Genomic DNA, 144,179 nt, shown 5'->3' on the forward strand with positions numbered 1-144,179 from the left:
AAGAAGTTTGCATACTGAAAATATTGTTTGCAACCTTCAGAAGACGTCAAGACACTTGACGTTTGTTTTTCTGCGCGTGGCTGGGAACGCTATAGAGCTCACGCAGCCATCTGCTTTTTTTTGCTGCAGTCAGGGAAATATGGCTCATTAACTGACAGATTATAATATAGTTACTGCGCACATGCAAGTGTGTTGTCCACAAACGTGCCCGCACACTATCCACAAACTTGTCAATGGGCCTACTTCAAGTCTGAAAAGTGCCTCTATGAAGGTGCCGAATTCGAAACTGGGGGTCCGTAGCCTCTGAAGAAAGTTATCCGCCACGCACTGGTAAAAAAATCTAGGGGGCTTAGTATTTTTCAGGAATGATTTGCAGACGATTCAAGCTACCTCTAAGTTAGCTACTGTCGCCACTCTGCGCTACGTTTATAGATGCTGCTTGACCTTGTGTCCGCCCCTCCTTTCCAAGAATAAACGTGACATGCGTCATGTCACCACTCCTTCACATGTGCAGAGTAGTCTCCCGAAAAAGGCCCAATGTTATATTGCCCTTCAACCAATGTCACGTGGAACACACACTGCCAAACATTCGTCACCTCTACGCGAAGGAAAGGCCACCAGGTAATGTCCTACGAGTCTCAAAAGTAGAAGAAGGCAAGATCAATTTTTCTGTGTGCTTCAGAAATGCTTCTGCAGTCCCCTTGATACATAGGCGAGCAGCCAAGCATGTCCTGGAATCCTTGGCACAATTGCCAAACCACTTGGTCAGGATTGTGGCACGTTTTGGTCCTTTCTTTCTTTCTGTCACTCCGTCTCTTTCTTTCTTCTTTTTTCAGCAGCCTCTTGGGGTTACATTGTATATTGGAGACGTAGCGACTAAATTTACCCACTGGGCTAGACACTGAAGTCTGAAATCTAGAGAAATAACTCATACGTGTTTCGGTGGCATATAGTCATGTTTAGCGGCATCACTTCTGACAAACGTCAAAACTAACACGAGACAACTTCATGGTTATTTTCACAGATGACACCTCCACCAATTAATGTTTGGAATATTTATTATTTGTTGAAAACCTTTTAAGTCAAGCGCTGCTATGCAAACTTAGTGAGCACTGGTAATTACAAAACATGGCATTGTCCTGCTAATGTACGAAAGTTATAAATGAATAATTAAAAGAATAAAGTAAATTCACACAAACCTGGCAAATAAAAAATGAGCTAAATTCACTTCATCTTACATTTTTCTAATTAACTTATGATAATTTTTTCCGCATAGAAAAGCTTGCAGCATCAATATTGAAAATTTCATATTTCATCTTGGACAGTTTTTCAACCTCGTCGGTAATGCCTTAACAAGTGGATCCGTAAATTTGTGAATTCAAGCAGTTAGTATTCTTGCGCTATTCGTCAGAACGCGAAACAACTTCGCATAGACATTAGGTACATTGTAGCCTGGAAACGCATTCACTCTCGTTGTTCTACACAAAAAGGAAAAAAAGTTATTCACTCATAAACCTACATTGGTCTGCTCATATTGACTGAAGCCTTCATGACGTTTTGTTACCTTTACTGGCTACATTTTTTCATAGAAACCTTGCATAATGCTTTATGAAGAGGCTCAGGAATTTTTATTTGGTTATGTTGAACAGTTTTGCCGCATTTCAAATGCAACAGAGGCTTGTACAGTAAAAGCACTGGTCTTTGCTCACACTGTTTTGAGTGCTATGCAAAACCCCACCAGACTAGGCGACAATACTAGCTGTTTTTAGAAAGTGGAGAATGTAAGATTTCTATTGATATACAATTCACATCAATAGGCTGAGCGTAGAACGTCAGCAAACAGTCAGCAAAATACAGAGCGGGTGCTGCCGGAGTGGGACTGTCACCTTAATAACTAATTTTGTTGGTCTAGTTGGTACATGCTTACTTAATTCTAAAAAGATGCATACCATCGGAGAAAAAAAATTGAGGACAGAACAGAAAGGGCGTCACTCAGAACTAACTTTATTCTCGAAAAATCAGCCAAATATATAAGTGTAGCAACCTTGCACGCATATTTCCTCACACGCTAATCAAAAAACACGCGATAAGATTGAGAACAAACGATGAAAAAAAATTCTGAAGAATGAAATTCCCACCATGGAGAGCAAGAGTTGTAAAACTAACAATCGTATCTCTCTTCTTTTTAATGTAGTATGCTTCCATCATTTTGCGTGCTAAGGTGTCATTACTCTTTGCAAGGAAGGATACACTGAGAAAAACAAGCCTCACACTTGCAGGAACCACAATGTGCAGGCAAATGTGCCGGTGCATAAAGGACAGAATCAGGGAGCAAGAATTTCCTGTGAAAAATAAACTTTCGGCACATTTGGCAGCACAATCTGGTTTCTGCAATTGTGAGGCTAGGTTTTCCATTGTATTCGTCCTTGGAAAGAGGAATGATACTTTGGCACGTGAAATATGGAAGCACTCTACATTAAGACGAACGGAGATATGCATGTTAGTGTTACATCTGTTGCTCTGCGTGGTGGGGAATTTTTATTTCTTGGAATCTTTCTTTTGTTTAGTGGCTTTTTTGTCATCATTCTTTTATGTTCATTCTTATTTCATGTTTTGTTACTAGCATGTGAGGCATTGTGTAATCGCATGGTTGCTACGCTTATGTATTTCGCTGATTTTCCAAAAATAAACTTAGTTGCGATTGACGCCTTTTCTGTTCTGTCCCAATTTTTTTCCCCGATGGTATGCATATTTGCGTGTTTCAGTAAGTACTGTGTTATTTTCCAATAACTAAGCCCTTGCAACACCAAAAATGTTCTGTTCACCTGCTCATTTAGTTACGGCAAGGGTAAGCTGTATAAAGAAAAAAATACAAGAAATAAAAGCATCAAACCATGCACCAGAGTAAAAATATTACGATGAGTGAAACGAAAAAGATGCAGCCTGACTGCTCATATCTCTAAAGCCCACCAAAAGAGAATGCTCTTTCTTTCAAAGGTGCAATGAAAGCGTGCTTACACATGTGTGAGTCGACCTTGCAATCTCCTTCACCTCTACTATCTCCCTGACAGTTTGACCTAGACTTAGTGCAGGAAACACACTGTCCTCAAAAATGGGCCTAACCCATCAACCGACGCAAGGATTCCGATAAATTTTTAAACTGCCGTCTATAGACTGCAATGATGTACACAGAGTGTATCATGATGTAAGGTTTCTGTCTGAGCCACTGACCTTCCTGCATATCACAGAACAAATGGAGCAAATAAGGGCTCAATTATCTTTCATAGACAAGGCCTGAGCACTCACACAAAATATTTGCATAGCGTTTTTTTGTTGCAATAAGTAGTTAATGACACACTGATGGTGGACGGAACAGTTACCTAGAAAAATGTTTTACAGTGCTCAGTCACGATTTTGATTTCAGAGGGTGCTCAACAAGTGAGGTGGGACGTTACGTGGTTTTCATGCGAACATAGCTGGCTACATGAACACAAAACTACATGGGCGTGGTCACTGCACAGACAACTTTCTTCAATGAAGGCTTTCTGGGTGCAGCGATAATTGCCTCTCAGATTTAAATAAGCATGACCTATAAAAATACACAGCCAAAGCAAGGACAGCAGCCTTTGTGCTCCCATGCAAGTCTCCCCCGTCTTCATTTGAAGAAGTCTGCTAGGAGAGCACTTGCAAGGGTTTTGGAAGCCAACTCAAATTTATGACAAAGAAGGCAGTGGGTTGTTTAGACAGAAACTAAAGGAGTGCTCTGCAAGCATTGTTATGACAAGCACTGTAAAGTTGATTTTCAGTGCGTTCCAGCATATATCACTTGTTGATACTTTGAAGACAACAACCGTGCCCCCGCACATCTATCCGACAAGTTAACTCGAGTGCAAAGGCTACTCCGAGCAAATTCAATTGGAGGGACAAAAGATACAAAGATGCAGCACCATCTTCCAACTGAAATTTATTACAAAGCAGTGCAGATGTATATACAGCCCTTCAATGAATACAGACAATCAGCTCATGAAAAATATAAGAGACGTTATTAGTAGCTTTTTGACTCTAGTACAGTAATTACTAAAAAATGGTAAAAAATAAGGTTGACAAACACACAATTTCCACCGGCAAAGACTGAAACTACAAGCTTCGGATAATGCATTCGATGCTCTTATCAATTAGCTAAAGCGGCGGCTCTGCTCTTGTCTACATTATTGAATGTCTCTGAGCACGTAAACCTGGGAGTGTTAGTGGGCACGGTTCGTAGCACGTGATCTTTCTACACGTTAGTAGCTGAATAAGCCCTCCTACACTACCTAAAGGCATTAAGTCTGCAGGAACGAGATTCTCGCTTTGAATGAACAAAAGGAAATTTTAGTGTCTCATTTTTCTTTGTTAAAAGGATTGTGTTCAGCATGAGTTTATTATTATTCTTTATTATTTATTATTTATTTACAGATACTGCTGTCTCATGTTTGAGACATTGCAGGAGTGGTTACAATAAACGAAGAAAAACGTCACAATTAAATAAAAAATATAAAAATTGCATAATTAGGCACCTGTTCAACAAACAATAAATGATCAAACAAAAAGAACCACGGCAGATATAAGAACATCAATTTACATAATTGGACACTTGTTCAACAAACAGCGCATGCTGTAGCCGTTTCAAAGTAGTGTCCAGATTATTCCAAGTGTCAACTGTGCACAGAAAAAAAGGTATTTATAACAATCAATAACACATCTGAATGGCACAATGTTCAACGGATTGTATCGGCGAGTCACCTGGGTAGGATGATTGGTGAACGAAACGGGTGTGGCTGTGCGGACGGAATTGTGCACGATGTTATGTAGCATGGTAAGCCGATCACACATACGTCTGTGTTCTAAACAGTTTAGCGATAAAGCAAGGTAGTGCTCAGAAGGGGAGAAATCACGGTCATAACGGTTAAAAATGAATCTTATCGCTTTTCGCTGGATGGCCTCAAGTTTATTTATGTCAATTGCAAGATGTGGTGACCACACAACAGACGCATATCTAAGAAGAGGCCTGACGAGTGATTTGAAGGCTATAAGCTTGCATTCCCTTGTGGCGCCCTTTAGCGTTCTTCTTAAGTAACCTAATTACTTTAGCGACTTTGCAGAAATAAGGTCGATGTGTCTGTGTCACTTCAAGTTTGGAGAGAATACAACACCAAGAAACTCAAATTCCTGAATTTTTTTCAAGTTTAAAACATGTTACACACTTCTGCCTGTGATCAAAGCTGCAGCCTGTTTAGTTTATTCAAGAGGTGGATCTGCACAGGCAGGAGAGTACACTGCCTGTACTTCAACACTTTCTCTCTACCTCCTTGAGTCTGCGAGAGACACTGTACATGCATTGTACACAGTTGCCATATTTTTTGTTGGGATATTGATCTTGGCAGCCACTCCTGTTCACGCCTAGGATCCATCACATACGTAAGTAAGCTCGCAGCTACTACCAACAATGCATCTTGAGGGAAACCCGCAATCTTAAAATGGTGTGTTTACTTGGATAATGTATCATTTACCTTGTTTGAGATGAGTCGATTGCCGTGGAGAATTCTGCAAAGGCAAATGCATGTTCCGCCTTTTAGCCACTTTTGAATACCGCGACACAAAAACAGCAATGGCTTCCAAGCACAAGGTTCATACCACCAATATGAGTGTTATTCTCTGAGAAACTAACTTAAGTTCAAGAATTTAATCGTCCCTCATTCAAGAAGGAGCTACGCTATTTCAAGAAGGTGGAGCACATCCTAAGAAAGCTTCAAAGCGGGAGCGATATTCTACTTCCAGTCAATTGATTCTGCCTAGTGAAACACCAAACAATCATCTACAAAGCAGGAGGACCTTACAGCACTAGAAGTCATCAACCTTTTAATAATAATTTTTCTTTCAGCGCAGGCCGAGTACATGTCAAGTGCTAGAGTTGAAGTAGTGTTCATGGCCCCCGAAACTTTCTGGCCTACGCAGATTCATCGATCAGATAAAAGGAAGAAAACACTGCCACACTCATCACAGGTAGAAGTATGTAACCTGTAATAAAGGCATGATGTACACAATCACTGACTTGTAGTAGGAGCTTTAAGGGTCAGATGGGACGCTGTCTTAAGGATAGACTCTATGAAACTTTTATAGCATGCAAAAACAGTGTCAAGGCATTTCCAAAATCTATAAGTGGGATTGTAGGTGTCTTTGAAGAGAGCGTAGTACTTTCAGGTAGTCTTTATCAGGGGGTTATTCCATTCTGTTAATTTTTAAACATTATGTCACTCAGGTTATGGTCAACAATTGAGTGGTCAGCATTTGAATGTCAAGATGGGTTACACAATTATCAACAAAGTTGCATTCATTTATTCTTTTTTCAATGATTTGTAAGTGGTTTAAGCAAATGAATAGTTGTGCCGCACGTCACCACGTCGATAGGGATACGCTTTACAGGCTGCGGTAGTTTCAACTGCCATAATAGAATCATACTTGTTCTCCTTACAAAATAATTGCAGTAAAATTATATTAATGCTAGAAAACGAAGAAACTTGTACAAGTATAGTAACGCTGGCTTGAGCCAAACGCAGAAGGCCAAGATAACAGACGCGACGGAAGAGGTTACGGAAAAACTGGTGGCCCGAGGAAACATGGTGAAACCGTTGTTTAAACGAACAAGGGGCTGCCACTCATTCAAAGGGGCAATTTTTCGTAGACCTAATCACACAGAGCAACCTAACGATGATTTGGAGTATAGAATAGTGGATGTTACTTTAACTTCATTTATTGCATACATTGTATACACTATATAAGTCGAGATATTGAAAGTGAATGTATGCAAAAATGACACTTTTATGATTTTTCGTTGCATACAGTAGATTGAATCGGTGTCACACGAGGACTTTTGTTCTTTAGAAGGGTTGATTTAAAAGTGTGGCAGTTTGGGCTAGTTGGTATTGCATGACGATAGTTATAGCGTGAGACCAGAACGACGACGGGTCTGATTTCTCGATCGCGATCAACACTGATCGTTGCTAAACGGTGCAAATATTCTGGATCGAGTTTGCCCGAAACGAGAGTCAAACCGCAATTCGGGAGCCAAACCTCGATCAAAAGTGCCCGTGTGACACCGGCAGTGAACATTATTTACGTTACAATCAGTGAGACGAAACATGCGATGACAAAAAGGGCCACAAAAGAGAAGACTGCCAACCCCGCTACTTACCCGATCATGCAGCGTGAGGAGTGGTCAGGTGGAAGCCGTTGCCACCACCGAACACCTTGCTTAGTTGTACACGGACAGGAGGGGGCACCGCAGAACAAAAAGCCGATTAATTAAGCCACGCAGACTCTATATAAACAAAATTTTCACATTGTTACCTACTGATGAAAGGACCGCGGCGGATCCCTTTATTATTTTGAGCACAAAATGCTGTCACGTGACTATAACAGCCCATGATGCAAGGCGGGACCCAATGTTGACAATGTATAGCCTCCGAGACAAATAAATCCAGTGCAAATCTTAAAGGCTATTGGCTGTTTTATAACTAGGTAATTTTTGATATTCTTTGTGCAAATCGTATTACTATTTTTAATACTTACTGCATTATTGTTTTGGTGAATCTGATGAACGCAACATAGAAACCATCGTAAAAGCGCATCATGAGGCTGCAAAAAAAAAAAGAAGTGGCAAGTGCGTAAGTGAAACTTAAGGTATGCTGTACACGTCATAGCGTTGTCCTACGCATATTTATAGCGTACAGTAATTGGGTCCTTTGCAAACAACTTTTTCTCATTTTTTACGCTGCCTTACCTGTATTTTTACTGTCACAAAGCGACTTTAAAAATGAAGTTCACATCAAAACTTGTGCAATATTGATTTTTACTCACTCTTATCGTCATCACCATCGTAACACAGTAGCATGGAGCATCTTATTTTCGTGTGTTTTCGCTCTGCGTTCTCGGTCAAAGGCGTCACGTTAGGGTTGAGGAGTCATTCAAATGTCACTGATAACGACAAGTTCTAGTAAAAAAAAGAAGACTACCTCCATGCAATAACTAAGCATCATCGGGTAGCTCACTTGATGTGAATCTTCCTACACAAGATAACGCCCACAGCAGGGAGATCTGAGCGCAGGATCAGCGATTTGTGGGCGAACTGGTTGATGTTTACACAGCGTTTTCTGCTTTATTTCACCGTTGCAAGTCAAGAAACTGCGTCCATCGAACAGACCGTGATACTCCGACTTTCCGTAGCCGGCAGACCGGTTGCCCTTATCTACAACAGTTTAGATTGTGGTCCTCCAACTGAGGTTACTCCACAACCAGAAATGAACTCTTCATGCACACTCGACGCCGACACGCAACAAAGGGTATACCCGCTACACCCTTCGCTGCTTAAAGCGACAAGCTAAATAACGTCTTGGTCCTTCCCCCACTGCCTCAATACTAGCAGTGCATGAATATAACAATGAGCAGCAGCGTGACAAGATGATCAGACAACAGACCTCTCCAAGTATTAAACACCATTTGTGCGAACTAGCGACAATATTCCACAATTGTCATGTACAGATCTTGCCAAGTTCACCAAGCAGTGGCAGCTCGCACACGACTTCCAGCTCAAATCAGCCTCAGTCTAATTTATTAGTTACAGTTTGATAAATGCAGCTAAGCCTTCGTTGTTTTGTGACCAACAAGAAAAAACACTGCAGCTGACCAAATGTAATAGTCATCTATACAGTTGCACAAACATGGTGAAACCTATGCATGTACATCACGCTGGGAAAGAAAGGGAAGCTCGCCTAACTGCTGACAAGTTACCATACCTGCGCTGTCAACAACAAACATGCTGCTCAAAAAACCTACCCTGCACAAGCAGACTTAGTAGAAAAATATTGAATCAGTAAGAAACTACTACAAAAAGAAAGCATCCAAGCTTCTTTACTGAAGAAAGAAGATCCCTTCAAGACTGCAACCGTTCATGCCTCGAATACCAAAGGAAAAAGGTGGTGTTGTGGGACCAGTAACGGCCAGAGTTTACTGCAATGAAGTGCACGGTAGCATGTTAAGGCGAAAGGAGAACACCTGTGACATATGCCTCAGCCGTTTGTGTTGCGACCAACTACAAAAACACTGCAGTTGACCAAATATATCAGTCACTCAAACAGCTGCATAAACCTAGCGCTGCTTCTACATCCACAACATAAAAATCTGCGTGAAGGCATGTGAAGAAAGAATGGCATCTAATTAGCAGCTTTGCCTCAGCTGTGTGTCTTCTCGCTCACCTACTCGAGCAAGGGAATCGCAATCGGTAGGTGCATTTGTTCAAGCCTGCATAAGCCTTACAGTCAAAGCGAAGCTGCAGCCAGGCCTTAAACAAATGGCAAGAAGACTGGAGTGGTCTGGTGTTATTTTTGTGCTGCATAGTGTGTTGTGCAGGCTTGGCATCTCTTTGTCGGTGTCTCCCAAATTTTCTTTGGGTTATATTGTTTGCAGATTACTGTGTCCTTTCATGATACTGTAATTTGTGGTTTAGGTTTTCTTACCAACAATACAGTGTTTTCAGCAGGCAGGCTTTCACTTTGCTGGTGTCTACTGGGTTTTTCGTGAGTGATCCTCCATCTGTATTAGTGAAACATTTCATCGTGGTGTAGTTTCATGTTTATGTTTTCTTGCAGACAGTGTGTTCTGCTGGCCTGGTGTTTGCTGCGTGTGCCGTGAATGATTGATTTGGAAGTGACAGAATAACACACTTCTTTACAATTGCTTAATTTTCAGCCGATGTTTACTTACGCGCAGTTATTACGAAGACATGAAATGATTTCATGACGATGCGAGTTCCCAATAAATTTGTAAGAGCAGAGCATCATATCACACAACTTTTTATGCCATTGGTCAAGCTAATGCGATAAAAAAAGACATGCTTACCTGGTTGGTTCGATATTTCATAAAAGTAATGCTAGCCTTATTGTACTAATTTGATAACCTTGATGTGTTGACTGACACTAAGTTTCTTGAACATCCCATTTCTTTTAATTGTGCTTATATTCTTTGGATTGTGCACTGCGAATTGCACATGGTAATGTGTGTTATGACGGGATTTTTTGCTCTAGTTTTACCTTGCTATGCTCGGGTGCATTATATATGGTTTTTGAGCCGTTCTGTTTACGTTCCTGGTGTTTTGTATCAGATATAGGTCCTGTATGCTAATATCTAAATGTACGTATGCTTACACAGACATCTCAACTGATGCTGTTATGGTTCGAATAAAATATTTCAAACACTCTATCTTGAGGTATTCGATAGGAATTGCTGAAGCTCTGCTGGCTCAATGTTATGACTTGTGGTTTTATTACCAAGCAACTAGGAAAGATGTTTTACTCTTAAGAATTATTGTGGATGATGAATAGGTGACAGGCAAACAGGCAAAAAGTTTTTGCTCTGTTCATGCATACATAAGTGGGTGCTTCAATAATCGTAGCCTAATTGAAGTGGCATGTGGCATAAATGAAGCTTACATCATATGCCCATAGAATGCACATATGTTCGGCCATCAGAAGACAACGTTTGTCACGCAGTTATTCACAAATTTCGGGTGAGTGAGCACTGTCGATGTAGGGATAAGTGCATAAGTGAGCACACGTTTACCAATTTTCGAGCGGCACTAAACGACGAGCCGAACAGTTAAATGTCGAAGCTGTTTACCATGGACTGCATGACACCCTTCAGTTAAGGCAGTGGCCTTCTACAAGCGCAGCTACGAGAATAAAAGTTTGAATTCTCGCCGACGTGTTAGTAGCCACTTTGTACATATTGATACATAACAGCCGCTAAGAAATCTTCGCTTAACGTTGATGACGAACCGGAGCCTTTTGGACGTTACTGTCGACAGTGTTCGTGTTGGCGCATTGATAGATACTGGCGCGCATGTGCACAATTTAAGCGCTAACCTTCACCGCCGACTTGAAAAAGTTGTCACGCCCGCCCTCAACCAAACTGTACGAGTCGCTAATGGAGCAACTGCCGCAATTCTTGGCATGTGCTCTGCGGGAGTTTCTATTGGGAAGAGAAGAACTCTCGTTTTTTTCGCTGTTATCGAACATGCCCTCATGAACTCATTCTTGGAATGAATTTTCTAGCCACGCACTCTGCCCTCATAGATTGTTCAGCTGGCTCTCGATTTACCTATTTTATCCAACCTGACCTGCCCACCGCAAACCAGCCTCTGCTGCATTGATTTCACGTGCCTCCCACCTAACTCTGTCCCACATGTCGACTTATCCTCCAGCCGCCACTACCAGACGGTGATCACATGGTGGCCTCGATTCCTGCCGTAATGCTTTCGCATGGGGTTTCTGTGCCGCATATGATTCTGACGATTACGAGAAACGGCACCTTCTTTCCACTGGTCAACTTCTCACTCACCACCCAAGTTCTACCACAGGGTATCTCCTTCACCAAATTTACCGCTCTCCAAGACGACCATGTCGAGCCTTTCAGAGTTGACGATTGCTGCAGCTCAATTAGTGGTTCCACTTCGTCGCGTTCTTGGGGCACCGACATCGAGTGAACGGTGTCATCGCACCTCACGTCTGAGCAAGCTGCAGCGCTTTGCTACGTTCTTGAGGGCTATCGTAGCATTTCCGACTTTGCCAGCAACTATTTTAAGCGACCCGACCATTGTCACCCATCGCAATAATACTGGCCTTGCGACTCCCATTCGCCGACGCTTCTACCGTGTTTCTGCGTCGGAGCCTGCAATAATACAACAGGAAGTCGGGAAAATTCTTGCGAAAAACATTATCGAGTCTTCGTGCAGCCCCCGTGCTTCTACAGTAGTCCTTGTTAAATATAAGGGTGGAACACGGCGCTTTTGTGTCGACTACCATGACCTCAACAAAATTACAAAAAAGACGTTTATCCTTTGCCTCGCATCGACGTCGCCCTCGACTGCCTGTACGGTGCTACTTATTTTTCGACTATTGAACTTCGGTCAGGCTACTGGCAGATCGCCGTCGACGAGATGGACCGCGAGAAGAACGCATTCACCACTCTTGATGGTCTTTATCAGTTTAAGGTAATGCCCTTTGGTCTCTGCAATGCACCAGCCACATATGAAAGAATGATGAACTTATTGCTCCAAGGGTTGAAATGGTCCACCTGCTTGTGTTACTTTGACGATGTTATTGTTATTTCGCCCACATTCGACTCACATCTTGATCGTTTGTCAGCTATTCTGGACGTTTTCTGTCGAGCCGGACTCCAGCCTAACGCCTCTAAGTGCCACTTCGCTTACCATTAAATTTCCGTGCTCGGTCACCTTGCCGATACCCAAGGCGTGCGTCCATACCCAGAGGAAATTCACGCAGTCACAATCTTTCCCGTTACAGGGACCACAAAATATGTTTGCAGTTTTGAGGGCTTATGCTCCTCTTTCACACGCTTTGTTAAGGATTTTGCTACCATTGCACACCTCCTCACAGACCTCTTGAAGAAAGACGCCTCGTTTATCTGGGGCCATGACCAAGCGTCATCGTTTTTCCAACTTACGACCCTGCCTGCAACGCCACCAATCTTGGCTCACTTTGATCCATCAGCCCCAACCGAGGTTCACACAAGTGGATACGGCATAGGAGCTGTGCTATTGCAGCATCAACGGAGACACGACCGTGTTATAGCCTACGCAAGTCGACTGCTATCTCCAGCCGAGCGCAAGTATTCCATCACGGTGCGCGAGTGCCTCGCCCTTGTAGGGGCGGTTGCCAAGTTTCGTCCATTCCTGTACGGGCGCTCATTCCATGTTGTCATGGATCATCACGCGCTCTGCTGGCTAGCCTCCCTTAAGGACCCCACAGAACGTCTCGCTCGTTAGGCCCTCTGCCTTTAGAAATACACTTTCTCTGTAATGCATAAAACCAGGCAATTACATCACGATGCGGATTGTTTATCCCGCTACCCTTTGGACGAAGCAGCCGATACTGACACTATCGTGGACGTTTTTTCCGTTTCCCAGCTGCTGAACATCGGCGAAGAGCAACGTCGGGCTGCTTCTTTACGAGCCATTATTGACAAACTGGAGTCAACGCCTCGTGACCCGTCCCTACTACTGTTTTTGGAGAAAGACGAGATCCTATACCGCCGTAACCTGGATTCTTTCGGATCCGACTTACTTCTTGTCATCCCAACGCACCTGCGTTTCACTGTCATGCACCAACTTTATGACGCTCCCATGACGGGCCATTTAGGCGTTTCTCGCACATACGACCGGGTACGACGTCGTTTTTTTTTTGGCCTAGGCTTGCCCGCTTTGTTCGACGCTATGTCGTTGCTTGTGAGCCCTGCCAGCGTCGAAAAATGCCATCTGCCCTCCCAGCCGGCTACCTTCAGCCGATCGACATTCCCACGGAACCTTTTTTTCGAGTGGGCCTCGACCTGTTGGGCCCTTTACTACTCTCCACAGCCGGAAATAAATGGATTGCTGTTGCCGCAGACTACGCGACGTGGTAGGAAATCACACGAGCACTCCCGACTAGTTGCGCTACCAACGTAGCGGACTTTCTGCTGTACGACATAATATTAGTGCACGGTGCTCCCCGCCAACTTCTCACCCACTGTGGCCGCACGTTCTTATCAGCTGTCGTTCATGAAATCCTCAGGTCTTGCCATACCAAGCACAAATTTACTACTTGTACCATCCCCAGCCAAATGGCCTCATGGAGTGCTTCAACAGGACTCTAACCAATATTCTTGCCAAATACGTTGCATGAGACCACCAGGATTGAGACATTCATTTACCGTAAGTGAGGTTCGCCTACCATTCCTCCCTTCACAACATTTGGCGGCTATTCGCCCTTCTATCTCCTATATGGACGTAACCCCACTCTACCCTTAGACACTTTGCTACCCGCGGCCACTGAATATGCCGTGGAAGCCATCGCCCGCGCCGACCACGCGTGCCAAGTCGCCTGTGACCGTCTACAAGCCTCCCAAGCGGACCAACGACAGCTCTTCGATGCTCACCTTCAGAACGTGCACTTTTTCTCGGGCTCTCTCGTGCTCCTCTGGTCACCCACTTGGCGTGTGGGACTGTCTTAGAAACTGTTGTCGCCCTACACTGAACCATTCCGTATCGCTCACCAAGTGACAGACGTCACGTACGAGATTGTTCCAACCGATCCAACAAAGTCATCGTCAGCTCCGAGTGACACCGTTCACGTGGCTCGGCTAAAGCCCCATTACCCCCTTCGACATCATCGGCGTAGATTTAGCACCGGGACGGTACTTCTACCACCGGGGATTATGATACATAACAGCCGCTAAACGCGGCTGCATGAAAGAGGTGGACGAAGTGAGTTTTTGATTTATGCTGAACTGGTGCCATCTTGCTCGTCGAATTCTGTGTGTTGTAAATGGATTATTAAAGAAGTTACTCGTAACATTATAAACACCCGTGATAAACCTGACAAGCCAGTTGTGGCGCGGTGGTGTAATGGTTATCGTGTTTGCTATCAGTGCGTGTGGTCGCGTGTTCGATTCGTGTGTCGTGCGTACTTATTGCAAATATCATATTTGTGCGTGAATGCGTGGGTGTACGTCTTCTAATACGTCCCTGCGATGAATATTAGCAATAAATGTCTCCAGAATTTGAATTTCGTACCTGAAATACTTCTTTTTCAGCCGCTTATAAAAGGGCGTTTTTGAGGCTCTGAAAAAAAGCAGGAAAACATCCGCTGCGCTCTATTCAAGCCCCCAAATCGAGTTAAATAAAAACATAAACGTTACTTTGAAACTTCCCTCTGCTGACCCCATTTACTTCGTGAAGAAACCTTTTAAGCCTTCTGCCAACACAAATCGGCTGTTTATCTCAAAAACGAATCTATTTTGTCGGTGATACACAGCTAGCGAAGCTTCATCACTCAATTTAAAATCAAATACGAGCAATATCTGTCAATGATTGAGTTTATTAAAGCAGGCTGACTGCTAGAAAGATTCGAAGTGAACGGCTTTCGCTTCGATAGGCGCGGCCATCTTGTTCTACGTATATCCCCCTAGCACGCTGGTGTCCAAACGAGGAGAACGAAACTCCCCGGAGACCCTACAAAAACACCGCATACAATGATGTCAGTGAAAACCTCATTTTAAAGGGCGTTTCAATTATTACCTTTCGGATGCACGCTGGAACACGAGCCAAAAACACCCTAAAAGGCTAAAGCGTGTTTACGGTGAATGACATCTCTAAATTTCCCATTATAGCGATGGGAACTAAAATTTTTATAATGAAAAGTGTAATTACTGTTTAGTTAATATGGGGGTGAGACCTTATGAAGATGTTCCCAAATATATGCTTTGTGTTACTGTAATGAATTTTATGACTTCTTGTATTAAAATTCAATATAATAGGATGCACAAGCTGTTGTGTTAGTCCTTGCTCAGAAGCCACGCATTTTATGTCGGAGCGTACTCTTACTGAACATTCTACATTTCAAGACAATAATCTCTGTTTAAAAAAATATCAGACAGTAAATGTAAGCTCAGCTGCATAGTACCTTGAAATAACTCATTACCATAATATTTACATCTACTATACTTCAATTTTTGGGAATATAGATTATTGATATGTGGGTTTTAAAGTGTCAAAACCACCATATGAATAAGAGAGACGCCGTAGTGTAGGGGTCCGGAAACTTCTGCTACCTGGGCGTGCGCGCAAGTCGGAGCACACGGGCCTATATTTTCGCCTCCATCAAAAATGCAGCCACAGCAGCCGAGATTCGATGCCACAACCTGCGGGCCAGCAGCCGAGTATACCTTAGCCACTATACCACCGTGTTGGTGTGACTCTTGTGAATACTACACTGCAAATTATTATGCTTGACACCAATATCCACTCATGCCATCCAGGTACATGCTGCACTGCTAGGTAAACTTCGAGATGCAAGCATTCAGCACGTGCCTGGTTACATACACCTCACTTCCTATTCTCTTTTTTTTTCCTCGCACAGGAAATGAAAAGAAAACAAAGTCGTAAGCGCCGATGACTGTGAGAGTCGATAAAACAGGAAAGCATCGCCAGCTGGTATAGACCATTCAAACGAATATGTGCCGCAGATTTTATTATGTCACCTCTCGGTGTTTGTACGGTGACTGGTGGTCGCGCCGTGGTGATCTAATGGCTCAGCTACTGAGTTGCGAACACGGAGGTCGTGGGATCGAGTCCCACCTGCAGCGGCTTTATTTTCGATGGAGGCCGGAATGCTGCAGCCCCGTGCGCTCCGATTTGCTGCACGTTAAAGAACCCCAGGTGGTCAAAATTTTCGGAGCCTTCTGCGTCGTCTTTTATGATCATGTAGTGGTGTTTTGACGTTAAACGCAACAGTGCATTCCAGTGTACGGTTACTGGTGAAAACTGCTCAAAGAGCGTGTGCATTGGTTTGGCTGGGCCCAAGCCGTATGAAGCGAAACGCAAAACATATTACAGATGCTGTACGCAGCAGCTGTTCACCTCGCTTTCGCTCACCACTATGCTGTTCGGCCAGAAAGTACAGCCTTGGTGAAAAAAAAAAACCTGTAAACGTGCCGCGCTGAACTTCGAAGGGCCAACGTTTTATAGTGCCAAAATATTAGAAGTAAACTCGGACGGAATGTTCAGACCAATAAACAATACTCTCTGTGATTTTCGTTTTCTCATGGCGAGCATAAAAATGCGCCCATCATGTGCCTTTTTAATAGAACACCTAGCTAATACTGTGCAACCTAATTTGTCAGAAAATTCAGCCCTGCAGCAATGCGAAGAGAGTGGCTCACTGCACGTCGCATTCTGTAGACGAGTCACGTATCAGTGCTCGCCAGTGTCACTCCTTTATTACGACGGTACTGGAGCTTTGCGACCGCCAAATCGCCCCATGTCACCACGAACACTGTTCCAATGATGCCGAACACGGCTTCAGGTACTATTTCCGGTGTTCATATGAGCACACCAGAGTCTTGTTTCTTTTCGTAGGCTCACATTCAACACCGGCAAGGGCAAATGATATTGACAGGTCGAACGTAAGCCACCTCTCGCTCAGTCTTATGCATTTGTCTTTTTCTATAGTCTCGTAAGCTATCTCATCGCAACTTCATCTATTCGTGATGGTAATGTAGCAAAAGGAAGGAGCGAAAAACGAAAAAGGAGTGCGTACTAGGAGTAAGAGCAGAGGCATTGCATGCGCTCACGAAGCATGTCCGACTTCCGGGCCCGAGACGGGAGCTCACATTGCAGGGAGCGCCGTGATCGTGCCATCCACACAATACATTGGCGTGTGCAGTGGCTGCAGGCGAAAGTTTGACGCCTGCTCTCCTGCACGCCACATCGCAGGGCGGGTTTTTGTGTGAGGATGAATGAAGGAAGCGGTGGCGATGGCCTGCACTTGTCCTCCCAGCAAACCGTCATTAAGGCGAGGTTCAACTCGCGGATGTGCATTCACTAACCCGGCTCACCTTTTCTCTCGTCTATATAGCGAGCAATTATTGGCTATCGCTAGTCAAAGGCACCCACGTCATCACAGCCTTAGATGTATAAAGCGGGCGTAGTATTCAGTGCCTGCTCTTAGCTTCCGCGTGGCCGGAAGACGCGTGTAATAGGAGGGACGCTTAGGAGGGGATATTTTCTTGATGGAACTTATCATATCGAGTCTGTAGCAGATGGACCCTTACGCCAAGACGGCAGTGCAAAGGAAGGAATGGTATTTCTGTCCTTGCCACAAGCACTGTATTTCCGGCCAAGCCTGCACTCAAACTTCTGGCATTAAAATTTTTTAAGGCTGTTGCACACCAGCGACTAGCAACGATCGTGTGACCATTTCCGACTGGTCGCAAACAGTAGTGAACGTTCGCAAACGGTCGCAAAGCGACTGCTTTGGCTAGTCGCTTCCTGTCCGATTTTTCCGTGGCGCGACTGCGGTCGCAAAGCTGCTGGAACCAATCAGCGATGCTTGATTTTTGTTGTTTGTTCTTTCATTGCGCTGGCGAGAACAAATAAAAACGAGAAATGCAGAGCGCTTGATTTTCTCCACTCACTCAGCTGGCGGTGATCAGCTGATCGGCGCCGGTCTCCAGAGTTCTCACTGATAACGAGATCCGGACGTGACTCTCCGCTATTGTGACTTCCGGTCGCTCGAATGCAGCCTCTACCGGGGTGAACATCAGTCGCTTTTTGGTCGCCAGTCGCTAATGGTCGCGCTACTGCTAGTCGCTGGTGTGCACCAGTCTTTAGTTACCTGTGCAATAGTGTCATCCTGGTTCCGTAAAACACTCTATCTTAACGCTATTAGATGTCATATATATATATTGTGAGCGCGACAAGCGAATGACTCTTTATTCTCTTTGTAATCATCATCACCTGTAAATCTTCTTCATCTAAAAATATCATCACCAGCGTGATTTAGCTCGAGCCTGGCCGAATAAACCGGTTCCTCACAAGTGGTGGACTGTGCTTTTCGTTCCCTCAAGTCCTCTCGCCCGTTCTCGCTGGAGCTACGCTCGGGTCGTCGCATACAACCGTCACCCGCGATGCAACCCCCTCCCATGGCGGCCCAAGAAAACCCTGGCCCATCCAACGTCGCCGTCTTACTGCAGCCACCGCCACCCGCTCCGCCCAGCAACACTCGCCTGCGTGATCCACCTGTGTTTTCCGGTCTCCGAGGCGATGATGTCGAAGACTGGATCAAGAACTACGACCTTATCAGCGATTTGAACAGGTGGGACAATCCACAGAAGTTGCGCAGCGTCCCATTTTACTTGTACAATGTTGCGAAAACTTGGTTCTGGAACCACCACCCGGATCTTCCCGACTGGGACACTTTCAAGCAGCAAATTCGTCAGATATTTGGTGCCCCTGCAGTTCGCACTGAGGCAGCAAAGAAGAAACTCGCTCAACGCACAAAGCTGCCGGGGGAATCTTACACCTCTTATATTGAGGATGTCCTTGCACTGTGCAAGCGCGTTAACACCGGCATGTCCCAGAACGACCAAATACGCCACATTATTAAAGGCATTAACACCGTCGCCTTTAACGCCCTCGCCACGCAAAATCCTGCCACCACCCAGCACGTGATAACCATCTGTCAGCGACTTGACGAGCTTCAGTCTCTTCGCCTTTGCTACGATGCCACCGACGTTCGTTTGCCTGCACCCCTCGACTTGCGTGCGCTTATTCGCGACATCGTTCGTGAAGAGCTGCACGGGCGCTGCTCTTACTGTGCTGCGGAAGTTACTTTACCTCCTGAAAAAGATAGCTTGCGAGACCTGATTAAACAAGAGATCGCCTCCGCATTGCGTGCGACGTGTTCCAACAGTCCCTGCGTGCGCCAGACGCGCACGTACGCCGAAGTTGCCGCGCTCTCTGCCACACCCACCATTTCTGTGCCTACAACAGCAGACCATACGCCTGTGGCTTCGTTATCACCGCCAGTGCGTGCACCACCTTACTACGCACCTCAGGGCCCACCTCGACCAATCTGTTACTACTGCGGCTATCGAGGACATATCGCTCGGTTTTGTCGAAGGCGCCAACAAGACGAGCAACGCGGCTACGCTCCCGAAGAATATCGAAGCTTCCGTCCAACCATGAACTACTTACGCCCACCCTCCCGATCGTCCTATTACCGTTCACAGTCACCTACTTACCATACGGACATGCCTGGGAATTCCCGTACGTGTCGCCGCAGGTCGCCTTCGCCAGGTCGCCGTTCAGTGTCGCCTCTACGGCCCGCCTCCCATTCCACGAACGCCCAGGCGGAAAACTCCCCAATTCAGTTTTAGGAGGGGAAACTGCATCCCTTGGACAGCTAACAATTCCTCCAGAGCGGCCATCGAGTTTGATAGTAGTGCTTGTAGAAGGTGTACGTGTTGAGGCTCTTGTAGACACTGGCGCTGCCGTTTCGATTATTCGTGCTTATTTTTGTTCCCGCCTTCGAAAAGTCACCACACCTTATGGTGGCCCACCTCTACGTGCGGCGACCAACGCTCTCATTCGTCCGCTTGCACAGTGTACCGTTTGTGTCTGCATAGAAGGCATTCGTCATCACATTGTTTTCGCGGTATTTTGTGAGTGCACCCACGCTCTCATTCTTGGGTGGGATTTCTTGTCTTCTGCGTCCGCTTTCATATCATGTCATCAGCGCCTCCTGCATCTAAATGCCACTGACTCTTCTCCGCTTGAACAAGATGGACGCATCTGCCTTGTCACCAAGTCAGATTATGTACTTCGGCCATACATCGAAGAAATTATAAGTGTTAATTGCACCGACATTGTGGAAGGCGACGTACTAATTCTCCCTTACGGTCATACCCTACGTAGGGGCATTGTGATCACAGCGGGGCTTATTTGCTTCTTCGATGGGTGTACGTACCTAACCGCCATAAATCAAACGCTCGAGTGTGTACTGCTCCCCTTTGGCTCAACAGTATCTTGCGCGGTCGACAGTGAGCCTGTTGCGATTGTTGCTCTTCCGAACAACAACCACAACGATGTTCCGATGTCGCAATCATTGCCATTCAATGCATCTGCCACACCTGTGTTTGCAACAATAAGCAATGACTTAACACCTGATCAAACTGAAGATTTGCTCGCCCTGTTAATTAGACACCGTTCTCTATTTGACATGAACTCACCCGCCCTCAGCATGACTACCACCGCTACTCAGAGCATCCAGACTGACGGCTCTCGTATTGTACATCGGCGTCCATATCGCGTGTCTCAGGCAGAACGCAAGATCATCGAGGAAAACGTCTCAGACATGCTACGACGCAACATCATACGTCCTTCCTCGAGTCCCTGGTCATCCCCAGTTGTTCTCGTTCAAAAGAAAGATGGGACAGTGCGTTTCTGCGTCGATTACCGTGCGCTAAACAAAATAACGCGCAAGGATGTTTATCTCCTCCGTCGGATCGACGATGCACTGGATTCATTACGGGCGCAGAGTATTTTTCCAGCCTCGACCTTAGGTCAGGCTACTGGCAGATACCAATGTTGGAGTCTGATAAAGATAAGACCGCTTTTTCAACGCCAGATGGGTTGTACGAGTTCAATGTGATGCCTTTTGGACTCTGTAATGCGCCCGCCACCTTCGAACGCATGATAGACGGCGTATTGCGTGGTTTGAAATGGAAAACATGTCTGTGCTATCTCGATGACATAGTAGTGTTTTCATCCACGTTCTCGCAGCATCTCAACGTCTTGACGAAGTCCTCACATGCCTTGCAAAAGCCGGTCTACAGCTTAACACCAAGAAATGTACCTTTGCTAGCAAGACACTCAAGGTTCTCGGCCACCTTGTCAGCAAAGAAGGAATTCTGCCCGACCCCGATAAACTTGCTGCTGTCCTCAATTTTCCTCGTCCCCTACGTCAAAAGGACCTGCGCAGCTTTCTTGGGTTATCTTCTTACTTCCGGCGCATCATACGTGGTTTCGCAGAACTTGCGTCTCTGCTCCATCAACTCCTCGCAAAGAACGTCCCCTTCATTTGGTCCAAAGACTGCGAAAGCGCTTTTACGGCATTGAAGCAAGCCCTCACGTCGGATCCGGTACTGTGCCACTTCGATTCCACCGCACCCACCATCCTTCACACCGACGCAAGTAGTCATGGTCTTGGTGCGGTACTCTTGCAGCGTGACAAAAACTCACGCGAACGCGTCGTCGCTTACGCAAGTCGTACTCTTACCGCTCCAGAAAAGAACTACACTATCACCGAGCAGGAGTGCCTTGCTGTTGTTTTGGCAGTGCAAAGATTCCGACCATATCTTCACGGCCGTCATTTTACCGTCGTGACCGACCATAACGCCCTATGCTGGCTTTCATCGCTGAAAAACTTATCGGGTCGCCTTTGTCGCTGGGCGCTTCGCTTGCAGGAGTATGATTTCGATGTCGCCTACAGATCTGGGAAAAAGCATCAAGATGCTGATGCTCTATCGCGCTGTCCTTCGCCCAGCGGAAGCAATTCACCATCGATACTCCAAAACGACAGCACCTCTCCAATCGCAGCGCTAAGTTCATCACCTGCCACCTCATCCGTCCTTGTTTCACAACGAGGTGTCGACCCATACTGCTGCACCATTGTTGACCGCTTGACCGGCTCTACTACTCCTCCAAACGCCAGACTCCGTCGACAACTTAAACAATTTAAGCTTGTCGGTGATGCTTTATGTCGCTACATTTACCACATCGATGGCAACAAGCGGGTACCCGTCATTCCACGTTCTCTGCAACGTGAAGTTCTGGAAGCCTTTCATGATGATCTAACCGCTGCTCATCTAGGCTACCACAAGACTTACGACAAAATACGAAGTCGTTGATTTTGGCCTGGCCTCTCTTCAGCCGTCGCTAAGTACGTCGCCTCCTGTGTCCATTGCCAACGGCGAAAACGACCGACAACGGCTCCGGCTGGCTTAATGCAACCTCTTCCTTGTCCCGCCTCACCTTTTGAAGTCGTTGTAATCGACTTGTATGGCTCTCTTCCTATATCATCCAATGGGAATCGCTGAATCGTCACGGCAGTCGACCACCTTGCCCGCTACGCAGAAACAGCTTCTATAACATCTGGGACTGCCACTGAGATCGCCGATTTTTTTCTTCGCCACATCTTTTTGCGTCATGGAGCTCCACGCATTCTCCTCAGTGATCGTGGCAAAGTCTTTCTATCTTCCATTGTCGAGCAAGTTTTGCGTGCCTCGAACACTGTTCACAAGACCACTTCTAGCTACCACCTGCAGACCAACGGATTGACTGAACGGTTTCATCGGACCCTATCGGACATGATCGCCATGTACATTCACCCCAACCACACGAACTGGGATGCAATTCTACCCTTCGTGACATTCGCCTATAATACGTCTGCTCAACGCACTACCGGCTTTTCTCCATTTTTTCTCGTCCATGGTCGCTCGCCGAGTTTCGCTCTGGATGTATCTTTCCTTTCGGCCCCTGCACCCGCGACAGCTCCTTTCTCTGAAGAATTCCTATCTCGTCTCGCACACTGCCGTCACCAGGCCCGTGTTAACACCGGCCTCTCTCAAGACACTCGAAAATCTCGCTACGACTCGTCTCGCCGTGTTGTGAGTTTTTCCCCTGGTGGCGAAGTTCTTCTATGGACTCCACTACGCGTCCCCGGCCTATGCGACGAATTCATCAGTCGCTTCATTGGGCCATACACGGTGGTCGAACAGACATCTCCTGTCAATTACCGTGTTTCTCCTCTTAGCGCTAGTCCTGATCATCGTTGCCGAGGAACAGAGATAGTCAACGTATCTCGTTTAAAGCGTTATGCGCGACGCATTCCATAATACTGTCAAGCGACCAGGCGGCCGCTTTCACCGCGCGGGGGAATTAGTGTGAGTGCAACAAGCGAATGACTCTTTATTCTCTTTGTAATCATCATCACCTGTAAATCTTCTTCATCTAAAAATATCATCACCAGCGTGATTTAGCTCGAGCCTGGCCAAATAAACTGGTTCCTCACAATATATATGTCATATATATATATATATATATATATATATATATATATATATATATATATATATATATATATATATATATATATAATACTTTTGATATCGTTTTTTTTCTGTGCATCTGTTGTATATATTTCGCAACGCCGTATTAGTTATGGAAATACGTCAGTATTCCAATTCGAAGGTCGTAGGTTCGATTCCTGCCCATGGCTGGTTATTTTTTCACCCACTTTTCTTTCTTCTTATTTACATTCCATTGGTTCTAATAACTTCCCCTGTACATTCCTTGGCATTACTATCTGTTAGATCTCAATAATATTGTGTTAAAACACGGAAAAACGAGCCCTTAGGTATACACTTCTTTCGCTTATTTCAATGAACGAGGGTCTCGTAATGGCAGACTTGGTGCGTTTAGGTTGTATAAGAGGGACAATTAATCAGCTGCCCGCTCATAATAGGTTCACGTGCTACGTGACGCCAAACATGCGCATAAGAGTGTTTTCACACTCATCGTTTGGCTTATAGATGGCGCTGACTGTCACTCCTACTTCTAAATTCACATATAAACCCAAAAAAGTGGATGGAGGGAAGGCCGCTGTTGTAGATCAGTGGTTAGAGCATCGAACGCGTTATTCGAAGGTCCGTAGGTTCGATTCCTGCCCATGGCTGGTTATTTTTCACCCACTTTTCTTTCTTCTTATTTACATTCCATTGGTTCTAATAACTTCCCCTGTACATTCCCTGGCATTACTGTCTGTTAGATCTCATATATATATATATATATATATATATATATATATATATATACATACATGGTTGAACTTTCAAATGCTTTCTAGTGGGTCTACCAAAAAGGACTCGCGCTGAGAGTCCGTGCTTGACCGTTACTGTCGCCATTGTGTATGCTCGCTCTATGTCGGTTAATAAACGCCATAACATATTGGTGGAGAGTGCCATGATCCTCTTCGATGCCCTTAGAACTACGCTCAAGTACCCTGCAATCTACAATGTCCCACGACGCCTCTCAGCAAACACCTCCTCCCGTGCCAACCCCTTGTCCCGGTGTCCCCAGGATCCGCAATCCACCCATCTTCACGGGCGCTGACAGCACTGACGTGGAAGACTTGCTCGCCATTTACGAGCGCGTGAGCGTCCGCAACAAATGGGAAGAGGACGGCAAGTTGACAAACTTGGTGTTCTACCTTGCGGGAGTTGCAAGTTTGTGGTACAACAACCACACGTTCGATTTTGCAAGCTGGTCCGATTTCAAGTCCGCTATCACCAACGTTTTTGGCTGCCCTGCCGTTCGTAAGCTGCAAGCCGAGCAGCGCTTACGCGAACGCGCTGAGTAGGCCGGTGAATCATTCACCCGTTACATTGAAGATATCCTGAACTTGTGCAAGAAATCCAACGACGGCATGTCCAAATCAGACAAAATCCGGAACGTCATGAAGGGCATTGATGATGATGCCTTCAAGATGCTGCGTGCCAAAAACCCACGCACAGTGGCTGAGGTCATCACGCTGTGCCAGAGCTACGAGGAGCTCCGCCGGCAGCGTTCGATGACCTGTCGCTCCACACCACGAGATGAGGGGCTTGCTGGCTTGGAAACAAGACATGATCAGGTGGCGCTGCTGGCAGACCTCAAGTCCTTCATACGTGAGGAAATTGCGCGCTAGTTCTCTCTCCTCCCCTTTGCCCACCCACCGGCTGTTCAACAATCGGCAACTACCATTATTTCACCACTACGCCTAGCGATTGAGCAGAAAATAGCGGAGGTCATGCCTGCGTACCGCCCACAACAACTTCCGGCTCCTGCGCCCCAAGCTACGCCCAAGTGGTCGCCAGGCCGCCTCCAGTCGTTCAAGCACCTGCACCACTGACTTACGCCGAAGCTGCCGCACGACCTCCGTCCTTCGCAGTGGGTATGCCGGCTGCGTATGTTGGCGCAACCCCTCAGCCTTATTTTCAGCCCACGATGCAGCCTTTCCAGCCACCATTCAGGGCGAGACCCACCCTGGCGAACTCATAGCGCAAACCCGACAACCGGCCTATCTGCTTTGCTCGAGTACAGCCGGCTCCCATTCCTTCGTCTGTTGCTGGCCATCTTAGCCGTACATGTAACGATGAACTGCCACCTATGACACGGTCGTTTCACCCAGGTCCGTGTCCTCAAAGGTCGCCGTCTCCACGTACGTTGGTCTCTGACCCCATGCGGCCAAGTTCGACTGCTCATGAGCGCGAAAACTAGTCGTCGCAGTCCCAGAGGCAAGGACTACGACGCTATCGCATTGTGAAAGCCCTCAGAGCCGCCCACATAAAGTCATTGACGCGCTTGTGGACAGTATTCATGCATCTGCTCTTATTGACACTGGACCGGCCGTATCAGTAATGAACTAAATTTTTTCCCGCTTGCTTCGAAATGTGACGACACCAATTTTTACGTTGTCCCTTCGTACCGCTAGTTCACATCGTATTCATCCTACAACAGGGTGCACAGCTCGCGTTGTCGTTCAAGGCGTTCTGTATGTCGCCCAATTCTTCATCATTCTTGCATGCTCTGATGACGTCATCCTGGAATGAAATTTTCTCTCTCGCAACGACGCCGTCATTCATTGTGCCGCCGCGGAAATTGAACTCTCACCCTTCTCGCATTTCACGCCAGAAGACAGTCCCTCGACACTGAGCAAGATTCTCGTGAAAGACGATAGCATAGTGCCCCCGAGCTCCACCATGGGTGTATCGGTCTACTGCACAAGTCTCTCCGACATAATTGCACTCGTTTCGCCATCCGACCGTGCTTCTAGAAGGAAAGAGTTGCTAGTATCTTTCGCGACCGTGCAAATCACCCAGGGCAACGCCGCTGTTTTTGTGACCGACCCATTCCCGTACACTGTTACCTTGGTCCGAGGGGAATGTCTCGGCAGAGTGGAACCAGTCGACGACGCACAAGTTCTGAACGTACCCGAAGACTCACGTTGTTCCGGTTCGCGTACCATCAGTGCTGTTTCCACTTCTGATCCACTATCTCCTCATGTATTTGGCCCCTACATTGATGACAAACTTACGTCAGTACAGCGTTCCCAGCTTCTTGACCTGTTGCAAGAATACCGTTCTTCTTTCGACGTTGGGCGAAGTTCTCTCGGTGGCGCGTCCATTTTTACGCATTGTATCGACACTGGTGCCCATCCACCATTACGACAACGTCCATTCCGCCTGTCGCCTGCTGAACGCCGGGAAATTAAAGAGCAGGCTGACTATATGCTCCGACGCGACGTCATTCGGCTCTCGGACAGTCCATGGGCGTTTCCTGTTGTTCTTGTTGCAAAGAAAGGTGGTTCTGTGCGGTTCTGTGTGGACTACAGACGGCTCAATAAGATCACTCGCAAGGATGTCCACCCACTGCCACGCATCGATGACGCCATTGACAGCCTTCACGGAGCCCAATTTTTTCTTCTCTCGATCTGCGCTCGAACTGGCAAGTACCCAAGGCTGATGACGCTCGACCGAAGACTGTCTTCATCACACCCGATGGCTTGTACGAATTCAACGTCATGCCGTTTTGTCTGTATAATGCACCTGCGACCTTTGAGCACATGATGGACACCGTTCTGCGCAACTTGAAATGGCGCACGTGCTTGTGTTACCTCGATGACATTGTTGTCTTCGCTCCAGATTTCTCCACGCATCTCCAACGTCTGAAAGAAGTTTTCGCACGTGTGAGGAATGCCGGCTTTTAACTAAATCTGAAGAAGTGCCGCTTTGCAGCATGCCAACTCACCATCCTAGGGTACGTCGGGTCCAAGGATGGCATTCTTCCTGACCCAGCCAAGCTTCGAGCGGTGGCTGAATTCCTCAAACCTGCGTCCATCAAAGAACTGCGTAGTTTCGTGGGCCTGTGCTCATACTTCCGACGCTTCATACGAAACATTGCCACGATCATATGAACGCTGACGAAGCTCCTTGGAAGTAACAGGCACCTCAATTCGTGGTCGTCTGAGTGCGACGACGCGTTCGCGAAGCTCCGCCATTTGTTGACGTCTCCTCTCATTCTACGCCACTACGACCCTACGGCCCCAACGGAGGTGCACACAGACGCCAGCGGTGTAGGCTTCGGTGCTGTCCTGGCACAGCGAAAACCTGGATTCCCCGAATATGTCATGGCATATGCAAGCCATACACTCACGAGAGCCGAGACAAACTACACCGACACGGAAAAAGAGTGCCTGGCGATCGTCTGGGCCCTTAGAAAGTTTTGACCTTATTTGTATGGTCGCCCATTCGATGTCGTCACCGACCATCATGCACTATGCTGGCTGTCGTCATTGAAGGATCCCTCAGGCCATCTCACCCGTTGGGCTCTTCGCTTATAAAACTACAACATCCGCGTGCTCTACCGCAACGGACGCCAGCATGCTGACGCCGACGCCCTCTCGCGCTCCCCTCTGCCTGAAGCTGACTTGCTCTGCTCAGTATCCTCGGTTGCTGTTTCTGCCATCATCGCTACCGAACAGTGAAAGGATAACTGGATCGCCCCACTGATCGACTTGCTCTCTGATCCGTCCGCAACGCCATCCACGCATGCCTTGCGTCGTCAAGCTCACCATTTCGCCATTCGTGACGGCCTTTTACACCGACGCAATTACGACGCCGATGGCCGGCAGTGGTTACTCGTGATACCACGCAGTCTGCGGTCGGAGATATGTGAATCCTTATATTCTGATCCGCAATGCGCACACTCTGGGGTATTCAAAACTTACCATCGCATTCGACAACGCTACTTCTGGCGCGCGATGTACCGCTACGTCCAGCAGTTCGTTCGCTCCTGCCTCACTTGCCAACTTCGCAAACCGTCCGCACACATTTCACCAGCCGCTCTGCAACCGTTACCTTGCCCTGACCATCCGTTTGGGCGTATAGGTATCGATTTGTATAGACCACTCACTCTGGCGTCCGCTAGCAACCGCTGGGTCATCGTCGCCGTATATCATTTAACGCGATACGCCGAAACTGCCGCTCTCCCTGCGGCTACTGCGCGTGATGTTGCGTCCTTCCTACTGCATTGATTCATACTGCACCACGGTCCACCCCAGGAGCTTCTCAGCGATAGAGGCCGTTTCTTCTTGTCAGAAGTCGTCGACGCCATTCTCACTGAGTGCCATTCTGTCCACCGCAAAACTACTGCTTACCACCCGCCGACGAACGGTCTGACCGAACGCTTTAACCGCACCCTCAGCGACATGTTTTCAATGTACGTCGTCGCCAACCACACGAATTCGGATACTATACTGCCCTTCGTCACCTACGCCTACAACACCGCCCCTCAGAGCATGACTGGTTTTTCACCTTTCTTCTTTCTGTACGGAAGGCACCCGTCACACACCATCGTCACGATACTCCCGTGCACGCCGGATCCATCTGAGAGTACACCTTTTTCCGAGACAGTCAGGCTTGCTGAAGAGTGTCGCGAGCTTGCCAAGACTTTTACGACTCATGAGCAAGAGCGGCAGGAAAGTACTCGTGATGGCTCCGCCACTTCTGAGCCCACGTTCTTTTCTGATTCCCTTGTATGGCTCTCAAACCCGACGTCTGTAGCTGGCCTTTCTTTCAAACTGCTCCCAAAATATTAAGGTCCCTACCGTGTGATCAAGCGCACATCTCCGGTCAACTATCTTATTGAGCCAATTGAACGAACTTCGGACATGCACCGTCGCGGGCACGCATAGTAAACGTGGAGCGCCTGAAGGCTTACTATGACCCGCTCGTAGTGATAAGCTATTGGGTCGCCAAGTGGCTCCCTTTTCGACCCCTGGGTAATTGGAGAGAAGCCGCCAAACACTGAAATGGGTCGAACTCTCAAGTGCTTTCTAGTGGGTCTATCCAAAAAGGACGCCCCTAGCGCTGAGAGGCCGTGCTTCACCATTACTGTCACCATTCTGTAGGCTTCCTGTGTGCCGGCTAATAAACGCCATAACAATATATATATATATATATATATATATATATATATATATATATATATATATATATATATATATATATATATAAAGTGTATAACCAAGAGCTCGTTTTTCCGTGGTTTGACACAATATTAATGAGATCTAACAGGCAATAAAGCCAAGGAATGTAAAGGCGAAGTTACTAGAACCAATGTAATGTATATACGAAATTAGAAAAGTGGGTGAAAAAATTGCCGTCAGCAGGAATTGAACCTACGACTTCCGAATAACAGGTTCGATGCTCTACCACTAAGGTATCACGGCAGCTGTGAGTTTAAACGTGGCAGTTTTAGTCAGCGCCACCTGTAGCCATGGTGGCGAGTGTGGTACACTCTTTTATGAGCCTGTATGGAGTCACGTTGAGCTGGCAGCTGACGAATAGTCACTTGTATATATATATATATATATATATATATATATATATATATATATATATATATATATATATATATATATATATATATATATATATATATATATATATATATATATATATATATATATATATATATATATATATACACAACGGTTCCTGCTCACGGCTGCTTATTTTTTCATCCACTTTTCTTTCTTCTTATTTACATTCCATTGGTTCTAATAACTTCCCCTGTACATTCCTTGGCATTACTGTTTGTTAGATCTCATTAATATTGTTTCAAAACACGGAAAAAGGAGCCCTTAGGTATACACTTCTTTCCCTTATTTCATTTAACGAGGGTCTCGTACTGGCAGACTTGGTGTCATTAGGTTGTATACGAGGGACTATTAATCAGCTGCCCACTCGTAATAAGTTCACGTGCTACGTGACGCCAAACATGCGCATAAAAGAGTGGTTCACACTCGTCGCTTGGCTTATAGATAGGCTGACTGTCACTCCTACTTCTAAATTCACATATAAACCCAAAAAAGTGGATGGAGGGAAGGCTGCTGTGGTAGCTGAGTGGTTAGAGCATCGAACGCGTTATTCGAATGTCGTAGGTTCGTTTCCTGCTCACGGCTGGTTATTTTTTCATCCACTTTTCTTTCTTTCAATTTACATTCCATTGGTTCTAATAACTTCTCCTGTACATTCCTTGGCATTACTGTCTGTTAGATCTCATTAATATTGTGTCAAAACACGGAAAAACGAGCCCTTAGGTATACACTTCTTTCCCTTATATATATATATATATATATATATATATATATATATATATATATATATATATATATATATATGTGGGAAACTTCAGTGGGTCTGGTACGAATAAGAGGCTCGTGCACGTAAGAGAAAGCAAGCAGTTCTTCTATCGATTTACGTTTCGTCAGAGAATGAAAAGTTAACAAGGCATATGCCAGTTTTAAGGGCCCCTGATTTCTCAAAAACGTCAGAAGTTTTAAAACAAAGATCGGTGGCAATACATTTAGATCTGTCACCTCATGTAACAAGATATGTGCTACAATTCAAGGAACATATGAATAGGAAGCCATTGCATCAGTCAAACATATAAACCAGTAAAACGATGATTAAGCCGCAAAAAAGACACGAGAGATTAAGGTGACATGCGAGGAAAAACAAATATTATGCTCACCTATTTTGGCACGGCACAAAAAAAGTACTGAAAGATCACCAAGCAAAGTTTTACAAGTCACTATGGTCACTATACAAATATCATAACAGGCAATTAATAATAGAACAGGCTAGCGTATGAATATGATAAACTTTGTTACCCAGAAAAAAAAAGCTGACACGTCCGATACTTTTATTATGCCTGCGCTGCTCAAATCATTGATGAGCTGGGATTCATGAACTTTTAATCATAATGAGATATAAATACAGACTGTAGTAAGCTAGCATTGATTTTTGTAAAGGAGTGACCTGGCATCTGGACATGTTTTGATAGTGAAAGACGAGGGAGGTTAGAAGCGTGGGCTCTATGGCAGTTAATGCGTAATCTGAATGACGTTTCGGTGTTACTGATGTATTGCTGATGGCATGTGGAACACTGAGGTTTGTAGACAACATTGACACGGTCGCAAGGGAAGTCTCCGGTGATGCTCATTATAAATCTTGAAGCGCTGATAGTTACGCAGTGCGAAGTTATCTTGTGTGGGAATACCTTACAACGGGGTTTATATCAAGGATGCAGTCAACATAGTTGGATCTGATGTTTATTCTGAACAAAGTTAACGTATATCACGCAGGTTTCGCGATCAGTGATAAACCTCCCTGGGTAGTTACGCAAACATGTCTTTTGAGAGGTCACTTCGAACAAGATATTGTGGTGTTTTTTGAGGATGTTGGTAACATTTGGAGCTGATGCTGAGTGCGTTAAAATGAGATTCGAAGTGTTTATGATAATATTATGCGGGGTTTAACGTCCCAAAGCGACCATATGATTATGAGAGACGCCGTAGTGGAGGGCTCCAAAAATTTCGACCACCTGGGGTTCTTGAGCCGGCACCCAAGTCCGATCGCATCCAGCCTACAACATTTCAGCCTCCATCGGAAGCGCAGCCGCCACTGTCGGGATTCGATCCCGCGACCTGCGGGTCAGCAGCCGAGTACCTTAGCCACTAGACCACTACGGCGGGGCGCGATTCACATTGTTACGTGAAGAGCTTGCTGGTGGTTTGTTACCCGTGAGCAAATCCTTCCGGTCAATGTTTTCCGCTTTCTTGAAGGCGTCGTCATTGATTCGTGTGGGAAATCTTTTTCTTGTTAGGGCAACTAGACGCAGTTGCGAACGAAGTCACTGTTGTCAGAGCAGATGCGTTTAGAACGAATGGCCTGACTGTACAGATTGCTGGTTTTGCAGTGTTTTGTGCGGCTACTTTATAAATGAAGGCATTGATGTTTGTCGATTGGTTTTCTGTACAGCTTCGTGGTCAGTTTTTGATGGTGTGAAAAAAGTTGACGCTCATGGCTGAACATGAATGTGAAAACTAGATATTTGGATGTAAAAACTGAAATACTAGATGAAAGAAAGAAGTTAGGTTTCGCCATGGTGCCATATTAAAAATATATCGTCAATAAAACGTTTGTAGTAAAAAGGCCTCAAGTCACGGCGTGAAAAGAAACTCGTTTCCCAGGAGGGCATAAAAATATTTGCGCACTTGGGGCCAATCCTAGTGCCCATAGATACCCTGGACGTAGTTTCGACCATTGAACTCAAGATCGTTTAATTCGCGAAATAAGTTACGAAGAGTGACTAGTGTGGATGAATTAATTGCTTTGTCATAATCAGGCTTGTTTTACGCGCGCACAACAGCCCTGATACTATCACAATGCGAAACAATAATGTACAAAAAGCAAACATCAAGAATCACCTAAAAAGAGCCAACAGTAATATCTAAATCCTTTATTTGTTTAAAAAATCGTTCGTGTCTTTGATATATGAAGAAAGTGTGACGCAAATGGAACAGATAATGACATCAACGTAGCATGAGATATTCTCATTAACCGTATCTATTCCAGACGCAATCGATCTACCAGAATTGTTTTCTTTGTGAATGTTCGGCAGGGTGTAAAACCTTTTCGCCTCCGTGCACAGGCGAAGAAGCGTACGCAACGGAGATTGAGCGATTTTGTTTTCTTTCACAAGTTAGGCGACATCACCGACAGTGCATCTGAATTGTTGTGTTGGGTCATTGCTAAGGCGTTTGTAGTATATCGTATAACAAAGTTGCCTCTGGATTTCATCAATGTAGCTGTTAGCATGCATAAGCACAACAGCACCACCTTTATCTGCCGGCTTACTTATATACAATATCGCTGCGGCTTGCCAATGCCTCAATTGCCTGAACCTCTTTCAAGCTGAGATTGTAACATAAAGACAAACGATGTTTGTACTCTTTAAGTATATCTTGTTCTACAGCTTGTACGTATAGGTCGAGGCATTTATGCTGTTGTGAAGGCGGAGTCCAATACTTACCAGTATATAGGTAACGTGGAACTGATTTGTTCAGGCAATTGGCTAATAAAGAAGCACTCGCGCAATCGCATGTATCTTTCGAAGTTGTGAAGATAGACAATGAGCTGGAATATATTGTAGCCTCTATTTGCGGGACAAAAGTTCAGCCGTTTAGTGACAAAAGCCTGGATTATTCAAAAGTTAGCTGGTAACTTGATAAATTCACTATATTGGTTTGAGGTGTGCGCGTTTTTTCGATTTCAGAGCGTTAAAGGTTTCTGTGTGTTTCGCAATGAAACATAGCTGAAATGTTATCTCAAGTCATTTTCTTCTGCTTGATGAAGGTAACTTTATTCAACTTTTTCTTCTCACACGAATGAAGCGCACTGTTTTCGTCAGTGCTAAGAACATGGGTGGCACGCCGTTGTTTTTCCTTCTTAGAAGTAACGTTCGGGAATGATTCATAATGATTATAAACGATATTAGTTAACACAAGAGAAGCCCATTTAGGAGTCTCATTCCTCCTAGCAAAATGTGCACTCGACATTTCAGAGATCACATGTTTTAAAACCAGGCACAAACTTTTAGGCGCAGTCGCATTCGCGACGTACAGTCGTAAGCACCTTTAACACGAACGCTCCACCACGTGTCTTACAGCAGTTTGATTGACGCTGACCTCACGTACGTTTCAATTCCGTTGCAAAGATGCTAACCATTCATAGTGGCGTACTGTCCAAGCCTACCAAAGTATTATCTCGACAAAAGCGCCCAGCACTTCGCGGCTAGCGTCAACCAAAGTAGCCCTGGTCACCCATCGAAGTGTTCGTTTTCAAAATGCTGATGGTTGTACATTTTCGTAGTGGAAGCATGTATATCGCAATGAGTATGGTTTTCGATAATTTTGAGTATTCCGATAAAATGGTGAGATGCCTTAGGGCAAGCACTCTTACGTAAGCTAGTGGTTCGTGGTCAGTTTGTCCCATTGGCAGGAGCACTGCGTTGTCGTCGTAGGTGATGCGGGAGCTGATTAGCACAACACAGTTTGTCGTGACGGGTCGTATGTTCTGTCTTGGTCAGATGAATGCTTCAAGTTTGTCCTCCTGTTTGGCATCGCTACATGGCCGGGCACTCTTGGTGGCTGTACCACACAAGGTATTCTACCAGTAGAACCACTTGTAGCGGATTTACCAGGTGACGACACAATAAAGCGCGCAGTCATTCCACATAGACGAGGCCATATTTTTCGGGGTGTAGAAGCATAGTTGTCTAACACGGCATGCTAACAGTGCTCCACCCCCAAAACTTAGATTAAGTCCGTCATCTGCAAGAACACGGCTGGGAGGTCGCCATTCTAATTAGTGTTCTACGTAAAACACCAGTCTGGATTTTCGGCAAAAGCCACGGTGAAAGTTGTTGAAGTGTCCTGCTTCTTTGTTGCAGTGACGTACCAATGGTAGGTTGCAGTTGCCTCGGCGACACCTCATATATATATATATATATATATATATATATATATATATATATATATATATATATATATATATATATATATATATATATATATATATATATATATATATATATATATATATATATATATATATATATATACATATATGGTATATGGCACAACGGGAGCGTTGTCAACAAGGATAAATATATTTATTTCCCAACAGTTTCAGGAGGTGTCCTCCCTTCATCAGGGGATGAGTTATACTGACATGAACTTCCAAACTTCGTTTATATATATATATATATATATATATATATATATATATATATATATATATATATATATATATATATATATATATATATATATATATATATATATATATATATATTTATATATATAAACTAAAATTAACATGTGCTACTTTTTTGAGAAAAAATTGTAACTTTATTAAGTCAGCCAAGTTCTTCAGAGGTCAGTAATGCCTTACTGTTACTGGAAGACCACACTGTGCACTCGCACTCTATGTTGTACACTAACAGCTACTCGTACTTGTCTTCAATCTTTGCAGTATATCAGCAGCTTTTTTTAGTGTTGAGTTGTCCTTGAGTATATGAAACAAAAGAGTGAAAAGGCTTCATTAGACCTCCACTGCCTGCTTATACATGGTGTTTGCAAGAATGCGTTCGATTAGCCTGAAGCGATAGACTATCACGCAGCGCTCTCTCACGTCATATATACTCATCCAATGGTGAGGCTTGAACAGTCATGGATCTCACGATGATGCTAAGGTCATTCTAATGGTCAAGTCATGCTAAGGGCGTCATTTTCTGTGATTTGGTGACATTTGGCGAAATTCATTAGGCTAAAATAGCCAGCAGCATCAGCATTTTGTTTGTCTAGGATAGCGTATGAACAACCCCAATGACGCGCTTCAAGTTTAATAATAATAATAATAATAATAATAATAATGATAGCCTATTTATTTCAGTCACAGAGTGAGTCAAGATGGCAAGAAAAAAGGCAGAACATTGGTTGTCTAAATAGGACATTCCCATCCATACATTGCTCCAACAGTGCGGCAGCATGCAGTTGCATAGAATACAAGATGATATATAAAGTTCGTGCAATAGAGTAAGATAATCTATGGCAAACATAAATATATTACATGTTATTGACAGAAAAAAACCAACAGTACACTGTCAAGAAACAAATATTTTGTATACGCTATTGGTATTTAAAATAACAAAAAATATTTACAAGCACAAAGTGGTACTGACAATGTAGCAAACTACAAAAGTAACTAAGCATACAACACTGAACCAAAACGATGCGTCCAAAAAAAGAGACCTAGTGATTAGTTCAGTCACTAACAGAAAGAAGGTACTCTATGATGCTATAATAATGTTGAGACTTGTAGTTTAGCGCCATACTGGCAGTACTGGAATGTGCATTCATTAAAGATGGAATTACGTAGGTATACTGCTTCGTACCTCATGATGTTCTTCAAAAAGGAATTCTAAACATATCGTGTCCGAAATTGTATTCAGTGTTAGTTTTTAGGTACTTTTGTAGAAAAAGAGTTCTAATTTTCTCCAGTTCACGTCATACGTATATTGCGGGCCTACGATATTATGGATCAGTAATTTTCAAAATGTCAAGTTTAAGAATACATTGGCCATATGACCATGGTATCCAAGGTTTTCTATAGAGTGAACTGCTTGCTTCTGAAGATTTGTGAGCCGATTCAGATGTGATTGGCCTGTGGTTCCCCAAATCAGTGGGCAGTAACTTGGGTGAGATTGAATAATACGTGATACAAACGACGTTTTAACCAAACGGCAACAAAGTAACTGATCCTAAACAATGTACCAGCTGAGTTACAGATGCTGGAATGAAGCTTCATGACACATTGCGTGAAACTCAAGTTTTCGTCAAAGAGAACGTCGAAAAACTAAAAACTGAAGTCCGTTCAATCACAGCTTTATAAACCTTATAAAAATATAAATTTCGTCCTGTGTATTTACAGGCTTAAAACAAAATATTTGGTTTTATGGGCAGTCAGCTGTACTTGGCTCCCAGAAAGCCAATTATGAAGTATCTAGCCAAGCATTAGCTGCTGAGTCGAGCCCACGTAGACTGTTACCAGAAAGAAATAAACTTGTATCATGAGAGTACAAAGCAATGTCTGCAGTAATGGTTATGTTAACAATGTCGTTTATATAATACAATAAAAGAGGACCTAATATTTGTCCTTGTGGGACCCCACGAGTTCTTTATTTCATTTGTGAACAGAATCTGTTAAAACATATGTAGTGTGATCTCGAGGTCAAGTAATTTTTTATTCATGCTAAGAGAAAGCTCCCAAACTCCACAGCACGTTAATTTATTAAATATGAGAATATAAAATAATTGAGGCAAAACATTTCTGAGGTCAAATAGAAGACCAAAAGTGTATATCTTTGTTTTCAAAATCGCTAAGAATTTTTTCCTTCACCTCGACAAGACCTGTTTTTGAGAGACCTATGTTCACGGAAGCCAGACTCCTGATCTACAAGGGCGTGGGCGTCATCGCGGAACTAAGTCTGCACTCAAGAAAGCTCAAGCACTTTTGAAAAAATTGGAAGTACCGATACTGGTTGATAGTTATTTATGATTTGCTGGGTCCCATTCATTCAGTACGATCAATTTAGTTTTTTTTTTCATTGCATTATGAAATATCTATTTAGTAAAATCTATTTTAGAGAGAAGGCATAAGAGAGCGGTTTTATTATGAGCAACCGCGATAAATAGAACTGCTTTTATATTATCTATTCCTAATGCAGCATCTTTACTTCAGTGCCTTAACGACGTGATAAACCTCTGTTTCCAGGCAAGGTAATAAAAAAATATTTGAGCAGACAATGTTTACAAAATTTTCAGAATGCATTAAAAAGCACTAGGCTGAGTGTCCCTTTCTCCCAATTTATTAGCGAGAGCCGTATCAATATATTCAACGCTCTCTATTGTTAAAAAAACAAGTGTTTATGTTCTGTTGCTTTCCCACTAGTTCGTGAACTAGGTTCCATATTGTCACACGATTCATTGATGTAGTACTGAACATAAGTTCAAAGTAACAGTTCTTGGCTTTCTTGAAGTACGAAGTGAACCAATTTCTTATTAGCTTATTTTCTTAATACCACAAGATTTTTGGAACAAATAAATGCATCGAAAAATTATTAACCTTAATGTTGTGTTATAAATGGCCCGTTATTCAAAAACGCTCGTCTAATTACATAAATAAGCATTTTAAAACATGTACCGATATAATCTAATACGTGCCTAGGATTCAAGTGATGCAATATTTCTTAAATTCAAAAAACTTTTAAAGCATTTTTCTGGAAGCTCTATGCCTTTGCGTGATCTAAAAAAGCGACGATGTCAAGTTATGCAATGCTCTACTCAGAAGTTTAACTATCTTTACTTAAGGTTCATTGCACAAAGCCGTGCTGCATCTGTTGAGAGCGTAATGCAAGTATTGTAAAGAAAAAGTACGCATTCATACCAACCTTCGCGAAACAAATCCGTATGAAATTCGTCACACGAGGCTTGGTCTTTGCACTGAAGTAATCGCTAACAGGAGATGCCATCAGCTTCTGAAATATGCATCCGTTCGTCACACTCACATGTACTTGCAGTATGCAAGGGTGAATTTTGTAAAGACGAATGAGACAAGAGGCACAAAAACGTATCATTAGCTTGTTCCGCATCCCTTCTAAAGCATCGTTCAGATTTACCGAGAACAGGCTCGAATAAGTAGGAACATGCGCACTTCTGAGGGCACTCTATAAAACTGGCACAAGTTAATCAATACAATCAATACATAAGTTAATCAATCAAGCCTACCGCTGCTCTACAAATTACGCGCCAAAACCTTATACTCATGTTGGATTTAGAAGATACTGTATCAATCGCACTGGATTTGTTTTCGTAAAAGGAAACATTGCTGAAACACCTGCCATTGGCAGAGAAAGGCGCCATTCTTTTGCATATATGCATTGAGATGTTTAGTGATTGTATTACCTGCCTACAACAGTTCATAAATACTGGGACTTGCATTGACCCAGCGCCACCGGCTGGTTTGGTGCCCGAGACACGCTGAACTCGAAGGCGATGAGAGGGCGCATACTCTAGCACGACAGTTCACTAACCGAGCAGAGCAACTGCTTCTGGCTCACGAGCCTCATTTGACAAGGCCAAATGATATTCTCGCTCAACAGCGGGACACGCTAAAAACATATGGCACTCCTCACAAATTTTTACATTGCGAAGATGCGTCAGATCTTCGGAAGATCTAGGTGAACGTGTATGCAAACTTAAAACTGCATAAAATATATCCTGTGCTGCGCCAGGACGTCTGTCTGTGGTGTGGCGGCAGGTCAACGCAATTCACATCTCATGGGGGTGTAAACAATAACTAGAAGGCTTAGATAACTTCCTAAACCATATTATAGACAATAAAAAGCAGAAGTGGGAGGATTGTCTCGCCAGCTGGAACCCTGAAACATAATTCTCGATACTACATAAGGCCCACTGGTCGCAGGTGGAGCCCTGGACCAACCAGTTAGCTCCTGAATTCCTCATCCCTCCTTCCCTGAAATAAAGTTTCTTCTTTTTCTTCTTCTTTTTCGACACAAGAACAGCACAAAAAAACAGATTAACTAGCACCCCCAGGTTAAGTTGATGCTATAGGACTAGGAGGTAATGCGTAAAATAGGAGTGCCGAGTGCTATAAAACAAGAGTGAAGGCTTTCAGGTCAAGTCTATCTCCATCGTATGTCTGAATAGTGTCAAAAGAATGCCCAAAATTAGTTGTATATGTTAGTTGGATGATCATTCAGTCAGCCATCTCGTAAATGTAGGGTGTTAAGTGTCATTCACATTGGGCTAATGAGTCATTGCGTTATACATTCAGAGATCCAACCAGGCACTGCCCTTCCTCTTCCCAAACTGCATAGACCAAACACATGCTGTCCTCCCTGCCTCTCTGATTACAGATTTTTTGTAGTGCAAGTGGCAGCACAAATATTGCAAATTTACTTCACTGAGATTTGATTGATAAGAGTTACGCCATTCCATGCATTTCCGGCACTTGAAGGGAAATATAAAAGCAACAATCGACAACAGGTATGCCCAGCGTGCTCCCAGCCTATTATTTTTTTTCTCTTGTTTCCTTCCCGTTTCACTTCAATCACTGGAAATACAAGTAATATAAATTGCGTCCTACAGTGCAATGTTTTAGTACAATGGCAAATGGGTACCAATGCCGAAAAATTTTTAAGATGCATTAGGCGTGGGACACATCAATGGTCGTGAATTAACATGGGAGAATATGATCTACAGACCTTTTTTTTGCGCAGCCACTGCGTGAGCTGGAGTTGTTCCTTCTCGCCTTGTAATTCCAGTTTTAGTGCTTATAGAAGGAAAGAGCGCATCGTATCAAGATAGTGAAACACCCTAATGAAAAAATCTACAAAATGAAAACAAGAACGGGCCCTGCGAGAGATTTCAAACATTGTAAAAAATACCTACGAATTGGTCTTTGAGGCTTCAAGAACACACGAGTCAAAAATAAAGCGCCGCACGTGGCAAAGATTTTACGACCAATTTTTAAAAGCAGCTAGGAAGCATACCTCTTTTTTCAACTAATATTGAAATGATACCATCAGCCAAATGACCGCTTATATACCGGAATCCACAACCATTGGCTCATTTCAACATCGTTCGCTGCTTAATCATAATGGCTGCCGCACGAGGCCACCACGTTTCCACGCACTCGCTCGTGACCACATTAAATATGTAAGCCTCACCTTCTAAGAAAGAAAAAAGATGTTTCAAGATCAGAAAAGGCCGCACTTCTGTTCTCAGTGCAATCCTATCCTGCTTAGCTTCGAGTGCACTCGCAAGAACAAGAGAAGAGAGAAAGCAATCAGCGTGCGACAAATCTCTGCAACTGTGCTCTTACTTGACTGACTCTAAAAAAAATGTGACGGTGAGCTCCTTCAGTGAAACCAATCGATTGTTACGTGCAAAATTGTTGCAGAACAGCTTGAAAGTTTTGTAAGGTGGGATTATACACCAAGGAATAGTCTCGAGAGATATTCCAGAAAAATGCTAAGTTATTGCCATATACATATACATATACATAAGTAATACATATGCACATACATATACATAAGTAATAGTTTTCGACTCCTGTCACCTAAGTTGTGATTCTGAATTAGGAGTATAAATGTCCTCTTCGTGTACGTATGCTCAGTAATTCTTAATTAATCGCAATAAATGTACAGTAGCTTGCTGACCTAATAAATTAGCTTAGATGGAAATACATTTATATATATTATTGTGGTTCAGTGGTGGCGCTTAACGTCCAGCAGCAGAATGGGAGCCACAACCTTATAAAATAGAAGATACATGCTTTTAATACGACTTTTATGCCTTGACATGCGCACACTTTTATGCTGGATGACTTCCTCTTTGGAAAGAAAACCAGCTGGCATAATATGGCAGTCTTTAATACAGTTGGTGCAAAGCCGAGTGTTAAAAATATTGCTTCTGAATAGATGCAGCCATGTGTGCATCCTGGAGAAACTTCATGGGTGGGCTATATGCTCATATCATATCGTCTTGAGTTTGTGTCGTAAATTATAGAGGCGCAAAAACAGATACGCCTAGACAATGTGGTTGCTACGATATACGAAAGCGTACTGAGTGCTGAAGTAACTAGTTTCATTCAGCTTAGGTCGAAGTCCAATGTGAGTTGCGGCTTTAATTCATAGTTTCCCAGTTTCTCTCAATATCGTAGGAGGATGTTCACCGATCTGTTTTGGCATTCCATACTGTTCGGCATTGCGTGGAAGCAGTCACTAATATAGTATTCACTATTGCTATTGTCTGATACCCACTTTTGAAGACGCCACTATGCATGCTTATCCACTAAGTAGGCGGAGATGCCACTCCTTTCGAGCAGTTCAATTTGCATAATGGCAAAGTTCTGACAAACTGGCACTGAGCCTTAACTCTCACCTAGAAGAGATAAGTCGCAGACAATGAAGTAAGCTCCTTGCGGTATGGTGACAGCCACATCAAGAGATTCCAGGGATTTTGTGATGAAATCGCGCTTCTGCTGTAGAGAATGCGACTGGATGCTCCAATATCCTTCCGGGTGTCCTATCCGGTCCATCTCTTTCTCAATACCTACAGCCACTGCTTCCTTACTCATGAGCAGTGTAAAAAAATGAGACATGAAACAAATGAGACTAGCATATGACCTATTAACATGTCAAAGTGGATGTGTGGCGTATCTAAACAAGAAAATCATTTTCAGGTGGTTTAATGTAGAATATTCCTTGGAATGATTAAGAATGGTTGAAAAAAGATGTTGGAAATCGCTCCTGTCGTGTTTTTTTTTACATAATATTTTCACTAGAGATCCTGTTTCTCCTCATCGAAACGTTGGGAACAGAAATATATCTTGTTCAGTGTATATGTTACTCTACAACAAAAAAGCACTAAAGCAGGAATCTTAGCGGAAAATGTATTAGGAACTTGAAACTCCGACAGCAAAAAATGGCACTTCAAGCTTCAACTTTGTTTCGCAGCCTTCACAGTATTCAATTTTACACAGTGAAAGTGTTGGCAGAAGAAAGCAGTACATGTATGTGACAGCTTTGTCAGTGCACTGCTTCGCTCGGTGGGTTTTCAAGTATGATAAAAACTCACATTAGCACTTCAATATGCATCTTCTTGTACGTTGTATTGCCTCCAGCAAAGTAATTTTTTTGCTGCACTCACTTCTTCTAAATCAAAACTTAGGTTCTAAATAACTTAGCACTGACCAAATAGCAATGTCACGGAAGTTCGAAGGTATTCAAACAAAATACTTCTGCATTTATTTCTTGCATTCTTCTATTCTCTGAATGGAAAATGAATTTCGTTTTTACTCTACCATAGGCGTCATGAATTTCCAAGTGTAATGTTCAAGTCATGCAAGATGAAATCAGCCAAAATATTTTCTAAAAGTAAATACGAATAAGATAACTTATACTACCACACACATTCTCATCATCGTATATTTGTCCTTGCCGAAACGTTGGCAATTGAGACATCTATTGTTCACTGTATGTGGTAATTGACACGCGAAAGAGCTCCGAAAGGAACTTAGCCTTCCTTACAATATGCAGTCTGAACTAGCACTGATGTCCTTGCATTTGCTGCAATTTTTTTACGAATTAATTTCGCAGGAACAGTCCCTGGAACAGAAATTCCGAACTGAACCAAATTTCATGCTTGCTTTCTCTTTTCAGCCGTTTTACATAGTTTACTTATGAAGAGCCTGCAATTTCAAATGACTAGCGTTTGTGCTCATTTTCCTGTAGCTGAATATAAACGGAATAAACAGCGCAAGCTTAAAATCAGCAAAAAGAAAGACATGTCGGAAATGTTTCGTAAGCTTAATCAGCCACAGATTAGACTCATTGAAACACACCGGCTTTTATATTCTTCAATTTCATGATTTCTTAGAAGCCAGTCTCGAAGTCATTGAGTGTTCCCAAAGTTAACATAGGCAAATGTAGAATATGCTACATTCTGTGAAGCCCAAGAAATGCCATGGCTGGTGGCACTCAATAAAAGTAAAAGTGTCGGCGTCAGATACACATAACTAGGTGAAATCCTTTTACGGCTCATCTTCGCGGTGTCCGAACATCCAGTCATATGTACCTTGGAACGTGCCAGGTGTGGCTTCTTGCCCTCACACTCTCTCAGCAATCGCGCGACGGCACAGCGGCGCATAGCAACAGTTGCGCCGCCACATCTGTGCTCTCTTCCATGTCCACTCTAAATAATGACGTGACAACACAGCGGTGGCGTCCGAGAATCCAGTCCAACCGTACCCCCTCACACTTTCTCAGCAATCACCCGACGACACAGCTGCGTGAACGGCAACACTCCTTCGTCAGACGTCTTGTTGCAGCATTCGAGTTTGTCAGATATGGCTCCCGAGCAGCCCAAGGATCATTCAACGGCAAATGGTCCAGAGAAGCGCCTCAGCAATGTAGATTTCTTCGCTTCCAAGCACCATAATAAGAATGAGCTGATGCACATGCATCCAGCTTACGTATCACGCGGCACCAAGGCCAGGAAGGCGAAACGGGAGCGCAAAAAATACAGCATTCATGGTCAGTCGAAGGGCCACAAGCTTTCGCCGAACACACTATGCAATTCACAAATTGTCATTCAGTTTCCTGGATTATATTAGAGAAACACCTACACAGGCTTTATAGTCGTATAACATGTCGTTCAGTGCCATTTTGAGCCATTAAAATGCTCTAGACCACACATAGGTTGAATTTGAGTTGTGTAGTGGTGCGCGGGACTATAAAGAACACTCAGCCATGAGATTGTTCGTAATGGTGCCGTAATAGTGAAAATACACGAGTTTGACGACCAAAATGCTGCCCGTACTGGTTTCACTCTTTTCATCGGTACCCTCCAATCAATGGCTCGTCTTCTTCTGGATAAATGTTTGTCCTCCCCATTCGTAGAGAAAGAGCAGCTAGCGGACGTACCACGAGCATATGGCTTCTCGTTGTTGCTGACATTACGAAATGCGCGCGTTGATGTCTCGACCAACGCTGGAGATAGCGAAGGGTCCGGAGAAGAGCACAGAATTGCCTGTTCTGTTTTCATTTTGTGGTGCACTCATGGCTTGTATCACTGGCGCGTTTGCAATGTTTATTGTGACAAAATTGGAAATTTATTACGTATGTTATCTTGAAATGTTAAAAAAAATATCGGAGGTATTTAGGGGTTGTGGAAGTTGCACAGCAGGCATGTAGAATTTTTCAATAAATTGCATTTCGAAACTTCTCCGAATCCTTGCCTTTTGCCTAAGAATTTGCTAATGGTGCATGCTTCGTTTCTTTTACGCAACGCTTTTGGTTTATGCCTGTAACTGCAGCCCTAGAGCACTTGGTTTAGGTGTCTGAGACCTTCTTTAAGCAGCTGCTACTTGAGATCACCGTGGATACAGTGCATGTTTGAAATAATTGCGTTAAAATCACAACACACAAGCAATAATAAAACAGGATGACGCCCTAGCAAAGTGCGTCATGCACTCTCCTTTGTGTCATTTTTTCTAAACATGAATTTGCATCAGCTTGCCCAACTGTTTTTGCGAGTTCAGTGAAAATGCTCTGCCCCGCAAACCTTTGAAATACATTGTATATAAATGCGCAGTTTTATCTCACCTGCATGAGAGGGCTCATGGTGTAGATGCTATGCTGGTGCACTAGCTTCAATCCTTTGAGAAGATTTTTTGGGCCATAAGCCCAGCCTACCTGTATAAAAGTCGAACAATACTTGTCACTGCTCTCGCGGCCACCAGGAACTTGCTATTACTTAGACTTTCGCGAAGTGATCAACAGTCGTCACAATCAATACTAACGGAACTGAGTCTCGGAGCTTGCGCTTGATTCATATACTTAATTTTAATAATTAGCTTCTGTATATATACTGCATCTAAATTTCAGGCTACGTGTATAAGAGTACAATAGTTATCGTTTATACAGAATAGAACAGATTACAAAAAGTAAGAACGTGGTTAAAACGCACACGCAATGACAGTGTTGCATCCATTACTGAAAAAAAGTGACTAAATACATTACTTGCTACTCCGAAAATAGCATCGTGTTGCCGCCCTACGTTACCCTCAATGAAATGTAACTCATTATCATAAAAGGTAACTAGTCAACTCTACCGTTGCCGAAAAAAGTAACGGACGTTACCTCTACCATTGCTACACAATCATAAATAGGAATATTTTGTATCTCGAATGTAAGTTTCACATACAACTTTTAACCCAAAACAAGGATTATAATCAATAGGCTCATATACCAAGTATTATTCGTACATATGTTCCGGACTTTACCAGTCCTATGCTGACTTACTTACCTGTAGGGTTATATGTGATTGCTTGTGATTCTGTAGCACATGCTGATACCATCTTTTTCTATGTGATATTGTAGACAATTTGAGAATCAATCGTCCTCGCTAGCCACAAAGAAACCATCTCCAAACTTCCAAGAAGTTTACAGTAATTGGTTTTCTCAGGGTCTGAACAGGCCCTTCAGTCGAGATGATCGAAATCAAAAATGGTTGTTTTTGGCCTCTGAAATTGCCCGCCGTGCGTCAGTAGGCAATCGCGGAGGCCTGCACTGGCACTTTTTTCACATTTCCACGTTTCTGACACCAGATGTCTCTTGGGTCATTGCTGTCTTACTCCTGTCGTCTGATTTGGGCCGCAAAAATTCATGGTGCTTGCCTCTTTGACGCCGGCGCGCAAGCGCGGACGACCTACGCAGAAAAGACTTTATGACCTATAGTACAAGCCAAATATATTTGTGCATAAACATATCTACTTTTTTTTCACTTGTGCAATTGCCGGAATAATTTATGAGTGCTTATGTGAGCGTATTCTGGATCAGCCCCGCTGGCTCAGGAGTTCAATAACCAAGAACGTAGTTACAGTGGCGGAGAGAAGCAAAGCTTGTTTAAAAAAACAAGCTTATATTTCTTGTCAACGTTGTGGCAGATATTTTTCAGTAAGTAAAATAAAATATCGCATATTTATACACCTTTTAAAATACTTTTCTTTTCTCTACAAGCTTCAAACAAATTCATCAGTCTTTGGTTTGCAAATATTTTACATAAGATGTCTTCTTTCTAACAGTAACATTTGTGTGTTACATGATTATAAACCGTCGAGAAACATTGATGTGAAAACTAGTCCCTCCGTGTTCAATATCTTTGATATTTTTCGCCTCATAAACTATGCAGTTAAAAAGAAACTTCCTTTTTGAGTTTTAGAATATAATATAACATAAAATATGGAACACTCTGCCAAATATAAACTATCCTTTTTTGAATTCGCGTTGATCTCTTGTGGATTGACCAGGTTGCGACAGTGGCGTCACCAGGGGGTGAAAACGGGGCTCGTGCCCGCCCCCCTTCTTGTGATTTTGTTTCGCCTTGGCATACAGCAACAAATTACCGTTTGCCTGCCCGGTTCCCACTCAAGCTCATACGGGTTCCCCCCTAGCTCCCGAAAAAAAATAAGCCTACACCCATGCATGGTTTGTGATGAGCATGGTTAGGAGACAAACTTTCGTCATGTCTGCCGTGTAGTTGCCTCTAACTGTGATTAACCATAGTGTTCCTGGGACTATTAGGCTACTATTAGGCTTTAGTTGACACAGAGGGTAGCGAAAAACCAACCCAACCAAACTAACGAGAGAAAAAAAAAAACACTTTATACTTCAAAAGCAAAAAATGAACTCTAGCGCCTCACTCGCATTCTTGGTAAAGGTCTTACTACCTGCTATGGGGCGACGCCTTATGTCCATGGTGTGCAGAATTTCGCTTAGATGGCCTCTTTTTCGATATTGCACATGTGGACCGGTTAAGTTACGGGCTCTCTCTTGGATGGGCTAGGATTACAAAAAAGTCACATATAAAATGGGCTCCAAGTCTACAATATCGGACTTCTCCAATTAGATGGGGTGATCGTTCACCACACTGTGCTCAACGCGTGCACTTCTTTGTCACTGTAACTTGCAGACACCGGTTTTAGGTTGCCGTAGGATTTCGAAAAAGTTATTTGCTTCTCCACGTACGAAGCGTGGTATGAAGTAAACCAGCCCATGCGCTTTCCTTTCGGGCTGCCTCTTTGGGCACAGGAATACACAGGGGCGAGCGATCCGCCTGCTACAATTCATGCACTTCTATAAAAATCACGTTTCTACACTTTGTGAAGGTGCATTTCGCGGCTTTCTCGAAGCTTTTTTTGGCAATGGCCAAAATCTCGCCACAAGAATTCATTGCGTTTCGGAAATTTTCATCCAAAATTTCTTTGAAAAGGCAATTCCACTCTCGCTTTATTTGTCAAAGCCTGCAGGCGGACAGCTGTCCGACGTGCGACAACAGAATTCATCTAGGTGGGCTGTGGGAAAGTGGCATCTACACGATTTAAAAGTAGCGAGTAACGAGACACTACACGTTACCGAAAAATTGTAACGTAAGTACGTTACCTGTTAGAGTTACAAAATTGTAACGAGTACGCTACTAAGTTACCGAAAATATAACGCGTTGCTGGTAATTACGTGCTTGTAACGCATTACCGCCAACACTGCGATATAATAATCGCAAAGTCATGATTATTCGTACGATCGTTCATATCAAGCACAGCGTTTCAATATTCAGTAGTGCAAAGAAAATACACTGTACTGGAAGATGTTAGTGCGAGTGAAGAAAAAACTGCTAGGATTTGTTAATTCTGGCTCGTTGTGGCATACAGGGCTCTGAATGTGAATGAATTGGCACTTAAAGCTCAGGATTGCCCCTACCTCGTTGTTCAAATTCAGAGAGTCGACCATTTTGGTGTTTACACTTCTGCAATCCCTTTTCCCACCTCAAGAATATGAGAAACTTAACGGCTTCACTGAATCTTGAAAGCATTCGCATGCATTCACAGGTACGCACAATTCCTACAATGGGAGAACTATCGCGAGCTGCCATACAGAAGACAGACGTTGATCACTGCACTCCGGGCACTTGAAGCGGCCTGAATCATAATTGATGGCATTCCACGTCACAAAATCGCACTCTGACTAGGAGAGTCCCTGTAGTGGAGGACTCTTGAAATTTTCACCTTCTCAAGCTTTTTGGCGTGTACCTAAATCTAAGTTCACGAACCTCAAAAATTTTAGTCTGCATTTAAAATGCAGCCATTGTCGCCGGGATTTGATCCCTGGACCTGAGGGTCAGCAGTCGAGCACCATATAAAACTTCTAGACCCCCGTTACGGGTGGGCGTCGCTTGAACAATTAATAGCCCAATTCAGGCCACGTTTGTAGTATGCAAAGGAAAACCTAATTTTGCAGGGAATCATTTCTCGTAAGCTTCTAAAAAAGAATGGTCCGAAATTGAAGGCTTGCACCACTGTCAAGATACCAACGTGAGTTCAGAAGATATAAAAGGATGGTCGCCACCAGTATGCCTGTGAGAAAAAGTCACTTTAACTGATATGTCATGGTTTTCACGGTACCGTCACTGCACGCTACTGCTTCTAGTCGTGACGCTGGGTGGGCCACGATAGTGACATAGGAGCTGAGAAATTTTCCGCCAGACATATTTTTTTGCTTATGTGGGATTAAAGACACAATTTAATGTAAGTGACGAAATATTAAACCACTCAGCATACAGAATATTCACAGGGCTTTGGAAAAAAATGATATGTAGGCTTCATGTTTGGGCATGCGGCGTCATTTGTGTTTGCATTTGTGAATATTCGCTTTTAAATCTTTGTAACAAGCAATACACACATGCCTACACCTCTGACGGGTAGAGTGGAGCGTTGCTCTGTTAAGCCGATGATAGTCGGTTAGGATATGCACACCGTAGCTCCGTAGCCCTTACTTTGTGATAAAAGCGACATCTCTGTTTAATTTAAATGCCGGAAGTACATCAGTGTTGTCGGCTAGTCTGCTAAGACCATGATATACGCATGAAAACTCGATTTGCATAATGGCGTCACTCCATCTCGTAAAGGTTGGCATAAAACAGGTCGGCTCAGACTGCTGGGCGCTCACTGCTTCGCATGGAATCTATGCCTAGAATTCTTGCGATCGGCCGAATCTTCTTTTTTTTGCGATGGTAATTACATGACTTCAAGAGCTAGATTTTCAAAGAGTCAAGAAATATTTGCCGCTCCATCTCGAAGTTGAAAGGGTATCCGGGAACTCACCCTCCAGCCAGTGACACTGAATGCTTTGCCAGCACTGCCTATAGTTATAGTCCTTTCCCACATACCGGGCAACGTACCTGTAAATTAAGAGCAATAAAACTTTGATGACAACTTTAAAATTATAAATACTACAGCAATTAGGGGGTACTATTGTTATCAAGTGTGAGTTCTTTTGTAAAATCGCTATATCAGCAAAAACACTAGTGTGTCAATGAGAATGCTAAACAAGGTTCAGTGCTGACACCGTCACATGGTAATATACTGGTGAAGAAGGCGACAGTCACAATCTCTTTACTGGGTGAATTTCGGTTCATAAAAACAATGTGCACTCACTTCAGAATCAAGACGGTCGCAATGGAATGATTGTGTCTTGCGTGAACGTCGGTGGCCGGCAAAGTGATTGTTAGAGAGTACGTAGGATTTTTTGCATGGAAAAGTAAAAAAAAAATGGTTCCAGAATAAACTCGTCTTCTCTTGTCGTGCGCGCAGTCTTATAGAAAAAAAAAGCAGGAGACAGTCAAGGCTTTTCCCCGACATGTAAACGCGGCCTGCGTCGAGCGGTGTTTACACGTGGACCAGCCCGGTCACATGAAAATACAAAAAAGTAGCACGCGCGAAACTACTGAGCGCAATAAGGGGCACAGTTTATTTTTTTACTGTATGAAATACTGTATAGTGTATAAAGTATATTCTCATAAATAAGGCCCATATTTTAATATTTGTTTACCCGTCTATAACATAGTCTTTTACGTGAACAAGACAAGAAATAATATTTAAAACACATGCCTCTATGCAGGACTTTTTCCGACTCTAGTAGCTTTTTACATGTTGATTTAATTAACTGTATGCGCTTCAGCTTCGTTATTGTGGGAAGCAATTTTTTTTTATATTGTGACGTGCGTTTTTTATTTTCGCTTTTGCTTCATTCGGTGTTCTCCAACAAAGCCTATCAGCAATGCTCAGCGCAAACTGCGCCTCATTGTTCAATAAAGTTTGCGGTCATTGTAGATCACTGTGTTAAGATTGCGCGCAAGACACGAACACTCGAGACTATTTCAGAGCTTGCACGACGACAAGTAATGGGACTGGAATATTCGAGGGCAGGCGTATAAATGGCGATACGCTGCACCGCATGTCAGTTGATCGACGGGTGACCCGCTGTTCACTGCCAGCAGCACCCATGTGCTGCTGTAATCTGACTTTCAGTTTCCTGGCCACGAGTTAGGGCGAATAAACAGTTTCATATGAACAACAATACTGCTGCCTTCGTCAATGTGACGACCTTGTGACAATATTTACAATATAATGGCTAACGTAATTTGACTTTTCACTATCACAGCTGTAGCACTATTGGAAATAATTTACCCCTTTGATGTAGTTGCCTGGTGTACTCGCTATATATAAGAAAGGTCTGAGTCGCTGGAACGATTGCTGCACAATGGCGATTCGACTTAGGAAAATGCCTGCCTTCGGGTGCTCGCATAGACCATTTCCAGGGATTTCCAGTAGTAATATTAAACTGCAAAATTCTGCTGCCCACGTACAATGTGTCCACCTGGACCTTATTATGATACGTCTAACAGAGCCAGGTGGACTACGTGCCAGTTGCCATAAACATAACAACCGAAAGAATAAAGGCACGATTCCGGAAGGACTAGCCAACAAGGTTAATGTTTTGCCTGGTTTGTGAACAATTATGTTTTCTTTGTTTCAGCTGACACTGAACCAAGATGAAATGAGAGGAATAAAATATTTCTGCCACTTGGGCTTAAGCACGAGTGGCAGAAATGTTTTATCCGTCCTGTCCGCTCAATTCTTATATAGCCTTATGATGACGAAGTACCCGGTCCTGAATTGTCTGGTTAAATCACGGCTCCATTTCGATGAATGCAAAACGAACAGATTGCTTACGAACTGAAACTTGGGTGTTTTAATTGACACACCGTGGCAAAAGTTTGTTCGCGGGAGCCTTCGGCTACATGGTGTCCAGGCAGAACACACCAAGTACTTCTGCTTCGTTGAAGGAATATTCTTAGATGACTGGACATCGTGTTTGTTTGCGTGCCTCTTCAGTGAGCTTTGCATTATTTACCTTATACTTACTCATTCTAACGAGTTCAATGCCTTCGTAAAGAATCCATTCGTAAACTTCGTCCATTAGGCAGATAACATTGTGTTGTTTGCACAGCTCCGCAATAAGTTGTAGCTCTTCACGTGAGAAAACCTGCGCAGTTTAAAATACAAGATTATGGTGAAAGCTGTCAGATAGCCAATAAACATTAATGAAGTTCTGATGGCCCAGCCGGGAAATGACCCGCTGGAAAGGCTATCTGCTGACCACTCGCTGCTCCCATGTCGGTATGTGGAGTCCATGCGTGTCTGCTCTTTCACGGGCCCTATTGATGGCCGTTGGCTCGGTATTAAAGGGGCCCTGAAACACTTTTTTCAAGTAACCATGGAATGAATTTACTGGAAGAGCCTATTGCATCATGAACTCAACGCCACAAAATTTTAAGAATTCTTCCAGTGTGAGTGCCGTTCAAAAGGTTTGTCGCATTCTTCAATTACATTGTCTCTTCTCTCGTCCCGACAAACGCTCAGAAAAATAAGCAGGGAGGAATGGGAGGGGCAGACAAAACACGTAATCCGCGCCTCGTGACCTTCAGCATTGTTTCTTTTTGTGTTTTGTCTTCGAATGCGCCGCTGCTCAGTGTGATTGCGCTCGCACGCGTGGACAAGTAGCGGCCTCCCGTGCCGATCTCTGTAACTAGCCCGCGCACATTGTTGAAATCAGCCATTGACTGATAGATCGCCTTAATACGTGAGATTTTTGGGCATATTGAGTGATTTGTCGAGAGAATAAAGGCAATGTTTAGTTGACTTTGGTAATTTATTGTGAATTCTAGGCTGCGTGCTGTGCTATAATATTTGGCTCGCGTGTTGTCGGGAGCCTCTACTACCGGTCGGCATCGTTTTCTGACCATGCTCAAAAAGTGTTGCAGGGCCCCTTCAAGTGTTCTACTTGAGATGACTTCTTTCCAGTCCTGTTAGCTGGTGTGTGGCGTATTTCGCAACGTAGGGCACTACCAAAGCACATGTACTAGAGTAAAAAGCTGACATATTTCTTTTTATGCTTGCATTAAGAAGGAATAACATCAAAGAACAGCGTATCAAAATTTATTCGAGTGATGGTACTACATTAGAATGAAGGGACGCGCTAATGGATCTCACACTAACACAAATATTGCTTTTTCCACAAAAAATGCTGAACAATAGTTGTCAAAAAATTTAAGTGCTTGAATTATTGCGTCGTAAGAACATCACAGCAAGCCAGGTGCGCCGTATTCTAATGAAGATTAAAGAGCACGTGTCAATAACCTGACCACCACCATTTGCAGGTAACTAAACGAAAGAAGTTAATGACACATTGGAGAAAACTTGCTATTCTGCAGCCATTAGGTACAAGCACAGCAACTACAACGTAGTTTTATAACTTTAGTCTACTTTTATTTACTTTAGCAGTAAAGGTTTGTTATTTCATCATTTATTTATGCATTTATTCACATCCTTATAGAACAACTTCAAGAGTTAAGGAGCCCAATACGGTTTGAGTACGGGGATAGGAACCATGAAAATATGAAAGAAAAATACCTACTAGCTAATAATCGAGAGTTGATTATGCAAGGGTAAAAAATCACGTGGATACGAAAAAAAGAGATTATTTTCTTGGCTCTATTTGTTTGTGTTTAGTTGTTCTTTTTACCCCGATTTCCTGGCCGTTAGCTACATCTATACTGTGCCAACATATACTGAAGCCAAGAAAAGCCAAGGTAAATTATTGGCTGTTTTGTTTGAAATGTTGAAGTGAAAAAAGAAACGAAAATATTAGAATATACAAGAACTCAATAAATAGGGAAAAAAGTGGAGGAAAAATTAGCTGCAGTCGCGGTAAATTTTCCTAAACATCACACTCTGTGAAAAACCTGGAGTTCTAGAAAGATGGCAAATGAAGGCTGCATACTAGGAAGAAGCACACATATTCGTCTCACTCTTTATTCATCGTCATTCCCTTTGTTTCTATGCAAAAACATGGTATTTTACACCGGAACAAATCCAAAACAAAAATGTGTGTTATTACCTCTATAATGACTTAACATTTACCGATTGAGTAAATATGTGCCTTATTTACCATGCGCAAGAACTGACCTTCCCGAGTGGATTGTTTGGGTTGTTGACGACGATCATCTTTGTTTTAAAATTGAACTTGGAAGCGAGCTCCTTCGGATCCAGAATCCAGTCAGCACTGGAAATCATGCCCTGCTTACACTGAAAAAATTGTCAGGGCAAAGCAAAACAAGAATCATGTATTAGATTCACGAAGAAACGCCTTAAAGCTTTGTACTGCACATCATTCTGAAATTATGTGCGAAGGATTCAAAAATATGTTGTTTCATGAAACACTCACCGCTCAACAGAGTGGTACCTAGGATAATGGCGAATGTTGCAAAAACTGACACGACATGCCTCGCTGGTAATTTAGATGGTGTCTAATAAGAAATTCACGAAGAGATGTTACCTTGGCACAAATTAAAAACGGTGCTTTTTTCTTTTCCAACAGGACGAAATATAAAGTTCAAAAAAACATAAATTGCTCAAAGTAGGTCGAATTATTGGGGAATGCTCCATAGGGCTCTTGAACATCAATTTTGTAGCCCCTCCTTGGAAATAAACTCTGAACATCCGTTTAAAATTCTCTAAAAAATTTCCACCAACATTAGTAGTGTTTTCTACAAGTTGCAACGTGTTGTAGGTTACCAGGTGTACTTGTAGTGCACTCATGCATATAATTTTTGTCAATAAATGGTGTTCGGGGCGTGGCAGACCTTAATAGTGCAATCGGTGAAGTAATCGAGCACTCTCACTTGTGACTCTATATGGGCTTTTGATTATACTGGCGTATAAATTGAACGTCCTCAAAATTGAGTCATTGCTTAAACAGTATGGTTTATGATGTGGTATATTTAGTATTTTATTGCGACGTAAATATTACAAAGAGAGTGTACCTTTACTACTCCCTCTTCATGATTGCCAGGAGTGCACACAATTCTTGCACAAAAAATATATGTCTTTTTCCTGTCACTATTCCTGTAGGGCATGAGAAGGAATATAGATAGATTTACATGGTGTGAAGTGTCTGTTTCAAATAACTCAGCTGTTTAGTTAATTCGTTCGGAATGAACAGAACTTGTCATCATCAACCAGCATGCACTTCCTCGTCCTCTTTTTTTTATCGCCGTCTTATTTTGAACTTCTGCTTCACTCTCGGAACACGTGTGCTCATTTGTTCGTCGCCGTATGTAATCAACTCTGATTAGCGAGAAAACGAGTAAAGAGAAAGGAAAATAACACGAGAGAACTATTATTGAAAAAATAGAAATTTTTTGAGAAAAAAAAATCCTGGTGAGGCGAGATCCGAGCTCGCGTAGCCACAATCCAAAGGAGAGCGTCTTATCCCCTCGGTTATCGAGGCACGAGAGCAGAGCATAGCATAGCTTTGCATTTAAGAATACAAGAACGGGGTGGAAAAGGGAAGTGACCATGAAGAGGACACATTAGAGGGTGAATAGGATGGAAGAAGGAGAGGAAAAGTAGTACACAGAGAGGGAGAAAAATATAAGGAAAACAAAGAAAGAGAGAAAAAGATAACAGGAGAGTTGGTGATTATTGTGAGAAAGAAAAAAAAAGACGTTGAAAATTGGGAAAGAGAAAAGTAGACAGAAAGCAAGGAAAAAGAATGGTACGTAGACAGAGAAAGAAATAGACACAGAGAAGAAAATGGAAGCAAATACAAATGAAAGCACGCAGCAAACAGAGAGGTGGGAAAGTAAGAGCCTAGCCATGGCAAGATTAGCTTGGTTCCCACCTGCTCTGGTGAGACCCAACCTTCCGCGGCTTATTTCAAGATGCGCTTTTTTTAAATATCTGGAGCATAAGAGAAATGGAACTGTCTCGCCCAACGGAAAAAAAGAGGCTTTTGTTACAAACACTGGCTAAGCGCAGTGACACGAGCTCTTTCTATATATATTATTAAAGAACTACCATATGGGTATGCCGAGTGCGAATGATCTTCCACTCGAGCTATAATCTCAACCTCTATAGGGCCACTCATTATCCCGCGTTCAAAGACGAGGGGGTGATTTTCTGCTCTCTTTCATACACACAATGAATCCTCCTCGCCCTATAGTTGTTGAATGCATGTGAACTATATTAGCACTAAGCATTAGAGCATAGCAAGATTTCGCGCTTCTCGGCTGCACGCTGTTATTGCCGCTTGCGCAGTTGTAAACACTAAAGGGAAGTTTCATCAGTTTATTGTGCACTTTGTTCATGCGAGAAAAAGAAGAATGAATAGGCGGCTGCATGGCAATACAGTGCATAAGATGAATCACATGTGATATTTCGCATATATCAACGAATCAAGGGCATGCACGCTGCAGACGTCACGGGAACTACTGTATTCGTCACAGTAGTGTGCCAAGGAAGACGAGAAATATTAGGAAAGAATATAGCGCTCTTTTTTTGTAATTTGGGATTCTGGTGAGTGGCCCTTTAACGACACATTTTTACAAACCTAAGGCAGCAGGCTGGCGTTAGTTCCAGGCTTCGTTTTCTTCAGATATGAATATGCATTAAAACCCGGCGACCTATTCGTGATTCGTTGCACATATAATGAATCCACGAAGTGTCTTCTGTCACTATCCGTTAAAGTTTACGGTGTTTATCAAAAAAAATTTTCTTTTGGGAAGCAGGCAGTTGGTGCACGAAACATGACGACCTGAGAATGCAACGTTGCAGACATCGCACAAGTGTCCTGAGAGCAGTATTTTTTCATAAAAATTGATATATTTGCACCGAAAACTCGCATCCAGCGTAAAAAAAGTACTGATATTGGGACTCCTATATAATGGTATGCGGAAATCAGAAAACATTTTAAGAAATATTGCAAGTTTCTTAAACTAAAAAAACAAATCTGTGGAAAGCGTATTTTAAAATACGCTTTCCACACATATGTTTTTACGTCATCACAATTTTTATGAAAGTTGATGAATGTGACAACTTTTCAAGAAACAGAATTATCAAGTCTATGATCATATAATAATCCATGAAACACCGTAACTCAATTCTAAGAAATATGCCCTTTGATACAGGTGGTGTCTCAACTGCGTATACAAATCGGGCATATTGCATTTTTAGATGTACTAATAATGTGGTTCGAGGCTTTTGAAAACCAGTGTAAACTTCCTGAGTAGCCTATTTCTGCATTTTCCTTTCAGTGATATCGTTATAACAGTCAGAAAAAACAGGAATATATATATACGTGAAAGTTAGCAAGTGTCACCACGTACGAAAGTTTGGTATGATATTTGTGAAAAAAATCACTTTCTTAGTGCACAGAAAAGGTTTTTAGAAAGAAGACAGATAGGACAGAGTGCAATCCTATCTGTATTCTTTCTTAAAACGTTCTCTGCGCACTGAGAAAGCGTATTTCTCTAAAAAATGCATTACCAACCAGCCCAAGTAGCCACTCTTGATACGATACCGTACAATAGAATAAAGATATATAGAAAAAACCACCAACACGACCACAAGTGGGAGCCTATATCGAGTGGAACAAATACAGCAGCAATTAAACATTGCATGAACAAAAATACTGATACTACAATAAAATCATCAAGCGTGCATATAAAAAAAAATAAATGTCAAATTATGATGATCGAATTGTTTTATGGTATTTTTTTTGACAATCATACGTAGGATTTACGTAAGCTGTGACTTCGAATGTTAGTTATTTGCTCTAGATTCTAACACCTGCAGTTTCAAGAACTGTGATGGCTTTTTTTTTTTGCTTTCGATGCAGATTTACAAATTTGCTTTTTTGTGTTTCTACTTTTTCCAACTAACTGGTTATTTACGCCTTGTCTGTAAAAATAGGTTTCTTAGCCTAAATCCCAAGAGTTCATCCTAAGGTCAAAAGAAGAGCAACTTTATTGCCTAAATTGATCAACTGGCATTGAAATGAAACTATTGGTTATTTTTCAGGAAACAAGTGATCAACTTCAACAGAAATATTTTGTAATATCAGTGAACAATCTTACAGGGCGAAGGGGAATGAAGACTGGCACTCCTCCTGCCAACACTGCCTGCTGCTCATAGAGTGGGAAGAAGGGTTCGATCATGATTACCTGCGTGAGAGTTGTGAATTAGATTTTAGGCTAGTTGGAATAGCTTTGTGAAAGTAAAAAGCAAGTACTTTTAATTACATATTCATACGAAAATATATGAGAAAGACAAAAGTACGCAATCTAGTAAAAGATACAAATTAACATGCCTTAGTAAAATCAAAATAATCTGTTTTTTTAGGTAATAAAACATTAAGAGGTGAACATCACAGAATGAAATGAATGATTTTGTTCATATCTATCTCTACCAGCAAACTTATGGATGAAAGCCTCGAGGAAAAACAAAACCTATGTTGCAAATAAAGTGATATAACGTTTGGTACCTGTACTGTGCCTTTGCTACCCATTTTGGAAAACCGATAAAGCATACCCAACTTTACTGCTTTGCTAAACAGAATAGATGTATATACATATTTAAATATTATTGCAGTTGCTTGCGGTGAACTGTTTATTAAGAAGCATTTTGCTCATTTGTATAATATTGGTCGCTAAAATTAAAGCCCACTCGCACAAAATCCCCCCTACCGTAACAGTGCACGCTTCCTTGCAGGAATCTGCATGAGGCGTACGTGGGTAACAAAATATTGAGGTTTACTTTCAGAGAAAAACCTTGTTCTGTCCACCCACAAAAAAATGCGTGAACAAGAGAGAATATTTTAAAACTAATGTACTAGCTTGACGTTTTAACTAATATCCCATGCGATGCTAACATTCTCGTATGTAAAACATTAGCTCGCCACGTATCCATGGTGTGTTATTCATACAACCAGTAGAAAAAGATTTAAGTGAATTTGTGCATAAAAATCTTATTTCATTTGCATTGAATCATGCATTTCTAGTTCAATCACAGATACACTGCAATTCCCGAAACTCTAACTAATCTTGCAGAGCTATGAAATGGAATCACTCAAATTTTTCCGACTTAAAAATAATTTCCTGCATTACTTTTAAAATGCTGTCGTAAAAGGCTTACCAAAGATAATTAGTCATATTTCCCAGGCCCTGAATCTGAACCTCCTTTCTTTTTTCGGTTTTTGTGCTCACTAACACGTTGGAATACAGATTTTTTCGACTTGCAATACAACTCTAAAATGCCGTATTTCATACTGACCATTCTATGCCCTTAAACGTATTCCTATACTGGCTATATATATATATATATATATATATATATATATATATATATATATATATATATATATATATATATATATATATACGAGAACAGTGCATTCAACCGTCTATAATTGTGGTGGATTATAGTGCTGGAATTATTGGTGGCGCATGCTGTAGGGTGGCGCATGGTGGATGTGGGAGTGCCGGTGATGCTGGAGCACGAAACGATGTCAGAATCACCATGACGAGCTGCCCTACACACAAAAAACGTAATATTGTGGAAAAAGACGCAAACAGTAACCGTAGGAAAAACGCGATCACGAGAATTCGAACATGCATGCTGCGGATTCTCAACTGAACACACTAACTTCTGAGCCATGCTGATTTTTTTATTTATTGCCTATTTTGGTTAAATTACAAACTTGACATCAGATAGTACATATTATATTAGAAAAAATTATGCTATCAGTCCTGTTTGGACTGATATTGACGATTTTAACTTTTTTTTATTGATTCCAAAAGTTCCATTACCGGCAGCCATTCAGGTACCGATTCTTTCTGAATTTTCACAATTGCAACCAAGCTAGACATGCTTTGTCTGAAATAAATTCCCTGGGCTTAGCGTCTGGGTCGCAGTAGTATCCTGCCATGCGAGCCCACCATATACAGTGGAGGGCCGTGAACATTACCAAATCCAAAGGGACGCGTTCATTATCTACAGTCAGATACCTTCTTTGATGTGAATTCAACGGGAAATATTTCATTGATGTTCGCTGCAAGATGTCCAAAAAATATACCCATTCCCAACAGTGCAAAAAACGCGGTCTATGGTTTCTCGGGTTTGTTGCATGTTAAGCTGCGTCTGCAATGCTCCCTTTAAAAACACTAATCAGCTTACTAAATGACCATTGAACTTCAGTTCTGAATGTCGCGTACTCTAGATAGACGGGATCTGCACCAGCTACTAAAATGTGCACACTTATTAAACACAAACAACTGCTCCCTGTAACGATTGCCACTACAATAATAGCAAAAGCGCTATGTTTTCATTACAATTCACCGCCGCGTAAAAGGAATTAAGTGGACTGAGGAGCAGGTGCAGTTTACCTGCGGTTACTGTCATGTTTTATATCCGTTTCTCACTCATTCGAAAGGGTGACATATTCACAGATTTTATGATGCCTCTAGGCTCATTTGATAAATGCAGGAACACAATTGATTTAGCATTGTGATGTTTTTTTCGCGCAACGTATGGCGCAGTCATGCCCGTGCACTGCTGTACAGCTATACCGTTAGCAACAACTACATAACAGCCTGGCGAAAACGAATGCAGTGTACCCGAAACATTTTCTTATTATATTTGTTCAGTATGTTCAGTAAGCATACGAAATGCAAGTCATGTGTTCTCGCATAATAGTCAGAGAAGTGCCGGCGCGTGTGCGACCGGTAGCTGTTGGGGAGCGCAGGAGTACGTTTGTTGAAAGTGCTGGAACCGCGTCTTATCGATGTTCGCCGGTTCTTGCGCAAACACGGTACACAATAAAAGAAATTCTGAATCCATGGTAAATGATGGCACGGCCGTGCTGTATTGTCATTCTTACTCATCAGAATCGTGTATTCTGAAATTCAGAAGCACCAATGGCACTTGTACGGGCACGGTCGATAGGCCTAACCTTCGGTGGAAATCATGGTGGTAGAACAGACGGTTGGAAATGACACTCACTAGGGCTCGAGGAAAATCAAAGATAAAAGTTGTACATTTTAGTGGCGCATGCACTTTGTTAACTTAAAAGTACGACTAAAGTAATTGAGTGTGCAGGAATCGGGTTTCTAGCGTGGCGACATCCGGTGACCGCTTTATTCTCGCCTACTGTTGAAACTGGCAATTGCGAACTAAAGTTCATTTATTTCTCGACAAATGCATGGCAATGTAACACATTTGCTGTCACTGTTGGCAGCGACACCTCCAATCTTGTAAGCGTTGCAACAAAGAAGCACATCACACGCATGTCAAACTGATGTAAGTACATGCATGGAATGTGAGCAATCACTGCCGCAATCTACGCTCCACAAAAACTGTAGCGTTGTTGACACCGTAGGAATGAAAAAAAAGTACTACAATGCGTAATGACCAGCGTTGCTTTCTTTCGATGACCGTAAACATGTTTTTCTGCAAATTCCACAGTGAAACACTACAAAAAGTAATTTTACACACTACCATGTGCTTTTTCATGCCACCATGCCAACCTGATTCACCATGATTATGCCACCATAATCCACCAAGCTTATAACACGTCACCGTCATTACGCTTGCTTACCAACCCATTCACCAAACACGTTTTGCGTCACCTTCATCAGCCGACATTTTTCACTGTCACCATCAGTGGCTCGCTACTACCACCACCGTCTGCCCCCATTTTTTTTCACTCTCGCCGTCATCATACAGTGTAACCACTACAGCTTGCACCATATCCACTATTATTTCCACCATATCTACTATTCTTTCCGCCATATCTGCCAGCAATTCCAGCATCCACCAACCCAGGATTTTCAATAGCGTAGGTAATTTGCTTGGCTGTACTTAGTTTTACCTTTTTTTAACATGACATTGTTTTCATGCGGGGGCCACTATGGCTCCACTGACGTATTTGCATAACAGATGTGACGTAAAATATGTACAAGAGATTGCATAAAAAAAGATACGCAAGAGCTCTGCCATGGGGCGCCAAACCATGGACCTCTCATCAGTGCGCGGCGCTAACCATTACACCACATTGCGCATGTAATCATGGCTGCTAACAGCAAGTGATTTATATACACCATATGCAATTCGGCTGTCCTCAGAGCTCCGCAGCTTGTGCTCGTTTCCGCCATAAGTAGCCAGATGGCGCTTAAAGAGCGCGTTGTGCCCGCTTGTTATCGCCACTCGCGTTTCGGAAAATGCCGCCTCGACGGAGCGGTCTCTCCTACGCGCGCTTATCCGACTCCTGTTTCCAGAGAGCACGATGGTCACTTCGCTCGCTGCCGCGGCCTCATTTAAAATAGTAGCACGCTGCTCACACGAAGAAGTATCGATTGACAGTCGTTCCGGCTTGTCCGGGGTTACATGTGCGTTTATTCATACGCCTTTTTTGTTTATACAGCACGCTTTAAGTATAAAGCTGTGAAAGTTGCTAGTCCGCGTTTGTCCTGCATATGCTCATTTCGTGCGAGCTTTCTGTATGTTGTGCCTGCTTCATCTTTCAATCTGCTTGTATTTTTCATGTGACCGCAATTTGCTGCTGTAACATTCATTTCTTCAGCCTTGCAGCGAAAGAATGCACAATCAATGCTCAACTACCTCTGTGAAGACATGTTTCACTTTTGTATTTACCGATGCTAAGAAAGAGGGATCAACCACATTTATACGTCTATTTCTTCTGTTTACTCACTTATAATACCGGGTTCAACTTACTTTCGACAACCTTATTTATGCCAATTCACTATCCCATTGCTGCTCTGAACGTAAATCACAATGCTTCCGCATGTTCAAATAACAAATTATCAGTGGGAACTCGCGGAATGTTAGAACGCGCATCTGTTGCCTCGTGCGTCGAACGTAGTTTGCGCAACATGGAATGAGGTCAAACAAGGCTTTTTACAATGGCTACGAAAATACAGTCCACGATGAAACTGCACTTCTTGGCGGGTGACAGGTGGTGTACTATTGCGGAACCGTACTGGAATTGTGGGGATTGTTCAGGGGTTGTAGGAGAGAAAACAGCAAACAACATTGACAATGACCACCCAGTATTACAAATAATTTCACACTAACCTCTTCCCCAGGATTTAAAAGGCCAAAGAATGTTGTGTAGAGGGCTTCCGTGGCACCGACAGTCACAAGCACTTCCTCTTCTGGGTCAATATCTCGGCCGATTAAGCGTGAGTACATCTGGGAGAGAGCATTGACTAGCCGCAAATGACCCTGCAAGCAAGGAAATGAGCAAAATTAAATCTAGATCGGCGAAAACGTACTGCACTAAGAACGTGCACGGAAGAACCCAAATACTAAATCCGAACTGCTGCGTAAAGTCTCAGTTACAACCACACCAAATCTACCCCTGGTCATATGAAAATTTTTAACATAATATCTATCAATTCTTGCGTATTTTATTGTTGCCATTAATGAGGAGCAGAGCCGAGAGATGTCGTATGAGGCTCCTGGCTGAAGTCTGCTACCCTGAACTCGAAGAGAGAACAAAAGAGAGACTACGCAAGATGGTTACTACTACAACAATTTTACGTTATCGCATAGCTACTTCCGCAAGGAAACAGCAACATTAATGCTTCTGAATCAATTCTCTGCCACGCAAGAATGTCTAACCAAATTCAACACTGTCATGAGAGAAATGCCTCATATATAGGATTCCCAAAAATTCATTGCTTTTAGAGCGAATAGGCGCAATGCACACCAACCCATTACACATGGTATTTTTTATTTTACTGTCGAGATTCTTTTAAAAATTGATCTGTGCAGAAATGACGTTGCTGTTTTGCTTATGAAGTTTTTAGGCGATGCGCTCATATTTAACCACTATCACATGAGTACAATGAAGTAATTTGGATATATTGTTAAGATGTTTTCGAAAATGCCTTTGAATAGGAGCTTGGGGCATTACTTGAAACAACCTAATTTGAGGCGGACACACATCATTGTAGTGCAATTTCCACATCTTGCATAGATCTAGAAAATTCTGGATATTCAGAACGTGACTTTAATACTGCATTTTGGTAATGCTAGGGGTATGAGGGGAGTAATTTACGTTCTCGGCGCTGAATTGACGCCGCTGGTATGTAAGCAAGTCGGGCACACCCTGGGATAAAAATCGCAATGGAGTGCGAAAGTTAATATAACGCCCAACCGGCACGCAGACGCTGATACGGCGTGCTTTCCCTGGCAAGTATACCTGCCGAGATGCTTCATACGAATATTTTCCGCGATATGCCAAAATGCAAATTTGCATAATTCAAGCGCAGATTGGTTATGTCATGATGTGGAAAACATATACTAACCTGGGTTCGAACTGCTAACTCTGAACCAAAGTATTTCCCGGAGTGCTGAGGAGGAAAATTGCGAGCTTTGCCTGCTTAAACGTGCGGAATCACTCTTGAGGAACGGTAGCAATACCCGTGCAAGTTGACCAAGAGGGGGGGGGGGTTGTCTCATTCTTTAAGGAGCATGACCTTTCCCTTCTTCAGGCCGACAAAGAAGGTGGTGTTGTGATTATTTTTACTTCCACTTTCAAAGACAAAGCCAGTCATACTATTACAAAGATTTTTTTTCCTACAGCGGTAAAAGCGTCGAAGCTCGTCGCTTTGAAAGTTGCCGTGCCATTGAACTGTGGAAAAGTTTTAATTAGGTAAGTCTTGCAAAATCAAATTATGAGTGCAAAGTTATTAGCTAGCAAGTCTTTTTCAATGTAGAAACGCATAAAGATGACATACCGTTTGGGTCAATTGTGAGAAAAGCTATTCTTGGCAGCTGCATGTGAATCAGTATTTGTTAAAAAATTGAAATACTGTCCACGTTTGTAGACTCATTCCCTATAAAATGCTTTTGTGTCCTCCCAGATTTCTTAAAAAACACAAGTAACAATTGTCGTTTTTAGATTGACGTTGGGGATCGTTTTTATTCAGTACCCTATATTGAGCTTTTACCTCGCGTAAGGGCATGTATTGATCAACATGGGAGTACAATGGATACTTTTGGCGTATCCGTTACCAACTTTATGTCATCTTTTGAATTTTACTTCGTAGCACTTTTTACCTCCATTAGTCATTTGTTTATTAGAAGAAAGGACGTTAGTGTTGTCTCCTGCGTTGCACCCATTTTGTGTGGGATATTTTTCCATCTATTGACCGTTGTTTAGCCGGTGCAGTTGACAGACCAATTACCATATATTTGTAAGTATGAGGACAATTTCTTGGTGGATTTAAATTCTTGATGATTGATTTGTGGGGTTTAAAGTCCCAAAACCACCATATGATTATGAGAGACGCCGTAGTGGAGGACTCCGGAAATTTTGACCACCTGGGGTTCATTAACGTGCACCCAAATCTGAGCACACGGGCCTACAACATTTCCGCCTCCATCGGAAATGCAGCCGCTGCAGCCGGGATTTGAACCCGCGACCTGCGGGTCAGCAGCCGAGTACCTTAGCCACTAGACCACCGCGGCGGGGCGGATTTGAATTCTACCAACCCTGTAACGCACTGTAGAGAGGTAGATTTATTTTTATTCTGTTCCCACATGAAGAAGGCTTGTCCGTTACCCATGACCTGCTCAATGACAAAAGTTTGCAGTTTTAGACATTACGTTGAATGTAAGCGGGAGTCATGTCAATTAGAAGTTTTGACCTATAACAAGAAAAAAATTGTCATATGAATTCGCGCATTCAATGGTGGTTACAAAGGCTTTACTTGCAATGTGTTTATGTTTTGCGCTGTCCAAATTATGCAAGCACACAGTGTCTTATAGCTGTTCTTGTTATTTATTGTGACTTTCTGCAATCGAGTTGTCTTATTTGGTCTTAGTCCGCGTGTCTAAAACATTGCCTCACAGGCTAAAAGGGGAAAGAAGGAGGTCAGAATCACTGCATGGACAGAGGAAAAACCACATGTTGGGCCATGCGTGCACAAAATATCCCACAACCAAGAAAAAAGTTGCTAAGTGGCACCATGTGCCTGTCGTACTATCCTATGCTCCGGATTAGCTTTCGAGGCTTTTTCCCCGCATTCCTTCGAAAGGTGCTAAAGCGGCGTTCAACAAAAAGCCTGTAAAGCCTTTTCTGCGTTAGGCCGTGCACACTGTTTACGAATCCGCCCTGAGCTGCGGCAAGGTCTGTTTACGTCAGGCAGGCCATTGTACAAACAACCAAGGTGAAATTATTTATCAATTAAGACTGAAACAGGGTATGGTTTACCCTTTCACAGTGTTTGATGTGACTGTACAGCACAGTTAGATAAGACGTGACTACATAAAAGCAGTGTTGCGTAGTTGCCACTCGGGAATTGGAATGAATTCAGAATAATTTCACATTTTTCCGACACTGAGACGGAATGGCAATGAAATGGCAACACACCTTATAGGAATGAAACGGTATTAGATTTGAGCGCGTTTTTCACTGATGGGATTTACGTCTTTTTTGAAAATAGAGCATAATTTTGTTCATGTGCTCATTTTTTAACACGTCAAACATTAGTAAGTCAGACCCTCGAATTTAACAATGGAGCAGTAAATTAAATCACCTTGGCTGATTATAAACACATGTATAAGCAATGCACCCACTATGATTCTGTCCTTACATAGACTGTGTTGCACCAAAGGTTTTCGCTATTCTTCGCGTAACCATGGCTCTATACCATCGTATTCGTCTAGCGGAACAATATGGTGGCGGCATACCCACATTACAACTTGGGAATTTTTAGCCCTCGATGGCGCCTCAGCCACTTGCTGTGTCCCCGTCCTTCACTTAGTTTCTGCTTCTGCCACCGTGGGCGACTCGTACGAACATTCGAAAAAGTGTTTATCTAAGTTGTGATGCATATTGATGCCGGTGCGATGCTTGTGTTTATTGCAAGTTTCGTATACCAGCTTGAGCGCAGTCTCGCCACATATCACCTCCCCACCTTTTCTGCAATTCTTTCCCCTGCTTACACACAGTGGTGTCTTTTCCTGAAAACCTACCGCAAAGGTCTATGGGTCAGCACATCACACATTTGAAAATTATGAACTGTGGGCTGTGTGAACTGTATGAACGATGAACTGGTGTACAAGCTGAACCGTACAGAGAGATATGCAATAGTTTTGTAAACATTGGTTGGGGTAGCCAGCCAAAAAAGGCGATCCCACACTCTTGGAAAAAATGTGAATAATCAGTTAGTAAACGCCTGATTTACTAGTTTTTTGAGCATTTCAATACCTCTGCGGTGTAGTTCACTAGCTACAAGCTAGTACAGCTAGTAATTTTAGCCGTTACTAACCAAAAAACCTTTCACAGTGTTTTTAAATAAGGAACTACTAAGCCACCTACGTTACCGATCTTTTGTAGATGCTACAGTCCTTTTTGCTGTAATGATGACATCATAAGCAAAACTTAGGCAAACTCTAATTTTATTGACTATCTTGGAACAGAAGTTTTGTGATACGTGATGGCACACACATAACCAAATAGGCGATACGATTATGCATAAAAAACAACAATAATCTTACAAACTTTGTTACTGTTAACCAGTACGCGGGTTGTGATTCCAAAGCAAGGGTATATATAGCGTTCAATCTGCTGCTACAGTAGAATTCTTCTATGTCCAAGTCTTGAAGATTTATTTGTGCCTCCGTTTGCGTGCGTGTCCTCGTGATTTGTTCTGATGAGTTCTCATACTCATATGAGCATATAATCCTGTGAGTATAAGAACTCATATGAGCATATCATATGCTCATATGAGGGCATATGAACATGAGATTCACATATGTACGATCATATGTAAATCTGATTGGATCATATGATCGTGGGGTCACTTCTCTATAAGTGTGTTGTTTTGCTGCGCACTTACCATGGTATAGCTACATGACCTAGTTCGAAGGCATTAATTATTTTCCGTTGCCATATCATTTTGATATCACAATGCACACGTACATTCAACAAAATAGGTGTAGACATTTACTTGCAGGGGTTTCTAAGAAATTAGTATTGTACTAACCACTCAATTTAGCACTATTCACTTACTAGCTATCTAGTAAATTTCGCTAACCTGCATTTTATTACCTTCCCTTATTAAGAGGCTAGTGCTTTATGGGACGAGTGAATGGTCAGTATTTAGTTAGGGAATATTGGAGACCTTTCTTTTTAAAAGTGTGCATGTAACCAAGAAGGCGCGTCCCCGAATACGTATACGCGACAACTTGCTAAGCCATCATATTAGCATAACAGCATTTAAACAAAAAATAATAAAAAGTTGTTCGTTCAAACATGCAATCCTAGAAAAAGGTGTGCTCAATCACTAATAAACACTAAGCATTTACTTGTCACAACAAGCACTAACCTCCTAAGCTAAGGTAGTAAAAAGCTGATTAGTGAAACTTGCTAGTCTGCTAAGTAGATTGTGAATAGTGCTGACACGAATAATAACACGTCTATCACTGAAACTTTAGTTAACTGGTGTTTATATGGGCATATGCATTGCCATATCAAGATAAATCAATTATGGGTGTATACTATACACAACAATAGGTGAAGTGCATTTGTTCGTGTAAATTATTTAGTGGCCACTACTTCCTTCATGTATTTACCATGACAACTACGCATCGCAGCAACATAGATTCAGTCATGACCGAATCACATACGTGGACATACACGTAAACGCGCACATAGAACGTGAAGACTTTGGTGTTATCGTATACTGCATCAGCTGTTTGAACGCTATTTATGCTACTACTTTAGAACATCCCACTGTGTACTGGTTAACAGCCAAAAAATTAAGAAAAATAATGGTTGTTTTATACACATCATTGTCTGCCCTTCTATATATGTGTGTTAGCACTTAGCAAGAAATTTTTATTCCAGAATACTGGACAAAATTAAGATCCGTCTAAGTTTTTCTTAAAGGTGTTACGATTACTGCATCATATACTAATATAAATTAGTGTGGTTTAACGACAAAATCCACCATACGATTATGACAGATGACTTAGCGGAGGACTCCCAAAAATTCGATCACCTGGTGGTTCTTCAAAATGCACCTAAATCTAAGCACACGGACCAAATGCGGCACCTACGGCCGGGATTTGATCCCGTGACCTGCGGGTCAGCAGCCGAGTGCCTTAGCCACTAGAGCACCGTGGCAGCTCAGCAAGATAACGGTCACGGGTGTTAACGAAAGATCTGGAAACGTATGTGGCTTAGTAGTTAGTAAAAAAAGACAAAGAAAGTATTCCTAGTTTATAACGGCAAGAGAGAAAAACGAGAAAAAAATGACGCCATATCCACGAAGTGAGTGATGGTTAAGAAGCTTGCTCTGGAGGTTAAATCTGGTAAACCGCAAATCCTCCGCACATCCACTAGACCATCATAAAAAGACGTGCCCTACCAGGGGCAGCGAAACATTTATGACGTTAAACTCCAACAATTATTATCGTTATTATCATCATTAATTTTAATATTATTATTAAAGTGAAGGTTCACTGCAGCCCCTCTTCCCACTGTTTAGGTTACTAGAGGGTGGCTGTTCACCCCCCAAACACGCAGATCCAGTGGAGCCCGCGCTGAAGCCGCCTTGAGAACCCTCCGTTTCACCATCTCAGCTTCTTCGTTGGTCATGGTGGGTAGCAATATTGAAGCGCACTGAGTGATCTCCGGCGAAAAATAGAAAAGCGCACGAGCAAGCGCTGTATATAGGTGTGGTTTCATCAAACTAGAGCACGCGCCCAGAGTGGAGTGAGCGTCACCCAAGTGGTGGCACGCCACATAGTGAGCGCTTTTGAAACGAAAAGCACAGCTGCTCCTCTAGAGGGATCAAAGAGCACCAGCGTACACACCATTGTGGCGACGAGAGACAACCCCCCGCAAAAGGAGTAAGCTCCTAAAAAATGAAGGCAGCGAGGTTAACCAGATGCTAGGATTCTCTATTCTACCCTGCACTGGGGCAGTAGGATAGGGGTTGGGAAGAGGTTTCAAGCTTTACTAGTGGCCCGCTATTGCCGTGAAGGTGACAAAGTACACTCGAAAGAAATAAATGCATGCGCTGGCTACTATTTACTGACTTTTTAAAGATTGCGTTGACCATGCAAATATAGTAAGTAGCGGAGAACTGCACGTTTGTGAACTAGTAGCGTTGCACTGCATGAGATGTCACGAAGCTGATACGCCTCAACCATGGTGACGTGTTTGGCGTAGTTTTACAGTTCTTATGCATCTGATGACATCCGTTTGTTTTTACAAACACTCTTAGCTCAACAAAATTATCAAGATATGCCCTTCCTACGTTGAGGAGTTGTAGCAATGGAACTGACTTGCCAGGCCATTCCCGAAGTAGGAATGGGCCAAGTTTTTTTTTTTCATGCCGAGGAAATGAAAACAATGGAATTATGGCAAGTAGCGATTACCCGGAACAGAATTCGAACGGAATTAAGGTGCCCATTCTGCAACACTGCTTGGAAGCAGCCAGGATGCACTGCCGTGAGACTTGGTGGAAGTCTTTCACATCAGGAAGAAAAAAGGTGATCTTTGCGTCAGCGTTCTGGTGGTTTTTCTGCATAATAATGAATTCCTACTGTTGGATCTAGATATGTTTTGGATTGCTTTGTGATAAGTGTCTGTAATTTTTTTATTTTCCCTCGAGCTGCGCACAGGTTTGAATTTTTGTTTTGTTTTTTTGATGCCCTTAGGTTAGTATTTGTTCGTAGTTCTCAGATACCATGATTCTAACCTGCTATGATACACCGTCTGATCGTTATTGCTTGCGCAGTGAGCGAATTTTTTCACGAACGTCTTCAAAAGCCTTGATACTGCAAATTCTTTAGAAAAGTAAACTTATTTTTGTGTTGGCATTCTTTCTGTCTTTTCTTGTTTATTCTCAGTTATAACCTTGCGCACGTCCTTGTCGTCACAAGTTATGATTTCCTCCAAAGCTGTCTTTGAATAACTGGCTCGTGGAACTCAGTATTGAAATAAACTCTACAACAAATATTATTATTAATGGTAATGATTTATATTATCATTATTAATACCAATAATAACATATAGGGTGTTTGCCATCCATGATCTCTGTTTCGTGATTTCCGAGATATCGTGTTGGCCGGTTTCTCTTCGGCCGTCTTTATGATACAAAGAGACCGTAAATTCCGAGGGTGGCGTGGCTGACTCGTCATCTGCTCAGCGGCTCTCCCCACCGAGGCACCGGGGAGCGGCCACGCTTTTCGTGCGGTTTCTATGAGGCGAGATTAAAAAAAAACATGAATTTGCCTGACTATATGCTTCAACGAACTATAGGGAATGAGAGCGTATTGTTTATAAAAACATAGATGTGCATGTAACATGATGTGCCCAAAGTGGTAACATGGATACTAACTCTGAATTGCACAGTACGCTAGCGCCGAATCTACAAAGTGTAATCATTTAAACGTCAGTTAAAGAAGCACAATTGCGTTAGAAGGACATAAGGTCTAGCACACCCTAAAGAACAACGCCAACTGAACAGAGCAAAATTGGCAATTGGCTTCACACGTAATCCATGCTCGCACAATCACATACAGCTTAGGAGGTTGAAGTGAATTGGCAATGGCTTGACCTTTGGGCACTCATGCACCACCTGTATTACGTGCAGTACACCATGCAGTGCAACTTGGAAACATATAAAAATTTCATAATAAGTTTTGAGTGCATCGTGTATGAACTATTCTTTCATTATGTCCACAATTTAAGATTACTGCACCATATTTTACATGTGTCTTAGTAAAAACGAGCCTCTTATAACATGATCTATCTTTGAGTTTACCTCTTTCATAAATATATGTGCCTCACCAAATAATCAAGTGGGGTATCATGAATGGATTAACCTATGATTTACCAATGAAAATTATTGCCAAAGTTATCACCCATACTTGTCTCAGAAGTGGAAAGTTTCAAAATAATGCAAAATTAAAGTGGAAGAGAAAAAAATGTCCTTACAGTTATCTACAATAAAAAACCGAGCGATTGCCATAACTTCCTTCGTAAAGTAGGCCTTAATAAATGCAGTAGCTTAGAAACGACTTGGCTTCAGCGCATTTGGATGAGCGGCGCGTTGCTTCTTCTCTGTTCAGCGGAAATGCATCACTAAACACAAAAAAAAGTCCCAATTTACTCTGAGGTGCTGCGAGGTTTTCTTTCTGGCGCAGCGTCCGCTGCACCCGGATGCCTCGGAAAACGCGCCTTCTTGCAAAAGCAGGGCGCGCTAGACGCTATACATTTATTTATTTATTTATTTATTTATTTATTTATTTATTTATTTATTTATTTATTTATTTATTTATTTATTGGGACTGCGGTGATTGCGAAGGCCGGAGAGAAACCTGCTGGCGTGAATATTAGGAGTCCATGTCTGCGGTGGATGAATTCTGCGGAATCCTGCCAGCTGGCTCAAGGGTTATGACAGAGATAATCGACAACTGGAAATATATAGAACGACAGGGAAATTCACACGGATGTCTCAGAAAGAAAACCTTCTATTTGAAGACAAATTCGTCTTGATCAAGAGATCGAACGCCAAACCAACGTCTCTCCGGGTGGTCACTTTGCCCTTTATTTAGTTTGGTAATTGTAGCCGCGTGAATGTTTAACTCTCTGCTGAAAGACAGAGGACGGATCGTGATAGAAAAACTGACCACCTCGTTTACGAATTGTGACTGATGGGGAGGTCACCAAAATCTTAGAAGAACGCTAACATCATCGTAATCTATGAGAAATTGGATGACACGGACTTGCAGAGTTACAGGCCGATTAGCCTGTTCTGCGTCATATACAAGCAATTTGTAAAGGTAATTGCTAACATAATAAGGACCACATGACAAATTAATGAGCCAAAGGATAGAGCACCATATGGCACAGACTACTCAACAATCTACCCCCTTCATACTATCAGTCAGGGGATAGTGAAATGCTCAGAATACACCCGACCACTATACATAGCCGTCATAGATTACGAAAAGGCATTTGAATCAGTTGAGATATAAGCAATTACGCAGACATTGCGGAATCATGGTGTCGACGAATATATATAAACATCCTGGAAGGAATATACAGCTGATCAAGTGCCACCATAGTGCTCCATAAACAAAGTGACAGAATACCAACAAAGGAAAGGGTAAAAGAAGGGGATACTATCTCCCCATTGCTAGTTACCGCGTGCTTACAGGATGTTTTAAGGGACAAAAGTTATGGATACGGGTTAATGAAGAAGACATTTTTAGCCTGCACTTCGCTCAATACATTTCATGGCTAAGTATCTGAAGGGAATAATTGCAATGTATGATTACTGAATTAGGCAAGTAGAGCAGAAAAGTACGTCGTAAAATTAATCTGCGGAAAACAAAAGTAATGTGCAACAACCTCGCAAGTGAACATTACTTCGAGACAGGTAGCAGTGCACTTGAAGTTACAAAAGAGTAGGTCTACTTAGGACAGGTAGTAACTGTGGAGCCAAACTACGAAGTAACTAGAAGAATAAAAGTGAAGTGGAGCACGCTCGGCACGCAATCTGAAGTCATGAATGGTAGATTGCCGCTATCCTTCAAGAAGAACGTATACACCAGCGGCATCATAATGGTATACGGTCCCGGGATAACGACGTCAACGAAGGGAGCAGACTCAAGTCGAAGATGAAACTGTTAATTTCGGCCGAACTTGTGGCCACGCAAAAGGAAAAACAGATTACAGCAAGACACTGGCACTTATAGCGGCGAATGATGGAGCGCTTTGGTGAATGGCATTCATAGACGTTCCGTCGAATATTCTAACATTGTCGCTAGTGGACGGGTAGGTTCTAGAATAATCTAAAATGCTCATGAATTGGGCGTAATATTGACAAAAGGATCCATTGCAGTCCCGAAGTTTCTCGAACACTGCCGGCGAGGTTTGCGCTGAGAATCACAGACACTGAAACGGTGTGATATCATAACCTCAAATGTGGCTCTGACCACCTCTGAAAAAGGCATCGTCCCGATGCATTAACAAAAGACGAAAGTACAATAATAAAGTAAGAAAATAAACACAATAAAAACAACAACAACAACAAATTACAGTCCTCAGGTTCGCGAATGTAATGGCTTGAGGCGCACGACATCGACGACTTCAAGTTGTGTACGGCTCCCTTGAGAGTTCGTATTGCTGTCGGGAACAACCTCGTAGTAGAGTGTACCGAAACGTCGAACTACCCTGTAGGGTCAATAGTAGCATCGCAGAAGTTTTTCACTGAGTCCGCGTAGGCGTATAGGCGTTCACAACCAAATACATTCACCAGGATGGTATTCAACAAAGCTTCGTAGAAAATTTTATGGGCTGCTGTCGGTCAGTTGTTAGTTTTCGAAGCACAGGCGGTTCAGTTGCCGAGATTCATCGGCGCGCTGGAGGTAGGCAGTCAGTCACATTAATGATTAATTTGTCGCAGACGTTGAGTAACACGGCGTCATACGTCGTGGCTGTGTTCTTTCCATACACCAACTTGTACGGCCTGATTTGCGTCATTTTATGGATGGCCGTGTTGTACGCGAAGGTCACGTACAGAAGGAATACATTACACGTATTTCGCTCGAAGTCGACGTACATGACCAGCATATCGGCGAAGGTCTAAGATGCTTGGTGAGGCCACTGGTCTGTAGCTGGTAGGTGGTGGTCTGGTGGTTACTTCTCTGGCTGTACCTCAGGATCACCTGAGCTAAGTCTGCCGTAAATGCCGTACCTCTGTCTGTGATGAGGACCTCTGGAGCTTCGTGACGCAAGACGATGTTCTCAACGAATAACTTTGCTACCTCGGCGGCATCGCCCTTGAGTAGAGCTTTCGTATCAGCGTAGTGGGTACGATAGTCAGTAGCTACGATGATCCATTTGTTTCCGCAATTCGACGTTGGGAATGGCCCCACTAAGTCTATGCGGATTTGTTGAAACGGCTGGCGAGGTGGCTCGATAGGCTAGAGAAGCCCAGCTGACCTAGTCAGCGGTGTCTTTCGTCGTTCGTTGACAGCTTTGACATGTCGTGACGTAACGAGTGATGTCGGCGGCAAGACGTGGACAGTAATGCTTCTCCTGTATTTTTGCGAGTGCACGGGAAGCACCGAGGTGTCACGCCATCGAGTCCTCGTGTAGAACATTCATAACTTCTGGACGTAACGCTGAAGGTACTACGAGGGGGCGGTTGGCCCCATGTGGTGCGAAGGTTTTCTTGACGAGGATGCCGTTACGCAAGGAAAACGACGCCTGTCCTCACTTGAATACCTTTGGAACAATAGCAGCCCTGCCCTCTAGGTATTCCACAAGGCCCTCAGATTCAGGGTCGGCCCGCTGTCAATCTGCAAAACAATCGACGCTTAAGGTTCCCAAGAAGCAGTCGCCATCCTCGTTGTCCTGCGGCGGTCTGTCGACGGGGGCGCGAGACAAGCAGTCAGCGTCATTGTGCCTTCGCCCCGATTGGTAAACGACGGCGATGTGAAATTCATGAAGTCGCAGAGTCCACCGTGAGAGGCGGCTTGAAGGGTCCTTCAAGTCAGCTAGCCAACAGAGGACATCATGGCCGCTAACAACTTTGAAAGGGCTGCCGTAGAAAAAGGGGCGAAACTTAGAGATAGCCCAGACGATGGCAAGACATTTTTTTCTGTTGTGCAATAGTTAACTTCCGCCTTAGATAGTGACTGCCTCACATAGCTGATAACCCTTTCAAGTCCGTCTATCTTATGCACCAGGTTGGCTCCGAGCCCTACAGTGCTTGTGTTGGTGTGGATTTACGTGTCGAGGTTTTTATCGAAATGGGCAAGTATCGGCGGTGTTGGCAGGCGTCGTTTTAGTTCTTAAAATGCTTCTTCCAGCGGAGTTTCCCCATTGAACTCTACGTCAGTCTTTGTAGGGTTAGTGAGTGGCTCGGTGCTGCGGGCAAAAGATTTGACGAAACGCCTCCATTAGGCGCAGAAGCCGATTAATAGACGCACGGTCTTCTTGTCAGTGAGTGACAGGAATGCAGCGATGGTATTGTCTTTTGGGGGTTGGGGCGTACTCCGGTTGCTTATCACATGTCCCAAGAACAAGAGTTGTTAGCATGGAAAACAGCATTTTTCTGGTTTCAGAGTAAGTCTGGAGGTGTTGATTTCTTGAAGTCACTGAAATTCTTGTCAAAGCTTGAGTAAAACACTGCATCATCGTCCAAGTACAGGACGCAAGTCTGCCACTTCAATTTAGCGAGCGAATTGTTCATAACACGATGCAACGCCGCAGGCCCCGAGCGAACACAAAGGGCATGACCTTGAACTCGAAGGGGCCGTCTGGTGTTATAAACACAGTCTTTTCTCCGTTTCTCTTGATTACTTTGATCTGCCAATAGCCTGTCTTGAGGTCTATCGATTTGGCGTTGTGGTGTCGATCAACGGCATTGTCTATTCGGGGAAGTGGATATACGTCCTTCGTGATTTTGTTTAGTCGAGTCGGCTATAGTCAACGCAAAAGCGTAGTGTTCCATCCTTTTTTCTCACTAATACCACTGGTGCTTCTCGTGGACTCTTTGAAGGCTGGATAATGTCGTCACTGAGCATTTCATCGACTTGTTTCTTCATGACCTCGCGTTCTCGCGTCCAAACTCTGTCCGAGCTCTGACGGAGTAGCCTGTCATTTTTTTCTGTTGCGATTAGATGTTTCGTGACAGGGGTTTATTGAATTCTCGATGACGATGAGAAGCAGTTCTTGCAATTTAAGAGCAGCTTTTTGAGCTGTTCTTGTTTATGCGTCTGAAGGCTCGTCCTAACGTGGGAAGCTGGTTGAAGCCTTCCAGTCGTCGGAATACATCCGGCGGAATCGGCGAGAGCTAAAGCTTTGCTGGCTTCCAGTATCTCTTCGATGTAGGCTACCATCGTGCTTTTGCTAGAGTATACTAGAACCATTGCTGACGTGCTTGTACACGTTGCTTAAGTTAGTGAGCATTTTTTGCGTAGCCTCGTCAAACTCGGCTATTTCTCTGGCGACGAAAGTTTCGCGGTTTATCAGTAGATGATGGTGACCTTATATGACGCCTTGCATGTCTGTTGATTCTTGAGTGCTGACGGAAATGCTAACGCTGGAGCGAGGACGAATGGTGAATGGGTTATTCAGCACATTCAAGGCGTGCCTTCTTGACATCGTGTGCGGCGGCAGTGCTTTTTTGTGGAGAGTGTGATCGACTTTGTTCATATGTCAACGACGGCACTAAGGAGGCTTGTGAAATTTATACCAAGGATTACATCTCTCGAGCAATGCCTTACATAGTACTACGAAGCTTGCAGGATAAGTCGCGGTTAATCGTGACTCAGGCTATGCAGTTCCCTGCCATTGTAACTAATGAACCTCAAGCTGTACCAACTACGGCGCTTTCCCAAATTGCTCCAACCATCTTCAACTTTGCGATGAATATCCCATTAATGACGGAATAGTCAGCTCCGGTATCGAGGAGAGCTGTGAAGCTCTGGTCGTTCATGAGGACATTGAATTTGCTAGTTCGTCTGTTCGCGGTGCAGTTAGGTCGCGGCGTCGGCTCACCGCTACGGCGGTTTTTACGCTGCTTCGACGTTGCGTGGAAAAGTTTTCATTTGGCCGCGAAGTTTCAACGTCAGGCCAATGTTCATGTTTCGAGGGGTTCTTCAGGTTTCATCACGGCGTCGTCGGCGGTGGCGGAGTATCTTCAACAGTTTGTTGCTCAGCAACCGCTCCTCCTTCGGTTGCTGTCTTCAGGTTTCTGAGTGCGGGCGAGGCGACCAGCTCTGGTTTGGGAAATTGAAATGTGGACGGCACGGTGACACGTAGCAGCTGGATGAGGATGAGCGAGATGATCCCAGGGGTGTCCTCTGCACTCCTGCGAAATAGTCAGGAATGTTACGTGGTTTTTCACCACGCTGTGGACGCGGTGTGTCAATGGCGAAACCACGCATTCCCAACTGGCGGTACTGGCAGTGGCAGGTGCGTGTGCCCAGATTCACCGCAGTGTAGCACAGTGGGCGGTGGTCAGGGGCGCACCAGACGTCAGTCTTCCTAGAAGCACAGCGCTGTCCGGCAGGTGGGCGGTATGGCGTCGGTGGTGGTGGCGGCGGTATCTTGCAGTAGAACTGTGGCGAGGCAGTGTCCTGACGTGGGCATGGGGGAGCGTTGTGACGCAATGCGGTGGCATTGATCATACCGTCTGGTTCAGGCTGCAGTGCTTCGGAGATCCCAGAGGATTGGTGAACTTCTTGGCGGCGATATAGCTGAGGCTGCGGTGAAGGTAGCACCTTGCGCAGCTCCTCCCGCACGATCGCTCGAATGGTCTCACGCAGATCATCGGTGTTGAAGGCTTCGGTGCAGTGGAATGATGCGCCGCAGTTGTATGGTGTTGTCTGCATGTCAAGCGCCTTTTCTATTGTAGTGGCCTTGGTAAAAATTTCTTTTTTATTTTGGTCGGGTTACGTACAAGTCCCGCAAACAGCTCTTGCTTGACCCCACACATCAGGAACCGGAGTTTCTTCTCCTCAGCCATGGTGGGGTCACCGTGACAAAACAGCCGGGTCATCTCTTCGCCGAAGATGGTGAACTTTTTATCAGGGAGTTGTACCCGTGTTTCCAGCAAGCTGGTGGCCTTTTCCTTGCGTACGACGCTCATGAAAGTGCGGAGAAACGTATTCCCAAAGATATCCCAGGTTCTTAGCGTGGATTCCCGGTACTCAAACCGCGTCTTGGTGGCGTCTTCTATGCATAAGCAGACGCAGCGTAGTTTTTCTTCGGGGTTCCAGCTGTTCGAGACAGTGACTCGGTCGTATCTCTCGATCCAGCTTTCGGGTCCTCAATTAACAATCCACGGGAGGTTGGCGGGTCCTTGGGCTGCCAGAGAACGATCGGGGCAGACTGCGCGGGGGCGGTCATCGTTGCTGCAGTCGATGTCGAGATCCGGGGCTGCCCGCATGTGGCAGGAAGGGACCCATACCCTGGTTGCAGTCCCCTCTGCATGTACCTTCTTCGCAATTCGGGGCAGGGTTCGAGGCTTGAAGGGTAATCCAAACACCTGAAAGAAGGAGCACCTCCACGAGATGTCACGAGGTCGAGACATTGACGGAAAGAGGAGACTTCAAGCCGAAGATGAACCTGTTTATTTGGGCGGAACTTCTGGCCACGCCAAAAGAAAGTCATAATAGAGCAAGACACTGGCACTGATTGTGGTGAATGGAGTGTGGGCCGTCGATAAATTGGCGAACGGTGAAGCGCGTTGGCATTTATACACGTGCTGTTGAATATTCTAGTGTTCTCGTAAGTGGCCACGAAGGTTCCAGAATAATCTGTAATGCTCGCGAAGTGGGCGTAACCTTAACACAATTGGCCTACTGCAGTTTTGAAGCTTCTCGAACACTGCAAGTGCGGTCTGCGGTGAGAATCACTGGCAGTGAAATGGGCCGATAACGTAACTAGGAATGTGGCACTACGTATACAGAGCTGAAACCTGGCGGATTCTAAAAAGGGTTCAACTTAAATTGAGGACGGCGCTGCGAGCAATAAAAATTTAAAAAAAAGATTGGTGTAACCCTAAAGGACCAGAAGAGGGCAAAGTTTATCATGTAACAAATGCGTGTTAAGCACATCATGTTCGCAACCGACAAGAAGAAATGGTCATGGGCGGGACACGCAGTGCGAGGGCAAGATAACCGCAAGTCATCAAGGATCACATACTGGATTCTACGAAAAGACGAGGGTTGAAGGGGAGACAGAAAGTTAGGTAGATAGGTGAGATTAGGAAGTTCGGAGGTATAAAGTGTCAGCATGAAGCACAGTATCGAGTATACTGGTGGAACATGATAGAGGCTTTTGTCCAGCAGTGAGCGTAGTCAGGCTGGCGGTGGTGATGATAATGATGAATGTTTAACACAGTAGGCTAGTCTGAACTTTCACTGGTTTTTCTGCGTAATAACTATCACATGTCTCGTTTTGCTGTACTCCCGTGCTTTGCTGAAGTCATAGATTGCCACTGCATCTGTCTCAGACATCTTTCTCTTAACGGTTTTTCTTGCCAGGGGCCAAGCTCCAAAACGGAAATTTTGTTCAAAATGCAACGTCAATAATGCCAAAACAATGACTATATACTTACGAATCCTCGAGTGTACTGGTGCAATATCTTGCAGGAGATCGCATCCTGCAAAGCTTCACGAAGGAAATCTGGTGGCGGGTAGTCAGAAAACCCGAGACTTAGGTTAACAACATCGCCTTCTTCACCCGCAGCAGAAGCTTGCACCCTGGTAAGTGCGATATGTAACAAAATACCACTTTAAACATCGTCTTTCGCATTTACTTAAGCACTTATGTTTTTTTATCAATATTCTTAAAACAATGATACAGTTTGGCACTATGAACAAAACTACACCACACCATACAAAGCAAAACAGCCCAGTAATGTCAAAATAAACATATAAAATCAAGTAATTACCCATTTTTACGTTCAAAAAGAAACAGGCAATCAAGACAAGAATTACTTTGGTTAGCAAGCAGCTTTTGTTCTCCAAGATATTCTAGGTAACGAGGCGTAATAAGGAAGAGTCATCAACAAGGATGCAAAGCCTTCAAAATAATTTATACTCTTATGACACTCTTGTAGGCAGTACTGTATTTTATGTTCTTGAAGCACGTGGCCTCTTGTGCGGTGCCAATATAGCTGATCACGTTCTGACACCATGGCTTTTCTTTGAAAATTCTGCAAGCACCTAAGTGTCGTTTCGGATTTGAATCAACCACCATAAGTCACTTTGTGCAGTTATCATTTATGGCGAAGCTTCTATGGTTGTCGCTGCTTTTCTAAATTATGCATGCTCCCATTATTGAAAATTACTCCACCTGTGCACTTTCGTCCTGAGCACAAAGTGTGGGCGCACTGATTCATTGGTTTACACTCGCGTGATTATAAAATGATGCGGAAATGCATTATGTCTCGCGCTTGGCTACCGGCATTAGTTTGCACAGATGTATGATCAGTGCTTTGCTCAACTCTTGCAACAATTTCTTTACCTCAGTACTGAAGGGCCGATGAGGTTACATAAATTCAACCAGGTCACTCATTATGATTCATCCTTGTGCTGGTCGCTGCTCACTTTCTTCAAAATATTTGATACCGCTTCAGTTCTGACAATTATTTCCAGCTTTTTAAAGTAGATTTCTCTAGTTATAAGTTTTCACCTGAGATTTATCCATGAGTGCAAACTATGCACTTTTGTAGTTTTGTAACCGGTGTCACGCAGTGTAACCTGCGTGATATGTGAACGTGATAGAGCTGCCTAAAAAATGTGAAGGACTGCGTGCCAGCAGCATCATCAGCGCAATCTAAAAGGGGCCCTAAAACACTTTTTCAAGTAAACATGGAATGAAATCCCCACAAGACATTATTGCCTCGCAAATTCAACGCCAGAAAACTTTTGAGAATCCGTCCAGAACGAGCGGGGATAAGCCCTAACCGCATGCACGCGATTTTCTCACCACAACGACAAACGACAAAGACGAGCGACAAGATTTGCTGTCGCGGAGGCCCATCCGTCGTCTCCACTTGTCGCGTCGCGTGTTTGTGGAAATTTAGAAAAGATCACTGGTCGTCTGGAAGCCAGCGTGGTAATTTTCGGCAACGTGGGTGTGGCCTTGGTCCTTGCTTCAGTTGTAACTTGCTCTCGATGCTTGTTGTCCTGGCGTACTTCAGGAATGCAAGGTATCGGCTACAATTTTTACATTCTCATCTAGCACGGAGAGTGAGAGCGGCCGTGTTTTGTCTTTCACGCAATGTAGCAAGCAGGAATGTAGTCGCTTGCTACGATGCGAAATAGTCATGCGAAGTGCATCGTAGCCGTTGTAGCGCACACTTCTGGGCAGCATGTTGTGTTTTAACATAAGATTGCCAGAAAAGAGGGGGCGAAAAGCTTTTGGGGCTTCCTTATATCGCACAAGACAGTAATAAATAGGTCATGTTGCCATCGACCAAGTTTTATATTACTATTCACAATTGAAGGGTATGCACGCGATAGCTTTCATTAAAGCAACAATGACTTTTTGTCTCCGAAATGCGGTCGCAGCCGTAGAGACGCGACGGCACGACGGAGTAAGTTTGTCGCTGTCGCTTGTCTCTGTCGCTGGTGAATCACGTGCATGCAGTTAAGGCTTTACAAAGATTTGTCGCACCCTGCAAGAGCATTCGCTCTTCTCTCGTCACGAAGATAGTGCTGCAAGCTAAGCAGGAAGGTATGGTTGAAGAAAAAAAAAAATGTCACGCGCATCTTGTAGCCTCGAGCACTGTTTTTTTTTTTTTGAGCACGTGACTTTTTTTTTCAGTGTGATCGCGAGCGCACCTGTGGAAAAGTGATGACCTCTCGCGGAAATCCTTGTAATGACTGAGTGTGCCATGTTCCAATCAGCCAATGACTGATAGATAGCCTTTTACGAGTGATTTTTGAGCATATTTGCTCTTTTGTTGAAAGACAAGAAAGCAATTTTATGTTACTGATAATTTATTGTGAATTCCAGGCTGTGTGCTGCGCTATAGTATTCAGATTGCATATTCTCGGGAGCCCATACTACCGATCGGCAGCATTTTGTGACCATGCTCAAAAAGTGTTGCAGGGCCCTTTTTAACGGACACGTTTATGAACAACACATCGGCGCACTCGAAATACAAGTAGGCACAGTAATAAGAGCACTTCACCAACTAGGCATTCGCAGGAGTCACTCTTTGTATATACTATTACGAGTTCATACTCTGCTCATAAAGCAAAAAAGTTGTTCAAAATACGCCAATGCATATCTCATTCTACATGACTTGTCACAAAATTCATAGCAGATACTTTGGCATTTCTTTGCCAGAGAGCATTGTATGTTGTTCACTAGGCTACCTTGAGTCTATTTAGAACTGAGCCCATTATGGGGAATAGTTAAATTTTAACAAAGGGTTCTGTCATACTGACGCATTTAGCGACTTCTCGTAGAATGTGACAAATGCTTCTATAACTACGTGGTCTTAGAAATCTAAAAGAGAATCCAAAAAGTTGTTCAAGAATATGAAACATTCTTACCGCGCTTAGTGTTATAAAAAGCCACTGTTAATTTTGACTTTGGATGCAGAAATCGATAAACCAGAAATAAAAGCTGTAGGAACAATAACCTAAGGATGATTTTGAATAAAAGCAGCTCAGCAACTGGCATTTTACAAGATTTACTCCTAATTTATTGTTAGCACACCAATGTTTATACAGATGTTAAAATTGGATCATCACTCCACATTTGGGTTTAGGGTATACAGGGTAGAGCAAAATGCGGCGGAATTTTTAAAATAGTTATTGTTTATTTTGTTTTAACTTGTTACAATTAAACATCAATGCAGAAACTCTCTTTTGGGTACACAAGGTATGTGCTACATAAATATTGCCATATGGCCACCGTTCAAAAAGTTACTTTGAAAGAAAATAAAAATGCTCCAAATTTTCCATTTTGCCCCACCCTAGGGGCAAAACAAGACGCTGCATGGGGCAAAACGAGACATGTCGTGGGAAAAAAATCATTTCTTCAGATTTTGAAGTAGCAAGATTTGCCATTTACTCTGTGGGCTCTGAAAGAGTTTTAAGGAGCCATGTCCTTGGGCTACGCGCCTTGATTCTTGACAGACCCCGGTGTTGTGTTGATTCGAAACTGCTTGCAGATCAAACACAGTCAGTCTTTGTTTGTTATAGTGTTGTCTTTTGCTGAACCCTTGTACCTCATCGATTCACTCATCAATTGGAGGCTAGACATGTTTTTACGTATCGTTTGTTTACCGTTTTGATAGAGAACTGTTCAGGCATTTCTTAACTTTTAATATTTGTTCGCCTAGGTTTATGAAGCAATCATATAAAACTGTGCTATAATATATTTTCTAGCTCTTGTTTTATTTTGTTTCGGGTGTTGGAGAAACGTCGTTGAAACTCAATCCAAGCCTTTTTTGTGAACCACTTGACCTGGAGATTCTGTCATTTTTTTATGCATCTCTTGAGAGCATCCTTTGGAATACTAAATAACTTCGATGTAGCACAAGTAATATCCTGAACGGCAATCAGTGCTTTTTTTGTGTAGTTTTACTCTCAGGAAGCTCTATATATTATTCTCTTTGATGTAGAACCCTCCTAAACAAATAAATGCAATATTTACTGATTGTAAGGTAATAGATCAATTCATAAGACAAAATAACAATTGGATGCTTTTTTGTCGCGTTTTGCCTATCTCACGGGCGTGAATTTCAAAAAATCCCCGCTTTTTTTCCGGGCACCAAACGAACTAAAGTTTTCGTGTTAAGTAGTTAGTAGTCTAAATTAACAAATAAGTATTTACGTTGCTGTATTGAATCACTGATTGATATGTGGGGATTAACGTCCCGCAACCACCGTATGATTATCACAGACGCTATAGTGAAGGGCTCTGAAAATTTCGACCACCTCGGGTTCTTCAAATTGCACCCAAGTATAAACTCACGGGCCGACAACACTTTCGCCTCTATCAAAAATGCAGCCACCCCACCCTCGATTCGATTCCTAGCCTTGCAGATCAGCAGCCTAGTACCTTGGAGACTACCGCGGCGGGTATTGACGCAGGAGGAGCTTCATGCACGGACATGAAAATTTGGCCGAGCAGAATGTCGCCCCTTTATGACAGCTCACGAAAACACTGACACCATCCGCGTAAATTTTCCCGCGCGCCCTCCTTTGAGTCATGATCAACTATTACAAATGAAAAGCTTGACAAGAACCATCAATTTTCTCTGAAAAACATAACCAAAGAAAGTAGTTCTTTTCTTTTAGCCACAGGAGCCGGCAAATTTAGTGAAAATGTCGCATTTTGCCCCATGTCTCATTTTACCCCACCCTACTCAAGATAAAATGTTCTGCTTTGCATCAAATATTCTCTGCTATGGCCGTAACGCTTCTTGGTATCCAAACAGAATGCGCCAAAATATTGGTGATCTTCAGTGAAAGACACGCCACTTTCGTGTCGTTTCGCACACAAAATATAGAAACCATAAAAACAAGCTGAGCTGAACACAATATAATATTTCAGTGGCTTTCAACTCGGGACCCCTTTCCCGTTACGTTGAAAACGGATGCAGCTGCAAATAAAGCACACAATAACGACAGCCATTTAACTTTCCTCCCATACGTTGTGAAGTACGTCTGATCATTCGAGCAATATCCTATAGGCTCGGCAAAAACGCAGGTGTGATCAGCAGGCTCTGAGCTCTGAGTTGTTCCTTACAGAAAAAAAATGAATAAAATTGTGATATTTATGTAGTGTCGTTTACAAAAGATTTAGAACATAGGTTCATTCATCCGGCTCACCAGAACATTTACGAGGTGCCATCGGTACATTCCAGAATAAATTGTGCCGTTATCTATGTTCTAGTGGCAACTCATATATATATATGTATATATATATATATATATATATATATATATATATATATATATATATATATATATATATATATATATATATATATATATATATATATATATATATATATATATATATATATATATATATATATATATATATATATATACCCCCTGTTGAAAACACCACGTTCCCAGCGTGATGCAAGTACGTTTTTTTTGGCACTGGTACAAGCTGGAGACACTGGTACATGCTTGCATTCACTGGCACTTCGCTGAGCGCACTGGGATGGGAACAAGCTGTGTCGTACTGGTAGGGGCGCTGGCTTAATAGCATGTGATGCTTGTGCACGCTGCTGGAAGCGCTGGAATTTTCACTGGCAAGCGCTGGTAAACACTGGAGCACGCGTGCACTGTTTCTACCACTGCACCATGCACATTATTGTAGCATGTACCGTGGTATCTTTCGGTGTCGTTGAATATAAAACGCTAGATTCGATGGCAAGAAGGGATGCTACCCTAACAGATACCGAGCATACGTAACTTTTGCGGCGCACGTACGTTTCGCAGCAGTTATAAGGCACCTTTTTCGCATATGCCCCCACGTATACCGGCCATTTTCGCATCAGCCATGTATTGCTGTAACGATTCCAAGTTGCAGTGTTTGTAAGCCTGGAGCTGCACACCAATCGTATCACAAACAGGAAACTGTTTTTGCCGCCAAGTTGACGAAACATAAATGAGCTCTTTCGATCACTTCTCAAGGTTTCCCACCGGAGGCGAGACAAAAAGCTGTCGTTCGATTCCGCCACACCGCATAAATAGATGTTTGACCATGCTTATCCTTCTACTTACTCCAAGTAACAGTTAGAAATGTTCCGAAGCTAAAATAGAGAATCTTCAATCATCCCAACTCACTGCATCAAGAGGGTTCTTACCCATGGAGTGCCTGGCCCAGCGAGCTTTAAGCGTGTCGTGCCGGCCGCGTTGGTGTATATGTTACCGGCGCTTCTTGCTTCGTGTACAAAAAATTTTAAAGTGTGATAATAACTGTAAAGTATAGTTTAGACATCCATGAACCCAAATCAACTATTTCGTCTTGTATCGATGTTCGCACAAGGAGTGCTGATGATCGATGCGTCGCACTTCCAGCTACGCAGGCTGTCACCAAAAGCGGCCGGCCACACTTAGCTGATACTTCTCTAATATGTAAGAACATGAAATTTCCAGTTGGTAATTTGGTACACCTTCGCGAAGTGACTCCCCGGCATACGTTTTCAGCGGATTGCATTAGTATTTCTATGGGTGTTTTTTTAATTGTTGGTATTGATATAAGTGCATATATCTGTACACCGGCGTGCCCGCTGTGTACTGCCAGCGGAGGCCAGAAAAACGGCTGTCACTCGGTATCGCCACTCCGTAAATGCATTTCTGGCAATGATTTACCTTCTACTTACTTCAGGTACAGTTTAGGTAACGTTTAGAAATGTTGCAAAGCTCAAATGCAGAAATTTCAAGCATCGCAACTCAGCTGTTTCGAAAGCGGCCTTACCCAGTGCCCCGTCCCAGCGAGGCCCATCGTACCGGCAGCGTCGGTTTACATGCCGCCGCTTTTTACTTTACGCAGGTACAATTCTAAAGTTCGGGAAAGACTATAAAGTACAGGTTAGACATCCCTGAGCCTAAATCGACCATTTCTCCGCGTGTGCTGTACCCACACAAAGAGCGGCGACGGTCGATGTGTCGTGCTTTCAGCAACGCAGGCTGTCACCGAAAGCTTCCTTCTGAGCGCAGGGGCCGGTACTTCTCTGACTCGTATGTAAGAACACGCAATTTTGAGTTAGTAATTTGGTTCGCCTTAGTGAACTAACATACCGGCATGCTTTTTCAGCGTATTGCATTAGACATTGCTTTGCCTGTTTCGTAGTTGCAGGTATTGAATTAACTGCAAATATGTAATCTAGCACACCGGATGTGTACTGTTACATCGTCGCTTGCGCGCAAAAAAATACTCCATATTCACTCGTGTGCGCGGATATCTACCGAACAAGACATTTTAAATCATCTGTACATGTTGACCAGTATACCGGTATACTTGCTGTACCAAGTGCGAGAACTTACTTTCAAAAGAAAAAAAAAACTATCTGCAGCAACAGCCGACATGCTGTGGCTGCTCCTCCAGTCAATTTGAGATTTTTCAGAGTTGAAATGTGGATGCTTCAAAAAACGTTGTGCTCTTGCTAATATCCGCACGTCATTCAGTGCCAGAAAGCCCTTCGTCACTGTCGAATCAAGACGCAATTGTTATTGGGAAAGGAATATCACGTCAATCTTGGCTGTGCAACTTGTAAACATGAATTCGAACGGCACGTTTTCGGATCAATAGTCATTTTACAACCCCATATGTACGTTCTGGCGTGGCATAGTGGGTAGTGTACTTAGTTCGTAAACAAAAGGTGGCAAGTTCAAATTTCGTTATAAGGCGTTTCAATTCTTTTCTTCACAAGTTTGTTTTATTTTTTATTGTGAATGCGCTCTATTTTTCCTACATATTTATTTATTCAATGTGAATGGGCACCCCCGTTTTAGCCCTCTGTTGTCATTTTGCGCAGAGTTTTGGGACGCTGCCACTCCAGCGTCCCAGTACCTGCGCTGAGAGGCGCTGGTACGAGCCCCATACTGGGCCTATATTCAGGGATGGCGCTGGACGCTGGTACCCAGTGGCGCTCGTTTTTGGAATAGGGCCTACTTGTTTTTTTCACATTTACCTTACGATTCGGTCTAATAACCTCCCTATACTTTCCTTGACGTTATTGTCTGATAGATTTCGCTATTACTATGTGAACACACCGAAAAACGAGCCCTGAAAAATACAATTCTTTCCATTTTATATATATATATATATATATATATATATATATTATTGAGATATAACACACAGTAATGCCAAGGAATGTACAGGGGAAGTTATAAGAACCAATGGAATGTAAATAAGAAGAAAGAAAAGTGGATGAAAAAATAACCAGCCGTGAGCAGTTCGTTTCCTGCGCAACTGTGTGTGTGTGTGTGTGTGTGTGTGTGTGTGTGTGTGTGTGTGTGTGTGTGTGAGTGTTCAATAAGAGAAACTTGCACTTGGTGAACTCTACCACTAAAAAGGTAGCATACATCATACTTATCCGTTCAAATATTGAATATGCATCCATCATCTGGAACCCACATTAATCATACCTCATTATCAACTCGAATTAATCCCAAATAGAGCTACAAGATTTATCACCAAGCAGTACTCTCGAAACTACAGCATTACAGATATTAAACACTCACTTTTATTACCTCCTCTTGAAAAACGCAGACTGTCGTCGCCGTTTCATACATTTTCATACATTTTATCATAGTAAGTCCCGTTTTCATGAAGCCCAGTAAAACACATCTTGTAATATTTTCAAACGCGTTGATCACCAATTCGAAATAAAGCTTTTCTTTGCACACACAAACATGTATCAGCAATCACTATTACTTCGAGCCATGCATCACTAAAACACACAACCGGGGGACATCGCTTCATTCATTGATTTGCCAGTTTTGTAAATTAGTTGAATATTTCCTTTGACATATGACTAATATAGTTATGCGTGTTCTTGCTTCATACTTATTGTAATTCTTTTTATGGCAATTTGCTGTATGTTTATTTATAATTTTTTGCAATATAGCCTTGCCCCTTTTATTGAGTTTTCATTCATGTATTCATTTTTCCCCTTCTGCATCTTTGCCTGTGGAACTGTATTTTACTTTGTTTACCATTTTTAATAAATAATAGAAATGATTTGATTTGCAAATTTATTGTATAACGAAACCCCCCAACCCTGTTGCAAAAACCAGCGCCACTGGGTACCAGCGTCCAGCACCATGCCTGATTATGGGCCCAGTAGGCGCTGGTACCAGCGCCTCCCAGCGCGGGACGCTGGAGTGGCAGCGTCCCAGTACTCTGCGCAAAATGTCTTCATAGGAATAAACAAGGGGTGCCCATTCGCCATATATATATATATATATATATATATATATATATATATATATAATACCGCGCATTCAAAATAAAAATAAAAATAAAAATATACAAAATTGAAAAAATAAACCACCGCTTGTCGGGATTATAACTTGCTATTTCCTGACCTTCAACTGAGTACGCTACCCACTACGCCACGCCAGAATGTGCTCGTAGGGTTGTAAAACGACTATTTATCCGACGAGCGCACCGTTCAGCTTCATGTTTACAAGTCGCACAATCAAGACTGACATGATATTCCTTTCCAAATAACAATTGCGTGTTGATTGGACAGAAACGAACGGCTTCTGGTTACCGAATGACATACAGATATTAGCAAGAGCGCAAAGTGTTTTTAAGTATCTTCATCTATTTCTGAAAATTCTCAAATTAACTGGAGGAGCAGCCACAGATTGTCAGCTGTTGCTGCATGTATAGTTTTTTTTTTCTTTGATAGTCGGTTCTAGTACTTGCTACTGATGAACAAGCACAGATGATTTACATGTCTTGTTTGGTAGATATCCACGCACGCGAGTGAATATGGAGTATTTTTTTTCGCGCAAGCGACGATGTAGCAGTACACATCCGGCGTGCCAGATTACATATTTGCAGTTATCTCAATACCTGCAACTAAGAAACCGTCGAAGCAATGACTAATACAATCCGCTGAAAAGGTATGCCAGTATGTTAGTTCAAGAACGTGTACCAAATTACCAACTCAAAATTGCGTGTTCTTACCTACGAGTCAGAGAAGTTCCGGCTCCTGCGCTCAGAATGAAAGCACGACACATCGATCGTCGCCGCTGATGGTGCGGGCACCGCACACGCAGAGAAATGGTTGATTTAGGCTCAGGGATGTGTAAATTGTACTTTACAGCAGTTCTTACACTTTAGAATTATGCCTACTTAAAGTAAAAAGCGCCGGCAGCAGGTACAACGATGCGGGTGGCACGATAGGCCTCGCTGGGACGGGGCAGTGGGTAAGGCTGCTTCCAAAGCTGCTGAGTCGCGTTGCTTTGTTTCTGCATTTGAGCTTCGCAATATTTCTAACTGTTACCTAAACTGTCCCTGAAGTAATTGGAAGGTCAGTGAATGCCAGAAATGCATTTGCGGAGTGGCGATGGCGAGCGACAGCCGTTTTGTGGCCTCCACTGGCAGTATACAGCGGGCGTGCCAGTGTACAGATAAATGCACTTATATCAATACCAACAATTAAAAAAAACACCCTTAGAAATACCATTATAATCCGCTGAAAACGTATGCCAAGGAATCAGTTCAAGAAGGCATACCTAATTATCATCTGAAAATTGCGTGTTGTTACATATCAGTCGGAGAAGTACCGGCTAAGTGCGGTCAGCCGCTTTCGGTGACAGCCTGCGTAACTGGATGTGCGACGCATCGATCATCAGCGCAACTTGTGCGAACATCGACACAAGACAAAATAGTTGATTTAGGTTCATGAATGTCTAAAATATACTTTACAGTTATTCTCACACTTTAAAGTTGTGTGTACACGAAGCGAGAATCGCCGGTAACATATACCAACGCAGCTGGCACGACAGGTTTAATGCTCATTGGGCCTGGCACTGGGTAAGACTGCTCTCGACGCGTTGAGTTGGTATTGTTGACGGTTCTGCATTTCAGCTTCGCAACGTTTCTAACTCTTACCTGAAGTAAGTAGAAGGATAATCATGACCAGACATACATTTATGCGGTGTGGCGAAAGCGAACGACAGCTTTTTTTTTCTTGCCTCCGCTGGGAAACCTTGCGGAGCGATCGAGAGAGCTCATCTACGTTTCCTCAACTATAGAGCAAAAACAAGTTCCTCTTTCTGTTAGGAGTGGCGTGCAGCTCCAGGCTTACAAAGCATGCAACTTGGAATCGTTAAAGCAATACACGGATGATGCAAATATGGCCGGTTTACGCGGGGGCATATGCGAAAAAGGTGCATTATAGTTATTGCGATACGTACGTGCGTCGCAAAAATTAAGTATGCTCGGTATCTGTTAGGGTAGCATCTCTCCCTGCCGTCGAATCAAGCGTTTCATATTCAAGGACACCGAGAGAAACCGCGGCACATGCTACATTAACATGCACGCTGCAGCTGCGCTGGTAGAAACAGTGCGTGCTCCAGTATTCACCAGCGCTTGTCAGTGAAAATTCCAGCGCTTCCAGCGCGTACCAGAGCCAAAAAACGTACTGGCATCACGCTGTTTTTCAATATCATCATCATCATCATCATCATCATCATCATCAGCCTGACTACGTCCACTGCAGGACAAAGGCCTCTCCCATGTTCCGCCAGTTAACCCGGTCCTGTGCTTGCTGCTGCCAATTTATACCCGCAAACTTCTTAATCTCATCTGCCCACCTAACCTTCTGTCTCCCCCTAACCCGCTTCCCTTCTCTGGGAATCCAGTCAGTTACCCTTAATGACCAGCGGTTATCCTGTCTACGCGCTACATGCCCTGCCCATGTCCATTTCTTCTTCTTGATTTCAGCTATGATATCCTTAACCCCCGTTTGTTCCCTAATCCACTCTGCTCTCTTCTTGTCTCTTAAGGTTACACCTACCATTTTTCTTTCCATTGCTCGCTGCGTCGTCCTCAATTTAAGCTGAACCCTCTTTGTAAGTCTCCAGGTTTCTGCTCCGTAGCTAAGTACCGGCAAGATACAGCTGTTATATACTTTCCTCTTGAGGGATAGTGGCAATCTACCTGTCATAATTTGAGAGTGCTTGCCAAATGTGCTCCACCCCATTCTTATTCTTCTAGTTACTTCAATCTCGTGGTTCGGCTCTGCGGTTATTGCCTGCCCTAAGTAGACATAGTCTTTTACAACTTCAAGTGCAATATATATATATATATATATATATATATATATATATATATATATATATATATATATATATGTGTGTGTGTGTGTGTGTGTGTGAAGACAAATCTTGGCGGTTGATTTTATTATTTATTTCCAATGGTTTCGATCGAGAGAAGTTGCTAAGACTGCTTAAACCACTTTTTAGTGCCAAGGGGCAGAATTATAGAGTAGCCCATTGCCTGCAAGATAGCATTAGGGTGTTGTGTTAGCCTTTATAATTAATGCATGTTCCTAATAATCAATAATGACGTCATTGAACTATAAGTTACGTAAGATGTCTTGTTGTTTCACGTGTAGGCCCATGTGTTATGGTTTACCCCTGGTGTGCTTGACGAAGTAATGTATCCGAGATGTGTAGGTTTGAGATTATTTGAAATCGTGCCCATCAATTCAGCTCTGGGAAAGGTACCCAATATTACATTTTTTGGGAATGCCAGGGGAACGCCCTACCAAAAACAATACACGCAGCTTCTTCCCTCGAGGCGTGGGAGTCGCTCCTGTCGTCAGCTGACTATCGTCTTCAGGCAAAAATGGTTAACTGGGCCAAAACGGTCGTGGCCAGCTTTTGGCCATGACCCTTCGAACCACCAGCAAATTGAATTTATCGGCCTTGCTATGCCGTCACTGAAGTTGTTTCACTCTCTCACCCTCTCTGCCAATAAATGACACTTCAGCCTAAATTTTTGGGTGCATTTGAACGTTTTAATCCACTCTTTCTTAAAGGCAAAGGCGCCGGTAATTATAAGTTAAGAATGAACCTGCTGAAAGATAGTGGAGAAATTGTGTTAAAAAAGTGGACGTTTTATATGTGAAGTTTCTCTTGACGAGAATGGTTCCAGAACCTTTAAAGAACACCAACATCATATTATTTCGTAAGAAGAGAGACTTGAAGACTTTCAAAAATTACGATCCAATTAGCTTACCGTTCGTTCTCTAAAAGTATTAACAAAAGTACAGCTAAAATAATTGGGGCAACATTATGGTTCAACCAACCAAATAACAAAACAGGATTTCATACAAGCTACTCTACAATAGACCATATTCATACTGTCAATCAGGTGATATAGGAATGTGTGGATTACAATCAACCCTTCTACATAGGCTTCATACATTACGGGGGTTTCACTCAGTCGAGACATCAGCAGTAAAGCAGGCGCTACGGAATCCAGGCATCAATGAACCGTACATAAACATACTGGAATAATCTACAGTGGATCGACAACCGCCATAGCTCTCCATGAAGAAAGCGACAGAATCCCAATCAAGAAGGGTGTAAGGCAAAAAGACACAATTTGTTTGATGCTATTCACCGTGTGTTTACCGGAGGTATTCAGGACCTCAGACTGGGGGAGGTCAGGAAGGAGAGTTAATGGAGAGTATCTTAGTAACCTGATATTCACTGATGACATTGCCTTGATGAGTAACTCAGGGTACAAATTACAGCTCCTGATTACTGAACTGAACAAGGAAAGCAGAAAAGTAGTTCTGAAAATTAATATGCGCCAAACTAAAGTAGTGTGCCACAGTCCCGGTAAAAAACAGCACTTTGTGATAGGTGCAGAGACATAGAAAGTTGTATAAAAACTTGTCTACTTAGGACAGCTAGTACACACGGACACGACCCATGAGAGTGAGAACACTAGGAGCATAAGGATGGCGGGGATCACATTTGGCAAGCATTCTCAAATCATGAATGCAGTCTGCCACTAGCACTCAAGAGGAAGGAATACAACAACTACATCGTGCCAGTACTTACCTACAGAGCAGAAACCTGTAGGCTTATATAGGGGGTTCAGCTTATATTGACGCCGACGCAGCAAGAGATGAAAAGGAAAATGATAGGTGCGACCTTAAGAGTCGAGAAGAAAGCAGAGTGGGTCAGGGTGCAAATTGGGGTTAAGGATATCATAGTTGAAATTAAGCAAAAAAATGGACATAGACTAGACACGTATCACGTAGGCAGGATAACCGCTGGTGATTGGCGGTAACTGACTGGATTCCCAGAGAAGGCAAACGCACGACGGGGAGACAGAAAGTTAGGTGGGCCGATGAAATTTAAGAACCGCCAGTCATGCGTGGAACGCGCAGCACAGTCATTGCGAAAGCTGGATGAGGGAACTTTAAGAGCCTTTTCTAAACAGTCTTTGGGTAACTACTACAAGTACACTTGCTGAGTACCCACTACGTCATAAATAATCAAAAACTTGTTTAGTAGGCCATCAATCATATGCTATTCTTTGTTATTGTTCGTAGAAGCGTGGTAATCGCTGAACACTTGCTAGGAATTTTCGGCTATTTTTTTTTTTCGGCAGTGGCAGACGACGATCAAGAAATATGTTCAAAGTGGGTGTTTGCATCAGGTATTAGGCGATCAAGAAAAAAGCTTTTGTAATGGGTCGGAGCATTCGACGACCAACTTGTTACGCAGCTACCATTGTGTGACGCTGGGTTGTTTCTTTGACTTACTAAAACATTTTATTACTCCTCTTAACGTGATTATTTTCCCACATCTATCCTGGCTAAGGCCCGTTTGCAAATGTCTTGGGAGCATCGGCGTGGTTCTGTGGTAGAAAATTAGGCATGCTGGCAAGCAGCGGACCCGGGTTAGAATTCTTTAGGATCCTTGGTGTATTTTATTTACGGAGGTTTTCTTATTTCTTGCGATACTAGTGACTGATACCAGCGGCGGCAGCGGACAACTACGGTTCTGATCTCACAACAGCTTTCACTGTAAAAGTTCGCTAGTATATCTTGGAAGCAGAAAGCACAACATCTGGTAGATTAGCGGATCTCAGGAGATGCCTTTGCCCTGCAGGAGGGAGGGGTAGTGGCTGATAATGATCATTCCTAATGGTCCCAAGATGCTGTAAAGCTTTTATTAAAAGCCCATACAGTAGGGATGACGTGCTTTTAACATTTTCTACACCTTAAGACAATTAAAAAAATTGGTAGATCACACGTACCTGGGCATTGTCATTATGCGAAGCATGCTGAATGAAAGTTACCGTGTTGCAATTTTTTTATTTAGCGACACATAGTTAATTGACGCCAAATACATGTAAAAATGTTGCATTTTATACAGCCTTATTTGGCATATCCCTGTTCATATATATGTACAGACAAATGTATATACATACATATGTTGAAGAGCACTGCAGATTTTAATATAACCAGTTGTTGGCACTTGCGCAATGATGCCAACTGGAACATATGTATTAGCAACACCAGAAGCTGATATGAAGCGCTGATGATCGCGAAGATGCTGGCCCTGAACACTATACTACGTCAATCAACTTCAGCACATGGCAACTTACCACAATTGACGTTAACGAATCCTGTTGAAATATCCAAAATCAATCAAAAGAGTACATATGTAATGTTTAAAAAATTGGGTAGGCAGCACTATAACCAATATTGACGTTTAACAAAGATTATCGTCTATTCGATCGAAAAGTACTTGCGAGATCAGGCGTAGCTCTGTGGTGAAATGCTTCACTGCCACGCAGAATGCTTGGATTCGAGTCCAGCTGGGACCCTGACATTTATTATTTTCATTCATCCGGTCGACGCTACCGCAATGTGGGATATTTCTTAACGCTCGTGCGTCAAAATTGCCCATGTGTGTTTTCGTCGTTCCTGGGTAGATACTAAGGGTCAATAACCTGTGGCACATACCCGCACTCTTGGGTATATGCCGCTGTCTGGCTGGATGTGTCTGATGACGTACGTAACGGCATTGTAACATTATCCATGCCTTGACGAGCGCTTTTTATTTGTCAAACTATCTTTCATGCTATGCTAATTTTGTTCACGTCAAGTATAAGGGTGACCACATGAGCACGCAAATGTAACCGGCTAGATAGATAGATACGCTCAAAGCCGCCGCAGTTCGCTAAGAAATACTTCGCATTTAAAAAGATGAGTGAAAAGCTCACTGACAACCAAAACTGGTGAGCGAACCGAAAATTGTGGACATGATATGGAATCCTCTAGAGCGTGTACACCAAGGATACATCATTTCATCATTCCCATCGCTGGTATAAGAGATCACGCATTGGCTTATACCTAAACCTCTTAAAAAGATCTGAAGTATACTAAACTTAAATCATGGCATAAATATCAATAGTAACTTGTGTATTAAATATCAGAAGCCCAACACAACACTGTCGTAATACCTTGCAGGCCATCGACTGCATCGTAACTCTGCCTCTTGGCGATAAAAAGCGTTTGAGTATAACTTGTTCTTTCATGGCCCAAGGAACAGATACCATACACACCATAAAATAAGCACTATTGCTCCTTTTAACGTTTCATAGAGTAGTTTCACAAAAACAAGTAAAGATCAGTTGTATGACATGGATTATTCACTGCCAGAAAGCCCCCACTGGAACCGCGTGCTGACATGCTGAGATGAGAAGGCAAGGTATAGGCATGCTTCCAACTACCTTGTCGTTGTACAAAGACTGATCTTCTGAAACGTTGTGCCTTTTTTACTAGGAAGCAAAACTGCGCCACAATGTATAAGCCAAATATTTACTTGGACCACTACATTACGAAATCTAAGCCACAATATGAGTCAAATAGCATTTTTTCTCAACCTTGCTGCAATATTCTGACAATGTCTTTGCTTTATTCGCTTCCAAAGTATTTATTCATTAATTTAGATGCCTACTAAGAGAAAAGATAACGCGAAAATTGTAAATATATATGTGGTAAAAAAAATTTGTGCTTTATGAAAAAACGCTAAACACGCAGCAACGTGATATTTTTTTGCCGAGGTGAGAACGAAAGAAAGTTGAAACAAAAATGAATTGATTCATTAATATGAGGAGTAACGTCTCAAAACCACTATATGATTGAGATACGCCATAGTGGAGGGCTCCGTAATTTTCAGCCACCTGGGGTTCTTTAACGTGCAACCAAATCTGAGCACACGGGCCTACAACAGTTCTGCCTCCAATTGAAATGCAGCCGCCGCAGCGGGGATTCAAACCTGCGAACTGCGGGTCAGCAGCCGAGTACCTTAGCCACAAGACCACTGCGGCTGGGTAACGAAAGTGAACAAACTACCACATCCATGAAACACTATGGCTTTGAGATTAGGGAAAAATGTTTCGTGTTGATTTCTGAAATCAGTAACATTATATAAATTATTTACCGTTACACACTGTCACTTCGGTGCTCAAAGTTTGCATTGCCCTCATGGCAAAAAAAAATTTTGGGCCAAATATGAAATTTCGATGAATATTTTTCACGTTCACATGTACCTGCATAATTTGTTCAGCTTGATCAAACGTGGTGGAAAATAATATATATATATATATATATATATATATATATATATATATATATATATATATATTGCACGCATTTGCCATTACTCTGTTCTTGCAAATTACATGCGTGTTGCGTTGAAGTTTATTAAGCTGACACAAGGCTTTGTGTAACCTTATGCTTGTGCACTTTTAATTATCTTTATTTCTCTGTCAAATTCAGCGTTAACAATATAATAAAGCGAAATAATTATTCAATGCAGATTGCCAAAATTTACTCTGAGAACACTCATGCGCTTTATTTCACCATCATAGGTCTATTAATAGAGCTGGAAATTGAAGTCAAACATTTATTAATAAACTTCGTATAAAATCTTCGTATGTGACGACATTCACTCGAGTAAACTTTGTGAATCTTTGTTAAGTCTATGAAATCCTCAGTGAACAATGTAGGTAAGTTTTTTTTTCAAGTTAGGACTTTAGAAGCTACGTAGGGCCTAGTCCGCAAAATGCCCTGAAAGTTTACGATGTCGTGGTAATTTGTGCGGGAGTTTAAAGACGGTGTCACCCACTACATTTTCTTTTTGCGCGTTGTTCCTCGTCCCGTGAATGCTGAATTTGCAATTTGGGATGAGTGATTTACTTATTTAGCTAGACATTTTTTCTTTAGCGTGTTTTATTTTGTTTTAGGGCAAACAATTTATTTGAGCATCTATACGCATGTTCACATTTTCTGAACTTTGGGTTCAAAAATTACGTTCAGCTATTTATTGTCCTATATTGATTGAACCCAATTTTTTATGTATACAGACAGTCAATGTGTGACCACCACTACAACTTTTTGGCACAATTTCGGCAATGTTTTTTTATTAGACGATGGCACTTGAGGGCTGCATCCACCTTGATTACTTAGTGTGAATATAAATAGCGTATTGAATAGCTTACAAAGCAAACTCATCCACTGGCTCCTCTTCTTCCACCTTTCGGCAATTGGGCATTTTCACCTATAACAACAACAACAATAAAAACATACAGAACAGCAAATCAGGAGAATTTTTGTGAAGTACGCACGTGTGCTATAATAGGTCATTTCAGTAAAACAAGCCCGTTGGGTACGTTGACACGCATGACACAAAACACTACAATTGAATTCATTTACAACACCAGCTTTTCAGAACAAGCGTAAAGTTGGCATAGTTTGTGCTGCAGAACAGTGTGTTTTAATCTTTGTTACAGAACATGCAACACAGGCTGAAGAATACGCGCAAAAAATTCAGCTTTTTTTGTTGCTGGGGTAAGGGTACGCCGATAGAGTGAGATGGTGACATAAGGACGTTCATTTTCTGATCATCAAATTGAGAGTGCAAAACGGTCATGTCACTTGCCGGTGGCAGCTTTACCTGCATGGCATTGTACTCGTTAACAGTCCAGTGAACACTGTCAGGTCTCTACCACCAATGTTAGTTTTGAAAGTCATTTTATTGTAACTGAAGCATTCCATGGCCACTGTGACGACATGACAAGCTGGCTTCGACGTGCTACCGTCATACCCGATGGTGCCGCGCACGTTAGCCTATCTCCTGTGCTAGGCAAATGGCTTTATATAAGTCTTGTGAACCTGATCTAAAACGACATCGCGACGATGACACTTCGTCGTCCAACTGTCGTAAAAAGTGGATCCCAGACCGATTCTATGTGAGCACGGTAATCTCGCGATTTGTGAGAAAAGCCAACATCGCCCCGCAAACGGCCAACAGTGTGCAGGCTACTGCTATGACGCTGATGTTCTGCTTGTCTCCTTGATCACTACGACAATCACGAGAAGGGCATAGTAGTAATCTGCTTGAAACACGATGGATGTAAAACTTCAAGTCGCAAGCCAAAACATTTAACACTGCACGCATGTCAGGCAAGCAACACAACAATTGAGAGCAAATGTGCGACCGACCGCAAGGAGGTTCGCTACCGGACAAAGCGGATGTGGCACGTTTTCGCACGACCATATGACAGCATATGCTTCAGGTGTACCCCGTTAACAGTGCACGATGAACTGCGGGTGTGCCTGAGAGGCTCGGAAATGAGCAGGGAATTGCTTTTTGATGTTGCAGCGCTGTCTGGATATATCTATTTCATCATTTTTTTATCACCACTCGTGACCCCTGCATATATCTGCCAGTTTCTGTGTTGCTAGCATAAAATAAAAGCAGTACGAGTTACTGCAGACGTCTACATCCGCAGAACCCAATGACATTTCTTAGAAAACTTTTGCTCGCCCAGTTTTGAAAAACAGCAGAAGCAGCAGTTCGATCTGTCATTGTCCCACACGATCATTTTAATGAAGTATGTAGGAAAAGTGATGGAAAAATAATTGTCCGACGTCTTTGAAGGATTCTAAAGTGTCCACGCAATCTACCCAGGTGAATAGGGAGGCTGCCGATTTGGCCGCCTATAGATATTGATAATGTTGTGGACTTATCATGGTTGCAAGAAATAAAGATGTATGCCTGCGCCTCCTTGTCCAGCGACTTTGAATATTCCTACACTGCTCAAGATATTTTTAAAACATCTTCACTGAACAGGCGCGTCGCCTTCAGTACGCCCTCATGGTGACGCAAGCTAAACGACAGAAAATTGTTAGCACCTGTGAGTGGGCAGTGTAAACCGGCTCAGAACTTTTTTTCGTACAGTATGAATGTCTCATCTTTTTAAAAACAGCTAGAGCCTTAAATTAATACTACTTCAAGTGGCTTAGAGCAAACAGTCGTGTGTTGAAACTTCCGAAAAAAACCTTTTGCTTCTACAGCGAGAAACAAAATATATACGAGAATAAAAGAGGCACGTACATACATGCGTAAATCCACTGAAAAGGTGGCATTCGCACACACAACACAAAGTGATAAGCTTATAACATCAGGAAAAATGCGTGGGTGTAACGTGCTCAATCAAGCAACTGTATATCAGCGTAAGGCAATGCGATATAAGTAGGCATGGCGGTTGGTCTTACAGTGTTCGATGGGGTGATGCCAATGACGCACGGACTTAGTAAAACGCAACCTGGACGGCGCAAGCAGTCAAATAGAGCATCTGCACACTTAAACTGAACTATGTGCACCTGCCGTGATAAGCCTCAGCCCAGCGTAGAGCGGCACCAGGTGGTACAGAAAGTTAAAACAGCCCTTCCGGTAAGCAGTGCAGTTGACACGGTGCGTTAGGATGCGCCGCGGCAGAGCAGTATAATTATTCTGCTCAGCAGCTCGCTCGACACTCAAGGGTTTAATCCCCGCCACCACGGTCGCATTTGAAATACTAGAGACTCGTGCACTGCACGATGTCAGAGCACGTTAAAAAGCACGAGATAATCAACATTTTCAGAGCCTTCCACTGTACGGTGACTCTTCAAGTCATATCGTAGTTTGGGGTCTTTAAACCCTAGATATTACGAGGAGTTTGAATTTTGCGCACAGATTATACGTGCCCTTTGAAGTTTCCATTCACGAGTAGTAACTGGAGCAGCTGTTAAATGTTCGCGAGTGGCACTTGACCAATAAAACGCACATTAAAACATTAAAAATCATTAAAGCTTTAAAAACGCACATGTGCCGGCGAACCAACTAAAGCAGAACCTCATACGTGCGAAGGACCGATTGAAGAACTGAAGATTTTTGAGGCTTTATATACAAGATACCATGCAAAGGTTGTGGCGCATCCTATATTAAAAACTAAAGCTTTTAAAACAAGAAATTAGCAGCACTAAAATGATGTCAATGAAGGAAATGCACGCTTGCACGCCTTGGCGAAGTATCCCTTGAACACTAACCCCATCATCGACTAGGATTCTGCGCGCATAATTGCGACAGAGAAGCGCATATCGAAATTGCTGCTTTTGGAATGGATGCACATTCGAACAACTAAAAACGCGATTAAATGGAGGCGGGGTGATCTCCCCGAGATATACATGCTCAGTTTCCGCAACCAAACCCATAAATAGCCACGCCTACATTCATCATCCACATTGTGAACAAGGAGCTCGTAGTGGCCCTGAAACGTAAATATACGATTTTTTTGGACACGCTGAGTGCGTGTTTTATTTTGCCTCAGTTGGGGTTGCAGGGTTCGCTATCAGTGTTTGTAACAATGTAATGAACAATATACATATGAACACATATGGCTAAGGAGTAGCCTGTTGTTCGAATACGCCGACGGCCGCTACTTAGGCACATCGTCGCACCGTATCGTGCACGTCAAATAAACATAGGTATCTGCTTTAACGCGAATGCTTACGTTACGTTGAGCCATAAGCTACACTTTACACGCCTGTGTACTTGACGTGCCTGGTAAACGCAAGGTATCGGCACAACTACTCAGTTTAGACAGAGATGTAAATTCACCCTCTAATGCTCTGCTGCTATTCGATGACTGCTTCGTATGAAATCAATTCTCACTATATATGCGTCGGATGTGCCGTTTTTTAAAGCTTTGGGCTACCTTATTTGCAGGTTATTGTTTAATTAAAAAGTAATTTGTAGCCAGCATGTGTACAGCAAAGATATTTACTTCCTTGAAGAGAAACAAAAAGAGAACATCCTACATACAACGTGCACCATAGCTGCGGTTACGCACGTATAGCTAACAAGAATGCTTATTTTACTCTATCTTCTGTTAGCTAACCAGTTCTTCGTCCCTTATAGACTATGTAAGTTAAACGTGATACAGATGGCGCAAAAAGCAGCCAATTTTCTTCTATTGGGCGTACTGGTTTGTTTGACTAATGAGAGCATTTTCACTCAAAAAAGAAAACAAACCAACCAAATATATTTGTAAATTCATCGAATGTTTAGCCTAGCTTTAGAACAATGATGTCTTAGTAGGTCTAACGTCTTGGGCCTATCTGCGGTACATGGGAACATTTTCTCCGTAGATTATGACTGATTATCAAGAGAATCACAGAAATTTGAGAGAAAACAGCCAACTACAGACACGTTATCCTATTCTTCTCTTGTTAGAGCCCACTGCTGCCTTGTGTAATTCCCAGATTACTTGATCCAATTTAATATTCCTATCACTATTTCAAAGTCAAACCAGCCTGTACCGAACGTCGCAAGTCGCAAATAACGTGTACGCTTCACGTCGAAATATGAGATCTGGACTAGATGCCCGCCAATGCACCTGTCTTAGTTGATATCCTTTGAAAGAAACACACAGAAAAAAAACGTTGCGATGTAGCTGTTTTACTCTAACAACAACATCATCTACGATGACACGGCGATCAAAGAGGTGCTAGACTTTCTTAATTCCACATGCATTTAGAAGTATGTGACAACTGTGGTGTCTGGTAGAGCACCCCATTTGATTAAGCCGATAGTGCGCACGCGCATGAAACGAATAAAAAGCATGCGCCGCATCTAGCCCGGGGCTTATCTGGACAGGGCCACCGAACGATGAACATATGGCAATAAACCTCACTCGCTCCCAAGAAACTTGTGTGCTCCTCTTTCGCATGAACCGACGCTGACACAACAACTGGCGACGAAGATGCAATTTTGAAGCCGTAGTTCTTCAATTTGGAAGGCAAGTGTTTCCAATTTTGGCTCGGTGAACACTCTTAAAAAAATGGAGTGAGTTCTCTCCATTTAGGGAGGAACTGCGATGCCCCCAATGTTCGTCTTTGAATAGAGAAACGTTGCTTTCTTTGCCACGGAGAAACATGTTCCTTCCTTGAAAATCAACATGGATGCTGTAACCCGGCTGGACGTGCAGCCATCAGATAACACCTGTAATCACGTGACATGTTACGTCACGCATCTCTTTATATTGCACTAACCCAGTTGCAATAAAGTTTTCTTCACCCGACTGACGGCGTCGCTACATGGTGGCGGCGAAACCCACCTATAGCATCAATGGCGTAAGCGTTATTACCAACCCCGAAGCCCATGGAGGCGTCACAGGACTCTTGGATTGCCTGGAAAACTTGGAAAAATAAGTTTCTGCTGCTTTCTACTGCTACGAAGTTGAACACACAGCCAAAGGATGTTCAAGCAGCCAATTTGCTGGTTACCATAGGCGAAGAAGCTCGAAAGGAATACAGTACCTGCAAGTTCGAGGAAGGGGAAGACAGAAATGATGTGGAAGTCCTGATTAAGAAATTTGAAGAGCACTACAGGCCCGCGACCAACTTGACATTTCAAGAATTTCTTTTTGGTTCAAGAAACTAAAAGACAGGTGAACCATTTAACGAGTGGCTATCAGAACTGCGTGTGTTAGCGAAGAACTGTGAATTCGGGAGTCTTGAAGACCGCATGTTGCGCAGCCTAATCAATCTGGGCACAACGGATAAGAACCTGCAGCAAAGATTGATAGCGGAAAACCCGACGTACGAAAAGACCGTCGACATGTGCCGAGCGCAGGAACAAAGCAAAGAGCACTTCAGAAAAATAAGTGGAGCCACCGGATCAGGTGAAGGCCCTCTAGTAAATGCAGTCGCAATAGGAAAAAAATCGTTGCTACAAATGTGGGGGTCAAATGCACTGCAGTGACATGTGTCCAGCGAGAGAGAAAACATGCCGAAAGTGGGGAAGGTTAAAGCATTTTTGCTAGAGTATGCAGGTCATCCAAGTACCCGCAAAACGTCAGTCAACAAATACGAGATCTGCGAGCAGAAGACAACGATTTTTTTCTACAAACGTTGACTGTCGGCACGATCGCCAGTGATGACTGGAGTGCAACTGTGTACATCGAGGGCTATCCCATCACATGCAAGCTAGATACCGGTGCAAACTGTTGTGTAATTTCAAAAAGCGATGTTTCAAAATTGCCATATAAAGCTCAGCAAGCTTGCAACGTTAAGCTCACAGCATTTTTTGGGCACACAACAGCCGCGCACGCACAAGTTCAGTTGATGCTTTCAGCAAATGACAGAACCAAAGAACGAAAATTTTTCATTGTCGATCAAGACATCCTTGCCACTCTGAGTGGTGCATCTGCTGAAAGTCTTGGCTTCATCTGCCGCATGCGAGACCTACAGCATGAACTGCACCCGCCAGTACAATCTTTTGCAGACGTCTTTGAAGGACTTGGGCAGCTAAACGACTTCGAGTATGACATGAAGCTCAAGCCAGACGCAGTGGGAGTCGTCGTTCCGGCGAGAAGAGTTCCCGTAGCTCTTCAGGACAAAGTCAAGGCTGAGCTGCAGTGCATAGAAGCCCAGGACGTCATCGCAAAGGTAACCGAGCCAACCGAGTGGTCTAGCTATATGGTAACAGTTCTAAAGAAGGACAAGGTTAGAATTTGCCTGTATCCTACAGCGCTTAACAAAGTGCTGCTGCGGGAGCATTATCCAATGCCAACCTTAAAAGACGCAGCCTCGCAACTATCCGGTGCCAAGTACTTCTCAACGCTTGATGTGGCGTCAGGGTTGTGGCAAATTAAGCTAACCGAATCAAGCTCAAAATTCTGTACGATGAGCACTCTGTATGGGCGTTATCGGTTTCTTCGAATGCCCTTCGGCATCGCGTCTGCCCCAGAAATATTTCAAGCAGCTATGCATCGCATGCTGGAAGGTTTGCCGTACGTAGCCGTGATAATGAATGACATATTGCTTTGGGGCCGCACAAAAGAGGAGCACGACAACAACTTGTCACTGTTGTTGTTATGCTGCCGTGAAAACAACCTCAAGCTTAACCTAAAGAAATGCACTTTTTTGCAGCCTGAAGTCTGCTACCTCGGGCACATTCTTAGCACTGAAAGCCTCCGCCTGGACCCAGGTCGAGTGAAAGACATACTGAAAATGGAAAAGCCAAGGAATTGTAAGGAATTCAGTCTTTTTAGGCATGATCAATTATGTACAGCGCTTCATTCCTAACATGTCTGATGTGACAGCCCCGCTAAGAACATTGCTGCACGAAAACATAACATGGGTTTGGACTGACTCTAAGCAGCGAAGTTATGAAATGTTGCGTGAAAGCTTGGCAAATGCACGAGTTCTTGCTTTCTTCAACGCAAATAAGCCAGTAACCCTCTCGGTTGACGCCAGCCAAAAGGAAGTTGGCGCTGTGCTTATTCAAGACGGCCGTCCTGTCGCATTCTCGTCACGTTCACTAACAGAGGCGCAGCAACGCTACGCACAAATTGAAAAGGAAACATTGGCAATTGTACACGGTTGCGTCAAGTTTCACGATTACATCTACGGCCAAGAAACTGTGATCGTTGAGACCGATCACCGCCCCTTGGTGCCGATATTAAGAAAACTGCTTCATCAATGTCCGCTTCGCTTACAGCGCATGCATTTGACTTTGCAACTACATCCTATTACATTGATCTACAAGCCAGGGAAAGAGCTGTTTCTAGCTGACGCCTTATCTAGGTTTCCCAGCGAACAGCTCATGCAAGAAGAAACGGAGCAATTTCAAGTGAATGTGCTTGAGTACATTCCAGCTTCTCAGCAGCGCCGGAGGGGTCTTCGTGCTGCAACAAATGAAGATCCGGCCCTAGTCAAACTTCGAGGTTGCGTCGAAACAAGCTGGCTTGAAAATAGCGAGGTGCCCGAAAGTGTTCGTCAGTGCTGGTCCTACAAGGAGAAGCTACACACACAGGATGGTCTTGTTTTTCGCAGCAAAAAGGTAATTATACCAACCTCACAGAAACACGCAATTATGTTGCTGCATCACGCTGCGCACCCGGGAGTTGAAAAGATGAAGGCGCGGGCAAGAGACATAATGTACTGGCCAAACATGTCGCGTAAAATAGAGCAATTGTGCAAAAACTGCCAGGTCTGTCACAAGTATCAACCGCGGAATGCCAAAATGCCTCTTCCCAGCCACGACATCCCAAAACTGCCATGGGAATTTGTTGGCATGAACCTGTTTTTCCATGAAGGCTGTGAATTTGCCATAATTGTGGACTTCTATTCTTTCTTTTTCGAAATCCGTGAACTCCGGCAGAGCACTGCTAGTGCTCTGACAGTATGGTGCACAGAATTGTTCCCCACTCATGGCTTACCGTCGCAGCTCTGAAGTGATAATGGCCCACAATTCAACAGCCACCTTTTCAAAGAGTTCTTACAACTAGGCGTTACCCATATTACGACAAGCCCTTATCAACCCCGCGCCAATGGTATGACTGAAAGAGCCGTACAGGAAGCTAAAAAGCTCCTAAAGAAATGTGGGCGCAACCGGGTTGATTTTTATATGGCGTTGCTAGAATGGCGCAGTACTTCAGCGATTATGTGCTAAAGTCCCCTGTGCAGAGAGTCATGGGACGGCAAACCAGGACCCTCCTGCCTGTGTCTAACAGCCACCTGGAACCAGAAGCAGTACCTAGCAAAGCTGTTCACAATAGGCTCAGAGAGATCCGTCAACGCCAGAAGGTCTAGTAAAACCGTGGAACGATGGATCTGCCGGCCCTGTCTCCAGGCCAGCCAGTGTCCGCATACGACACCCTCCAGCGAACATGGTCACCGGCGGTTTTTCTGAGGCCAGTCAGCGCGCCCCGGTCAGTGATCCTTAAAACATAAGAGGGTCGAGAATTCAGGCGCACGAGAGAGCACCTGCGGGACAGGACAACCCACAGCGACGAAGGCCCCAGAGAAGACAACTCCCCTCATGAGCTTCGTCGAAGCACAAGAGCTCGCCGCCAGCCCTGTCGATACCCACAGCCCGAAAGGCATAATTAATTTGCGCTACAATAAAAGGAAGATGTAACCCGGCTGGACGTGCAGCCATCAGATAACACCCGTAATCACGTGACATGTTACGTCACGCATCTCTTTATATGGCACTAACCCAACTCCAATAAAGTTGTTGTTCACCCGACCGACGGCGTCGCTACAGATGCCTCCAGGCGAAGCGAGTAGGCTTAGCAAATGCAATGATTCTCGACTGATAAGGAGTACACGGCACTGGAAGTTACAAAAACGGTCCCGCTGAGCTTGATATGGAACGAAATGATTATAAAAACAGACGAAGTTGTGGCGATGAAAACATTGTGAAAGAGAATGACGGAGTAATCAGGTTTCGTTCGGTCAGCGAGACGATATTCACTTCGAAAGACACAGATACTGCAGAGTCCTCACCTGAAGAGTGTATGCTAAGCATGCTGTATTTATTTCTCGCAGATTCACATAGTGTAGCGATGTTATCCATGCGTGTACGGGGCTACAGGCCATGAGATGTGCCTCCAAACCGTAGACTCGATCGCAGCGAAACCATTCCGACTCACTAGTGCAGCTTTGATAGATAGATGTTCAACGTTACATAAGTAGCTGGGGGTGTGAGAGCGTCATAGCCGTGAAGTAGGTGGTAGCTGGCGCCATCTGGAGAAATTAAACGATACTAAAAGAAAAGGTCGCCTGCGGCGACGTACGTTATTATACCCACCACCACGGCTACCTTGCGGATAGTTCACGCCTCAGCCCATTTAGGATTAGTCGCTACGTAAGCGCACAAGCTTATATAGCGATAAATTTCGAGTGACCATAGTGGCACAAGTTACAAGTAGGTTTTCTTACACTTTTTTTACGTTTTGTCGCAATACCACAACATGAGCACACGTATATATATTGTATCTGATGCTTAGGCAAACCGAAGTTCATTAATGGTTGCACAATAATGAACGGAATAATTACTAGAGCTTATCCGGTTTTCACAAAGCGAATACCCCAAGCCATGTATAGAATGCTCACGGCATTCCAAATGCTGCGCCATCTCTCGACCACTGCCACAGTTATTTTTATTTTCTTGAAGCCTCCGAGAATGCAAACGCTTGCCGCGCGCTAGCCATTTCGGAGGTCACGTCTTTCTTATTCTTCTTGTCACTCGGAGAGGGCGCAGCATGCAGAGCAGACTTAGTCTCCGTCGTGGTAGGTGTTCTGTGGTCACGTCGACCTCGTTTAGTTGTTTCGTGTTAACGTTTGCATATATTTTTTACGTGCTTACCATAAGTGTGATTGTTAGCCATCACCACTAGCCCTTCAATGACAACTTTTCTGATGCGGTAACGACTGTCCCAGCAGTGTATACGTACGTTACAACGCGGGTCTTGCGAGAGAAATAAGCGATGACCTCGCATCCGACGGTATTTTTTCGTCAGCTATGGCAGTGGCTGTTGGCGTCGCGGCAGCTCTATTACTTGAGTAACTATCGCTGCAGTGCGCAAATTTATTATAACGTTATAGCATGTTGTGCTTACATACTTTTCTGCTTCAGATGCCTCTCGCGATTCACCTCGCGTGTGAACTTGCAATCATAGTGCGTGCCACAATTTTGTTGTTAGCGCTGTGGCTGTGGTGGTTATTACTGTGGATTTGGAATACTCTTTTCACAAAGGTGAGTGAGTGTTGGTACTTACCTGCTGTGTACAGCTGTTACTAGAAGTGCATTTTGTGTTGAGTTTCTCATGACAAAGGAGAAACATGGACGAGAAAGGCATACTGCATGCGTGCATAATACCGTCTTACCTCTCAGTGCCTGCTTGGGCAATTCAAAACGCATGCGATTGAGCATTTTGTTTAACTGACAGAAGTCATTTGTTTACTTTTCACAAAAGTGTAGCTATGATGATGTTTAAAACGTTTCTGATGGTTGTAACCTAGTCTGGTGAATGAATGCTCGGTGAAACTTTGCAGCCTGTTTCCCATTGTGCTTAGCCTTATTGGGTGTTGTGTGACTATGCTGGAGGACGCAGGTTCGACTTCCGGCCACGGCGGCCATATTCGAATGGGGGTAAACTGCAAAGAACATCCATATGACGGTAGTGGCACGTATAACTCTATGAATCGTATATGATCGTGCTTTCACGCATGGACTGTAGAGTGGTATCAGGTTTTCTAGAATGTTGAAAAATTAAATGTGATGCTTTTTTTAGTGCCTCATTGAATTCATGAGTGCTGTTGGTGCCATGCGAAACTAAAAATGCGCGGGCTTACCAAGTATGTCGACACCGAAAAAATTCATTATTTTTGTACAATCTAAGGTGATCGATGAAGCAAGACTGCTTGACAAGCAGGGCTCCTTGTATTCGTGACAAATTGGTAGTATGAAACAACACGAGACACAAATGGAAGTGTGTAAAGCATCGTACGAGTGCCTGGTGATAACAAACGAGAGGCTTTATTTTACTCTACACCAATAAAACAAAAAAACGTCACTCCTGCATTTCTTACATCAATCTTAGGTAAAAGCAATCGCTCGCAACTGGCCGCGGCCGGCTAGGCTTGGCTTGCGCATGCGCGCGTGCGAGACCCCCGTGATTGTGGAGAAACGTGAACGCTGAAGGAGGCACGTTGCTCCTGTGGTCCTTGCCGCGAGAGGGCGCGACAGGTAAAGCGCCCGAAAGGGACGAAGTCGCTGCGCCGAAGGAGGAATGGAGCCCGTTTCTCCATTCTCACTCCCTTTTTTTTTAGAGTGAAGAAGACCGCTTTTTATTTTGCACTGTTCAGAGCCGGTGATTTTCATTATGACTGAGCCCGAGGCAGCGGGGATGCACTTCGCCAGGAGACTAGGGCAGGTGGAACCTTTCGACGATTCTATCAGCGACTGGGCTTCGTACGAAGAGCGCCTTACATCGTTCTTGATTGTCAACCATGTACCCGACAGCAACAAGGTGCACGCGTTTTTGAGTATCAACGGTCCGAAGACTTACGGGCTGTTTAAGTCACAAACAGCTCCAGTACTGCTTTCTACAAAGAGTTTCGAAGTCCTCAAAAAAGTTTTGAGTGATCACCTGTCCCCGAAGCCGTCCGTTATCGGAGAGCGGGCCAAGTATCACCGGAGGTGTCAAAAGGAAGGCGGGTCCTTGTCTGAGTTTGTCATCGAGCTTCGTAAACTGTCGCAAACGTGCGAATTCGGAAGTGCACTGGACGAATCTCTTTGGGACCGCTTCGTATGTGGCCTGCTAGGAGAAGACATTCAGCGAGTGCTTTTCACGGAAGATAGCAAGCTAACGTTCCACACAGCGGTGGAGCGGGCTCTGGCCATAGAAACGGCTAAAAAGAGTGCCACCGAGGCACGCGGTGGTGACTGCGCAGTGGGTGATGTGCACAGGGTGCAAGCTAAATCCCAGAAAACAAGTGAAAGATGTTTTCGCTGCGGTTCGCCAAAACACAGGAGTGAAGCGTGCCCGCGTGTGGACGCAACCTGTATCAACTGCGACAAAAAAGGACATATTCAGAGAGCGTACCGAAGGGGTTGTAAGAGTTCGTCTAAGAAAAAGCCAGCGAAAAGGAATGTCAAGATGCTTACGGTTGTGTTGCGGAAAGCTTCGACCCTCAGTCTAAATGGCTTGTCCACGGTTAAGCTCGACCCAGTCGCTGTACAGATGACTATCGAAGGTGTCTTGGTGGACATTGAGCTTGACAAGGGTGCGGCTGTTTCCCTCATGTAAATGACTCAGTTCAGTCAGCTATTTCCCTCATCCGTCCTGGAGCCCCTTCAGTAAATCTTCGTATCTAAACAGGAGCACTGGTACGACGCCAGGGGGTGGCCTCGGTCAACGTGCAGCACGGTGAACATTTGGTGCGTCTTCCGCTCTACGTCGTGGACCACAAAGACCACCTCTATTGAGCCGGCAGTGGCTACACGCAGTCCAAATTGACTGGGCAAAAATCTGGAACCTGAATAACATTTCAAGGTTAGACACAAGCCATATCATCGTAAAAACAAGAGGCTCGACGCATTGTTAGCGAAGTACCAACCCCTTTTCAAAAACGAGTTAGGCACGATAACGGAAGAGGTGCCGAACTTTTTCTTAAACCTCATATGAAGCCGAGATTCCTAAAGGACAGGAATATTTCGTTTGCATTGCAAAAAGAGTTTGACGATGAGTTGGCTATAATGGAAAAACTAGGGATTATATCACCAGTTACGACATTGGAGTATGCTACGCCGGCAGTACCGGTAATCAAGCAAGACGGCAGCATAAGGATTTGCGGCGACTACAAGACGACCGTTAACCCGTACCTTGATGTCGACCACTACCCATTGCTGAAAGTAGAAGACCTGTTCGCAGCTTTGTCGGGAGGTAAGCATTTCTTAAAGATTGATCTCAATCGGGCCTCTCAACAAGTGATTATGTCAGTAGTCCAAACAATACCTCACGTTAAATACGCAGAAAGGATTGACTGCTGTTCATCGACTCACGTTTGGAATTCTTTCCGCACCTGGTATTTTCCAAACATTAATAGAGACAATGCTGAAGGGTTTACGTGGGCTTCGCTGCTAACTGGACAACATCTTGGTGACTGCTAAGGACAGGAAAGAACATTTCATGAATATAGAAGCTGTGTTAAAACGACTTCTTGAAAGAGGCGTCCACGTCAAGGAGAAAGGTTCGTTTTTCCTGCAGGAACTTCGCTACCTTGGTCACAAAATCACAGCCCAAGGCATCTCGGCAACGACTGAGGAGCTTAAAGCACTCCTCAAGGCGCCAGCCCCTAAAGACGGGCAACAGCTGCAGCGTTCGCGGGAGTCGTTAATTTCTACAGAAAGTTCCTCCCTAACCTAGCAACGGTAGCGCAACCATTTTTTATGTTGCTGCGTAAAACCCCCCGTGGTGCTTGGATAAATGCTGCCAGGAAGCGTTCACAAAGATTAAGAGCTTGCTGGCTTCTCCGCCCACTTGGGCGCTATATGACTTGTGCAAACCGTTGCAGCTATCATGCGATGAATCACAATATGGTTTAGACGCGATTCTTTCTCATGTTTTGGATAATGACTGCACGAAGCCAATCGCTTTCGCATAGCGGACATTGACCAATGCAGAAAAAACAGCCAGCTTGAGAAAGAGGCCTTTGCAATAATATTTGGGGTTAAAACTTGCATTTCTACATTTATGGTCGTTTGTTCACGTTAGTGACCGACCATAAACCGCTTCAGACAATCTTGGGCCCGACAACCGGAATTCTTACCATCGCGGCAGCACGTTTGCAGCGCTGGGCTGTCACACTATCAGCTAATCGGTATTCTCTCATCTTCAGGCGTTCAAGTAAGAACGCTTAGGTCGATTTCTGCACGCGCCTCCCGCTATCAATTGGGTAAGATGAACGCAAGAACGAAATGAAGCCTTCTATTCATTGCGGTTGCAATCGATGCCAGTTTTGAGCCAAGACTCTGCCCGAACAGCTCGGGACCCCTTGCTTTGTAAAGTGATAGATTTTGTTGTCGCGGGGTGGCCGTCGTCTGTGACTGAAAAAAATTTGAAGCCTTTTTTTTTTACAGACGCAATGAGCTGACTGTTCACCAAGGCTGCATCATGTTCGGGATATGAGTGTTCGTCCCTGCAAAGTAGCGCAGCTTGCTGCTAGGTGAACTCGACGAAGGGTGCACCCAGGCATCGTGTGCAGTAAGCAACTGGCGTGGAGCTACGTGTGGTCGCCGTCCATCGAGGCGGACCTCGAACATCATGTCAAGGGTTGCGTAAGTAGTCAAGAACAACGTGACGAACCGTGCAAAGCGCCCCTTCACCCTTGGTCTTGGCCCACAGCGCCGTGGCAGCGCGTACATATAGATTTTGCTGGCCCCTTTTTGCACTCGATGTTTCTTGTAGTCATGGACGCGCACTCAAAGTAGCGGGAAGTTTTGGTTATGCGCTCGACTGCAGCAGACGTTACCGTTGACAGGTTGAGAGAACTGTTTGCGTGGTTTGGTTTCCCTGAAACGATTGTCACTGATAACGGCCAACAGTTCATCTCAAAAGAGTTTAAGCTTTTTCTCAAAGAAATGGGCTGTCGTCACGTATTTACAGCACCGTTATCATCCCAGCTCAAATGGGCTTGCAGAGCATTTTGTTCAGACACTCAAAAACGCTCTTCATAAACCTACTGGAAAGGACACATTACATCAGACACTACAAACGTTTTTGCTTGCTTATCGCAACGCGCCTTGTGTGACAACTAAGAAGTCACCAGCGAACTTATTCCTACATCGTCGGCTGCGAAGTAGACTTGATGTTGTGAAGCCAGAGGTGGGAGGAAATGTCGCATATAACCAGTTCAAGCAAACCATAGCTCGCCCAAGTCGTGATCATGACATAGCAGTCGGTGACCGAGTGATGGCTGGCAATTATTGTCGCAGACCCAAATGCGTCCCTGGCGTTGTGGTTGGGCAGTCAGGCTGTTTATCTTTCACCTTTCGTGTTACCACTCCCAGGGGCAGTTTCACCTGGCGTCGTCACAAGGACAAACTGCTCGGACGCACCACAGACCCAGACTGCGAGGCATCGGACCAGGTGGGATCAGAGTTCCTGGTGGTTCAGCTGAGGGTCGACCCAGGGACATCCTGTGCTCCTACCGCCAGTAGTCCTGACGTTTCGCAAAAAAATTCACACGGCGGGTGTGAGACGCTACCCCTTGAGACCGTCGACCACCTGAGAGATATCAAGCTGAAGTTAAGCTTCGTAGAATGTAGCCAAAATAAAAAGGGGGGATGTGGTGTCCGGCCTAGCGTCGCATTGATCAAGCCAATAATGCGCATGCCCATGAAACAAATAAAAAGCATGTGCCGCATCTCGCCCAGGGCTTATCTGGACCGGGCCACGGAACGACGAACATGTGGCAATAAACGTCATTCACTTCGATGAAACTTCTTTCCTCCTCTTTCGCACGAACCGACGCCCACACAACACGCCCGTTTCTCCCGTAAGCTCAACTCCATCTTTTTCTTCATTACCTTGTATTTGTAGGCGAAGGGGTCATACTTTTTTTCTTAGTGGTTGCAGTTTGTCAGTGCAATATTCATGCAATACTCAATGGCACAGCAGAAAAGTGACTTCATTTTATCGGGTTGACTTCGTGCGTCAAGAGGCCCCCATCATACCACTGGCAGGGTCCCCGTTAGTTTTTGGCAGTTTCACGCTCTCATTAGGCAGGAACTCGTATAATTTTCTTTCATTCTTTCTCGTTAGGTTCTAAAGCATTCTGACACATGTCAGGTGAAGAACAAACCCAACAGAGGCCCGTGTACGTGAGAGAAGAGGTGGCAAGCTTTTACGCGCGATGAAACTGGCATGGCACATCGTCCTATTTCAGCAGCCTCCAATATTCAACGTTTTAGAACTCGCATTTTTCGCAAAACGATTGCGTGCCGCAGCACGGCTTGATATTAAAATAGATAAGTGCATCGAATTTAGTTCTAGGAAATTCATATGGCGTAGCGTACGAGGATATAGACAGAGGAGGACCAACCCGCATCCCTTCTCTGTCCCAGTCGTGATGCGCTTTGCAATACAAATTATGAATTCTAACCAATTATCCTTGACGCTCCGTCGAATTTGCCAGGAAATCGCAGTCCACAAAGATACGGGAAGCCCGAAATCTTATTGCGCCAAAGATTAGGGAAATTTACCCTATCTTTACCTGCACGAAACCCAAGGGGAAGATGAAACTTGCGATAAAAGAAATCCGTAAACAGAATTTCAAACTTCCATCAAAGCGCCTACCCTCTTTCTATAGGTTGTCTGCATGTCTTACAACGAATAAAAAAATAAAACGAACCAATGACCATCTTCTCCCAATGGCTTGTCTTCGGTTCCCGGCTGCCCCGCCGTGGTGGCATAGTGGCTTAGGTACTCGGCTGCTGAACCGAAGGTCGCGGGTTCAAATCCCGGCTGCGGCGGGTGCATTTCCGATGGAGGCAGAATTGTTGTAGGCTCGTGTGCTCAGATTTGGGTGCACGGTAAAGAACCCCAAGTGGTCGAAATCTCCGGAGCCCTCCACTACGGCGTCTCTCATAATCATATGGTGGTTTTGGGACGTTAAACTCCACATATCAATCAATCGGTTCCCGGCTTTAATGATGAAAAGATGGTGAATAAACAGTCTTCGGCATGCAACATTACGAACCCTCCACCGCCATTATCGTCAAAAATGTTCGAAAACATAGATGACTAAACGTATGAAGCAGCGTTCGCGCCTGCCCTCCCATGTTACCTTTCAGACGGGAAGGGGGGAGGGGGGAGATAAGACATTTTCTTTGCCTTCCTTGTGCGTACACACGAAGGGTACATCGTGTTTAGTTAACGTGCATTCTCTTATCCCAATTGATAAATGAGTGTTTCCACAGACGCCTGTAATACGCAAATAACTGCTTACTTCATTTCTTCTAATAATCTCTCCCACTTATTTTTGTGCAAACATGAACTACGCTGTGTAGATCAACATTGAAGAGTGTTATTACTCATTAATGTGCTACAATTTCTCCTATATCTTCATTTTTCAGACCTGTACTTTATTTGTTATTGCTCGTTATTCTGCAAGAACAGAGACAGAAATTATAAAGTGCCATCAACTGCCGCTTCACTGCTTTCCTCTTTATAGTATTTTTTTCACCTACTCTGGGCTCAGTCCCGGCAACGAAAAGCTTTTGTTAATTCTAGAAGTTGGTTAACGTCCCTGCCCTCCCTCTCCATTTGGTCTGTATTTTATAAATATAATCAGCAAAATAAGGTTGAGAGTAAACTTACACATTTAAACAAATTTTCTTCCAGTTGTCATCGTAACGCAGTAGAATTTAAAATCTTATTTGCATGTTTGTCATACTCAACAAACTTCGTAGTGGAACATTAGTGACCTTCACAGTCTTATACTCGCCCTACTTACACAAAGGTTGTTTTGTTACTCTGTACTGCATCGGCCAAACCTTGACCGATGATGTTTGCAACACGCGCAGGGGCCGAAGCCTCAGCCCTCTCGCACCGGTGGCACTGCCACGGGCTTGTCGGCGTGTCTCAGCGCGACTCGGGCACGCACGCAGTTTGACTTCGTGTGCAAGAAGTGGCGCAGTGAGGGCCACTCGGTAATCGGCACTGTCTCTTTTGTTGGTCTGGACAAAGCGGGCAGCTCAGATTGGCTGCAACACCGGTAAGCACGTGCTAAGACATAATCTTTCGCATGCAATATGAAGGATGAAAATACAGGCATTGGAACGTTATCTTCTAGTTCGTTTTGCACCCGAATGTGCATTCACTGGAGAGTAGCAGTCAGCAAGCTTCACCAGGATTTTCTGTTAGCTAAGCAGTCGTTTACATAGCGGTTGACAAAATTGGAGCATATCTCATGAAATAATGCGAAGGTTTCGGCTAGTGTACTTGTCTTGAAATGCGCCCATCAACACTCCACCATTTTATACACTGAAAAATGAGAATCCGTACACACCTACGACTACAACCGGTGGCACGACGAAGTTAGTCACAATGCAACTGGTCTCAAATGATCGCTTTGGTTGCTAAGCGATTCGTTTGGCTCCAGCACTCGCTGCTCAGTTTGTCAACAGTGCGACTGCAGTCGCGAACGTTTGAACCTATCACAAGGTCAGAGACCCGATGGCTGCTTATTTACGGGGCTTCGCAACGCCAACTATTGTGGGCAGACGTGAATGCTTTGTGGCTATACTACTAGCAAGTCTTAAACATGTGCGAACATGTGTCGGTCTTTTGGTCGCTGGTCGCAGGTGTGAATGGTCCTCTTGTTTTCGGAATGGTGTCGGTGCTTCAGCTGGCTTTCATCTTCGTCGGCTGGCTTTCGTCAGCGCTTTAAGGGGCCAGGTTGTTTTATGCGGTCGTCGTAGTTTCGCGCAACACAGGCAAACCTATAGCTATAGCTGTAGCACAATGAGTGCGCGCTCGCACCAAACACAAGTATTTTTCCTGTTTCTTCGAGAGTCTTGGTGATGATTTTAAAAAGGGAAATTGACATTTAATAGAGATAGAGCATACTGGAAGCATTTTAGTAGGACGAATGACAGGGTCAATTTCAGGCGCCATACGTGAACACAGAAAAGCGCTGGGATCAAGAAGGATACGCTGGGTGCACCGCACCTCACGTATTGACGAACGTGGGTTTGCACGGTACCACGAGTACACCTCAAGAATCGCTCACAGGCGTCCCTGACATACGCGGTCCATATCCCGAAAGAATGCTCGGCAAGAAGTCTTGCAGCCCGCGCATCCTATAACACTAACAACCTCAACCGCTGCTCCACCACAGTATTCTCCACACGCAGTGCGTTAACCCAAACCATGTGCGCTACCGGTCATTCGGACCACTCTAAACGCTTCTTGTACTAACTACCATAGTCAATGGTAGCATTTTTAAGCCACACTCATGCCAAAAAAGCCTTCTTCCTTTGTTATTCGAGCACCTTCATTATTATATAGAGTGCAGACATAACTACCATGACTAGGGTAATACGACAGCGTGAACATCGTATAAAAATTAAAAAAAGGAAGCAGGCGAGAAATAGGAAAAGCCAGAAATAAGGGAAGAAAGTAGATAGGAAAAGAGAAGTAAACATGAATGTAAAAACTGAAAAAAAAAACTCGAAAAGAGAACAAAATGGAAAGCGAGGAGAAAACAGAGAAAACTGAAGAAAAACGAAAAAGGTTATCCAGTCGCGCACTTCTTTCACGCTTGCCACCACTTGGCCATAGCTCCTATAATTATTTTGCCTCGCTCATATCAGGACAGGACGAGTGGCTGACCAGGTGGTGCACCTTTTACAATGCCTTGTGAACGTTTGGGAAGCAGAAGTGACAAAACCCAAGTCCATTACATGGAGTGGTAGTACATTCTTATTAGCGGCACACCTTTTTTTTTTGCCAAATTTTGTACGTAGTTTCACCACTCCACGAAAGAAAGTGCGTACTAATTAAAAAGCTATGTTGATATCCGGGGTTTAACTTCCCAAAACCCAACTGATATAATAAGAAATGCCGGGGAAGAAGGCTGTGGAAATTTCGACCACCCGGTGTTGTTAAACGTGAACTGACATCACACAGAATAAAGGCCTCTAGCATTTCGCCTCCATGAAAAAGCAAACCACGCGGCCAAATGTGATCATTATTTTACAGTTATTCAGTTAGGGTCCGATATATTCCGACGTAACGTCGACGCGTATGCACGCTGGGTGCCACGAGGCCACGCTAGCACAACGCGAGTACTCTGACGCCAGGCGCGGCCCGGTGGCAGCCGGAGCGAAATGCGCAATGCTCCATTTCGCGCCGACGACATCACTCAGATAATAACACCGCCTTTGCTGAAAGTATGCCTCTCTTCGGATCGGAGGAACACTTCTAGTACACTCTAATAGAAGGCGCAATCAAACGCGCATGTGTCAAACCAATGTACGCAGCGCGGACCTGCGAATCAGTGTGCTAGAATGCGTAGATCTGTGGCTGGCGTGGCATCGCTGGCGTGACGTGACGAAACGAATGCCGGAGCGCGCGCACTTTGGAAACTGTAGAACGTAACAGAGCCTTTACTGTTTTAAAGACGATATTTTTTCTTGGGGACTTTCGACGGAAAATTTCGGTCTGTCTGTCTGTCTGTCTGTCTGTCTGTCTGTCTGTCTGTCTGTCTGTCTGTGTGTCTGTCTGTCTGTCTGTCTGTCTGTCTGTACGTTTGTCTGTTAGTCCGCCCTAACGATACCTCAAACGGCACCGAACGGCCTACCCCATTCGCACCGCCCACCAATATTGCTCAAGGTTTGGCGTTCATAGTTGTGTAATTGTCAATTAAAAAGCAATTATTGTGCATATCTTAGGTGCCATAACAACACTTCGAAGTTTCGTATGGCTGCCTTTATACCAGAAGAGGCACACACAAGTAACTCTTGGAATGTAGCGTTGTAGCGCGTGGCGCTGACAGTGCAACGCGATGCTAAAAAGTTTCCAACGCTTTGCTACGACGTCAGGGTGGTGGCACCTGCCCGTCGCTTTGCGTTCTACACCTTATCACCTCCGAGACTGGCGCGCATCTTTCTCCGTGGGCTGCACGTCTTCGTTTTCGGAGATAACTTCCAGAGGGTGCCTATGTCTAACGTGCCTCGATTTTGTAGCGCTGGTTTTAATATAGCTGTTAGGTGAAGATCGCACATGCGATGTAATAAATTTCGCATTTTACCTGTGCGTATTATATCGAATCGATGGAACCATCGTAGCAAAATTTTTTGTCGATATGCAAAATAAAGTGACTTCACGGAACCTGCCGCACATCACTCTCACTAGCTCTTCACGATCAGCCAGTCGAGAGCACTCTAAGCTAACTTATCTGTTGGCATGCACACCACGTTGATGGTTTCATTCCTGAAAAAGGCGGCCACATTTCGAGGCATTCAAGAGAGCTATAGGTGAATTGAAGGAACCCATGTTCAATCTGGACTTCGCCCACCCATCTGCCCGCGTTTATTGAGCGCAAATAGTGTGCCGTACAACTGCCGCATGTTTTTTTTTAAGATAATCCTGGCAACGTGATTTCAGAACAGCTGAAGTAATGGGCAATGTTGCTGCAGTCAGCTTCAATCTAAAAATCAAGGAGTTCAGGAGAGAATATATGTAATCGTTTTTTCGCCGCTGTCTACCGCTAGTACGCCGTAGCCTTGGACTTCAGCCACCTGGAGCGCGTGGACCTGTGCTTCAATGCCCCCAGCACGTGTTTGGCAACTGCGCCCAACGGCGCTGCGACGATGTGTGAGACGTGCTACTTCAGACCTTGCAGCGGGTCGTAACAAACATGGCGATCCACGCATGAACAGCCGCCTAGTTCCAGAATCCGAGTCAACACGCCGCCAGGGTTCACAGCAGCTGCTTCGCCGTCTTGAACATCTAGAAAAGAGAGGTATTTCTTCAATGCTTTTCCAATGGCGTTGCACATACATGCCCGCTCCCTAATATCCTTTGCGTGCGCTAAGCAATAATATGTGGCGTCTTTATGGCAGGTCTGTAGAAGTGACGACGCATGATACTAAGCGTCAAAGTGCTGACCCTTATCAGGAAATAAAGAGATGTGAGGTATCACACAGGCGAAGGAGTATATAGGTTGTGGTTTACACTAGTGGGAGCTAATTAGCGCGAACCGAAAACCTGCGGCACTCCAGATAATCGAAGAGACAAACGCTGTACGCACGGTGTCCTCCCCTCGTGTGCGCAAGTTTTAACGCCCTAGCGTTAATTAGCCCGTTCCACAGAAATTCTTTCGTCGGAGTCATCGGTTGCGAGTAAGAAATCATTTTTTAAGTGATCGAAAAATTGCTAAAATGCAAATAAAATAAGTGATAAAATGTCTATTTCCCAGTGTGGCTCGAACCCGGGTTGTTCAGTGCTGAACTCGGCTGCCTATAACGACGGGGCGTCGCGCGCGGAACAGCACGAGCGACATCTGCAGTTGCAAATACGCCACATCTGAGCATGCGCGACGCCAATGATGCGCCTGCCCTGAAGTTTCCACCGTTCTTCATCTCCGCGGCCACGATGGCTGGAGCTTTGGCCATCGAAGCGTGTCAACATTAAAAAATCGAAATAAAACAACAAAAAAGAAATATTCTCGCTTCCTAATATCATATCACAGCGACAATGGTATTACTTCGTCTTTTTTTCTTGTTTTTTTGTTTTTCGCGAAATTGCTCGGAGCGCTTTCGACAGCCAAAGCGGTTGTTGCATCCGAGGTGATAAACAGGAATCAGTATTGCGAGGCAGGTACATCACTGGCGCGACGCATGCTCAGATGTGCCCCGCCGCGGTGGTCTAGTGGCTAAGGTACTCGACTACTGACCCGCAGGTCGCGGGATGAAATATTCCCGGCAGCGGCGGCTGCATTTCCGATGGAGGCGGAAATGTTGTAGGCCCGTGTGCTCAGATTTGGGCGCACGTTAAAGAACCCCAGGTGGTCGAAATTTCCGGAGCCCTCCACTACGGCGTCTCTCATAATCATATGGTGGTTTTGCGACGATAAACACTACATATCAATGAAATCAACTCAAAGTATTCTCAGATGTGGCGTATTTGCGACTGCAGATGTCCCCCGTGATGTTTCGCGCCTGATGCTCCGTCGTTATAGACAGCCGAGATGAGCACTGCTCGCGTGGCCAGCGGGTGTTCCACCGCACAGCAACGTTTCTGCTTGTGAATTCGGAGAGAAATTACTTCCTCTGCTTGTAAATGCACTGAAAGTAACTTCAATGCTTCACAAATGCATGCATTCTGTATACATGCTTCACAATACAACATGAATTATGGCAGTAATAACAAAATACGTACATTGTCATCTGCGTCAGAACATGTGATTATCATTATGACTTCATAGTTGAAGCCAGTCACCCACTACATAACGCACAAACGTTACTACGTCTATTTCATTAAGGCCACGTATAGTGGGTGCATAGTAATTTTGACAAAATTTCTTGCACTGAGTGCTTGAAGTACACACTGGGGACTGGATATGTCCATCACGTTCTACTCTTCAAAGGCGTAGCTGAAGAGTCCCTCGATTTTTAGGTTCACATATTTAGCGGCACCTCGCTTTCAGACGTTCGAAGTAGATCACGTTCACATGCCGAACGACATATAAATTGCACATGCGCTCTACCTGTGTATTTCGCTTAAGTGGTGGACTTAGTCACGGTAGCACAGAAATTTTCGTAGTTATAGTTGACCACAGTCTTCCAGTATACCTTGTAATGCCAGCATCGCAAATGCCTTCTGCCACTTGATTTGCATTTCAAAACTTGTGTTTGTTTCATGCGTTCCAAGTTTCATGGTTAACCAAAAACAGACTAACGCTACATTATAAGATCTACAAAAACAATACTTTACGAACTAAAATTCATAACAACAAATCGAATAAACACTGATGTCCGCATTACTAGCGGCGCTATATTTTTACAAGGCAACTAAAACAAACAAACAAAAACGTACTTCAGTGAGAAACTTCATTATTCTGCATGGGATAAAGCGTTGAAATTATTAAAATAATTGCACTTATATACTCCCACTAACATACAGCAATGTTTCTTGAATGATTATAGGTGTGAGAGAAGTTCTGACAGTGCTGTAAAGTCAGATGCATTTTAATCAGGCCTTGTGAAGACTGGATACTAAAAACGATCTGCATAATCTATTTTCTCTCCTTCTCTTTTTGCACTTGACTAATCGTCGCATCAATTGCGCACCTCTCCTTGCTCCCTCAGGTGGTACGTGGTAAATTTTATGCTTGAAAGGAATTTCGGCTTGTTGGCAGATGACGCCACTGCAGTAGCGCAAACTTAAGGGAGGGTACGCAGAACTGAAGAAAAATAGCACAAGTGCTACATGAACTGAGAGTCATTTTCTGCGCATGGAGAAGGATAACTTAAATGCATGGTACGAGGTCAGATTTACGGAATTCACAAATATACTTAGACGTTATAGAGCACATTGGGGCAAAGTGAAGTTCATTTTTCAAACAGCCCACGCATAAAAGCATGATCGATTCCTACAATAACTCGGCAAAGAAACACACATAAAAGGACTGAAGGCTGCTTTTGTGTGCTTACTCTTTCAATCTATATAATGTGCATATTACTTGTGTATATATTGTTTTCTTCCATCAATTATTGTCGCACTTGACTATACATGGCCTTTTTCAGTATTTAGTCTTGTATATCACAGACATACAAAAATAGCGAAAATGTGAACGTCTTCATTTTGTTCTTTTTGCAGCCTTTTGCCAGCACGTCTTTAAGTGAGCTCTCTCTTTTGGACCAGTTGCTGTCGGCGTCGTTTTCATGCGAGACTGTTGTGGCCACACAGTATAGCACGTGGTAACACAGACCTGTACACGCCATGGAAAATATGAAGTGCTTGCGATTAATTTGAGATCGCATCACCCGAGAACCAGTGAAACGTGTTTGCAATCGACTCCAACGCCGTAAGTTTATAGGCTTACAGAAACACATAAAAGTGAGATAGCAAACCTTAACAACACTTCCATTGCCGAGTTAGAGGGAAGAATTGGCATGAAACATTCTATATAAGCAAAAAGCACCTACACTTAGCAACGCAAACAGCCATATAATTTCCTGCGACCCTTAAGAAAGTGAAACCAGTGCCCATGCAGAATGTTGAAAGTGAAAAAGAAGAGAAATGTTAAATACCCTCGCATTGTATATTCAATGACCACGGGTCACTTCATTTACGACATAAGGGTATGCGCTTGCAGGAGCTGAGAGAACACAAGGAGGACGGAGACTCCAGACCATTTGTCAGTAGCCCTGGGTGCTCCGGAATCCAGCAGGAGGACGCGTCGCACCCAACAATCACGCACGAGAGGCCGTTGTTGGGCAGCCACGCGTTCGAATTCCCCCGCATCTGATGAACTACTTTCCTCCCGTCATTAGGAAAGGGATCGGGCAACACATGGCTTGGAAGCTGGAAGATGCTGCTCAAGCCATGGAATTTGCGCGTAGACCCTCATCGTCTTCTTCAGGCAGCGGATATTAACACGCACCCAACGCGTAATATTTGTTTCATTCCTTAGATGTTTTTGTATGTACTTTATTAAAAGAAAGTGTTTATTGCAAAAAAAATCTCTTCAGATACTTTCTTTCTTACATTCGTAGATATGATAAGAGATACACGCGTCGCGCGGACCGCACGCAGCCCACCGATGTTTTACTACGGGGCCGCAGCTGAAGAAGTAATAAAATCTTTGTAGAATACTGAGATTGATAAATACTTGTTCGAGTAGGCGACAGGGAATAAAGAGGTGTCAAGCACATTTGTGAGGCACCCCACGCGGTCGGTATATCTTTACTTCAGAATTATCATTCTAATTTGAGTCGAGCTGGAAATCAGTATCATTTTTTTTTTCGAATCCTGGTGCCAAAGTCATTTCAGAAATGATTTTCAATGGCCAGTTCAAGCGACATTTTATATGGCAACTTCTTTACAGCTGATGAACCTTCTTCATTGTCCCTACCCTTGTGGGGCTGAGTTTCAGAACTGCGGCTCGCTGGTCGAGGCAACTTGACGCTAGATTTTTAAAGCTATATAGTTATGCTTCTCCGGGTACAAACCCCAAAAAAATGACTTCGTGCATGCGTGTGATCTTGGAGCTAAGCCCACGCTTGTTTCTCCTTTTCCTTCTCGCATGTTCTGCGAGCTGGCGCGTGCATAGTCCTCAACTGTCACCATGAGACTTCCGCGCTTGAAATGGGAAGGGAAATGGGTACAGCGTACCGCTTTTTTTCGAATAGTTGCGCTGAAGCGTGGGGCATCTCAGAGGCATGAATTCCACAGCAGTTGCTGCTATCACACGACAAGCATGGTTTAACAACATTCAACCATAGAATTCTCAATGCGAGCCAAAGATAAGTGAAAAATAACTACTCGTCATTGAAAAGAACTGATGAATTTAACTATAATTACCTATATATGCCGTGAAATCCTATAAAAATAAAATCGACTATATCAGGAAAAAGCTACAAGTTTAAACTGAATATGAGGTAATCCTATCCGAGATTCCCATTTTTGTTATAGCGGAAAAAAGACAAATGTTTGAACAAGTATTTTTTTTTTACTGCGATGTGAAACATTCCCTTAACAGCTGTTTCTTCGCACAGCTGGCTTTGTTATACGCGCGTCAAATTTAGAAGCTGTAATCTGGGCTTTTTCGTTATGACCACCTCTTAGGAGGGCAACGTATACCCACCACCTCACAATTAATGCGTCTGTTTTCTTATCAACATATCAACATGTTGATGGCCACCTGTATAGCTTCAATTGTTCAGCGAAACATTAATCATTGTTTCTCGAAATTGGATTTATTTTTCCTCTAACGCTTTGTTTCCCACAACCAATCTAGTTATGTAAGGAAGTATTTCTTTTTCGTGTATCTAAAGACATTCCATTGGAACACATCGAAAACCTGGCAAATTTAGCATTATTTCTAGAAGAAAACAAATGCCCACCAATGTGTGCACTGGGACCACCAGTTACGGTAGTTACATCAAGCGTCTCTATGGTACGGGAAAACTTTACCTACCAACAACTCTTGTTCAACGCAAAAATTTTATCATCAACACTACTTACCATAATAATTCCCTAATAAGTGTACACAACTAACATTGATATTATCACAATCATCACCACCATATTAAACGTTCACGTTGACGCTTGCTAACGGCCTTGAGAATTTTCAGCATCATAATTCACTACCACCATTATCAGCGCCTTATTCCTCATGTTCAATGATTTCATCATCCGCATTGTTAACACTATTCATGGCCTGTTTGCTTTCCCACCGCACTACTTGAACGTAGCTCTCATTATTTTTATTATCGTTTATTATCATAAAGAAAGCGTTAATTGCTGCGTTAATACTGGATGCTTTCATAATCAGCAGCACTATAAAACAGGCCTTTGCTTGTTGACGGCCCTGTTTTAACGCGCTAATCATCGCTGCTCTCCTATTCGGAACATGCGCTTCCACGAGTCAAGTAAAAAATTATAGCATGTGTATCTTCATTGCCTAATCTACGTCCCAAATAAAGCAAATAAATTCTAAACTTGATGCCCAAGACCTCACTTCTCAAGTCATGGCCATCCAGAGGGTCCGCGAGGACCCTGACTGTGCCGAGTGAGCTATGGCCAGGTGACGCTGAATCAATTCGCGTTGATCGTGGACCTATAAAAGCTGTTTCACTCACTCACTCAATAACATACAGTGTAAACTTCTTATTTACCTATAATGCACATAATTATTTGTGTTTAACCACTCGGAACTGAAGTGGGTGCTAAAATTACTCGGCATTCTATCAGCTTCTTACACGAGCTCGGTAGGTCGGGGCGGCCAGAAACGTACAAGCCGCAGTGCCAACTCGGCTTAAAAAACTTTGGTGGTTCGCACGGCAAAAAAACTTACACAAAAACAGATTAACCCTCCTTTCTTTAATAAAGCTGAATAACTTAAAATCTTATGAATTTAGAGTGAAGTTATTAAAAAATTGCCGCCAAACAGCTCAACGAGTGACTTGAGAAGAACGCTATTTTTCTGTGCGCAAGTACTGCTGTTCTTTCACAGAAGTCGACGCTTACATGTTTCTTATATAAAATCGTGAATCGATAGCAACACTTCTAATCAATCTTTTACGCGAAAATTCTGTCACGCACGTAGTCAACCTCTTTTCTCTAGACACGTGTGGCACATACCCGTAAATTATTGGGTCTGAGTATGCGGGTATGAGCCAGCGACGATATATAGTTTCTCTCTATACAGGAGGGGCAAGACCTGACATTGGTAGTTTAAATTCGTTCACCCGATGAATAAAAAAATGGCATGGTCTCAGCGGAAAGAGAACGCAGGATTGCTGCATGGCAATCAAGTATTCTACCAAGCAAAAACGCACTATCTGCTTTCGCTGTATACATTCATGGCTGAGTATGTGGTTAAAAAAAACGAATATTTGGAAAATTTCAAATGATCGAACAAACGTCGACTCTCGAAGGCTCTAGATACGCATTCTTATATTGGTAAGTGAAACATTGCGAACACGAACCCGTTCTATAATACTCCACTTCGCGGTTACTGCATGCCGCATAGTTGTGCCACGATCAAATTGGTTGTGCTACGTTCTTGGCCATGTGCGATGCTTTTCTGCTATCAATGAGAACTAAGCATGCATGCGTATTTCCTTCGCGCTCCATTTCAAACTTGTGTTCAGGACACCGAGTCGACAGGAGTGGTTTCTTTTACAGCAGAGGCGTCACTCCCGCCATTTGTCTGGTCCATGGTGTAGGCAAGAAATTATCATCATAATGACGACGCGGCCACGTCTATTTCAGCATAGTTGTGTACAGTTAAGCCAAGCTGATTAAGCTTAGTTGAGAACGATAAGCGCAATAAGCTAAGCACAAATAGGCTAATTAAATCAAGGTCTAATATGCCTTTATAACAATGAGTGTAGATTCCAGTTTGCTCATTCATACCGTGCCCGGCAAAGTGAGAAGAGGTAATCTTAAGTGGAACTAATTAAGGTGGTCAAGTTGGGGCTAATAAAGATTAAGAACGAATGAATCTTTTGTTCACTAAGCGTGCAACTTAATGAAGACGAAGCCTCTATTGGGTAAGCTGGTCTAATTAAAATAATTACACCAATTAGATTATGTTTCGATCAGCCTAGACTAATATGTATTCCAATCTATATCAAGCCTCAGATTTGAAAATTAAGCAGGCTAATTAGCCTAGTTAGGCTGTTAATCTGATTAGTGTAGCTATACTGCTTGAAGCTGTCATTTCCAAGAGAATTGCAATGAAAGCCGATTTCGCCTGAAAAATTTAAGATGGGATTTAAGATGGGTCGGCAGAAGAATGCCGACCAGCTCTGCTCTACTTGGCCTTCAAAAACTTGGTGTAGGATCCACATTTTTTTTTTCAGCAAGCTCTATTCCACAGATCTGTCCTACACAATTTTCTCATTCTTTAAACATATACAGTGTAATAACATTCATAAGTGTTACGTAAACAATGCTTAGATGTTTGGAAAACGAAGAGGCAACAAGCAGCATGAAATAACATAAATCATTGGTCTTATTCAATTTTACTGGTGTCGCAGCACACATTTGCCCCTGTCGACATGCCATGTAGTTAATTGATCTGCAAGACAATCTTTAGTTGGCTTGTTACAAAAAAAAAAAACATTTATGCGCTGCAGCCCTAGCATGCAGCTTCAATCAGGTATTTTGAAGTAAAATAAATAAATGCTTCTGTTCCTTCTTACTTTGTAACTTTCCTAGGAAGTACATATATTAGACATTCGACTCAATATTTGAAGAGAATTTTCGTCACATTTCTGTCAGAAGTTTGTGAATATTCGTGCATTTTCGCTTGTAATTAACAAATGCTGAATTCTCACGAGCCAAAGCTACGATGTGAGAATAAAGCATGCAGTTGGTGGTTGGAACTCCGGATTATATCCGACTACCTGTAGTTCCTTACCGTGCACCTATACATATAAGTTCACGGTTGTTGTATATATTCAAATCGAAACGCTCATTTAGCGACCGGTAACAGAACCCGTGCTCTAGAGATTAGCAGTTCGAAGCCTTACCTTCTAAGCCAGTGCGGCGGGTGCATCCTGAGATACTAGAACAGTTTCAATGCCAAAATATTTTGGGCATCGTGAAGTAAGAAATCTTGTGACTGGCGCCAACATCAGGTGATAACCAAATTCACGTGACCAAGTGATTAGGTCACATTTCGGTGTGAATGAACGCGGACGTCGCCCACAACCAAAAAGTTCACTTTTCACAATTCTAAAGTGCTGGACTAGCCCACTACAAGCTGTGAGATTGCATTACAATAAGAAGCTTTACTTGCTTAATGTGACTGCGTGATGATTTATGGTGACAATGTCACGTGATATACATGTCCTTATAGTTGAGACGCCCAGACACGCTGCCATCTCGCGTCAAGGTAGCTCTGTACACAAATATTTTACGGTTTTCCGTACCGCCATTGACGGTATGACAGTAAGCCGGATACAATTATCGGCTTTTTTCAGGTGCTCTTAAAGTGTCCTGCATTGACTACGCAACGTGCATAGCCAGTTAAGGTGAGTATGCTAATTTAGCATTATCCTTTGATCATAGTCTCTAGCGTGCAAGCCTATAGAGTAATTGATTGATTTGTGAGATTTAATGTCCGAACACCACCATATGATTATGAGACATGTCGTAGTGGATGACTCCGGAAATTCCGACCACCTCGGGTTCTTTAACGTGCACCCAAATATGAGCATACGGACCTACAGCATTTCCGCCTCCATTGGAAACGCAGCCACCACAACCGGAATTTGATCCCGCGACCAGCGGGTCAGCAGCCGAATACCTTAGCCACAAGACCACCACGGCGGGGCAATCCTATAGACTGCCTGTCTCCAAAAAGGTGTACTGCTCAATACAACCACGCTCAACAGTTCTTGCAAACTTTTTTGCACAAAAAAGGTTTGACCTCCCGTTTTGCTATACTTTTCCGCATTGTCGCTCCATTTTAGTCTAAGACTCCGTGTTTTGTTTACTTAATATTTCTGTTATCTTTGCTTTTCAAATTTCATTTCTTTTGTTGTTTTTCTTCCCGCCTTGCAAGAGCTTAAGCGAGGCGTTGTTTCCGCTCAATGTGCCTAACAGAGTCACATCCTTGTTGCGCATTTATTTAAATATAAGTACTACTAATACTCCTACTAATATTACTATAAAGTACTGTAAGTAAACTGCAATTTGGTGCCAATTGAAGGCATTTATTATTCTTATACAGCTGTTTGGTTTTTCCCAAACAGTTTACAAACCTAGTCGAGGTCTATGTGACCTTTTTGTTTTAAAGTCAGACCAAATACACTCGTCTTCCGGCACTTATTGTATTAATGATATCGACAAGTACACTAGAAATGTTTTCTTATCGTTTTCGTCAAACTGCTTTGCCTCTATAAATTTATCGAAATCGGTCAAGGTACAAATTATTGATATTAGCTTCAAAAGATGAACATGTATTCTTTGTCAGCATTCAATATGGTTGAAAAATGTGGGATTGCAGCATGGTTATGAGATCAAAAATTTAGAAAACTATTTTTATTGCGCAGTCGTATTGGTAAAAATAATTCGTGCATAATTTTCTTAGAGAGCTACGTGATGGGGTAATTTTAAGGCAGCAACGTTCATAGTAAAATTTCACCGTGCTCTTTCTTCTCTTTGATGTAACGTTGCTTTCGCTCGGAAAACGTATGGAGTCTTCTTGTTTATATACCACTTGCCAGCGTTTGCAACGCCCCGGCTAAAGGCCCATCCCGCGATCACCCAAACGTGTGACTTGCAGTACCAGAATCAGCTCATAACATCGTTGTTCATATACGTTGACATCACTTCACTTATAGTAACTTGTCTGCTTATTCTAGCCCACGTGTTGCCTGCAATCACGCTCGGCAGTACTCGCCGAACAGGGTTAGCACCAAGTCCACATTGGAAATGTTTAAATGTAATATCAATGAAAGACTATACATTTTCTCTTGTGCGCTATGTTAATCATTTGCGCCAATGGAGGGGGATCTAAAATAAAGCATTTTTTTTCATCGTGGTGCGCTTGCGGGTCACTACTAGAAAGACGACGATCCGTGATGACGAACAATAGAACACATCATTTTAATTCACACTGTAATATCTTATGGCAAAAAATATTTCAGACTGTCTCCCAGAGTGGGTAAGTGCCAATTATTTCATGAGCATAATCGCCACCGTCATCAAGGCCAACGTCCACGTGCAGTGAAATCCTCGTGCCACAGACGTTCGTGTCGTTCTCTGGGCAAACGCGTCTGGTCAGATATATCCCCGTTCTTCCCTGTTACCAAGAGCGTGACGTTCTGCTTCAAGTTCACCTCGACTGCCCGTCAATCTCGACCACTGGCCTATGACGAGGGAGAGCCATGCAAGGTTTTGGTTTAACACCCGTTCCTCTGGTAAGCCTAACTGCATTGTATTGTGGCTCGGGCGAGTCGGTTATCCATGAACTTAGCTTGTGTTAGCGCGGCACATATGAAAACAAAAGAGGAGAGACGACAGAGACGTCCAGAAAGCTTAACGCTTACCTAAGTAGACGTGTCTATCATCTTTCTCCTTTCCCCCGCCGTGGTGGTCAAGTGGCTAAAGTACTCGGCTGCTGACCCGCAAATCGCGGGTTCGAATCCCGGCTGCGGCGGCTGCATTTTCGATGGAGGCGGAAATGTTGTAGGTCCGTGTGCTCAAATTTCGGTGCACGTTAAAGAACCTCAGGTGGTCGGAATTTCCGGAGCCCTCCACTATGGTGTCTCTCATAATCATATGGTTGTTTTGGGACGTTGAACCCCACGTGTCAATCATCTTTCTCCTTTTTTTGTCATGTGTGCCGCGCTAACACAAGCTAAGTTCATGCCTCAGTGCATCTTTTTCATGATCTTGTATTGGTAGACGCGGGAATCATAGTCTTTATTTGTGTGGTCAAAGTTGATTGGTACAAGATTCAAGCTGACTCCAAATTTTCATTAACTATTTAATAGCGCCGTAGAAGCGTGGCTTCATTTGAATCGGGTTGAGTTCGTGCGTCTGGTGGCATGGCTTGATATCAACATAAATATAAATGATTCAAGTATAGCATTCTGTCAAATTCATAAAGCTTTGCGCACCACGACTGGGATCGAAAAGTACACGAAGGCAGCACTTCTATGACCATTTCGTGATGTACTACACCAGTGGAATATGAATTCTGACCGAATATCCCGGCAATGCACCTTAGCTTTTTGTCAAATTTGCGAAATAATAATTTTCCACAATAACTAGGCGAAGCCTGAGATCTCATTCCACTCAAGATTTGAGCAATTTACCTTGCCTGAATGTGTACGGTAGAATAATGTTAACTTGTATTTCTTTTGCCAGTTCTATTTAATTTTCGTTTGCGTCTAAATTGGTATGCGAAGAAACGTTGTGCGCAATAGATGTGTATATGAAGCAGCCGCACACCTCCCCCATATCTTCTAGCCCAGATTGACTAATATACCAAGCTCAGCAGTGCAGTATGGCCTCGTCAAGCCGACTGCTTATAAGCACTTGCGGTCTCTGTGTCGTAAGAGGCGCGCACAGGGTTCCTCATTAAGCGCGACTTTTCATCGCAGTGCCCCACCCACCCCTTTATTCGTTGTGAGCAAAGTACCACATGATTGACAGTGCAGAAATAAATAAAATGAACCGATGACGTGCTTCTCCCAATGACCTTTCTTTTGTCGCCCACTGTTTTGATACAAAGTTGGTAAACAAGCGGTCCTCAGTATGAAACATCCGTCACCTTCCGCTGACATTATCGTTGAAAAACCTGCTCAACCATAACTGAGTCAAAGCGAAGAGCAGATTTTCGCGCCCCTTTTGTAATTAGAGGTGGGGGGGGGGGAGGGGCTTTCCTTTTACACACCTTCGTGTGCACGCAACACGGGGTCATAGTCTGTGGTTAACGTGCATTCTCTCATCCTTCTTGATGAATTTCCGTTTGCACTGATACTTATATTATGCAGATAACTGCTTACGTCATTTCTTCTAATAATCGCTACCACTTAATTTCTGTACCTAACTAGCCTATATGTATGAACTTTGTGAAGTGTTATTGCTCAGGTGTTCAGATGTTTTCCCTGCACCTTTATTTGGTTGAGCCCTCAGGTTTTTTTCTCCCTCATTATTCGAGAACATCAAGTGCCCAAATTTGGAGGTGGCATCACCTGCCGCTTTCTCTTTTAGTATGTCTCTTTCCTTTCATTTGATTGCTCCTATTCTGGGCTCTTAGTTAGAGTAAGACCGAATTTTAGGCAATTTGAGATGTTTAATGTATAAGACTAGGTTGACTGTAAACTTCCACAGTCAAACCTATTTTCTTCCGCCCCATAACGTAACGGTGTAGAGCTGCATTTCTTATTCGCTAGCTTTTGCTAAACCACAAACTTCGTAGTGGCATATAACCGACCTTCACAGTAATTATCTTGTCTAACTTAGCCAAAGGTTGCTTGGTAATACTGTGTCCTCAATTGGTCAGGGCTGAGTTCTATCACTGTTTTGTACTTTCTCGGCTACGCCTTGACCGATGATGTGTGCAACACGCTCAAGGACCGAAGCCTCAACCCTCCGGTACCGGTGGCATCACCGTGGGCCTGCTGTTGACCTGGAGTCCGTTTAGCACGGCTCAAGCACGCACGCAGTTTAATTTGGTGTGCAAGAAGTGGCACAAGGAAGGTTACTCAGTCGTCGAGCCTATCTCCTTCGTTGTTCTGGACAAAGCACGTCCCTCCGAGTGGCTGCAACGCCGGTAAGCATGAACTTATACAAGATGTTTTTGACGCACTGTGAGGGATTACGCTACAGGCGTTGGGATGTTATTCTAGAGTTAGTCCTGCACACAGATGCGCATCCACTGCAGTTCAGCAGTAAACAAGCTTCATCGAAATTGTCTCGTTAGCTAAGCAGTCGCTTGCATGGAGGTTGGCAAAATTAGAGCGTATCTCGCGAAATCACGTTGAAATGACAGTTTCGTCAAAAGCGATCGTCTCGGAATGTGTCCCTGGACACTCCGATACATTTTATACACTACAGAATGAAGATTAGTTCACACCTGTGACTAGTACCGGTCGCACGACAAAGTTAGTCACAATGTGACTGGTCGCAAAAGGACCCTTTGGTTGCATAGTGACTGGTATCACTAACCCGCACGCTGCTCGATTTTTCAGTGCAGGGATCGCACTGGCAAACCACTGAACCAATCACCAGCGTGAGAAATGATGTCAGATAAATTACGGGGCTGTGGCAATGCGAACCGTATGCTAGCAAATGTGCACACACAAATGCGAACATCCGTCGCCTGAAGTCAATTTTGCTCGCTTGTCGCAGATGTGAATGGTACTATAGTTGCCCGATTTGCATCGGTGCATCAGCTGGCGTTATTTTTTAAGGGCGGATCCCTTTAATAGACGGGAAACTTGAGCGAAAAAAACGCACATTCACAAAAGACGAGAATAAGACGGCCGCTCCCTTCTTCTAACTTTATTTCAGGCATCACCCGCAAATTCAACAAGAAAAACACGCATGTGCACACAGTCATTTGCTCTATATATAGTACAACACGTTTTGAGTTACAAAAACATATTGAGGTATTCAGCTTGACCTTCCAAACTTTGATCGATGTGTTACTGACACAGATGCCCCCTCGCTTCCCGATATGACACGCTTCGAGCAACTCTCTTGAAATCTTATCTTTACCTCTACCCATAATCTTTATTTCACAGTTCCGGCTCACACACCCCGCAACTTGCTCAATGCTCTGCCAATTTAGTACCCCGATTCTCAAATGTGAATCATCCACCATCAAGTCATCAACGCATTGACCCATCTGGCCTATATATGCCTCTCCGCAGGTCAACAGAACTTTATAGAGAATCCCCACGCAGCAATAATGAACATCTCACCACGCTTTTACAGGAAAAGCTATTATGAGATCACAACGCGGGTCACGCGCGGTGTCGTAGCTGTAGTTGTCCGCTGCCACCAGTGTGCGTCTCCGCTATCGCAAGCATTAGGAAAAAAAAACTCAAATAAAAAACACCAAAGACATGTGGTGACATAGTGGGTTAGAAAGCCGGGTTCACTGCATGCCAGCCCACTATTCTACCACTGAGCCACGCCGGTGCTTAGCACTCGTTCGCAAACTTTCCCTAAGCAGGCTTGATGTCAGAAAAAGAATCGTGTCAATGTGAGTAGTAAAGCATTTGAAGCAGCAAAAGAGCCCCCAGGCGTCACACAATGTGAATCGCGTAACCAGTGGGTCGTCCAATGCTCCAGCACATTAGAAAAGCTTGTTCATCACATATTAACTGCGGCGCATGCCCACTTTAGGCGTAATTCTTCATCGTCATCAGCCACTGAACGCAAGAAAAAAATCACACAAAATTCGTTGCAACTGTTGAGCAGATATCAAGCATCTCCGAAGAATGAAGAAGAATAGTATAGTGAATGCTGGCCTACTACACAAAAATTATCATTTTATTACGTAGTGGGAAACCAGCAGGTGTACTTTTAGCATTTACTCACTTGAAAAGCAGCTGTTCATGCTATCGCTGGGACTGTGCTGCGCGTTCCACGTAGGCTTGGCTATTTTTTTTCCTGAAAAACTTTTTTTCTACACCACGAGAAACATGCGAGCGCAACTGGATCAGTTTTTTTTTTTTTTTTGGTGCGGGGCACAACCCCGGCAGCTTATGACAGTTTGGCACTTTGTTCACGTCGTGCGCAACCTTATAGACGTACGGCACCACGACAGGCTTGACTGAGGTCCTCTCTGAGGCGCTAATGTGAATCTTTTTTTTTTGCGCTCAAAATTTCTATCATCTACGCACCATCTCACCAAACTTTAAGTTTTGTTGAGAACACTTTAAGGGGTCAGGCTGTAGTATGCTGTCGTTGTCGCTCTGCGCAACACAGGTAAAAGCAAATATAACATACCCATAGCTGTTGGAAATACAGCACGTGCTCGCAATAAAAAGAATTTGCTTTGTCCAATAGCTCTTCAAGTGCTTTGATGATCATTTTAACGCATTCAAAATTACATATACAATTGGCAACTGTGGCATATTGAGCACGTGTTCATGCCAAGGAGAAGTCTTATTCCTCATGTTCTTCAATGAACTGGTTGGTGATCTAAAGTGCTCACAATGCGGTTCTAATCATGGCAACACGAACACAAAATCCACGTATGAAAATTTAAAGAAGCAGCTGGCGAGAAATGAAAAGAAAGGAAGAGAAGCACTCCGTAGGGAAATAGAAGTAAATAGAAATAAACGAAGAACACAGAAAAAACGCGCAAATAGATACAAAAAGAAAACCAGGAGGAAAAAAAAGAAAACTGAAGAAAAACTGAAAAAGCGACCAGCTCCCACTTTCTTTGGGCTGAGAAATGCTATGGTAAAGCTGTCTTGATTTTTTTTCTTCACTTATATCAAACAGGATGGGCCACTGACAAGGTGGTAAGAGCGCAAATCGCACACTGCGTTGTCACTGTTTCATGCAGCAGAAGTGACTAAGCACAGCTTTGTTACATGGAGTGGTTGTACGTCCCTTACAGCGAATTTGCCTTTTTTTCTCGCCAAATTATCTACGTAGTTAAACCATTGCACGAAACAAGGTGCTCAGAGAGAAAGAGTAGTAAAAGTTTATTTTCGAAACAGTGCCTCGAGCAATGCCTGGTGTCACCATGAGGTGGGACGGCTTCTTAGTCCAGGATACATCTGGCTTCTACTGCCCTTTTGGCCCTAGCGACGAGTTTTTGTTGGTCTTCCAGGTGCTCGAGGTCGAGCTTCGCGTCCCACGTTTCGGTTAGGTCTTCGTTCGTCCGTCTTGCTTCATTATTAGTGGTGTGTTGTTGCAGATTACGTCTGGCAATACACTGGCATGCAAGAAGCAAGTGTTCCAGGGTGTCCGGTACGCTGCAGAGTGGGCACATAACGCTATATCTCGTTGGGTAAAGACGGTGCATTATGGCCCCATGTTTATATGTGTTAATTTGCAGGCAGAAGGTTCTCACTAATAAAAAAATAGATATCTGGGTAGTTTACGTCCCACAACCACGGTACGAATATGAGGACGCCTTACTGGAGTTCACGGGATGTTTTCGCCATCCCGTATCCTTTAACCTGGTCTGACATCGCACATTATACAGGCCTCTATCATTGTGCTTCCATCGAAATGCAACCGCCCTGTTCGGCACCGTACCCGCAACCTTTGGATCAGCAGCCGAGCACCGTAACCACTACACCAACGCGGCAGACAAACGTGCTCACTACATTATAACTTTTCAATTACTATTTTTAAGTTACTGTTAGAATATAGTTTGAAGGGTTTACACGCTGTAGCAATAGATTTTGTATTTTTCTTGCGCAATGTGTCTCCAATTTATGGAAAAACGGTAGCAAAAACTGCACAGACATGCAAAAGAACGCGGTTCATCAAAGCGACCACACATAAACCCGTTTTTTCATCCCGATAGGCTAGCTGGGAGCACTCTAAGCTAACTTAATTGTTGCCACGCGCGCCATCTCAATGGTTTGGTCCCTGAAGAAGGCGGCCACATTTCTATCAATTCAAGAGCACTCTGAGTGTATTGAAAATAACCTATGTTTATCAATCTGGAGCTTGTCGACCGAGCCGACCTTTATAACAGTCATCATGAATCTAGTGCGATTCAGTATAACAAAACTTTCACCACACTGCAAGCGACGCTTATAGAGCCCAGCCTTTCAACATATAGGTCAGCACATATCGGACGCGAACTTGCATGTTCTAAGTGGCTGGACGGCGTCCTGGTAAATGGAAATGGTGCAGAGTCGAAAGAAGGAGTGTAAAGTGCTCTAAAGCAATTCACTCAGTATCTCTAGGTAAATCAATGCATCTTTCTCTCCAATGCCACTCCGTATGTCTTGCAAAAAATCTTGTCTTCCATAACATAACATAATGCAATACCAAGTGTGCTGCAGGCTTTCACTTTCAAGAGCTACAAAGAGACATGCTGGCAAACCATGGTTGAGTAGGTGCTGCTGAAAAGGAACATTGGCACTAGTTTTCGATTACCAGCGTGGTACATCAGACACGAGGCGTCTTTTACACGAGCATGACAGAGGGAAAGTGTGGCAGACAAGATCCATCTTTTGATGAAGGAGGTGCCGGCAGAAAGGAGCCAATACTAAGTGCTACACCTTCAAATGCTAAGCGTGATACCGCTGCTTAGATCATCGGTAACTTGCGTTAAGAATTTATTTTCTTTTTCGTCTAAGCTGCACTACCCGAACCCTTAAGACTCATGGTTTGATACTAAAATAATCACGTTGTGCAGTGAACCATTTAGGGTTCCTCTATTATAGTGTGTATAGTAAGAGCCCAGTGGTCCTTCGAAGTGGTTTTAAAAGGCACTCACTACGCTGAGGAGCCCCTTCATTATCTGAACTGTGCCTTAGTAACGTATCAAATACTAAATACGTCCTACATCAAACAATTCAAAGCAGCATTCCTTTAGGCATCTTCATTCTGCCTGTGTTACTTGGGCGCAAGGAGCGTATGGTTGTCAACATGCGTGTTTGCGCGAAAGCCGTTTCCCCGTCATTTATGCACAGTAATGGGATCCATCGGTGCATTTAGTTAAAACATAAACTAACCACTTAGTCCTTGAGAAAAGATCATCAATCATTTTTGCGCAGCTCTCTACCGCTGATACACCGTGGCCTTAGACTTCAGCCCCAAGTACAAGCGGAACCGTGCTTCAGCTGCTACCGTTACGGGCACAATTGGACCCAACAACTCTTCAACACCATGCTCGACTTTCTACTGGAAACTTTCCAGTGTGTCGTTACCGGCATAGTGATGCGTGCGCGAGCACCCACTCAGTTCCAGAATCCGTTCCAGAGCGCTGCCAGTGCCTGCACTAGCTGCATCGCCGGCCTGAATGGGAAGGTGAGACAAGTAGTTTTACTATGTTTTTGCAGCAGTGTTGCACACCCACACTCCCCGAAATCCTTTGCGCTGCGACCAGCAAATCATCTATATAGTGTATATAGCGGTGCTTAGAAGGTTTGCTGAAGTTGCGGCGCTGGATAATTCGGGAGGGGGGGGGGAGATGTTAGGTGGGTGCGTCTTATTTTAATTGAAGAGGGAAATCAGATATCACACAGGCTAAGGAGTAGGATGTTGGTTAAGCTAACTGAAAATAATTAGTGCAAATTCAAAACCAGGGACAGTGTACAGAATGAAACAAACAAATACTGTTTACGCACCACACCTTCTCGCGTCATGTGCAAAAATTTCAAGTCTATACTTTTAGTGTTTGTTCAGATGCCAGACCGTATATAATTAGACATGTGTTTCCATGCGTACTTCGTTTATTGGGGACCGACGACAATTTTAAGGCTGCGGTATTTAGCACTGAAATGCCTCTAGTAATTAATGTCGAGATGAACTCAAGAACATTTATGAAAATTTGTGCCGCAAGACTGAGGTTATTAGTATTCAAAGTTCAAAACTCGAGAAGGTGAAGCCATGAAACGTTCCCTTTCGCATTTCAGTCTAGCGCTGACGTCAAAGACCATTACCAATCACAGCGCTGGCGTTATCTATCAGACGTAGCGGTGATTGGAAACGGCCTTTGAGGTCAGAAGGATAGTGACATGCCTCGGGGTGGCAGTTGCACAGCGTCCCTACAGCATTCTTTTAGAAACATTTCCAAGATCTCATATTTAAAACAAAAATCCTATTGTATGTGAGAAAGTATCACTAACACTTCTACATTCTTTACCACTAAATAGCGTGGCCTAGTTGGAACAATGTATTACATGTGACTTGTCGCGTAAACAATGGGCATAAATTCTGTAGCCACTCTATATGTCATTCCAGTCTAAAAACAGCGTGGTTTCTCTACTTAAATAAAATTATAACAGCTTTTTTTAGCGTTACCACTCGCACTACAATATCAGTGCATTGGACAGTTCGAGAAGTGATGAAAACTGCGCGCTTAAGTTTGGTCGAGAGTACCTTTTAAAAGGTAGATTTTGTCACAGTGACATACTAGGTTTCGTAGTAAGTATATTGCTATTTCTGATGACATGGTAATGCGAGCATACGAAACTCCTTGTGTCATTAGGCTTAGGCTTGCGTTTGTGGAAAGCTATGCTTTTTTACCTTCCTAGTTCCATAGTCATCCTTAGACATAGACCAGCCTAGATTCTGAAAAGTAAAAAGAAAGGAATACAATTTTTGTACGAACTGCAATTTAGGGCAACAAACACTGCAAGCGCTCACGTAACAATCCCTGGCGTCGTCATCATTTAACTATAGGCAACTAAAGCACAAAAGAAGAAATTCACATTATATCCACGGAGTGAATGATGAATGCAGTGAAGCATTCGTCTGTCTGTCTGTCTGTCTGTCTGTCTGTCTGTCTGTCTGTCTGTCTGTCTGTCTGTCTGTCTGTCTGTCTGTCTGTCTGTCTGTCTGTCTGTCGATCAGCATGAGACACCGCGGCCCTCCGCATCTGCCGCTACACTTTTTCAAAGCCCCACGAACGATCCGACACGTTCAGCAACGATCCAGGAGACTCCGAAAGGCACTCGTTCTCCGCGCATCTAGAATATCCATCTAAAAATAGCGCCATCTAGAATATCCTCACTCAACTACACTTTGTAGTAGGGTAGATTGACGGACGGATGGACGGACGGACGAACGGACGGACGGACGGACGGATGGACGGACGGATGGACGGACGGATGGACGGACGGATGGACAGACAGATGGACGGACGGATTGACGGACGGACCGACCGACCGGCCGACCAACCGACCGACCGACCAACCGACCAACCGACTGACCGACTGACATGGCTGTACCTTTAGATTGAGCGGTGGCTCACGCCACTTAACCGTAATACTTCACGAACACAAACTAGATGCGAACTTCTAGCAGGCAGTGCCATCTGTCACATTGTTCTGGTGATACCACCTGTCATACTTGACGCGGGACAACGTTAGACTAAGAGAAGCTTCCGTCCTAAAATCTTGCTGTAGTGGGCAGGTCCACTTAACTGCTGGTGGAAAAACATTGAAATAATAAAATTGTTGCTCTCCGATACTCTCACTAGAATATAGTAGTGTTGTTACCTATCCATTGTAAGAGAAGCTCTGATAGCCCTGTGAAGACGGATGCACTCTACTGAGTGCTCACTATGCCTTGTGAAGACTAGACACTAAAACGATCTGCATTATCTGGGCATAAATTTTCTCTCGCTCTTGCCCTCTCATTTTAGCGTTCCAGTAATCGTCGCATCTTTTGCTCGCCTCTCCTTGCCCACTAAGTATGTACATGGTAAAGTATGCACCTTATTTCACTTGGGCTTGTCTACGAGATGCCACGAGAGAAGCGCGAACGTAAAGGAGGTTACCCTGAAGGCATGGAGTACAACACACGTTCTGCATCAACTGGCATTAGTTTTGTGCGTATGGAGAAGGACAATGCTAATGGGTGGCACGAGGCCATTGCGATGGGAGTCATGATTATACCTAGATGTGAAAGAGCACATTTAGGTGAAATGGTTATTTTTTGTACATAAATGCATTAAAATGAAACTAACTACAAAAAAACCCGGCGAAAAAGCGCACGTATAGAAAAAAAATCAATGCTGGTCTGGTGCACCAAAGCTTTCATTCGATACACTCCGTATGTTTCTTGTGTATATGAGGTTTTCCTTAAACATTACTTGTCATCCTTGACCATGTACGACCTCGCTCAGTATTTAGTCTCGTATATCCCAGACAGAAAAAATACCGGAAAAGTAGACGTTTTCATTTCGTTCTTACTGCGTCGTCGGTTGAGGTCTTTCTTTCAGACCACTAACTGTCAGTTTGATTCTCCTGCGAGATTGCATGCCATGACCACTCAGCACAGCCCACCGTAACGCAAAACTGCACATCTCCTATATAAAGTGATAGCAAAACCATTAACGTCGCGCCATCCAAGATCCAGTCAATTGTGGTCGTGACTGGCACGTCATATTATGGCATTGAAGAAACACATCGAGAAAAGTGGCATAGCGAAACTTAACGACGAACACACTACCGCGAAAATGGAGGTAACAATTGACGGGGAGCATTCTGTATAAACAGAATGTAGAATTTCAGAGGAACGCAAACAGCTGTAGTTTTCTGCTACCCTAATGGAAGTGCAACTTGTGCCCATGCAGTATGTTGAAAGAGAAAGAAACAAAATGCAATTTTCTCTCACGTTGTGCACTCCACAACCACGGGTCACTTCCATTATGACGCAAGGCTACGCTTGCAGGTGCTGAAAGAGGAGAACAAGGAGGACGGAGACACCATATCTCTTGTCAGCAGCCCTGGGTGCTCTCAAATCCAGCAGGAGGACGCGCAGCTCCGAACAACCACTCACAGGATCGCGTTGTTGGCTGGCGGTGCAATCAAATTCCTCCGCACCTGACCCGCCAGCCATAACGCATGATCATACAGATAGAGCGCCACGGGGCTTGGCAGGCGTCACAAAACTATGCTGCTCCCGCGAGTGCATTCTGGCATACATCCTAAGCGCTCTCTTCTCGCTGTAGACGTTAAGGAACCCTGCATGCACTTTACGCGCGTTTATTTTTTCACTTCTGTAGTTTTTTGTGATTGTATTTCAATGAAAATAACGTTTATTGTCAAAAAAACGATGGCGTGTGAATTCTCACCTTTTGTACACTCTTAATCAGGTCCTGCTGAAATGATGACAATATTTAGAAATGCAGATGAAAAATGTCTGGTTTCCTAGCTGTATTCAACACCTTAAGTGGTACCTGATTGCGAGTATATATAGGATACCTAATTCGATGTCTCTTATTTTAGAGCAGATAGGATATCTAAGTCGATGTCTATAGATTTAGAGCAGGATATTCGCACTTTCCAGATCAGCGAGCGCCACAGTGCAGAATTTTTCGGAAGCCGCAAGACGGTGATGGTGGGTTGGGGCAGGCGCGTCGTAGTCCTGCTGCGCCATTGCGAAAGACGTGCTACGAGCGAACAGCAATCGCATGTCTAGCGTTTCTATCTCCTAAATCACCCTTGTTTAACTGAGTCTGTGTAACTCGACTATTTTGAACAGTTCTTTCGCAGCTAAGCCGGCGCGGAGAACCATACATCTCGCCATAAACGCACGTACGGCGCTTTTTTTACACCAGTACTACCTCTCTGTTCTCTCTAAATTCTCGCATACCATACAAAGTTTGCAAAACGTAGTAAGAATTACTGAACTTTACGGCCCCGGTTGCTTTCCAGACTTTGAAATTTGTGGTATGCAGCGGGCCCTTACAGTGCGTTTGCTTGCAGGCAGAGGGATTCGACAAACAGCTGCGCTTGCCGTTTCCCGTATTTCACAACATACGACGTGAACAGCGTTAAACGCTGCCTCTCCTTCGACAATGCACCTCTGTTTCGTTGGCAAGATCAATGATAGCTCTTAGACATACCAAAGGCCCAAAAGCCGCCTGATTCTCGAGTCACGCACGCTTTTGGGTAGCCTCCATCATCTCTTTTCGCACCATATTGAAACGCTCTCCGCGCCACCTACAGGTGCTGCAAAGTGCGAATAAAACACGCATCCCGCGGGCAGCTTGCAGCCCACGAATGTTTCGCAAGTGGGGCTCCGCTTCACAAGAAATAAAATGTTTGTTCATTCGTTATATGGTGCTTGCATTATTTACTCGCATATTGCGCATAATAAAGCTTTGTTAGAGTAAGCTATAAGAATGGGACTGGTCTCAAGCACTTTTGTGAGGCACCCAGAGTGGTCAGTGTTAAAACATAACCATGGAACAAGAACTCTATATTTTGCCATCAGCGTTCACAGTTTAGTAAATTTTAAGAACATATCAATATAATTCCCAAACTCTGACAACCCCCTCCAGGAATGATCTCTATCCGAGATATGTGAAAGGCTTTGTTTAAATTGAAGCTTTGGATGGCATATTGTTTGACAACTTCTTCCCACCTATTCAACCTTCTTCACTGTTGCTGTTCTTTCGGGGATAAACTTCAGGGCTGCGGCCGTGGGTTGAGATGACTTTGACGACCATGTTTTAGAGCTACAGCTGTGCTCTTCCGGGTTCAAACCTAAAAATGACTTCATGCACGCATTTGACCTTGCATCTCAGCCCACGTCGACTTCCACCTCTTTTTGCTCGTGCGTGCGTTATCATAGTAACCGACATGCGCCACATTAGAAGGTGAAAAGGAACCATATCTAGCTTTTCTAAACACCAGTGGTTTAGTTCGCATGAACGACACCACGTGGTCATCAAGAGTGGCGTTGTGGGCTTGTTGGTGAAACATTTGAAAAAAAATTATGTAGCACGAGGCGAAAAAACGAACACAGGAAGGAATAGACTGGAAGGACAGAGCACCGTTGCCTTCCGCATCTTTCCAGCTGCCGCTGCAGCGATGGGCTTCGGAGCTAGCGGCTTCACCGGCACGCCCCTGGGTGGCTCTGTCCTCTCAGTCTATTCCTTCCTGTGTCCTTTTTTTCGCCTCGCGCCACGTGGTGTATCGACCTTGAAGAATTCAAAAGTCCTGCTATGACGTATTCAGTTACGTAGCAGTAAATAAACTATAATAAAAATGGTGCAAAATATGTGTGGCCGTCATAGACCCACCCTTGGTGTATCAGAAGAAGCGTATTTATTTTGTTTCTATATACATGTTCTTAGTCTGCGCTGCCATATCGGTGGGGATATTCGAGAAGCATGCTGCTTTCAGGGTTTCGTGTTCACCGAGCGTCAATTATTATGCTTCGGTATGAACAGGAGATTGTCGTCGTAGAGTAGTCATTTTTTTTGTGTGCGCTACAGAAGTTATGCTCGCTTGCTCCTTGCGTTACGTTAAAGTAAAACTGGATAACTTTGAGTACGCTAGAAACGAGAGTATGAAAACGAAGTCTA

General features: G+C 43.6%; 2 protein-coding genes across 2 annotated transcripts; one reads left to right on the top strand and one right to left on the bottom strand.

Moving 5' to 3' along the window:
- Positions 1 to 35,271: 35,271 nt before the first annotated feature.
- Positions 35,272 to 100,475, bottom strand: LOC119162419 (kynurenine aminotransferase). Its single transcript, XM_037414801.2, has 13 exons — positions 100,383 to 100,475; positions 98,324 to 98,382; positions 79,890 to 80,034; positions 62,854 to 63,003; positions 57,840 to 57,926; positions 53,890 to 54,009; positions 51,787 to 51,907; positions 49,684 to 49,760; positions 45,131 to 45,220; positions 41,907 to 42,093; positions 40,226 to 40,293; positions 38,390 to 38,476; positions 35,272 to 35,445 (listed from the first exon to the last, which is right to left on the bottom strand). The coding sequence occupies exons 2-13, from the start codon at positions 98,374 to 98,376 to the stop codon at positions 35,377 to 35,379; spliced, it is 1,254 nt and encodes a 417-aa protein (XP_037270698.1). The 5' UTR covers positions 98,377 to 98,382; positions 100,383 to 100,475; the 3' UTR covers positions 35,272 to 35,376.
- Positions 100,476 to 109,825: 9,350 nt separating this feature from the next.
- On the top strand, positions 109,826 to 110,752 carry LOC142775232 (uncharacterized). The gene has a single exon (XM_075876586.1). It carries the CDS (start codon positions 109,826 to 109,828, stop codon positions 110,750 to 110,752), a length of 927 nt encoding a protein of 308 aa, XP_075732701.1.
- The last annotated feature ends 33,427 nt before the right edge of the window (positions 110,753 to 144,179 follow it).

This window comes from Rhipicephalus microplus, chromosome X (genome assembly GCF_043290135.1).
Source record: "Rhipicephalus microplus isolate Deutch F79 chromosome X, USDA_Rmic, whole genome shotgun sequence".
Classification (NCBI taxonomy): Eukaryota; Metazoa; Arthropoda; class Arachnida; order Ixodida; family Ixodidae; genus Rhipicephalus; species Rhipicephalus microplus.

Excerpts from the sequence above, each read along its gene's own strand:
- LOC119162419 (XM_037414801.2), bottom strand. The coding sequence starts at position 98,376 with ATGCCCAATTGCCGAAAGGTGGAAGAAGAGGAGCCAGTGGATGAGTTT. Across the intron at positions 63,004-79,889 it reads ACCAGTACACTCGAGGATTC|GGTCATTTGCGGCTAGTCAA; the intron begins GTAAGTATATAG and ends CCTTGCTTGCAG. Across the intron at positions 49,761-51,786 it reads CATTGAACTCGTTAGAATGA|GTACGTTGCCCGGTATGTGG; the intron begins GTAAGTATAAGG and ends CTTAATTTACAG.
- LOC142775232 (XM_075876586.1), top strand. The coding sequence starts at position 109,826 with ATGACTGAGCCCGAGGCAGCGGGGATGCACTTCGCCAGGAGACTAGGG.